The sequence below is a fragment of the Photinus pyralis genome, unplaced genomic scaffold, assembly GCF_008802855.1.
Source record: "Photinus pyralis isolate 1611_PpyrPB1 unplaced genomic scaffold, Ppyr1.3 Ppyr1.4_LG4, whole genome shotgun sequence".
NCBI lineage: Eukaryota > Metazoa > Arthropoda > Insecta > Coleoptera > Lampyridae > Photinus > Photinus pyralis.
In genome coordinates this window covers 1,254,790-1,393,747 of record NW_022170511.1, presented here as the reverse complement: position 1 = coordinate 1,393,747, position 138,958 = coordinate 1,254,790, and the positions used below count along the sequence as shown (strand labels likewise).

Here is a 138,958-nt window from a genome sequence, read left to right as displayed (position 1 = left end):
GAATATTCAACCATATCATAATACAAAAGCACTCTATCGAAAAATCTTATCTTCAAGGCATTAAGTTACTCCGCGCAATCGTTGACTCACCCTGTATAATTATGTAGTTTTGTTCAAATTATAGCGCGCCCAAACAAGCTAAGGTTGATACAATACTATATCCCTGTCAGTGGTTATGGGTTTCGTGAAAACCGTAGAACAATGTCGTATTTCGTTCCCCAGTTACCCTTTAAATGTGTCACCCTGTAGGTGTATTAGAATAAGGTACATAGATATTCACGTTAACCCTTAGGGTACTAACAGGGGTTTCTCAGGGATCCCAAACTAGTGATGCAGCAGTTCGAGCCGAGACTAACCATGAGTCTCGTCTCGTTTGTCTCGAAGTCTTTTTTGTATTTATTTGTACTTTTTTTTTTAATTTTAATCAGGAAAATTCATTCAAGTAGTACAAATTCCAATTGTTTACATAAACTCTCCCTGACCTTACCGATTTAGAATAGGTAACTCGTAACTGTAATTTTCTTAAATCCAGGAAGCCTTCGACAGCTTTATTTTCTTCTATTGGCGGACAATTCATTATTAAACCTGTACCCTCATGACGTACAGGCCAGGTGGCAATCGCCCCCCGCCCCACCCCGGGCCAGTCCGCTCCTGCAAATAATTTTATCGAATTGGTTAATTATGGCCACTGGTGAGAGCCCCCCTTAAAGCTTGGGTAAAAGCACCCAGACTAGATCAGAGGAAATATTAAACCGTGAATCATTACAAATCATCTATTCAATAGATTTGATTCCAATACTTAATTTAGCTCTAACTTACGAATTGCGGACGCATTTTCATTTTGGCTGCCACTTGAAGATATTCCACCACGCAATTAATAAGTAGTATACTTAGGTGTGTATCAACCCCATTTGGAAACTATATAAAAATAGAATTCGCGGCGTGGCAAATACAAAAAACTGACACTAATTTGTCACATCGTTTGTGGGACTAATCTTAATCTCGACTTCCGTCTCGAAATGTTTGTGTAAATTCGTACGTGTGACAGTTTGTATACATCCTATTTTATGGAAAAGCTCAAATTGTCAACAAATAATTTACGTTGGGATTCGGCCAAAATTTATACTGGCAATTAACCAAGCATAATTTCGCTAGACGAGGATCGTTCAACTGTATCAACAGTTTTAATAACAGCGTCCGCCAGGCGAAGCGAAAACGAGGCGAGGTAAAATACACACATACACAATTATAACGCACAATTTTAACATTGTGTATTGTATGCAGAGCCATGAAGGCATCGGGATGCGGGCCTATTATTGTTTAATCTCTTTAATGGATACTCTGCACTATACTTCAATTAGTGCTTAACGAGCACAACAAAGAAATTTTACGAACGTTGCTACTTTTCTCACTGAACTATAATAATCCAATTGAGATAATTGAAGATTTGCGCAATATGGTGTTCGAAATCCATTGTTAAAATAAATTAAACTTCATATATGAATAAATGGGCATTTAAATAAATTACTTCGGATGTCGCGCGACTGGAAATGTCACTTAGATACTCGTTACCTTCTTGTATCTATTCTTTCTTTTACATTTTTGCTACTTTCATTTGTGGATCCCAGGGTGGATCCTGTCTAGCCCCTCGTCATGTGTCAAATTTTGAACTCGAGTTGAAAAACTCCACTTTCTTCTCTAGTTGGACAAAGAACTATTTCCGTCTGTATGTACGTGCGTGCGAGGTAACGGCTCGACGGATTTTGTTCAAATTTTGGATATGTATGCACGGAAACGAAAAATAACAGGCCGGATTTTTGAAAAAAATTTCGGAGCGCCGCAACGGCATCGGAACTTTTCTTTCAAATAGCAACCTAAAATTTTAAAGTATTTAAAGACCTTATTTTTCTGTGTATAACCCATAAAAATTGTGCCAGGTTTTATCATAAAAAACTGAGAAATGTCAAAGTTAAAAAACTAAAAAAAAATTTTCGCAAAAACGGTTACTATGATTTCGTTAAAATTTTGCAAATGTGCATTAGGCATAAAGGATATAAAACTGTCAAAAACTTTTTAAAAATATTTTTCTATATCCGTACCCTTTACCTAAGGATAATATAGTTTTGTGTTTAGACTTTAATATATGAATTATTAGTAATAAGTATTAGTAACACAAACAAGAGTAAAAAAGCGTGCGAAGATGTTAAGCGGTGAAGAGTTGAGCTAGAAAGCTGGTGTGTCAAGAATTTGGCACATTTTTGGAACTAGTTAAAATTTGACAGACGTTTGTCGCATCTGTAGCCAGCAGATTCGCGTTGTCGCCGTGCTAAAAGGTCCTTAGGTAATTACGCGCGTGTTTTAAACGTTGTGTAAACAATACCTATTTGGCGTTCTATTTGTAAAATTATATTACCTATTAATCTTTCTCTGCACTCAAAAAAATTGCGATAATTTGCATACAAATACCGGCATTTTGGGAACCTTTTTGATTTATTTTTTTCGCAAATTATTATTAACAATGGTGGATACTGGATAGACAAACTCATTTTAACCAATTTGGACCACCCTCCTATAAAAAACTGCAAATGTTTCTTCGCAATTAAAGAAATTAGTTAACCCAAGTTTCTACCGCCATTTTAACCACCATCTTGATTTTTTCGGCTACACATTTTTTTATAGGATAGTAATAAATAGTAAACCGTATGTACTAGATAAAAATCGTGATAAGGATCTTATTAAACTACACGCCCAAATTTTTTAATTTTTAATAATTATATAACAATCAACCAACAAACGTAAAAATGTAACTAACAAACACCAACAAACGAGCAACAAACGATTACAATAAAAATATTTTGAAAATTCAAAAAGTGGGGGGGGGGGCTAATTATACCCCCAAATTTTGAATTTTGAATAATTAAATAACGATCAACCAACAATCGTAAAGATGTAAGTAACAAACACCAACAAACGAGCAACAAACGATTACAATAAAAATATTTTGAAAATTCAAAAAGTGGGGGGGGGCTAATTATACCCCCAAATTTTGAATTTTGAATAATTAAATAACGATCAACCAACAATCGTAAAGATGTAAGTAACAAACACCAACAAACGAGCAACAAACGATTACAATAAAAATATTTTGAAAATTCAAAAAGTGGGGGGGGGCTAATTATACCCCCAAATTTTGAATTTTGAATAATTAAATAACGATCAACCAACAATCGTAAAGATGTAAGTAACAAACACCAACAAACGAGCAACAAACGATTACAATAAAAATATTTTGAAAATTCAAAAAGTGGGGGGGGGCTAATTATACCCCCAAATTTTGAATTTTGAATAATTAAATAACGATCAACCAACAATCGTAAAGATGTAACTAACAAACACCAACAAACGAGCAACAAACGATTGCAATAAAAATATTTTGAACATTCAAAAAGCGGGGGGCTAACTTGACGGCGGTGTATCTGTTGTATTCAGTGTTTCAACGTGATACAATTGCATTTTTAAACTTTTACAAACTCGAATAAATTATTAACAGCGAAAGTGCGAAAGCAAAATAAGTAATAAGTAAACGACATTATACTGGAACATCCAAGGCGCATTGAGAAAAATAAACCGAAAATGACAATTTTACTATTCATATAATGTAAGTAGTGAAAATTAGCATAGATAGAGGTGAATTGGGCATCGAAAAAAAGAGGCACCAGCAAGTGATGGCAATTAAAGAGATAATTTTTGGTCATAGGTACCATTTAAAGTGGTCAAGTAGCTTTTATTTAAACGATACCGCAGAGTAATATAAATATTCATGAATTAATTGTCACTAACAATTCCCAAGGATTTCAACTTTTATACGTACAACGTAAAAATCCCGTGTACAATAACAGTTTAGTAGTAGGTAGTTGTCTTTGCAACAATGAACGTTGTAAGTACTTTCGTTTTCTCATGCCTGATTTTAATGAGTAAGTACTTACTTTTAAAGTACCAGTGTGGAAAGAAAATTACGCCAGCCCGAAAATAGAGTGTCCATTTTAACCGTTTCGTAAATAGAAACTTGTGGATAAAATAAAAGACAAAGATGAAATATCTTGACGTGATTTTCTGTGCCAATGGTTTTAGATATACCAATCCAGAAACATTGTGCTTTTCCTCAACTAGCTACCAGAACTGTTTTTAAATGTTATTTACTAATTTGGCATTCCATTGAAGTTATAAAATGCCAACTGAAATTGATTTTTTAAATTCAATTTTGGATTACAGTAAACGCTCACATTTATGACGACCGTGGAACGCTTATCTACGAAGACTTGTCATGTAAACCAATAAAGCAACGTCCGTCCGATCCGCTTCCAGCAAGCTACGATTGTGATGAGGCGTTCAGCAAACCTTGCTACTACAAAGGCAAAAATTATAATTTGAACAAACCCGTGGAATGGCAACAGTCGCTTACCGCCTGCAGTAGCAGTTGCAGATGCAAAGAGAATGGGTAAGGTGCCGCCTATGTGCATTGTAACCAAGTTTTTACGTGGCAGGTTCCTGTGTGCGGATTTAAGGTGTCCAGAAATCGGGCTGGTCACCTTAACGTCACCGGATTGCTTTCACATTTATTCGATTAATGAGTGCTGTAACGTGGGGCAAGTGTGTCGTAGGTTTACATGCGTTTTTATACAGGGTGGTGACGTGCGTAACGCATCATAGGGATTTCAATGTAAAATTCATAACATGCGATTATTGGCTCCCCAAATTATTTTAAAGCAAAAATGTATTAAGGTTTTTTGTAGAAAAAAATTTTTACGTCAATCAACCGTATTAGTTTTTTTTGCATAATAAAGATGGAAAATTGGAAAAATAAAACTCACATCTTTTTCAATAATCTGTAATGCCATGGAATTTTATAATACAAAAACCACGCCAATATGCCGTCATGCCATGGAATGTCTACTATAAAACAAATCAAATTCTATCAAAAAGTATTATATTTAGAACAGCGAATTCAACATAAAGAAAGACCAAATTACTAAAAACGGTTTCCTAATATAACAATTTACAATAAATGTTCGAATAAGTCACCATTAACTGCAAGACAGTAACCAAGTCGATCATAAAATCCATTTCGAACTGCTGCTAATTGATAACTGGATATCTTTTTGTTTTAGAAAATTCCATGGCATCGCAGATTATTGAAAAAGATGCGAGTTTTATTTCTCCAATTTTCCGTCTTTATAAAAAAAAATTGAAAACTAATACGGGTGATTGGTGTAAAAAATTTTTTTCTACAAAAAACCTTAATACATTTTTGCTCTAAAATAATTTGGGGAGCCAATAATCGCATGTTATGAATTTTACATTGAAATCCCTATGATGCGTTACGCAAGTCGCCACCCTGTAAAGTGCGTACAGTAAAAGAAAACCGTTTCAGCACCATTTGAGAATCTTCCCACTTGCGTAGTTGATGGAAAGACGTACATGAAAGGGCAAAAGTTTTTCCCAAACAATACTGTCCTCCATTGCGTTTGCGATGAAAACTTTAATGGCAAATACGAAGCGCCACACTGTCGAAAAATCAATTGCGGTATAAAACTGAAGTACGCGGAGGAAATTGGCAAACGCTGTGCTCCATTTTATGATGATAGAGCGGAGAAGAAGTGCCCTTCTTCTTGGATATGTCGTAAGTTGCGAACGTCCCCAATCCACCCCTGGGTAATTTATCTGTTTTAGCCTCCGATGATATGAAAGACAGCGTTATATCTGTTTCTAATAAATTGGGGAACGAATTAGGTGCGTAGGTATGGTACGATCACGAAAAATTAAAAAATAATGTTTCAGCTTGCTCATATGGAGACAGAAAAATACCTTTTCAAGATTTCTTTGAGAGAAAGTCTACTAACTTTCTTCATCCACCTAAAACCATGATACGCTGTACATGTTCGGTACCTCCTCTTCTAACATGCGCTATAATGAATTAGTAATCGCGTCAATAATTTAATTGAGACGTTTCTCTTTCTCTGAGCTGTACAGTAGCGGAGATAATTACAACCAGTTAACATAGGAAAATATAATGTTAATAACAAATAATTGATAGATTCTTAAAACAAGCAAATAAAAAGATCCTCTCGTAATGACAATACTTAAAAACAAACATACGAATCAAACTGAAAACAAAACTACATAAGACAATTAAATCAATAAATGACATCCTCTTTTACCCTAAACAATTTAAAAAAACTCAGTCGTTTTAAATTCACACTGCTATAAAGATAAAGGACGTTAATTACCGCGAAAGACAGTTTCAATTAATTAAAAAACGCGCCAAAATCGGCAGAAATTACAAGTTCCTTCTGCAACCTAAACTCTTCCAGAATCCGGCAGTACAATATTCTCAAAATTGGTGAGGCTGTACTCGTATACCGAGTACTCCTGGGGAATGTTAATTGGCTCGCGAGTTTCGGGATACACTGGTACTTATGTTTATTCTTACTCTCTGAATGGTCTTTCGCATGATATTTCAATTTGAGAGAATTTCTTTGACGGCAGCTGGAACGTTTTTGAAAAAAATGCAAAACAACATTCCCTGCCGCACTGCACGTGTGCAGATTTTCGATGGAAACTACCATCCACAATCTTGGCCATATGATTCCTTTGCAATTTTCATCTTTATTTTCAGCGCCAGAATTGGATAGTGTTGTCAGTACTAGTTTTATCCTTGGTGTAGAGATGTCCCTCCCAGGAATATTTCGCCTGACCTCTTTGGCTGAGCACGGTTTCCATTCCACTAAACAAAAAACCTAAAACTGGTTAATTCGTTGAAACAGTATTTTGACAGGGGCCATTCCATACCATCTCACAGCTAATTGCAATGGCCAACATTTATTTTTTTGGACTTCTTTTTCTTTTCAATAAAAGAGTGGAAACCAGTTTCCCTCAAAACTTTTTTTTATTCAACTTAAACTTTTTTCTTAATTTTCTCGAACATGGATGTACATTGATTCTGATTGACATAATTGATTGAAATTTATTTTCTTTTATTTAGAAAAGGGTTCAGCGAAAAGCTTTTCAAACATCGTCGAATTTCTAGTTGATAGTAAATTTTAATGAAACATTTTTTTAGGGGAACTGTTGTACACTTGTCCTTTGAGAATGACGCTCAAAAAATAGATTTCGACGAAATCTGAGGTTAACCATAGCAATTCTCCGTGATATGGTATGGAATGACCCATAAACATAATTTCTTACTGTGCACCTATAAATGAACTAAACACGAAACTCGCAAAATAAATATACGGGTCATTTTAGTAAGTGAATAATAGCAATATGTTAATGAACAATCGAATTTTTTAATAAAAACCAGAATTTAACTGTAATAAATGTTCAAATTGCCTAAAATGGCACTCAAAAATGTTTGTATAAACATTTATACATTTTTGAAGCCAGGATTTTTTTTTATTAGATAACCTAAATCTTTAAAATGGCTCCCATATGAAAAACAAAAGTTGGTATCGATATCACATAAAGTATTAATGATAACGAAAATTCATTTCCATCATCTAAAAGAACAGAAAAAGTTCCCTACAGAAAGTCTGTTTAGTTAGTTGTTGGGTTGGCTAGTATAGGTAGTGCAAAAAACATTTTTTCTTTTTTCTATTAAAATATTATAACATTTTTTATTAGAATGTTCTATACTTTCAAAAGCAAAAGAAGGACTCTTGATTTGTTTGATCCGCCAGTATTTTGACACGTAAACAGAATATACATACATTTGCTTAAAAATCCCTTAATAGGGATCTTTTTAGGTAGATTTCTTCTACCTATTCTAAAAGTGCTGGTATATTTATAGATTTATAGGATTATACAGTGTGTCCCCGGATGGACTGAACAAGAGGGAAAAAATTTTTAATTTGAACTTTACGCAAAAATGTCATTTTTTATAAAAATTTTTGCTTGCCGCAAAACCACCTATTCTGAAATAAAAATCTAGATATTCCTTTTAGTAGCTGAGAAAATTACAAGAAACGCAAAATATACAGCGGAAATTTTTCTAAGTTGCATGTTTTTGTTTGAATCAGACTATCATTGTATCTTCCATGGCAACCTGATAAGCAAATCAAGTTAAAAAAGACACCTTAGAGCTTAAGGGAAACATTTTATTCTATTCAATGTGGTATCCTCCAACCTCTACACACGTTTCAGCTCTACATACAAATTCTTTATAAACATTGTGGATCGTATCTTCATTGGCAGAATTTATCGCTTCCGTGATTTTTTGCCATGGAAGATAGTCTGATTTAATCAAAAACATGCAACTTTTGGGTTTTTTGCAATTTTCTCAGCTGCTAAAAGGAATATATAGATTTTTATTTCAGAATAGGTGGTTTTGAGGCAAGCAAAAATTTTTATAAAGAATGACATTTTTGCGTAAAGTTAAAATTAAAAATTTTTCCCTCTTGTTCATTCCATCCGGGGACACACTATATGTTTATAAGTTTATACAGGGTGTAGCACCTAAGATCCATCGGATCATAACTCCTTTACCATAAAAGATTCCGAAAAAAGTCTTAGAGCAAAATTGTATACAATTACCGCCGTATGTTTCTAAAATATTTTTGAACACCAGGGGCGTGCTGTATTCCAGTGGCGTATCAAACTTGCATTTTTTTAAACGGAACACTCCACATTTTATTACTGATTTGGAGAGTACTTGAAAACTACTTATTTTTTTATGTAACATGTTATACCCCTAACTTTAACGATTTCGCTGTTATAACCTTTTTTGTTAACATTTGACAGTTTTCTCGACATTTTTTTGAGAGAAACTAAATCGCGGAGGCGACTAATTTTTGGACTGAGGCACATAATTTTTTTAGGTACTTGATCAAAAAAGTAACATTTCTGATTGACTTTCGCTAAATGTCATATTTTTTAAAAATTTCAAATGATACCCGCCTAAACAAATTATACCTTTGGGTAGCCAAAACTACAAATTTTCCACTGATATAAACCAAACCACACATTCCATAAGAAAATTTCAAAAGAAAACACCAAGTCTTTAATTGTACTCGAAGAAAAAAGTCACACGGAATGATCGGGGAGGCAATTTTATGAAACTTCTCTCTCTGTGATAGAGCACGCCCGATCCGTAAATATCTGAAATATTGGAGCATTTCAGGTAAAATACAGTAGGTAGGCATTTGCCATAGAATAAAAGAAAACCAAAAGAAAAATATTTCCGGGTTCTAAAAAATGAGCATTTGTTTTCACTAGACTAGGTACTCGAATTGGGAATATTGACAGGAATATATTAGGTATTGCCCTTTCCGATTGTGCAACAATTTTCTAAAAAATTCCTACCCAACGCAAAAAAATACCTACACACGGATTTAGTTGGTTGGTAATAGGTACTACCTAGTAGGAAAATTCGAAATCAATACTTTAGTACGTTGTATCACTGTTTGAACTGATTTTACAATATACACGGTGTCCATTTTTCGAGTGCCACTATGGGGATCTCGTTTACCTGGAGAGATAGAGAGTTGGTTAAATGGGGGCAAAGTTGCGAATTTTCGTGCTGAATAATAATCTGAAAAGAAATTAAAAATATCTTTAGTAGTTTTGAAAATATCGCAAAAAAACATTATTCAGACAATTTTTAATTTTTCGGGAAGAGTGCTTTGGAAAAACAAAACGTTCTTTTATCGTGAACAAAAGTTTGACAGTTTGATCCATCTGTCTGGTTGGAGCGTTGGCAGGGAACTAGTTGAGTTGAGATTTTCATCTGAATAGAATTGAACCTTCGTTTTGCAAGAAAATTATAATTCAAATTAGAACAAAATACTTAAGAATAAATAATATTTTCGCAATAAATCTAGCACAAACGTAAATTACACTACTTGAAATAAGTCAACCTGTTGTTCACAACAAAAGAACGTTTTGTTTTTCCAAAGCACTCTTCGCAGAAAATGAAAACTGTAATTTTAGGAAAAATGTGTTACTGAATCATACCATGTGTGATATATCGTTGTAAAGAGAAATAAAGACGTAATCTCAAAATGTCAAAATCCAAAACGGCACCCATAAGAAAAATTAAAGTTGCCGCGTGTTTCTCAGTCATCTTAAAAGTTATTGAAAACGGGATGCCATATTCAAAATCTCCTTGAAAAAGTGTCGCAATAATGTGTTAATTAGAAATGTCTAGAATGATTAGTTTACTATGAAAAAATTAAAAACGAAAATCAGAAATTCTCTTTTTTTTGCAATATTTTCAAAACTATTGAAGATATTTTAAATTTCTTTTCAGATTATTATTCAACACGAAAATTCGCAACTTTGCCCTCATTTAACCAAATGTCTATCTCTTAAGATATGCGAGATCCCCAGAGTGGCACTCGAAAAATGGACACCGTGTATACAGAATACAATAATGTGGTATTGAATTCAGCTATACCTTTTTGCAGTGACCGATAACTGCTAAACTCCTTAAAAACAGACCTACAGGAAACCGAAAATACTAAGGGTTGAGTGCGATTTTCTACTTAGACTGCGCATCGAAAGGTTCAATTTTTTATTCTTAAAGGGGTTCTTTCGGTTGCTAGTTTCGGCTCTGGCCCGGTCGTCAAAGCAGATTAGGTGTATCACGCATGGTGGTAACAAAATAAAGCGTGGAGGGTGAGTTAACTCCATATTTTTAATACATGACATACACCTTTTTCAGTTATTCTTAAAAATTTTCAAATAGTGGGATATTACGAATTGTTTTGCAGTATTTGTCTTTTAGATTCTTCCGGTTTTATTTATAAGATTAACCGCCATTCGCTTTTACCCATTTTCCCTTTTGCTTCTAAGTTGGCCGTGATTTTATAGAGTTATTTTCTTTACCATATTGCCAACCTGAATCAGTAACGAAACCTTTGCTGTACATTGTTCAAAATTCATAAAATATGTGTGTCCCACCATCGAGTAATTTTTTAGTGATCAGTGGCAAAACTTTGCAAGAAATTACCTTTCTAACAGTTTCTATGTGAAATTAAATCTCGTTTGGTACATTGCAATGTAATCTGCACGTATAGGCGCAGCACGACGCTGAAACGCGCATGGGGTGGTTTTGTGAGCAAAGGTACGTAAGTGCTCTACACTTTGTAAAAGTACATTTAAAAATCAGTACTTGAATTTCGTGAGAATCGGAATATAATTACTTACTCCATATTATTTAAACGATTGCGTTTATAAGATTTGTGAGAACAAATTCGCACTTAAAATGTATACCTAACAACATGTTGTATACATCATGCGGACATAGGACCATCTGTGTATATCTTGACACGGATTTAAAACCAAGTCAAACTATAATGGCAAACACAAAACGAAATTTCGCACAAAGGAACTTGCCAAGATTTGGGTTAAAAGCGACTTTGACAATTTGATTGATGTTTAAAGAGAAACATCGTACAACCTTAACATTTGAAAAGTTGTAAACACACAGACAGAACCTAGGACAAGTGAACATAACGTGGGAATTAATTACCGTCCTCGTCGTCGTCATCATGCGGGTAGAAATCGACGGTTTACATCGCATTTTCGTATAGATACTACTACCCCAATGTTTTAAGTGGAAGCGTTAATTTGAAATCACACACCATAACAGTTAATTAGGTCAATAAGGGATGTGTGTATATGTATGCTTGTACTTATTAATTGAATGAGGGTAGCGCAACGTTAAAAAGTGAATTTTTAATCGTAATGAAAGCTTGTTAGCGATCGATGACTAACAAGTCAAGGTAGCTATCCTATAATCCAGTACAATACAACCCCTGAAATGCCCGGTTTACTTTAAACAAAATCCAGTAATTGTTTCACAGTTTTATAGAGGAACTGGACCTTACATTTCAAATGGAAAAATGGTTATGCGTATGAAGGGAAATTAAACATAAGGGGATGAGTACGAGTGCCATTGGAAAATCTCCATCTAAACCACTAAATAGAAAGACACATTCTTTCCGCATGGTGTGTATAAGACGAAGAAGGTACAGTTCAAATTCTGAACTTACAATGTTGCGATTAAAAAAGTAGGTAAACGCATTTTATGAAATGACATGGTTCAGATGTTCGAGTTTTGCAATAGGTACACTGATATTATTGAATTTGAATCTTAAATGTAAGGGAAAAACCGCAGTCTTACGGTCGAAAGTTGTTCAATACAATCCTTATGGCTTGTTTAAATGAAAGGATTGTATTAAACAACTTTCGACCGTAAAACTGCGGTTTTCCCTTACATTTAAGATGCAAATTCAATAATACCATTTATCGCAATAACATTGGGAACACCCCTAAGCGTTAATGAGAAATGTTAACTTTTTCGCTGAATCCAGTATACGCATTCATACAGGCTATATAATATTTTTATATGAAAAAAATTAGTTACCGGGCGAAACCGGGTTTTTCAGGCAGGTGGAATGAATAGAATTTGGGAAAAAATAATTAAAACAGCTGAATTTTTCCGTGGGTGAAATTATGGGGGTTGAAATGGTATTTTGCAAATTGTGGTAAAACTATTGACTTTAGACGAAAATGTTAAATGTAAAAGTTATAAAGATTAAAAAAATGAGCAACTTTTGTATCTGCACTATTTTCACATAGCCCCCAATTTTCCTAGAAAAACCGGAAAAACTGTTTTTTTTTTCGTTTTTTATTCTTATTTTTGCGAAAAAATGTCGTAGGGGTTTGACATTTGGAGGTAACACAGTCTGTTTTATGATAAAACAGAAGATAATTGTTTGGGCCCATAAAGTTGAACCGTTTCCAAGATCTCACGATTTCTGAAAAAATCACCTCTTTTTCAAGGGGATGAAAAATCTATTTTTTTCATCGTACAGAGGTGCGCGGGGTATGGAAGACTTATATTTTAATAAACAAAAATAAAAAATATTATTCCTATAGCAAAAATTCGCGAAAATCGCCAAAAACCGGAAAAACAGTTTTATGATATACACGGTTTTTGACATGATAAATCAACATGTTGGATGTTAATAAAGATTTTTTCGAAATCTGTCTTCTTCCTTCTCTTTAATGTTTGCCTAAATATTCTCTTTTGTTATCTTATGCTCAACTGTTTTAGTTAAAACATCTTTATTATTTCTTTTTTCTGCATTTTTACCGCAATAAAAGCAATTCGAAATAAAATCGAATTATGTATCTTGCTTCCTGATTCTTGAACAATTTATTTTTGTTCACTGACTCTTCTTCCTGCTTGTTTTATAGCTGATGCAATTGCGTTGGGCCTGTTGATAAACTTGCAAAATCTGCAATAAAAACGTTGGTTTTACCGGCCAAAAGCAAATGATTTGAGATGTCAACAGGGGCGGACTGGGTACTTACGGGCTTATTTTCTTATAGAATGTGGCCTGTAGAACCCATAATTTCAAACAGTTCCAAAATTGGGCTTCTAGTTCAAAAGTTACAGCCCTTTGAATTTTCTTTCGAAATTGGTTTCTAGTCCATAACTTTTGATTGAGAAGTCCGATCGAAAAAGTACGAATTGTTTTAGATTCTACGCACCAAAATTAATAAGAAAAAGTGTTTTCCCGAGAAATTTTGGTGCAGTCAATTTTTGGTAAAAAAGGAAGGTTATACACTGCCTTTTTTTGAGCCCCGAAAAAAAAATTGTCTCAGATCGACCCGGAAAAAATTTTCTTATAGAATGTGGCCTGTAGAATCCATAATTTCAAACAGTTCCAAGATTGGGCTACTAGTTCAAAAGTTACAGCCCTTTGAATTTTCTTTCGAAATTGGTTTCTAGTCAGGGGCGGGCCAGGTGGAATTGCATAGGTTACGGGCCATTAAAGTATTAGTGTAGTAATGAAGGTGGCGGGGGGGTAGCTCTGCGGTGCACCACAAAAACATTTTTTGCTTCATTTTAAAGTATTCATTTTTCGGAAATCAATTACAATACAGGTTGTTTTTAAATTGCAGCTGATAATTAAAAGTAACAAAATATACAATCCAAACGAGGCGCGTCGCCTATCATTGTATTTCATCACTTTCATGCTACGACAAAAAATGATAAATTCATTGTAAAACACTTCAATTAAAACAGAATTTTTTAATTTTTTAACAACCTAACATCAACCCCAATTAGAGAAACGTGTCAATAACTTATTAATAGTGCAAGAAACTAAATACAGCACATACTTATGAATTTCCAACGGGCCATTATGACGTACAAGTCAGGTGGCAATCGCCACCCGCTCCCCGGGCCAGTTCGCCCCTGGATGTCAAACCTGCAGGAATAAACTTTATGAGGATTTTATTCATAATTCCTGTAAATTAACGATCAACAGGCCCAGCTTAATCCCATCAGCTGTAAAACAGGCAGGAAGAAAAGTTAATGATCAAAAACATATTGTTCAGGAAGCAAAAGAATTCGATTTTACTTCAAATTACTTTTATTGCGGTAAAAATGCAGAAAAAAGAAACAATATAGTATATTGAAAGACAAGTGTTACAATGCGACCTATTGTAATACGACTATCTTGTGGCACGAGTGGCGACGCGAAGCGTAGCCACGAGTGTCCGCAAGATAGGAGTATTACAAAAAGCATTGTAACACGCGTTTTTCATACTATTTTTTCTATTTCGGTGCTTTAATTTAATTAAAAAAATCATTATCAGAAACTATAGGGAACATTAGAACTAACATGTTTAATGTTGGGAACACTTTTTATGCCGTTAAGTTTTAGGTTGGCAGCGTAGTAAGACTGACATTTTGAAGTTCAAACATGGAAGTACCCAACGAAGTACCTACTTGTACTTACTAGTAACTGCCAACTTAAGAGATGAGTTACCAAAAAAAACGACTATAATCACTGTCTTTGTACAACTGTTTTCGGCCGAAAACAGTTGTACAAAATCATCATTGTGACACCGAAATAGAAACAAGATGTTTTAATTAAGGCAGTTGGGCACTGGGAAATAAAAGAACATATTTTATCAACATTAAAGAGGAGAGAGAAGACAGATTTCCAAAACTTTTTATTAGCGCGGATCCAACACGTTAATTAATTTGCAAAAAAGGCAATTTACCTACTGTCAAAAACGGTGTATCTTAAAACTGTTCCCTCCGTTTTTGCCGCTTTTCTTGAAATTTTTCTATTGGAATAATATTTTTTATTTTTGATTATTGAAATGTAAGTCGTTACGAAAATTTTGCTACCCCGCGCACCTCTGGACGATGAAAAAAATAGATTTTTCATCCCCTTGAAAAAGAGGTGATTTTTTACAGAAATCGTGAGATCTTGGAAACGGTTCAACTTTATGGGCCCAAACAATTATCTTCTGTTTTATCATAAAACAGGCTATGTTACCTCCAAATTTCAAACCCCTACGACATTTTTTCGCAAAAATAAGAATAAAAAACGAAAAAAAACAGTTTTTCCGGTTTTTCTAGGAAAATTTGAGGTTATGTGAAAATAGTGTAGATACAAAAGTTGCTCATTTTTTTAATCTCTATAACTTTTACGTTTAACATTTTCGTCTAAAATCAATAGTTTTGCCACAATTTGCAAAATACCACTTTCCACCCATTTCAACCACCGTCATTTCACCCGCGGAAAAATTCAGCTGTTTTAATTATTTTTTCCCAATTTCTATTCATTTCACCTGCCTGACAAACCCGGTTTCGCCCGGTAACTAAATTTTTCTGAAAATAAATCATTTTAGAGCTATTTAGCCTGGACTATCAATTTCAGAAGTGGTCTGTTGGATAATACATATGGCAAATATAATAAATAATGAACCTCGGTATTCACGTTTACTTCAAAATGTTAAACGAAGAAATTGTCAATAATTCCGAGGTATAGGTTACATTTTGAATTCTGAACAAGAGGAATAGATGTAATGATCAATGAATTTCTACAATTTTCACACTAGTATGACTTTAGGGCCAGGAGATAAGACCATCACTATCACATTTTTCTGGTTTTTTCAAAATTTTCAAAACTACAACTGATGCCTATGTTGAAGTCGAGCAAAGTATAAAAGTAGCCAATGGAAGCCACTGCAAAGATTAAGATACTAAAGCCTAATTTACATTTGTCAAGTTTACTGGCAGTAAGTACTTTCCGCCTAATATAAATTAGGGTTAAAAGCATTAAGGGAATCAGTAAATAGTGGAATCCTCCTTTACCCAAATGCACAATTCAAAGGAACAATCTAATCAATGCGATTTGAGACTTGAATAGGCCACTAACGAGATATTAATATAAACCATTCAATGTACCTACGGACATTGTTTAAAGTATTTAAACAATGCTACGGATGTCATTAACTCATTAACAAATGTATGGAAATTCAGATAAAGCAGACTAGGCATACTTAACGCAATAAAAGAAAGATATTGCCCAATCTAAAAATTTTAAATTCAACTAATTACCCATTTGTATCTCATTAAGAAAGTTATAGGATTCCGAATGAAGCAAATTAGGTAGGAAATAAGCGAAAAACACTATTTGTTAATTTATGCTATTGGCATGAGATCCCTAGTGATGTCCTGTCCAATTAAAGATTAAAGATGTGTAAAAGGTTCATACAGTCCTAAAAAAATAAGGAAATAGAAGAGGGGCCTATGCGAATTGTGCATAAATATTGCGTCCTCGGTGATTTTTCAATTATACACCACCTAGCACATATACCTATTCTTCAAATAAACTATGGTCACCACTAAAACAAATCGAGCTGCGAATTATAAGTTAAACCATCAATAAAAATCAGGGGAGTGTATCAAATTTCATAGAAAGAAAAACGGGAAATGAGAGATGAAAACCTGCATGTCGATTCCCATGCCCATTATTTACAGACCCGTTACATAAGTATGGAATGGCAGGGAAAATTATTTGTCACCCTTCCCTCTTAAGGACCTGTAGGCTAAAACACTATTTCTTTCGCCTTGTAATGAATAGTTACGCTGTACATGATACCGCACCCTTATTATGCCAATCGCTAAGTAAAAAATTTAACTTTAGGTCTACGCTAGAGTCAATTGATTAGGTGAAATAATACGATTCGCTTCCGTAAGGAGATTGGATTGGGACCCGTCTGGTCGTAATCATAAATTTTCTCAGTTGGCGATCGTTCCTGCGGTTAATAATAAAAAGAAATCCATAAACTGACAATAAAATCAAATAAGAGTCGAATGTCAATTAGAATGAACTTGAAACTGGTTCAGTGGCTGTAAAACATCTGCCGCGTTAGTTTTTCAACAGAAACCGCTTCTATTTGTTTGGTAAATAAGGGCGGATTTGCGCGTAACATCGGGGGTTGAATCAACGACCCCCACCGGACCCAATCATTCAGTATATGTGTAGATAACAGCACCACTTCGCTCTATAAATATTACACAAATTGAAAGAGGATCTAGACACGTTACATCTTGTTAGGTGGCTGTTATTTGTGAGCCCTTAGTAGGTATAATGAAATCGCTTGTTTTTAGTTCCGAACGCCCTCCTTCCGAGTGCCACAGATTAAGACCTCTAAGGACTGGTTGAAATTGAAAAATGTTTGTCGGCGAGCTCAAAGCCGTTTATAACAAATAAAGCCATTTATTTCTGCTTAGTGACGTTTCGCATTCGCCACGGAGCTTACGATAAAACACGTGACAATCGGCGCAGATTTTGTCAATTATTGCCTTTTCATGTTGGCCTCTATTCTAGAGACGTTGTTTATTAGCACCTAAGCAGCTTGCGTCCTTCTCCCACAAAGGTTCCTTTCGTGTAGGTAATAATGGCGGCCCAAACTGTCACAAGTATAACAATAGGGTTCTAATATGTGTGGCTTTTTAACCCAAAAATGGGTTTCGTTTTCAAAATTATAGTTCTAATCTAGTGACAGGCAACTTGCGTGTCGGTCGCTTTTCACTAACAATACGTGCCTTCATTTTCTGTCGTGTCATCGGCTCGTCAAACTCGACTCGATAATATTTATTTTCGTTTTTCGACAATTTTACCTTCCAAATCGGATTTCGTCCATGGGATATGCGAAGTAAATTGGGCGGAGTACAAAAGAAGACTCTTTATCGGCAAGATCTGGAAATATGCGCTCGGCATAATATACCTAGGCTTGTTATGTGTTACGACAATTGAGAACCGTCAATAATGAGGTAATTCAGATATAATCTGACGGACGATATGAGGGGTTGTGATTTTAGATTCTTAAAGTTGATAAAATGTCAGCAGCAAACAAGAATTGCTTATTAAACTCTTGTAGTGAACGAACGACCGATGTAATGAGAAATTTTATTCCGAAATTTGACTTCTTATTGGCAACTTTTAATCAATGTTCGTTTGAAATGCTTCCCCCTTCACTTGTCATTATTATATCACTACACAGTCTAGTGAATATAATAATTTCAAGTAACATAATGTCAAGAATTGCACCCTCTCTCGTTGTATACTCTTTGGTTTAAGCAACTTGCTACAGTTTGGGGTCAACTTGTAATTTATAAGAAAAAATGATTTTTTTATCACTATATAGCCTATGATGCTGACATGATTATTAACCTTTTTTTCACTTGTAAAGTTGACCTTCTCGAGAGCTTTTCAAAGTTATTGTTAACCAGTAGTCAATGACAGAACAAAATACTGTTTTTTCACTACTAGCCTAAAATGATTTTTTAACTTGTACAGTTGGCTTTCACAACCATTGTTTAAAAGTGATTAATAATGAGGTCATTATTATCTACTAAATAATGAGAACTGTCACGCTGTCACTTTTAGAGATCACAACCTGAAATGTCGCTCAATAAACGTTTAGACAGGTTCTCCAATATGAATAATAATAATAATAATAATTTATTGGTGTTATAACAGTATAGTTTTACACAAGTCAAAAACAGAATGGAAATGGAAATGGTCAATAATTGCAACTTCCTTCTTTCTTCATTCTTTTCAGAGAAGTTACATACTTAAAACTGTCAAAATTTAGGAAGATTCAAACGAAAAACTCTTTGAAAATATATCAAGGCATTAGAATAAAACACGACCTGTACATTTTACAGAAAAAACTGTAGAGTTTAAAGTTGTTTAGAATTAAAAGTTGCATATAAAACTGTTTTTACATGTTTTATTAAGCTTTTGGTATCTATACCCGCAAATTTAAAAATAAATTTCAACATTTCCGTTATTAGTACCAATAGCCATGACTTTTGTTGTTTTATGAATTGCTACTAATAACAGAAATTTGCGAGTATACCAAAAGCTTAATAAAACATGTAAACAGTTTCGTATGCACCTTTTAATTCTCAACAACTTTAAACTCTCCAGTTTTTTCTGTAAAATGTACAGAAGGGCAGGATATTGCATACAACTAATTTTCCATATTAAATCCCTATGTTCCCACTTACCGTGCACCACCCGGTATATAGGTATATGCGCCTATGCGGGTTGGTGACTTGGGGAACAGCCATAGGAATTTCAATAGCAATTTTTTAATTTCCAATTAGTTAAAGTCTATTTAGGTTTTTTGTGGAGAAAAAAATTACGAATCCGTACATGCTATTGTTTCCTATTTTATAAATTCAGGAACAGTAAAAATTTAAAAATCAAAAACTATGTCGCGTTTATAAAATCGGTAATGCCATGGAATTATGAAGTCCAACAAAAGCGCCTGCATTTGTCATTAGTTAGCTTTGTTTGATGTCAAACTGTCATGGCACCACTGATTTTCTTAAAATCGCCAGTATTTAGTTATCCAATTTCTTGGTATGCATGGATTCGTAATTTTTTCTGTACAAAATACCTAAATAGACGTTGTTCAAGTCACCGCCCGGTATACTTTTAAAACATGTTATTAAGGTACCTACTACATCTATTTAAACATTTTTTTTCATTATAAAAAACCCCCTAATAACACAAACTCTTTCACTTTTCTTTTGAAGTGTACATTCGTCCAGTTTTTGAAGGCGCTAGGCAACGAGTTAGGTGTAGTCACAACACAGTGTGAATGTATCGTAGGTGTAATTTATACAGTGTGTAAAGCGATGGGGTATACAAGAGGGAATTTTTTTTTAAATTATTGATTTATGAAAAAAATTTATTCTTCATAATATTTTTTACTTGCTTTGAAAGTACCAATAACGTTTCGATTGTTTGTGGTTTGATAGCAATACTCTATCTTAATTATAATGTAGAATGATAACTTTCAATAAAAAAAATTAATTTTATTATTTTTCCAGATTTCTATAAATAAATTTTAGATTATCGAAACGTTATTGGTACTTTCAAAGCAAGCAAAACAAATCATGAAGAATAAATTTTTTTCATAAATCAATATTTAAAAAAAAATCCATCTTGTATCGCTTTACACACTGTATATATAATTAACATAAATTTTACTATTGTTTAGCGCTATTACTTAAAGAAATGGACAAAGATTATTCTAATTAATTAATTTGGTGTTATGTTTGAGTTTTCTTTGATGGTCATGATCCATTTTGACATAAAAATTTATAATATGTTATCATTGATTTGATTAAGAAGTACAATGCGATCAAATATGAGTTGCTGTCGAGTCACCTTTGGAATTTTTGTTTACATGGGAATTCGTATTTAACTTGAACTTTCGAAGGCGACTCGACAACAACTCATTTTTGATCGCCCGTTATGTTTATAATGAAAAGTACAAGTAATACTACATCGATCCCTTCGTCTAAACGTTTTTGATGTCAGCATTTAAATGACAGAATGCAATTTTAATTACTTGCTCAAAACCTATAGAGTGGACGAAATAAAAGTACCTACAATAATTCACATATCTGCGCACTGATTTGAATAAAAACAGTTTTATTAAACTGATAGCTCACATTAAATGGGCATAATAAAGGCACTTTAATAAATATATGTCGAGTTTCGGTCAGAAAAGCGATCATTATCAGAAAACAGCTGAATATTTATAGTAATTCATTGAAATTCGCGTTAAAGGTTATGTGTGAATAATAAAACCTATGTGAATGCACAGTTTTACTACCTGATTTCTTCAGTAAAAAAAGGTTAAATCTAGAGCCTTAAAAAATAGATATGGTATACTATACCCCTCTTTTCTTTTGAAGATTCGGTGCTTATTTTGTTCTTCTTACTAGTGTGGGAGGGTATACAAGGATGAAACTTTTAATAGGTACTACAAACAGAATCAATCCAGCTATGTTTAATTCTGAGATACAGGGTGAAACCGAAAAGTTTGACTGTTTAGAATGTTATCGTATCCTAATACCCATGTAGGATAGGAAACGTAAAAATTGCTATTCAAGATATTTTAACGTACAAATCAGTGACGTAGTGAAAAAACTTTTAGACCACAGTTTCTCAGATGTGACCCAATGTTGGTATTTTTAAATGTAACATTATTTGCATTTTTTTTCCTGATTAGGTACATTGATTTATCACAACCCATATGTATTTTTTTAATTTTAGTCTTGAAAACTGTTTTTAAATAGTACGCCATTGATTCATTGTTTATTCATTTATTGTATCCATGGTAGCTGATAACAATTTGGCTGACGGTAGATGTCAGTTCAAAATTTTGAAAAATATATGTGTTGTACACAATCGGGAAAAGGAATGCAAAAATTGACAGTAAAATATACAGGGTGTTGCGTTTAATAAATACCAACTTTGGGTCAAATCTCAGAAACGGTGGCCCAAATTTTTTTTTGACTACGCCACTGGTTTCTATATAAAAATATCTAAAACAGGCAGTTTTTACCTTTTTTCTAAATGACATGGGGAGAGATATGATAACCTCCCTAAAAGTAGTCTCAACCAAAATAAAACACGCTGAGTACACCCAGCGCTTGATTTGAGAGTTGAAACCTCACTCAGGGCCTTAACCAGAAAAAATGTTTTTTATGCAGTCATGAATTTGTATTGGCTATTTTTATTATCGCTGTTAAATATTATGACACGAAATTTACAAAACCTCTGCAGTATGATCTCAGCATTATTTATTGATAGGTTCAAGTCACAAATTTCGTTGAGAAAAATCAAAACTGTCCAAGGAAATTTGGTATTTTGACCTGGGAGCGTAGTTTGCAAAGAAAACCGTCGCTTTTTGGTATCATCTACGATACAATTTTTTTTACTTGTCCGAATATCCTTATTGAACTCATTTGAAAGTCCCTTTTTAAACAGCGTATTATTATTATGCAGACGACAGGTATTTTATGATGTCAACGTTTCAAAACACTCTTCGGTATTAGTTATAAGTCGGAGGCGAATTAGACGCAAGTAGAGTAACCCTATTAATCATCTACAGTGCCAAAATTTGTGCCGAACTAGCCTTCGGCTCCCTCAATAATTGTTCTATGATTAATTGATCCGAAAACGTTTCAGAACACTTCTATATTATAATTATAAGTGACATAGAGCTTGAACTTCTCTGTACAATGATATCAAATACGTTATAAGTTTATAACTACTTTAGAAATTAAAGCTACAGTAATGTGTTTAGAAGCTATCGCAGTAGCTGTGGAAATTTAAACAAAAACATAAAATAAGAGGAAGCAAAGAAAACAAACGAAAAGCAGCTACAGGAATAATTATTATAACTTATAAGACAAATTTAAATACATTGCACTTGCTTCCTATATATGTATTATCATTACATTCATTACACAGTACATTACACTTCTTAACCATTATCATCATTTGTGTAACTATTATTTTTTACATTGTGGTTTTTATAAGTTATATTGTTCACTAAACTAATTTTGTGACAGACATGACAAGTGAAAAATTCTCTTTTGTTTTTGGTTAAATTTCCACAGTTACTGCGATTGGTTCTAAAATAATATAACTGCCGCTTTAATGTCTAATGTAATTATAACATATATACCTATTTGTTCAAGCTCTTTAAGAATATTACAGTAAAAAAGGTTTTCTAATGCTTTTTTTTTAAATATGTAGCCTTATCAAAAATTGAAAGTAGACTATTTTTTCTTCTTACACTATTTTCCTATCTCCAATAATAAAAGGAATAGGTCCTACGCTTGGACACGCAGAATCAATCTCAATGTATACGTACCAAATCGCAGATTTTGCGTCACCCAGGGGCGGACTGGCCCGGGGGGGCGGGTGGCGATTGCCACCTGGCCTGTACGTCATAATGGCCCGTTGGAAATTTATAAGTATGTGCTGTATTTAGTTTCTTGCACTATTAATAAGTTATTAACACGCTTCTCTAATTGGGGTTGATGTTCGGTTGTTAAAAAAATAAAAAATTCTGTTTTAATTGAAGTGTTTTACAATGAATTTATCATTTTTTGTCGTAGCATGAAAGTGATGAAATACAATGATAGGCGACGCGCCTCGTTTGGATTGTATATTTTGTTACTTTTAATTATCAGCTGCAATTTAAAAAAAACCTGTATTGTAATTGATTTCCGAAAAAGGAGTACTTTAAAATGAAGCAAAAAATGTTTTTGTGGTGCACCGCAGAGCTACCCCCCGCCCCCATGATTACTACACTAATACTTTAATGGCCCGTAACCTATGCAATTCCACCTGGCCCGCCCCTGACTAGAAACCAATTTCGAAAGAAAATTCAAAGGGCTGTAACTATTGAACTAGAAGCCCAATCTTGGAACTGTTTGAAATTATAGATTCTACAGGCCACATTCTATAAGAAAATTTTTTTCCGGGTCGATCTGAGACAATTTTTTTCAGGCTCAAAAAAAGGCAGTGTATAGGTATATAACCTTCCTTTTTTACCAAAAATCGACTGCACCAAAATTTCTCGGGAAAACACTTTTTTTTATTAATTTTGGTGCGTAGAATCTAAAACAATTCGTACTTTTTCGATCGGACTTCTCAATCAAAAGTTATGGACTAGAAACCAATTTCGTAAGAAAATTCAAAGGGCTGTAACTTTTGAACTAGTAGCCCAATCTTGGAACTGTTTGAAATTATGGATTCTACAGGCCACATTCTATAAGAACATTTTTTTCCGGGTCGATCTGAGACCATTTTTTTTCGGGGCTCAAAAAAAGGCAGTGTATAACCTTCCTTTTTTACCAAAAATCGACTGCACCAAAATTTCTCGGGAAAACACTTTTTCTTATTAATTTTGGTGCGCAGAATCTAAAACAATTCGTACCTACTTTTTCGATCGGACTTCTCAATCAAAAGTTATGGGACTAGAAACCAATTTCGAAAGAAAATTCAAAGGGCTGTAACTTTTGAACTAGTAGCCCAATCTTGGAACTGTTTGAAATTATGGATTCTACAGGCCACATTCTATAAGAAAATTTTTTCCGGGTCGATCTGAGACAATTTTTTTTTCGGGGCTCAAAAAAAGGCCTTTTTTACCAAAAATTGACTGCACCAAAATTTCTGGGGAAAACACTTTTTCTTATTAATTTCGGTGCGTAGAATCCAAAACAAATCGTACTTTTTCGATCGGACTTCTCAATCAAAAGTTTTAATCATCAGCTGCAATTTAAAAAAAAACTGTATTGTATTTGATTTCCGAAAAAGGAGTATTAAAATGAAGCAAATTGCCCGTAACCTATGCAATTCCACCTGGCCCGTAAGTACCCAGTCCGCCCCTGGCGTCACCAATAGTTTATTTAAATGTAAAAGTGTAACAGAAGAAAGAAGAGCTAAAGAAGAAGACATGAGAAAATGCCGCATTGCGGGCACTGCTTGTCACACAACATATGGAAATTTATTCACGTCTTTATGTTGCGATCACTGGCGAATATTGGACCAACTTGCACCGAAAAGGGATCTTAGACGAGAGAAAATATGTAAAGGCAAGACAAGTCAAGAATGTATAATATTATTCAAACCAGAAAGACTATCAGAATCCGTTTTCACCATTAGGGATGTAAATTATCCTATACCATCATGATTTTACACCCTTTTCAATATAAAAACATGCTGACTTTAGGTATGTAAATCTTTGCTATGAGTTTAGCCGTTTACACAAAAAGAATTTGGCCGAACAAATTCAATCTGAATCAAAGAATACAATCACAATTTATTTATAACTAAATCATGTAATTTCATATAGTTATAGAATATGCAATAACCCTCGAAGATGGGGTGACTAAGTTTAGTCAAATTCATCAATATTTTCCATTGTCTCATTTACTTGTACCTATAAGAACTTTCGCATAAATGGAAAGGTGCGAAACTTCCTGCCGAACGCAAAGCCCAAAAGATTATCATTAACAATAGTCGTAAAGCCCATTTTAATAGCCAGGTGCAGTCGAGGAATAAAATGAAACAAACACTCCCTACAAGAATACCAGTATGGAAACAAGATTATAAATGTTAGCAAATGTTATAGGACGAAGGACGCATTCAGAAAACAAACAAGGCAAGTTCAGGCGCTCTGTGCGATCCCGGGCAAGCGCCGCTGAAAAATCCCCTCCACCAATCTGAAACACTCCCGCGCTCCGCTGAAAACGCCCATTTTGTGTACACAAAGGCGGGAATATGAATAAAATACATTTGCTACCGTTCTTGGTCCCGGTTTCTGATTGGTTTCATATTTCTGCCTATCCTAGTGGAGAGTTTACTTAAGGTTTCCCACCGTCTAACATCTTCAGTTAGCAGTTTCAGTTGGATCTGTGAAGTTCGCTCGGTGTGAAGTTTCCGTTTTAAATTGTGTAGTTATGCCAATATGGTGAAAAGAGAGGAGACTTTAATTTTCTTACCGACAATGGCTGCACGTACCCCTCTGAAATCGTCGTTCTCGATCAGTTCGATTCTACCTGAAACTGTTGAGGAATCGCGAAGCCTGACTACAAGTCCGGCCAATATTTCCGAGCCCGAACCTTCAGATTCCGACTCAGACCTGGACGTGACCGGGACGCCTCCACCACTGGATTGTTCGAAGACGGCGCAGACCGCCGCTTCAGGTGACAAGAGTGACGAGAAGAAGCCGTGCGAGAAACCGCCGTACAGCTACAACGCGCTAATAATGATGGCCATTAGGAATAGTCCCGAAAAGCGTTTGACGCTCAATGGAATCTACGAGTACATCATGAGAAACTTTCCTTACTATCGCGAAAACAAGCAAGGCTGGCAGAATTCGATCAGGCACAATTTGAGTTTAAATAAGTGCTTTGTGAAGGTGCCGCGGCATTACGACGATCCAGGCAAGGGCAACTACTGGATGCTGGACCCATCGGCTGAAGACGTTTTCATTGGAGGCACGACGGGAAAACTTCGCCGACGTTCAACGGCGGCGACTCGATCGCGTCTGGCCGCCTTCAAACGGACAGTGATGTTAGGTGCCGCCGGAATGTATCCCGCTCCGTTTCCCGGTTATACCCCGACTTTAATGGGACTCTATCCAAACCCCGCGCTTTTAGCGTCGATGTACCAAAGGTATAACCCGTATTTCCCAGTTCTACCAAAACCTACGCCGGTAGTCGCACCGACGTTCAGCGTCGAAAGGATCTTAGGACCGCCCGACGCCACCCCGTTCTTACGACATCCACCAGCATTCGACACCTACGGCCCGCTTCGACTGCCCCATCATCCACCAACATCCCTAACGCATCCCGTCGGCGTCTCACCATCCAGTTGTTCCAGTTCGCCGGAACCAAGAACGAGTTCGGACAGTTTGTTTAAACCCGTTACAGTAATTTCCAGGCAAAGTTGATTGAACTAAATTGTGATACCTACTATTCTTGACTGATGATGATCTCGTTGTGAACGTCCCGGTTTGTTGTTTTTTTTTTATTTTTGTACATATTTTATATTATATTTAACGATAAATGTTTGTAAATGAGAGCGTATTATATGTAGATAGCAAATTTTAATGTAAATCATGTAAATAGTCCTGCAAAATAGTGTATTATATGAATTAAATCTATCACTATGACTTATTTGAGCTCTTTTATTCAGTTTGCGGAAAACGTGTCGAATTTTCTTAGCAGGCTTAATTTTCTAATGCAAAAGAGAGAAAAAATGCGATCAATGAAAGATGCATAACAAATTTAGAATATGTGCGTCTATGTAATTAAGTAAAAAGAAGTGCTCTTGCGACGGTTAGTTATACCACAGATATACATGCCTATACGTAAAGTATATCTGTGGTTATACCTACTTGAAATGATAGTCTCCATCTTCCATTTCACATTATCCCCGAACCAAAATCTGGAGCAGTAGGTAAGATCAAAGAGACTCGGGAAATGCTAAATCAAATCTCTTTGGTCAAAATTTAAAACATCGTGTAAATTGTAGTTTTGAGTATCGCATTTTACCTTGTGCATACGATACAGAATAATAAATCTTCCGATCTGTTCTGGGTAAACTGTAATTAATTACATTGAAAGAATTTCAGTAATCCGAACATCAGGACTCTTATTAGGTAATATATACCTACGTAAATACCTAAGTACCTATACGTTATATAGGAAGGCGCCGAATTTAATTAACACACATGAGTAATTTATCGCCATTACAAACCAAATTAAATTAAAAAAAATTGAAGGTCTCAATATGCCTATGGTAGTGCATGCGATGAATTTTTTGGAAAATATTGTGAGAAAAAACAGGATTTATTAACATTCCTCCATAGAAAGTCAATCACTGATTTTAGGATTCTTTAGAGGGTTTGCAACGAGGTTTGCAAGGTTCAAGTTTTATTTCGTAAAGTAGGTTTACTTATCCTAAATTAGAAAAGTTAACTACCAGTTAAATCTCGATAGCCATAAACCTAGGAAATAGGAATACAAGGTATTTTGATTTTTGGTGCTTGTTTAGGGGTACCTACGCAGAGGTCAATAATGTTTGGAAATTCTCATATTGAACATTTTGTGATATTAATGTTCCAAAGGGTGGTTCAGTAAGGCCGAGGGGGTAACCACTCTAACGTACACGTATTTCTAGAAATCTGGAAATCATTTGCGATTTTTAAGCGATTTCGTTGATTTCTCGAAAACCACTTGGGATTTCTGGTTGATTTCCACGATTTCCTGGAAATCACTTGCGATTTCTCATTGATTTCCCGGAAATCATTTGCGATTTCCCTATATTATGCAATGATTTCTATAATTTCTTTAAAGTTACATAGGATTTGTGGCGTGTGGTGGTGTTGTAAGGTAAAAAATGCAAGGCAAATACGAACCTATAGTGGTATAATATTTGTAGATACGTATTACGTCGTCACTATGTATCTTTTTGGTCTGCAAATGAAATCACACCTAGATTGCGTTGCATTTTAAAGTTCAGTTTGCAGATAATGAATAGCTAATAACTATTAATAAAAGTATTTAGTTAACCAGCATTTTCTTAAGTGCTCACAAAATAATAAGAATAATATTAATATTATATTTAGTAAATTTGCACAATATACCATTTGCTAAAATCTTTGAAAGCATAGTATAAATATCTACCATCATCTGTTTTGGAATCGAATATTAATGTATCGCAATATTAGATCTGATAAGCACTCTATCGTGATCTTGACTTCACATCGACAAAACAAGTAAAGAAACCCTTTCTAATGATGTTGGTTGTTCTCTATCCAATAATATTATTAAAACACAACAAGAGAAGATACAAAGATATAAAGATTTCGCTATAGAAATTAAACGAGTATCTTAACCAAGTTTTGATAATACCAATAGTAATATTAGCAAATATTTCTAAAAACCTCTATGGCTACCTGAAAATCTCAATTTACCTGACGGACTAATTGCAAAAAGCAGTTTACTTGAAACTTAATCTAGCCGGGAAATTCCTATCCTTGGGATAGAATGAAGTTTGATTTCATGAATAGAAATACCTACCGCTAAAAATGCACGATAAATAAAATAAAAGTAAAATAATAATGACGTTTTATTTAGCGCCCAAGCTATAACAAAAATATAGACATAAAACCTCGCATAAAACGTATTATTTATGTCTAGGACGTATGTGAAGTATTGCTAAATATTTACAGCGCTACTTTTAATTTTTTTAAATATTTTTTCTATTTTCTGTTTTTCATATCTTGTTAGGGTAAATGGACCACTATCTACCCTTTAAGTCCACAGGTCCATAGAATATGTAGGATCTTTCTACATTTTGGATGTCCTCAACTTTCGGCCATATGTATGAGTCAAGATCGTGTTTTAGAAATTTCATCTTGTAGACCTGTTCACACGCGGTGTTTAATTTCCTGATTTCGATTACTCGACCTATGTACCATGTATCATGTATGAAGGACAATTTCTCAGTTTCAGTTTTGGTGTGGTAAGAACATGATACTAAGCAGACTGATTTGATAATTTTTTTGAATTTGTGAGGAATATTTTTGTTTATGGAAACATCACCTTTTTTAAATGTCTATTCAACTTGTTGAATCCAGATCTGCACATAATTCTACATAAGATTTTTTAGTTTTGATAACACTTTTTGGTTTTGAGGAGACATTCGCTCGGCTCCGGCGGGTTTGCCGCCTCGCCTCACTCTGTTTCGTAACAGTTCGTAGCTCGGCTTCGCCTCGCACTGTTCACTGTTCAGCAAATATAATTTCTCAGTTTCAGTTTTGGTGTGGTAAGAAAATGCTATTAAGCAGACTGAATTGATATTTTTTTGAATTTGTGAAGAATATTGTTTACGAAAACATCACCTATACAGGGTGTTTTTTTGGGAGCTTTAGTTAAAAGTTTCTGGGAAAGTAAAATAGGTAGGTTTTTGAAAATTTGTACTTAGGAGTTACTCTGAAGGCCGAATCGATGTAAAATATTTTCAAAATGGCCGCACTTCCGGAAACACCGGAAGTAGATAGTAACTTCGTTATTTTAAATGGCAACCCCTATTTTTTTATTGCTTTTTTGGATTCTACGTGAAATTTCACTTCTTTTGATACCCATATGTCGATATCTACCATTTATGGTTTTTAAGTTATTTTGACTTTAAGAAAAAAAATGGCGGATGCAGATGGTACCTTGATAATTGATTACTTGCAAACGGTTGTAGTCATGGCAACCTATTTTTATCAGTGCATAGAGAATGAATAGGGCTTTCTTTTAGTGCACTTAAAAAAAAGTTAAGTTGCGTACGACCGCCCCTATGGATATCCAAATTTATGAAACTTCAAAGACTAAAAACTCAGTTTTTTTAAATGGAATGACCACGTTCTTACTATTCCATGAGATAGAGAATCGAAATGGGCATATTTTGACAATACATGTTCCTATAGCTATCTTTAACAGTTTCTGACTTATTCCCATTTTATTGAATTGACACTATTTTTTTAGGATTCTCTTTTTAGTAGTCGGCCATGATTCTATAACAATTGAATTTTAAACAAATCTAGTGACACTAATCCATCACCCACTGTTATAGGTTAACATAAGTTTTTCAAAAATCGAAAAATGACTCGCAGTGGTTTCACCTATTTTGGAATTTAATTGTTATTTATGGTGAAATGGGCAGAATCGCGGCGCGTGCTTTCCGTACATTCATTCGAAAACTAGAACGAAATTGTATGAATTTTTGAAATTTTGTACCCCTAATGCACTACAAACCGTTGAAGCACAAGTTATACAAAGCTCTACAAGAGAATATTTAAGAAAATGAATTGAATTGCAAATGCAAGATTAACAAAATAAATTCAATGCAAAATATAAAAAACTTTGTTGAAACATTTTTGGTATGGAATTGTTGCTAGAACAGATATCGCATTACCTCTCTTAATTTCCAGACTTATACGTTGTTTAAGAAATTCAGTTGAACGACTCTGTTTAGATTTTTCAAAAATTTTCTGTCCTATATCCTTATTAAATGAGTTATTTATTAATGAATTATTTAGACTAGAACTAGAATCAGTGGTATTAAAGAATCCATTCCTTGATTTGTTTAAAATTCGATTGTTATAAAATCATGGCCAACTACTAAAAAGAAAATGCGAAAAAAAATGGCATCAATTCCGAGATCAATTCAATGAAATGGGAATAAATCAGAAACTGTTAAAGATAGCTATAGGAACATGTAATATCAAAATATGCCAATTTCGATTCTCTATCTCATGCAATATTAAGAACATGGTCATTCCATTTAAAAAAAACTGAGTTTATAGACTTTGAAGTTTCTTAAATTTGGATCTCCATAGGTGCGGTTGTACGCAACTTAACTTTGTTTTAAGTACAGTAAAAGAAAGCCCTATTCATTCTCTATGCACTGATAAAAATGGGTTGCCATGACTATAACCTTTTTCAAGTAATCAATTATCAAGGTACCATCTGCATCCGCCATTTTTTTTTTCTTAAAGTCAAAATAACTTAAAAACCATAAATGGCAGATATGACATATGGGTATCAAAAGAACTGAAATTTCACGTAGAATCCAAAAATGCAATAAAAAATAGGGGTTGCCATTTAAAATAACGAAGTTACTATCTACTTCCGGTGTTTCCGGAAGTGCGGCCATTTTGAAAATATTTTACATCGATTCGGCCTTCAGAGTAACTCCTAAGTACAAATTTTCAAAATCCTACCTATTTTACTTTCCCAGAAACTTTTAACTAAAGCTCCCAAAAAAACACCCTGTACAAAGTGATTTTTTTTCAAATATCTATTCAATTTGTTGAATCCAGATCTGCACATAATTGCACATAAGATTTAAATATTTCGTTATCACTTTTTGGTTTTGATGAGACATACGCTCGGCTGTCATGATAATAAATTTATAACTGTCTTAAGACGAATTAATTTATAACGATAATTATTATTTATCACTTACAATTTATCTCGCAATTTATAACAATAACTCAGAAATATCGAAGTTGGAAATGTCGTATAATGCAATCCAATTTGCTTATATAATAAAGTCGAGTGTTCGCGAGCGGTTACGAACATTCCAGAACAAAATACGTCATATTTCCAACCAACTTCTAGACCTAGAGGAATGTGAAAAAGTCTTCATTTTTCTGCACTACCTCTAACTTGAGAGTAACACATAGAAAAACCACAGGATCAAATCGCATCAAACATGTTGTCAAATAACTATTTCATGGAAGGCATTCGGAATTTTGTTTCCATAATGTCACTTCTGTTGCCGCTAAGGCCGATAGGAAGCTTCAATCTAGATCAAAGTAACTGGAGAATCTTGAATTTGCGCGCGCTTTTCTCAGCTAACACAGACCTAAAAAATGGTTCAACACCAAATGAATTACGATTTACCACTGACGATTCAGTAACTCTCGCAGTAACTCCATGAGTAACTCGAGCCACGACGAAAGTTGGCGAAGATTTCAGGCAGAGTATTTTTGAACTGATTTCCGATGATTTCCACGAGATTTCTTAGCTGATTTCTGCGATTTCTTAACTGATTTCCACGATTTCGAAGTGATTTCTGCGATTTCCACAGTAAAACGTACATGTATTTCCAGAGTGGTTACCCCCTCGAGCAAGGCCTACCTACAGTTAGATAAGGATTAATACTTGATCCGATTTAAACGTTCATTTAGAGAAAATCTCAATTGAAAAAAAGTGCAGTTTCAATTTCGCTTGACACAAATCTTAGATAAGTAAATTCTGTATAGGTAGGTGCCTATTGCATTTTTATTCCATATTTTATTAACTGAATAAGTCATAGGTACTTATTTTTGTATTTATTTTTCATATTATCCTAAAATTTTTACGTTTTCAAGAACTTAATCGTATATAGTTATTTGCACAACTAGTTTCGAAAGTGATACTGAGGGCGAAGCCCGAGTTAATCAAGCAAATTCATGGAAAAAAGACACTTTGAGTGATCCATAGTAACCCACAAAATTTTATTGACATTCGCGATTTACTGTCATTCAAAAGTGGACTAAACTCCATGGAAACGCATAGTAAAAATCGTGAATAAAAATACCATACGATTTTTCGTTAAAAAAAGTCCGATAATTTCACACTATGTAAAAAAAAATATTTTATCCAACACCTCTATATTATCCAGTCATTATGACGAAATTAAACGAGTAAGGTATAATATAACCCACTAATGAGTTATGGACGTAAAATAACTCACTAGCAAGATAAAGTACAGGAACCATAAGTAAATCCATATAAATTTTCTGACTAAATTTTTGTTGTTTATTATTATAGCAACGAATTATTGCTTTTGTATTCCATGCACTCTAGCTTTTCGCGGAACACGCAGTTTTTAAGATTTCCACGTTTTAAACCAGCTTGAGGAGGTGTTGGATAAAGTTACACTTATACCATAAATAACTATTATGACTAGGTATATTGATATACCTAGGTAGGTACCTACTTCAAAAAGTGCAATTCAGTGTAAGAAAGTAGGTATAGTTATAGTCAAAAGTCAACTTTTAATCTATTTGCCTAAAAGAAAATTAGCTATTATACTTAAGGTAGATACTGCATTGGCCTGTCCGTCCGTCTGTGAACACAAGATAACTCGACAAATGGCTTTGAATTTTCCAATTCTGTTTTCAGTAATTTGTTTATCGTCATCCAAGGAAGAATTGATTAAATGTTCAGTGACCCAGGAGCTCGTTTGATATATTTGATGCAAGTTTTTTTAAATGAACACTTTGAGAAAAAAATAAAAAATCGTTTAATTACCTATACTTGTTAGGAATAAGTAAGTAGGTACCTACGTTTTATTAATAACCGGCAACTTCTAGAAAATTCGTGTTCAGCATTTGATTTTTCTATTATGATGTTTCTGAACACTATACACAGAGTGTTCCTAAATTTGATCTACTTACCTACAGAAGGGGCAAACTCTTTAGCTTATTTTATGATTGAAAGTTTATATTTATACCTCTAATATTGTCAAGCATATTATAAACACACCGAGTAGGTATCATCTCTATGCGGACGATACACAACTGTACCTATTACCTACTCCTTTTCTAAGGACAATATTTTTATGGCGAATAGTGACTTACCTACATGATGATCTCAGAAATTTTGTTAATTATGCTTCACTTCATTCTTTTGCAAGCTAATGTTATTTGGTACACCGTACACTAGTCGGGATGGGATTTACCCTCAATTTCATGTTAAAATTAATGATGTAAAATTGAAATTTGTTGAGGAAGTCAAAAACTTAGGATTAGCTTCAAATTCGAACACATTAAAAGCATATGTCAATTTGTCCTACATATATGGAATCAGACAGATGCTATCACATTTGTCCAAAATATTACTCTGTAAAGCTCTTGTGTTGTCACACTTCTCTCATTGTAATGCGGTGTATATGGTCCATACCTTACAAGGCAACTTTCAAAAATGTTCAAAATGCTTGTATTCGACTTATTTATGGTACCTATTACAAAATTTCACCATGTTTCTCATAAGCTCAGAGAAATACCTTGGATTAATATGGAACAAAGTCGACTCCTCCATTCAGCTGTTTTATACAGCGAGCTGAAAAAAAGGCCTCGCAAGCGCGAAGCCTCACTCTCGCTAAAAAATAAATATAAGTTTTGGTTGAATGCAAATAATATAATAATATTTAAATATATAAATATATAAATATGATGGAATATAGTATATATTTCGGTAAAGATTTTTCTATATGATATTATTTCCTATAACCTATAATAAGGTAGCATTGTTTTTATTTTACAAAACAAATGAATATCGAAAAACAATTGATTTTTTTTAAATAGCAATGCACTTTCATGCGGCTCATTTGATAGAGATTTTTTTCTCTTATCAATGACCTAGGTACCATGTTAGCACCCGTGTAGAAGAAATTAATTTTTATTTCAAGTACTTTGTGATAGGCTATGCCACTGCCTTGCACATTTTGAACATTCATTGCTATGAAAACCATTTTACTGCTAATTTCATTTTGTCTTCAAGGTTTAATAAGAAACGTACACGTTCATTTGTTTTATTGTGATGTAGGATATCTGGATTAATGTTAGTGATCTAATAATAATAAATTTTGTAAACAAATTTTCTTGTATTGGGGTACTAACATGTTACATCATCTAAAATTTAAAAAAATCTCTATAAAATGAACCTAATGAAAAAGTGCACTGCCATTTAAAATAATTCAATTGTTTTTTGGTTACTCATTTGTTTTCTGAAATAAAAACGACTGAATGCTGCCTTATTATTAAACAACTTTCATATCGGAAAATTTTGTATAGGTAGGTACATTCGATATTTACCTAGATAATATACAGGGTGGTGACTTGCGCAACGCATCATAGGGATTTCAATGTAAAATTCATAACATGCCATTATTGGTTCCCCAAATTATTTTAGAGCAAAAATGTATTAAGGTTTTTTGTAGAAAAACATTTTTTACGTCAATCAACCGTATTAGTTTTCAATTTTTTGCATAATAAAGACGGAAAATTGAAAAAATAAAACCCCCATCGTTTCAATAATCTGTGATGCCATGGAATTTTCTAAAACAAAAAGATATCCAATTATCAATTAGCAGCCGTTCGAAATGCATTTTATGATCGACTTGGTTACTGTCTTGCATTTAATGGGGACTTATTCGAACATTTATTGTAAATTGTTATATTAGGAAACCGTGTTTGGTAATTTGGTCTTTCTTTATGTTGAAGTCGCTGTTCTAAATATAATACTTTTTGATAGAATTTGATTTTTTTTATAGCAGACATTCCATGGCATGACGGATATTGGCGTAGCTTTTCTATTATAAAATTCCATGGCATCACAGATTATTGAAACGATGGGGGTTTTATTTTTTTCAATTTTCCGTCTTTATTATGCAAAAAATTGAAAACTAATACGGTTTATTGGCGTAAAAAATTTGTTTCTACAAAAAACCTTAATACATTTTTGCTCTAAAATAATTTGGGGAGTCAATAATCGCATGTTATGAATTTTACATTGAAATCCCTATGATGCGTTACGCAAGTCACCACCCTGTATACTATATTCCATACATAATGGGCACCCTGTATATGAAAACAATGAGTTGTGTGAAGGTGGCAAGATTGATCATTGATCGGGGAACCTTACTCTGCATGTTTACGATTATAAATCCGTATATCCAAAATATTGTACCATGTAATCTTGAAAGTAGTGTAGTGTAGTTATAGTAGAGCAATTAGCTAGTTACATACTGAGCTCATCGAATCTATTAAACAAGCCATAATTTCTATAATGTTAGCGAGTGTTAGGTGTATCAAAATAAGATTTGGTACAGGTAAATAGTACGGGAAGAGGAGAGTTTTCGCATATTTTTCAGGAGAAATGGTCCAGGTTTTGAATTTTTAAATGGAACGCCCTGTATATTTTTACATTTTTGGATAAAAATAATAAATTAGTATCGCTAGATTCGTAAAAAAATCTAATCTAAAATAGGTTATGCCACTGCCTTGCACATTTTGAACATTCATTGCGATGAAAACCATTTTACTGCTAATTTCATTTTGTCTTCAGGATTTAATAAGAAACGTACACGTTCATTTGTTTTATTTTGAAATAGGGTATCTGGATTAATGTTATCCATCTAATTATGATACATTTTTTTGAAAAATTTTCTTGAATAATGGTACTAACATATTATATCATAGAAAAAGGACAAAAATCTCTATCAAATGAGCCCAATGAAAAGGTGCATTGCCATTTAAAAAAATTCAATTGTTTTTCGTTACTCATTTATTTTCTGAACTAAAAACAACTGAATGCTGGCTTATTAAAGGAATATGTAATTTTGTGTACATTCGCTATTTACCGAGATATATACTATATTCCATACATAATGGACACCCTGTATAATATAATATATAAAATATATGTCTGATTACCCGCGCAATATTTTCAACTATTGATTAATTAAAAAACCTACGAACGAAATTCTCATTCGTACGAGATAGTCATTAATCGCGAAGAAAACCTCGTGCTCGCCGGTGAGTGAGTCATTCTTACATGAATCATTGTTAAAAAAGGCCCCGCAAAAATATTTCGCTGCAGGCCTCGCATTTGCTAAGGACGGCTCTGTAATTACATCACCACATTATTATGTTTCAAACACCTACATAATCTTAATATTCGACGGAAGGATTTAATTTCAATTCCTACAAATGTTTCAATCTTCATTTTCATATAATATTGCTAAGGTATACGTATATGTATAATTCATTTCCGTCGAATATTAAATATTTAGGTAAATCTTTCACAATTTAAAAGAATCGTGCGTAAAACTCTTTTAGGTGTTTGGATATTTTTTTGATTTTCCTTGGTTTATATCATTTTTCATGTTTCTTTTCCTTTATCTTATATCTTTTCTATTTTTAAAATCCATAATTTGGGTTAATACTGTATTCTGGAACTCTGACCATCTTTTACTTCATTGTTAATATTCATTTTTCTGGGTTAAGATTGGCACGAAAAAAAACCACTTTTTTTTTCGGGAACTTCGCCCTTTGGGCGTTTAGATATAGAGTTTCTTTTCTGCATGAATTGTTGATTTTTTCGTATAGCAATCTATTTTCCTTTGCCATCAATGGGGGTTTACAGTAAAGTTGAATTTCGCAGTTCTAATTTAATAAGCGTGTACCTGAAACCATAAAACATTTTTTTGGACAGTAAAAGTTTATTCGAAAATAGAGGCTGATTAGCAAAAAAATAATGAACATGTGCGGTTTTAAAGGTTTATTCAAAACGATATGATTGTGGCGGGCTCTGTGACGTAATAAGCCCGACCAATCAGTCCTAGAACCATTCAGATGACATAACGACTTGGCAATATTGCAGGAGAATGGCATTTATAACTTGCGTCATCTGTCACAGGCACTTGTCACTTTCGTGCTAGATGCAGTTAAACATCCCTCTCAAAACGTCAAATGTGACAAACGTCAGACCCTCGCGTAAGGTTGCCAGCTCACTTCTACCGCGCGTGATTGGTTGTAGGTTTGTGACGTATTTAGTCTGAAGAGTTTCAAATTCGGACTAAAAACACAGCTTTTCAATGTTGAACAAAAAGACTTTTCGTTCAACATTGGCACGATCCTATTCCGGAAGTCGCTCGCATCTTAAGAAAAACATAGATTGCAGATCAACACAAGGTGTGCTGTGACCGGCAATCTTTCCTGGCGAGAGTTATAGTTATCTAAATCAAAGTAAATTTTTTAAAATAGTCCAGTAGGCCTTGGTTTTATTTTTATGCTGAATAATAATTTGAAAAGAAATTTAAAATATGTTCAATACTCAATAGTTTCGAAATATCGGCAAAAAACGAGAATGTTCGTCTAAGACAATGATGGTTGATGTGCATCTCTGCTTCATTTTCCATCTTTGGCCATTAGTCGTTAAATACCATGGCACTAATTGCAATCCTTTTAAGTCCTTGTGGCTTGTCTTGGAAAATTATGCCATAGGTTAAAATCATGAATAGTCAACCTGGATACGGTACGAAAGTATTGGAATTGCCTTTTCCGTTTGGTTCTATCCAATTTCCTGAAATAGTGGAAACAAACTGCTTTGTTTTCAACTCATCACGATTGCAGGATTTTTTTTGCGTTAATAAACAAAAATAGAATAAATGACGCCAGCATTACTACAAAACACTAATTTAGACAATGAATCCTAGACGTGCCGCACATTCAAATTGCACGATGATTATTTGCACAATTGTACTGTTGACTTCACATTATAATTCTGACATCCGTTCAACTTCAAGATGTAAATAAATTCATTTAACTCTATTACCTTATACACAAAGCGATCGCGAATTTTCGCGTAAGGGATTCTTTTTCGAGCTACCCTTTACTACGGGTCGCACGCATCAAGGGTGAAATTCTAGTCGGCATTTCGTCGTCACCTCACATTAATTGATGGTAAATTGAAAATGTCTGGATAAAAAAAATTAAGTATAAAAATTGTTACTTGTTTCAATATCTATGTGTCACCGATCAAAGCAATTCAAGCAATTGAAGCGTAAGTGGACGATGGCCCTCAGTCCCACGGTAGGTCAAATATCAAATAATAGAAGGGTCACAATATGTACAAATATTGACCTCTTCGACGTGGATACATTCCCATAATTTGTTGATTCTACCTACACGCAATTAGCGCCCTTTAAACTGGCCATTTATTTTTGTGTACTCAATTGCTGTAAGTACTGCGTCGTCTTTTTTATAATCGCTCTAAATTTGTAGGTACGTGTCCGTTTTACAAAATATAAGGTCCATTTCCATTTCCACGATTGCCACTCTCTAATTAATTTCGTTGCGCCGCGCGTTCCATAATTAGACTTAGTCGCTAAAGACGCTTCTCCCTTTTTTCGGTAGCTTCGCGCGTTATTGTTATTATATTGAATGTAGGTGTAAGAAATGCCCCATGTTGGCCTGCGGGTCAATTAGGCCAAATATTTTGTTGACTCATGACTTTGTTGCCGTGTAGACCTGCACTCATTCATAATTTTAATCCTTGACCATTTATTATCCAATAAATTAATTAAGAATGATCTTTCGTCAACAATCGTTGTCCATTTCATTTTTAAATTAGATAAATATGGATATTAGGATGTGATGCGAAAAACCTCACGACTACCTGACTGATCTGACTGACTGACTCTTATTAACATATCAGAAACTGTATAAACAACACGGGGGTTACATTTCGATCGATTTTCAATGCTGGATGAAGACACGAACAAACAATGCTTAGATAAATGAAACAATCTAGAAAATTTGCACCTACTGCATTTCTTTAGATATAAACTTGAAATCACGAATCTTTGTCCCTGCGTCATTGATTTGTGAATCAATTTCAGACATACGCTAAAACACTGTAATATCTGTCAAGTATGCGAAATCGATAAAAAACTTGTCTGAAATTGATTCACAAATCAATGACGCAGGGACAAAGATTCGTGATTTCAAGTATAGGTACACTCCGCCCTTTTAAAATTTGGTGCACTGCGCAGAGATTGTGAGAGCTCATTTTAGTGGAAAACAATTTTGAATCAAGAAAAAAATTCTAATTTAGAAGAACCATTTCAATCAACGGTTTTATATGACTAAATACCTACTTATTATTAGGTGAAAAGATATTTCGATACATTGATTGGTAGATATACTTCATAAAGTGCAATTTAATGTGAAGGATTGTTACGAAAGTGGTTGAATGCCAATATTTACAAATTGAATCGCAACCTTTCTGTTACACCGTCTTCGTTAGAAATTAATAAAGATCGATATCAGGTATCGCTCACATTTTACAACAGAGGAAATATGTAGCTTTTTGAGCAAATACTTAATTTAATAATGTGGTATTTCTCTTGTTTACTCGTTTGAACTAACGAAGGTTATTTAAATCACCGAATTCTGGCTGCAATCGGTTGGTGAATTTCCTCTCTTTGATTGTCCAAAAATTCCTTTGTCAACAAGATGGTGCACTCGCATACAATCGCAACGCAATAATCGCCTATAAGCAGGGGCGGACTGGCCCGGGGGGGGGGGGTGGCGGTTGCCACCTGGCCTGTACGTCATAATGGCCCGTTGGAAATTTATAAGTATGTGCTGTATTTAGTTTCTTGCACTATTAATAAATTATTAACACGTTTCTCTAATTGGGGTTGATGTTAGGTTGTTAAAAAATTAAAAAATTCTGTTTTAATTGAAGTGTTTTACAATGAATTTATAATTTTTTGTCGTAGCATGAAAGTGATGAAATACAATGATAGGCGACGCGCCTCGTTTGGATTGTATATTTTGTTACTTTTAATTATCAGCTGCAATTTAAAAAAAAACCTGTATTGTAATTGATTTCCGAAAAAGGAGTACTTTAAAATGAAGCAAAAAATGTTTTTGTGGTGCACCGCAGAGCTACCCCCCCGCCACCATTCATACTACACTAATACTTTAATGGCCCGTAACCTATGCAATTCCACCTGGCCCGCCCCTGACTAGAAACCAATTTCGAAAGAAAATTCAAAGGGCTGTAACTTTTGAACTAGTGGCCCAATCTTGGAACTGTTTGAAATTATGGATTCTACAGGCCACATTCTTTAAGAAATTCTTCGGGTCGATCTGAGACCATTTTTTTTTCGGAGCTCAAAAAAAGGCAGTGTATAACTTTCCTTTTTTACCAAAAATCGACTGCACCAAAATTTCTCTGGAAAACACTTTTTCTTATTAATTTTGGTGCGTAGAATCCAAAACAAATCGTACTGTTTCGATCAGACGTCTCAATCAAAAGTTTTAATTATCAGCTGCAATTTAAAAAAAAAACTGTATTGAGGTGCACCGCAGAGCTCCCCCCCCCCCCCCCCCCCCGCCACCTTCATTACTACCCTAATACTTTAATGGCCCGTAACCTATGCAATTCCACCTGGCCCGTAAGTACCCAGTCCGCCCCTGCCTATGTCTAACCGGGGTGTTGAGCGTCCGCCACAAAATTCTGGAGTCACTGATAACCTTACGTATAGGTCATTCAAAATCAATTCTGTATGGTGGGAGAGGGGATCTCAAAAAAAGCTCTATAGCCAAAAGCGATTTTGTTAAAGTTAATTCAAACCACCTCACCAAAATATTCAGAAATAAAAACTTTCAGTTTTCGTAGAGTGCCCTTAAATGCAATACGTTATGAAACCTAGTACTTTTATGAGTTTCCGTTTTATGTCTCACTTGAAAACATCTTTAAAGAAACCTAAAAGTTGTCTCCAACCTTCTAACTAAAAATTTTCCTAAATATTATCCAGTGCATTCGGATTTGCAATATGCAAACCTTGTAATTTTTTACGTTAAGCATTTGAAACTCTACATCTTGTATTTCTCACGGCTAATTTCTACCCTTTAGTTTCCTTATTATACAGGGTGCCCATTATATTTATAGAATATAGTATATCGTCTCGGCAAATATCGAATGTATACAAGTTGTTTACTGTTTCCCATAATAAGGCAACTTTCAGTTGTTTTATTTCAGAAAAAAACAAATGAGTAACGAAAAACAATTGAATTTCATTTACCTTAAAGAATGCAAAGTTAAATAAAGATAAAATCAAAAACAAAAACAGGTCATGATAATAAACGGCAAAATAAACAAGTTAAAAAGTCATTATGCAAACATAAATTACGAGAGCGTATTTTCCTCCTAATAATAGCTAGGACCGGAAAAAAATACTGGTAGGTACGAGATCCTTACCTCATGCCTATGTATTAAATTTCATATAAATGCAAAACGCCGTTAATTTTACTTATATTCGTAGTATTTACCTACATATAAAGTTTCATTTAAATATCTTCATAAATAAAAAAAGTTAGCATTGCACATGCGTTAAAACAAATTTTTGGCATGCACAAAACCAAAAAATATCGGTATGCACGGAATCCTTGGACGAAGCCCTTTCAAATGAGCCCTATATCGGTTTAGTGGTGTGACGGACGGACGGGCGAACGATAAAGTTCAGCCAATAGCGATTTTTCACTTTGAGGAAAATACGCTAAAAATGTTAAACAACTTTCATAAAGAAAAATAGAATATTTACCGTGATATATACAAGACTCCATACATAATGGGCACCCTGTATATTGACCATTCATTTTATTAGGGATGTTACTGGAAAACGGTGAGATTGAATACAGATGGAATAAGGTGAAGTTGTTGATTTTTTAATCCGATGTTTCATTTTTGCGGCACTTTATTTATGATTTAATGGCGGTTTATGTTTTTTCGGGTTTAATTAATTAAATTCCTATTACAGAAGGATTTCAGTTGGATGAAATGAAACATCCTTACATCATCATTACCAAACATAGTAATTAACAGATGAAATTATTAATTAGGTATTGTGTGACATTAGCACCGTATTATACACGGTGTCCATTTTTCGAGTGCCACTGTGGGGATCTCGCTTACCTGAAGAGATGAGAGTTGGTTAAATGGGGGCGAATTTTCGTACTGAATAATAATCTGAAAAGAAATTAAAAATATCTTTAGTAGTTTTGAAAATATCGCAAAAAACATTATTCAGACACTTTTTAATTTTTCGGGAAGAGTGCTTTGGAAAAACAAAACGTTCTTTTATCGTGAACAAAAGTATGACAGTTTGATCCATCTGTCTGGTTAGAGCGTTGGCAGGGAACTAGTTGAGTTGAGATTTTCATCTGAATATAATTGAACCTTCGTTTTGCAAGAAAATTATAATTCAAATTAGAACAAAATACTTAAGAATAAATAATATTTTCGCAATAAATCTACCACAAACGTAAATTACACTTCCTGAAATAAGTCAACCTTTTGTTCACAACAAAAGAACGTTTTGTTTTTCCAAAGCACTCTTCGCAGAAAATGAAAATTGTAATTTTAGGAAAAATGTGTTACTGAACCACCATGTGTGATATATCGTTGTAAAGAGAAAAAAAGACGTAATCTCAAAATGTCAAAATCCAAAACGGCGCCCATAAGAAAAATTAAAGTTGCCACGTGTTTCTCCGTCATCTTAAAAGTTATTGAAAATGGGATGCCATATTCGAAATCTCCATTAAAAAGTGTCTGAATAATGTGTTACTTAGAAATGTCTAGAACGATTAGTTTACTATGAACAAATTAAAAACGAAAATCAAAAATTTTCTTTTTTTTGCGATATTTTCAAAACTATTGAAGATATTTTAAATTTCTTTTCAGATTATTATTCAACACGAAAATTCGCAACTTTGCCCTCATTTAACAAAATGTCTGATCCCCATAGTGGCACTCGAAAAATGGATACCGTGTATATCATTTTTTTTTAAGTTTTATATTATTCCTACTCTTATTTTGTATGGTGCTCAAAATAGTATCAAATTTGCACCATTACAAATAAAACAGGTGTTGAATACCTATATGTGTGCTTTAGCCGTACTCATTTTAAGCCATTTATTTTTCGTTAATGGTTCGAGCACCAAATTTTCCTTTTGGCTAACAAATTGGTGTATGTCTTTTATACCTCAGATTGTCAAAAAGATCGAAAATCAATCCGATTGCTAACAACTCACAAACGGTCATCTCGCAATGAAATTAAATGAAATCACAGAACCGCGTGGGGCTGATGATGATGTAAATACGAAAAAATTTAATAAAGCCCCGCCATATTTTCATCAATAGCTAATATCGTATCAATAGACGTTGTAAATCAGATAAACAAACGCGATCTCCGGGACTAATAGGTCCCGATGCATCTAACATGCTCGGATGAATATCAGACGGGTTAAAACGTCTTTAGAAAGCGGTTAATATAAAAGAACGCAATGCTCACTTCGGTCCCAACATGCTTTTTTTTTTCGTTTAATATAAAAACACGCCAACAAAAACGATTTTAAGTAGCGGTCGACAGATGAATGAAAATAACAAGCGGAGAAGGTTCTTAACTCCATTAGAGCTTTTGTAATACGCGCTTAGGATCTGACACATCGCTTGCAGGTTACATTTATATTGTGTTTTAATTCACCCGCGGCTTATCTCGTCTTCATTTTTTCGAATCAAATTCCGATTTCGAAAATATCGCGTTACCGCTATACGATCGTGGAAGAGTGACGGGCAACTACGAGGGCTTTGTACGTATTTCGCGCACTTCCAAACATTCCTTAAGTGGCTTAAATTAATGATTTTTTAAAGTAAACGCATGAATTGTTACATCAACCTCAATTTGTCTGAAGAGATCTTTGCTCAACAAACAATTACCAGGATGGAACTCATTATAAAAGACAGATTCGTATTCATTGTTCCTAATTCGTTTCTGTACATATTATAATAAAGATGTTGTGTATGAATTTCAAGGGTTTGTTTTGTTCGGTTCGAATAATGCAAGGTAATTGTTGCTTCATCAATCTTTATTAAATATATTTCTTGTCAAACTTTGTTTCATTACATGTTAATATTATTGGTCAGTTTTGCAATTTCGTTTATTAAATTGCACGGTTTGGGCGCGTGATGAAACAATCTGCGATTGCTAAACGGAACGTTAGTTTCTCTTTCACGATGAATTTTTGGTATTGCGTGGATATAATAATATAAAAATATAATAATATAAATGTACAAAGACGATTTGTAAAATATCTACATTTTCGGGCAAATGGATATTATCCAGACCAGATGTTTTTCCTATACAACTTAGTACATAATAATATCGACTGCTCCTCGTTGCTAGCTGTACCAAGATTTTCTGTGCCTCGCTTCAACTTCAGATATAGGACTATGTTGCCAAAATATCGAAGGAATATTCTGTTCAACGCTCCAATTTATAAAATGTGTTATTATTATAATAGTATGTATTTGTAACTCTGTTGACTTTTTTAACACTACTTTAAAGAATATTTTACAATTCATCAATGAAAGTATTTAATTTTTAAGGCTTCTGTTTATGTTCATATTTTTATGTTTGAAAACGTATGAGCCGCAACAAAAATTTACTGAAACACAAAAACACGCCAACTTCATATTTACGGGGAAAATTTTATAAGTATAGGGTGACCATACTTGAAATTGGATCAACCCTCTAATGGGCGGTAGAAGCAACATTTAAATCGGGAAGAAGGTCATTTAACTTGTCAAATAAGTGTGATCGTACCCTCACTTTATGTAATGTTCTGAAATAAAAAAAAAATAAATCGCTCTTTCGTTTCGTTGTTGACCTTTCCAAGACAGTCTACATAATTACGAGTATGTCACTGAAATTTTAAGTTTTGTGTTGCTTCAATTATTCTGAAAAATGATTTTTACTCTTCAACGACGAATCGACATTATTTTGTTTTATAGTGAATGTGGAAGGTGCACTATAGGGACGGCAGGTAACTTGATCTTATTCACTTCCAACATGATGGAGCTCTGCCACATAGTTTCTACCAGTTAAGTAGATGAGAGACTTCCTGACAGATGGATTGGGTGAAGAGGAACCGTCGATCACCGGACTTAACACCTGGGCAGAATACTTTCAAAAAGTATTTGAATACTTTGAAAAGTATTTGAATACAGTAAAAAGTATTCAAATACTTGTCACTCAAATACATTAAAAATTTAAAATAGTATACTAGATAAAAGGCTTAATACTACTTCAAAATCAAGTTATATTTTGTATGGGTTACCTTTTTTTTATATTTTTATTGTTTTATACAAATTTAAGGGGAGTAAAAGCGTATTATTATTATATTATTATATAGGAGGTACCTACCAGGATCTTTCTTATACCAGTTATATCCTTAAGAATACGTGTACCAGTTTTCAAAGCGTCGTGCACATGATATGTACGCCTTTCTGAAATTAATCCTAGCGATTTTGGAACAGATCCTTTTTTGTCCATCCGTCTGTCGGTGTGCATGATAGTTTGTTTAGAATCGTGCGAACGCTTTGAAAATTGGTACACATGGTCTTAAGGATATAAGAAAGGTCTCTATTGTTTTTAAGTTACGTAGACTATCGAGTCAAAAAGTTTCACTTCAGGATCGTTCGGTATTCAGTTGTATCGGATTTTTATATTTGATTTTGTGACAATGGAAACTGTCTCAAATATTTGAATAACTTATGCCTTTTTTTGAGGCCGGAAAAAAATTGTCTGAGATCGACCGGGAAAAAACATAGATTTATAGAATTTGGCCCGTAGAATCAATAATTTCAAACAGTTTGAAGATTGGGCTACTAGATCAAAATTTACAGCCCTTTGAATTTTTTTTCGAAATTTGTTTTTTGTCTTTGTCGTTTATATTGAGAGGTCTAATCGAAAAAGTACGAATTGTTTTGGATTCTACGCACCAAAATTAATAAGAAAAAGTGTTTTCCCGAGAAATTTTGGTGTAGTCGATTTTTGGTAAAAAGGAAGGTTATACACTGCCTTTTTTTGAGCCCCGAAAAAAAATTGTCTCAGATCGACCCGGAAAAAAAATTTTCTTATAGAATGTGGCCTGTAAAATCCATAATTTCAAACAGTTCCAAGATTGGGCTACTAGTTCAAAAGTTACAGCCCTTTGAATTTTCTTTGAAATTGGTATGAAGTTAAGAAAGTCTTGTTTTTTCTAGACTATAAGAAAAAGTGTTTTCCCGAGAAATTTTGGTGAGTCGACCTTTGTAAAAAGGGAAGGTTAACACTGCCTTTTTTTGAGGCCGGAAAAAAAATTGTCTCAGATCGACCTGGAAAAAAAATTTTCTTATAGAATGTGGCCTGTAGAATCCATAATTTCAAACAGTTCCAAGATTGGGCTACTAGATCAAAATTTACAGCCCTTTGAATTTTTTTTCGAAATTTGTTTTTTGTCTTTGTCGTTTATATTGAGAGGTCTAATCGAAAAAGTACGAATTGTTTTGGATTCTACGCACCAAAATTAATAAGAAAAAGTGTTTTCCCGAGAAATTTTGGTGTAGTCGATTTTTGGTAAAAAAGGAAGGTTATACACTGCCTATTTTTGAGGTTTTTCCGGTTAAACCTCTTGGTTTATTTTAAATTACGAGTATTTACGAAGCAGCTTATAACATCTCCCCCTGAAATATGACGTGTTTTTATTTGTGCGTAGATTTTTGTTATGACTCATATATTTGTGTGTATATTGCTTTACTAAACGGGCCAGATCTATCTTTATTAATGTTGACGCCTACTGATTTTGAAAAAAATAATTATATTGAAAGTATCGAAGATTTTCTTCTGTTGTTCGTCGGGACTCTACGCGTTCAAGTCAAAATGTCAAAACAGGTTTATACCCCAAACAAGAATAGTAACCTTTAACTTTTTAACGTTGCTATTTTTATTCCAGTTTAAATTGGTTGTTTCTTTGCGGTCATGTACAAACAAATAAAATGAAGTCTATTTTATTAGTAAATACTAGCAGAACCTGCTAGCCACCAGCGTCTTGCTCTAGGAAATTTCCTGACGACAAGATGAGAAGACAGGATGTCCCTGCGGGTTCATTCCGTACTAAATGGAAACTTAAAATCAATTATGCATTAAAAATCGCGTCCGTAAATAAAATAGAAACGAGGGAGCGTAGGCGCTATTATCGGTCATCTTTATTTATTTTTTTCTTCTTACAGAGCAATTGTTTCATTAAACTTGAGAGGAAGTAGGGTCACAATATTTATTCTAACTCGTGCTCCTCGTTTCATTCAGAAGGCAAAAAGCAGCAGAAAACAAATGCCGTTTAATTTACCCGAATTAAATAATTGGTCAACTTGGCGTGGTTTTTTTTCTTCTACTTCTTAAGCATTGTAATTTAGCTTTTGTTTTTGTGACAATAAAACGGAAGATGCGCTTCGAAGTACAGCTGCATTTTTCTCCACTCGGCGTGGCACGAGTCCGCCCGTGTGCCCTGCGCAATTTACGAACGTGAACTTTGGTTAATTAGTGAAAAAATCTTTATTTCGGAAGTGTGCCGCAATTAACCCCTGTTGATATTTAAAGTGGTCGGTCCGAGCCGAGAAGGTCGCCGAGTAATTTGGAAGTTTTTGCAATATTTAAAGCAATTACTCGGATAATAAGAGTTTTATTACATCGTCAGTTAGATTCACAAGTTCTAATTTATTTAATGATTCTCTCGTTAGTTGGTGTCACGCGCTTACCATGATTGGTGTAATTGGTGACCGCAGGGTGACAACATCCGCTTTAGGACACATTCCCATATACCTACACGTGCCGATTTTACTCACTTCAATTTTCGGTTGCTCGACGCCGATGAATGTTAGAAAACGTGTCTTGGGTCAAATCTGTACAGCCGTTGCGTTGGCACATGATCGACGTGACTTCGGATTATATTTTTTTGAGCCAGAATCCTCCACCTTTTTGTCTAGCAGTTTTGGACGTGAAAGGGCTACCGCTTTAAAGCCAAAAAAGTTGCTCACAATCGTTATCGACTGATTAATTGATCTATTTTTAAAGAACGTATTATTTTAATTAATTCATTATTAAAGAGTTCTTAATTATGAACTTGCTATAGCAAGTTCATAATTTTGAGGTGTCTGCCCGTCTGTCCGTTAGTACGATATCTCGAAAACGAATCAAGCGATTACGACGAAATTTTGTAGGTGGATTTTTGATCAAACTTATAGATCTGAGTTCGCAAATTGCTAATGTAGGCCAAAAAAATAGGAAAGGCCCTTTTGACATCTCCGTTAGTTAAATGAACCGAATTACATGAAATGCAAAATGAGCATAGCTTTAGGCATACAATACGAAATGGTAAACTATAGCCATACTCAGGAGCGTGTTTGCTATATTTGTTTAATTTTTTAGATAATAGTCAAATAAGAATTGCGAAATAAATAGTGGATTTTGAAAATTGACTGTTGTCGATTTCACAGTTTACTGCGCATTGGGATTTCCATAACAAAAAGAACACTAGCTCCAATTACAATGTACCTATTATCTCTTATTTGTTTAATGTCCGTGTAATGAAAAGACACATTTTCTTTGCGTACAGAACGGGAGGATTGAGAGCCTCTGCGAGGTCATCGCAATATTAAATTATGTACTCTCCATATTTGCAAATCTGCTGTAGACCGCACGATATAGAGAGTAATGCTACATGGTGGTAGAACATTATATCGGTGCACATTATTATAGTGGCAACGTCAATTTGGTGGTCATTTGGCAAATTCTTTGCAAGAATTAACATAACATCGCGCAAACTTACATCTTTTTGTTAGTGCCCGAGCTCAAATTAAACCTCCTGTTTACCGGTTTTTTTAACAAATACCCGAGGGTTGTAAAAGGATTAACTCTTCCTTTAGAAGCGGTAGTCATATAAACGTGTTACCTTTACAACTCCACAGGAGGTTAAAATAGCTTCCACTACAACCCACAAGTTTTTCCTGAAATGTTGTTTCTATTACGATCAGCATTGTCCAGTACCCAATTTTTATGCTTTTAAATTATTGGAAGGTAGAGAACATTATTTATGCTAAAATAGTTACTTTACAAACACCCCTGTCAGTATTTGGGGGGGATTTGCTCTCCAAGAGCCGTGTTACTCAGAAAATTAATATTAGGTCCCTTCAAAAGTCTTTAATGGTAAATATTTTACGATAGAGCTCACTCAATGATATTATTTAAATTACGTATCACTTACGCTATTGGCCATAACTGCTACAATTTGCCATAGCATCTTTGGAGAGGCGGAAATTATCTTTAAATTTGAATACTTTATAGTTTTCATTTTACATTGACGAAAAAATTCTTTGTGCTACATAGTATCTTGGAAACTAAACGATGAATTTAAAAAATGGACGGATCCAAAGTTTTAAGGGTTTGTAAGAAGAAATTTTGTAAGGTGTAATGGTCTTGTAAAAAGTGTCGATTTCTAACCAAACATTGACCTGGCCATACCATTTTCCAAAATCAATAAAAGAACCTTGGAGATTAAATAGTCAATAGGTATAGCACAAGCTCATGCCTGTCAATCTGCAATCCTAAAATTTATAATTAGGTACACAGTATCGAAAGTTACCTTCGGATTCCAAGATAAATTTTAGCGGGTCTGTTCACTTATCCCACCCCCCTTCCAATAGCCCACAAATTAACCATTTGTGTATCTACTGTGCAATTGCGCATTTATGCTCACGATTTGCGTTTTTTTTGGTTTTAGAAATATTTCGAAAATTATGAACACTTAGCCCCCTCCTCCAAATTAAGCTTTTCATACTCAAACGACAGTATTGCATACAGTACTCCGATTGTGTTTAGTAGGGAATGCAATCCCGCAGCAAAATTTCAATCCCGGTATTTGCGGGATCGTTATAAGTCAATCTCGCGGGATTCCGGTATTTGAGGGATTCCGAAAATTTTTAAATGTATTGGGAAATAAGCAATTTTGTACGGTTAACCGAATATTCTCCCGAAAATATGCGTCACATCCGCTTTCATTTCTTATCGTTGGTGTCCAACGGCTCCATGTTTATCTGGATTTCTAGAATATTCACTACAATATTCCCATACAGCCTCTGTACTACTAAAGCTATTATAAACAATCGAGTCGACATATTATATTAGGAATACCGGTACATACGTTTAAATACTTAGAATAGTAGAAAAAGTGTAAAATAATCTTAGTTCATTAGATCATATACCGGATGGTGCACGGTAAGTAGGAACATAGGGATTTAACATGGGAAATTAGTTTTATGCATTCTCCTGCTCTCCTGTACATTATACAGAAAAAACTGTAGAGTTTAAAGTTGTTTAGAATTAAAAGTTGCATAGAAAACTGTTTTTACATGTTTTATTAAGCTTTTGGTATACCCGCAAATTTAAAAATAAATTTCAACATTTCTGTTATTAGTAGCTATTCATAAAACAACAAAAGTCATGGCTATTGCTATTAATAACAGAAATGTTGAAATTTATTTTTAAATTTGCGGGTATACCAAAAGCTTAATATAAAACATGTAAAAACAGTGTTGTATGCACCTTTTAATTCTGAACAACTTTAAACTCTACAGTTTTTTTCTGTAAAATGTACAGGAGGGCAGGATATTGCATAAAACTGATTTCCCATCTTAAATACCTACGTTCCTACTTACCGAGCACCACCCTGTATACATAGATATAGTCTCCCATTTGCTTTCAAAAAGGAGCATCTGTGCCAACATACATAAGAAAGACAGAGATATATTATCTATATATAATCTCGCAAAGATGAGTCACTTCATATTTATGAAATAAATATACGAGTACCTTTTTAGCGCATTTTTCGATTCTCAAAAAGGAGTTTATTGTTTCACTAACACTTACGCGTTTTGTTAATAAATTTTAAACATCACGTCGTGCCCGTGGTAAGCTTGGCAGCAAATTTCAATCCCGCTCCATTTCCGTACGGGATTAATCCCGCAAAAATTCTGCGGGATCCCGGTATTGCATTGCCTAATGTTTAGCTATGCTTTTATGCTCACAGTCTGTGTCTTCTTGGTTTTGGAGATATTTACAAAAATCAAATCGCCCCCCCTCCAAAAATTAAATTATTAAATACTTAAATAACGGTATTACATTGTACTTCGAAAAATTGCCCAAAAATTAACCTTCATCGTGCATAAACTGAGACTTACATAGCGTTTCGTTCGTCATAAATCCCTCTTTTTTTTAAACCCAAATATTTTGAAAAAATCAAATCAATACCTTCTCATGGCTATTGCTATTAATAACAGAAATGTTGAAATTTATTTTTAAATTTGCGGGTATACCAAAAGCTTAATATAAAACATGTACCGGCAATCTTTCCTGGCGAGAGTTATAGTTGTTTAGTTTAAGTTAAAGTCTACTTGTGTTCAATAAAAAAAATGGTTTTCGACACAAACATTATCTATAAGTTTTGGGTATATACAAGTTTAATCCTTGGAGGGCTAAGGTTTCATTTAGCCCCCCGGATGATTTTTCTAGCTATATATGTCCCCGAAGCTAAGAAGGCGGCACATACTGTGAGCATAAAAGTTAATGTTAATGAAACTGTAAAAAGCAGAAACACTGCAACACTTTTTACATTCTTCCGGTTTTTACTCAATCACTTTTTCGGAAATATAATGAAATCATATTGACGTTATACGCCAATACATGTCTAATTAAGTGGATTAGTTCAATAAATTTAACGTATGTCGATGACTCCACTCTATTAATTTCTTGTGGAGGTAAATCAATATCGGTTGTAGAAGCGACGAGTCTTTAATAAGTGGTTTATTCATATATCAATTCCATAATTCCCGGAAGCTTATTAGCGAAATAGGCCTAAAGCTGTGTCACAACTCGAATCATTCATAGAGTAAATAGTCATGAATGGGCGAGTAAACAGACGAACTTTAACACTTTAAATAGATAATTGAGTATATGGATCGTAATATGTACAAGAGCAGCTGCTTTACAAGGCAACGTAACTAATTAACCGAGCCACCGGATTCATTCATTCGAATTTGACATTTGCTCCCCGTATTCCGATTATTAAATGATTTATTCCCCGTAATCCGGATGCGAGTCAATTTTCTTTGCGAAATTCGATCAAATCGGCCTCTCCCTTAGTTTCTGCATTCGGGGGGACCTTGACTTAGAGCGTGACCCCAAACGAGATGTCCAGGTAAAACAGTGAAAATAAAACCTTCCCAATAAAAATATTTCAAATTACATTCAAATTGATCTGTCAAGTTACTGTTGGAGGTCTCCGGTGTTCACCGAGAGGGGTCCAGAGCGGCGGGTGTCATACTAAGATGTGTTAACACCATATTAATATGCCGAGAGCACGCTATAACATTCCACAGCTGGTTTGTTTTCTTGCCGTATTTAACATTTTATAGCTCTAATTTGTACACCAACGCAACCTATTAAATATCACCAAGGAGCGGGTAAGTACAAGGGCGGGGAGATTCTTGCACGATCGTAAACCCCCTGTATTAAAATGCGCATTTGCCTTGTAAACTCAGCGGGTAATTTTAAATTCTGGACGTCGCAAATGGCCTTATCAATAATTGAATTAAGCTGAAGAAATTCTTCTACTTTTACGAGCGAAGCGAATATAAAAGTCCTCGTTTTTATTAAAGGAGAAAAAAATCTTAATTAAGGACGTGTGAAACCTCTCTTTTTTTGTACCGTGTATAGTAACAATTGTTTTTCCTACACAGTCGTAAACTAAGAAACGTCCAAACAGGTGTAATTTTTATGGCCACCGCCGACTTGATTTACAGGATATTAATTAAAATATTCTCGTCGCCTTCGAACGATTTTTTCGTGAAGCTGTTAGGAGTTTGGATTTCAATTTTGAAAAATGTTCCTCATCAATGTTAATCAGGGAACGGAAATTTATTGCACTTTTTATGAGGTGTTGTAAAGCAACGGTGTAAACTAATAACAACATTTCATGTTTAAAGATTATTAATATAAATATTTATTCAAAAAGAAACGACCGAGAACGTTTCTAATAAAAAAGAAATAATCCTAGGTCACTATCCTTTGCCAACTGCAATTTATATTTGTAATTAAATTACTAAGGGCCGAATGCACAAACAATAAATAATCAGGCCGTTAGTTAATCGGTATGATTAAATTAAACCTTTGATTAAATTAGATTGGTATGCACAAAACAAAAACACTCCTTGATTAACTAACCAAGGTGATTAAGCATTGATTAAATATTTAGTAAGAATTGGCGCCGGCAACGTTGTACTTTTATGGAAATGTGTGATTTTTTTTACAAAGCCTACTTTAGTGGAACGCTTTTCTTTTTTGTTATCTGTCATCTAATAATCAATTTATATTATTGGGTTAATAATGGAAAAGAAGATACGGGGAAAAAACTTTACCGAAGTGGAATAACAACATTTCATGTTTAAAGATTATTAATATAAATATTTACATTGTTATTATACTCGTAGTAACTTAGTGATTGTCCTGAATTCGATAAAAGTTCCGGTTGAATTTTGAGTTGTTATAGGTATCATTTTAGCTGCCACAATAATTACAATGATAAAGTTTCTCCGAATACTCATGTTTTTCCAATTTAGTAAGAAACATATACTAGAATCGAGAGTGACGAGCGCCCAGATCCTTCTGCAGAAACAGCAAGCTTGGAAGTGCGTTACAGAAGATTTTAACTCCGAATGTATCAGCAAAAGAACCACCAAGCAATTAAAGCATTTTTATGATAACATAAAGCGGAATGCGAGAAAAGCGGAGGCATCGAGTAATGTAAGTAATATACGTCGTTTGTGTTTATAAACATAGCTATTATCGGTACGATTCTAGAAAGAAAGGTACCGAGAGCAATTAAAAAAAGCTTTCGATGGAGAAATGTCACAAGACGATATAGAAAAGCTTCCAGAAGAAGCTTTATATGCCGCAAAATGTGAAAAGGTAATTTAATCATGAAAGGATTCCGTCATTTTTAATTGTCTGTTTTATTCTTATTTCCAAGGAAGGAAGAAAGAAAACTGGAGGAGGAAGCTGCGAAAGCACCACCAACGACTCAATGAGTCTGGTGCTATCGATAATGGGTGATACGGTAAAGCCTTTACCAAATCCATTTGATAGTGCCAGCTCTTATCACGGTACAAATCAAAGTTTGCATTTACTTAATAAAAACATTGTTTTAAAGATGACGAGGCAATATTGCTATTAGAACCTTCTCCCCCAGCAATCATCCCTGAAGTGGTGGACCAAAGTATACCATCCTGTTCCTTTTCTTCCATAGCTGATCGCCAACCTGCGCCAAAAGGTGGAATAATTGCTGCAAAACGGCGACCTAAAACTAAGATGTCCATTCAACAAATTAAAAAAAATTACTACCTTCAAAAGTTGAAGAATGCTAGGCTGGAATACAGCACTCTCCTAATGGAGAAAAATTTTAAAAAACGCATTTTCATGAATCAATTAAGTAAATGAACATATTTTCTATTCAAATAAAATGGTGTTGATAATATTGACTGTATTTTTATACATTGGTTGGTCATGGTCATGCTAATCCCCGTAAATATAATAACTCTGATCTGTCTGATGGCATCGTCGTTACTAAAAATGTACTTAGGTACCTACTCATAGTTAAATAAAGTCTTTGAAGAAACACACTTGCTGAGAATGCAGGGTCGAAACACTTTAAGAATTACAAAAGAAAAGGTGCATAGTTAAACGAAAGAATTGAAATATTCATAAACAAAACCACATAATAAAATGTTATTTTTCTGCAAGCTCTTTTGGGATTGCCTCCTATTAATGTCAGTACCTATATACCTGACGAAGTCGAAAATCAGCAAAAAAGTATTTCGCTGAAGTTTAAGATGACTTCGCAGTTAGGTGCTGGATTCAGCTGTTTAACTTCTGTGTTCCTTTTTTAAGGAAGTAAATGAACAAATAAACGGACAGAACAAATTTATTAACTGAAAGTAGTATTAACTAGAGCAGTTCTAATGGATGTATTTTCATTCCGGTAACCTTCTGCGATCGGTATGTCTTCAGCTCTGCCTTGATTTTCAAAAAATTCGTTTAAATGGTCATTTGAATCAATGGCAATATTGTGTAAGACCGCGCATGCAACTATTATCATCAAACATACGTGAACAGTATTTCTCAAGCCTAAAAAGAGACAAGGAAACCTTCTTTTTAACACACCGAATGTTCTTTCGATCGTATTCCTTGTTGCCACATGTGACCTGTTGTATCGTTCTTCTGCGGGCGTTCGGGGATTCAAGAAAGGGGTTAAGAGATATTTCTTACAAGCATATCCAGAGTCCCCCAATAAATAAGTTCCTGCTCCGTATTGGTCAGCTTCAAATTCCGGGATTAATGGACTATCATTGAAAATAGTACTGTCATGAACAGATCCTGGCCATCTACTTATTATGTGCCTGATTTTTAATGTGGCATCACATATGGCTTGCACATTAATAGAAAAGAAGCCTTTTCTATTTCTATATAGCTCAGCATTATTTCCACCAGGAGACTGTATCTTGATGTGTGTGCAATCTATAGCTCCAATCACTTTAGGAAACCCTCTGATTCTGTAAAAGCCTCTACAGACTTGTAAAATGTCGTCTTGGTTCTTGGGCATGTTTATAAAATTTGGCCTTTGACGAGCAAGATGTCTGGTGACTCTATTTATCACACGACAGGCAGTACTCTGATTTACGTTGATATGATCTCCAATAACTCTTTGATATGTTCCAGTTGCATAGAACCGAAGAGTTATTAGAAGCTGGGTTAGGCCATCAATACTTTTGTTCCTCTTGGTTTTCGGTTCTATTAAATGTCCAAACATATGGAGCAAATTTTGTACTATTGGCTTCGAAAACCTGTACCTCATTTTGAAATCGATATCATCGTATATTTGAAAAGGATTGTTTCTATCCCTTATAAATCTTATTCTCCTGGCGGGGGCTTCCTCTTCATCGGAGGACGAAGAAAAAGAGGAGAGTGAAATGTCCAACATGAAAATGGCTAAATAAACAGTAAGGAATTATGTTATTTATAAGTAAAAAGTAATTTTTCACTTACATATTATTTCCAAATTTATTTATGAAAAAGTAAGTACCTATTAAAAAATGAACTGAACACAAACTGAGAACTTTAACACTAATTAACAATAAGGAACATCTCGAATAACTATTAGAATAGGTCAAATTATTCTATAAAAATACGTTCCACAAGATCAAATTGAACATTATCAACGAACTGTCAGTTTAATCAGTCAATGAGCACCGGTTAAATTTTGCCGTGATTAAAGCCGACTTGACGGCGTCGTTAATGCTAATTCTTTTTTGTGCATAGGAATTTTAGCTTAATCGATGTTTAACAGTTCCGTTAAATTAACTAATTTAATCAAAGCAAATGTCATTTTTTAATCGAAACAAATGAGTTAACAGCGCCGTTAAGCTTTGATTAACTTTTGTGCATTCGGCCCTAAGAAGTTTATTAAGAAGCTTCCAGTTGCCTTGTAATGTGCGTAATGTTTTTGAATTTAAATGAACTCAGGTGGGCATGACATTTGAAGAACTAAAATCGGGAATAGTGTACAGTAGGGAGTACCGAGGCGCTTGGTGTATTTTCAATCCAGGTTTCAATCCTTCAAGTAAGGGTGGGTTTTTTTCCACAAGCGGCCCGAAGAAATTGATTTTTTTTACGTGGGGTTTCAATTTTTTTTCACCAGTATGAAGGTAAAATTCAAACTGAGCAGGAGCACCACCACCGATAACTCTCATGTATGATATTAACGTGCTTCAGTTTCCACCCTTACTCTAAATTGATAATTTTTTTTCGAAAAGTGTCTCGCGCACTTGAGATTCATCCCCCACATAAAAAACGTGCAAACGCGTTGAATTAGGAAACTGGGATTGTAATTATATACGTAATAGATATCACAAGTAAGATCTATAATCTATAAATGACCTATCATGTTTAAAGGGTTTCATTTAAAATTATGGTAACTTTAGTAATTATAGTGCAAATTGAGTTTGCTTTATGTAGGTAGCCATTGCAATAGTGCCTCTTGTAATGTTTAATTTGCTAAAAATTGCCAATCGTTCCGGCAAGATTTCATCTTTATTCATAATTAGGGTCGCTGACTTTTGTAGTACACGTACGAGTTCAAAAAGTGTACGTCAGCTTTTTAACGATATACAGTGTGTCCCAGATTGCATGGGTAACTTTGTTATTATTAAAGATAGAGCTTTGATGAAATGGGCAATGTTTTGCAGTTTTAGATGCTTATTTAAAATTTCCTTTTGGAAATTCAAAATTTCGCATAGGTTCGACGTAAATTCAAAAAAACTAAGATTGGTCATTTCCTTGAATGTCATATCATCGAAAGTGTAAGAGATATAAAAAAAAGTTTTATATAAAAGTTACTGTCTTTGATACGTTTAATTTAGAAATGGTGTCAAAAAAATTCAAGATGGCTACTTTTGAGGAACATTTGCCAACTTCCTCAAGTTAAATAGGCGCCATATGGGATTTTTAGATTACTTGATAGATTTTTTAATTCTCTTTTCAACGAGCCATCATAATATAAGATTGAAAATAAGGTACCAGTTATATCAACGGTTTTTATATTTTAATCAAGTAGGCTGTGATGAATTAAAAAAAACAAAACAAAATCTATTCGAGGCAACAAAACAATGAAAATAATTAAATCAGATGTTCAAAAATCAGGGGCGCATTCATGAGAGAGGGGGTTTGAGCATTACAACTCCCTCCAAAATTTAAAAAAAAATCCCTAAAATAACAACTTTGCGAGAAGGTAAAGCTGCTGAAGTTTATATAAACTCTACTTACGCCGCAAGAACCTAGTTGCAGTGTTGGGTAAGATCCTTTATTTCTGGATATCTAGATCCAGATACTTAAAAATCATGATCTAGATTCAGGTCAAAGATCCACACGTAAAAAAGGATCTAAATCAAGATCAAAGATCCTTCCAAAATGATCTAGATCCTTCATAGGTAAATTTGATTTACATGGGTGGATTTGTGTTTTGATTCATTATTCTAAATACCGTAAGGAAAGGTGCAGCAATTTTTGTACTTTTCGGTATTACAATAAGTTTTTTTAGTATTATCCTTTTTTTTATTGTTAACATTAGTTTTAAAATGTTATTAATAATAAGATTTAGATATTAGCAATCTGCACCATTAAATGGCAAAACATAAACTGAAATAATTATGCATTAAATGTACAGAAAGTTTTATTAAATATCTAACACTAATATTATAGTTACAATTTTGTACATGCATTCTTAAGTCTAAAAATAATGCATTCTTAAGTCTAAAAATGTGTTCTCATTTTGTTCTCTTTTAAAATCAATAGCGTTTCAAACATTTCATCGCTTAATCTATTTCTATGAGGAGTTTAAATTTGTGCGCCTACACTAAATATTCTTTCTATGGGGGCAGAAGAGGGCAGCACACATAATTATATTTAAAAAAAGCATTCTTTTACAGCGGGGTACTTATACTTATTTAATTGATAGAATGTATTATCTGAATCATTAAAATATTCATTGCACCCACTGTTCAGAGTTGTGGTTCCGGTGTGGGTACTACTTATTTTTAAAAAATCAAAAAATCATCAGAGGAAATTTCATCCCCTCTTCTATTGCACATTTGCTCATTTTTAAAAGGAGTAATAATCCAACCATTTTAAATTAAATGTTGGGTTTGAACAAATATGGTCGGCTTGCAACATTTTTTATGTTCATTATATTACCTAAACGTTTTTGAAGGCCATTTAGTAAACATTCCTGTAATTTTGAACAGAATTTTAAATTTGTCATAGCTCCCATAGTGATGCTTTAATTTTAAAAAGTGGTGGTAAAATAGTTCCTAAGTGATCAGATTTTTCGTTTTGTACCAAATGCTAATGGTTTTGTTACAAAAATATGTTCTTTTAAAAACATTAAATCGGATTGTCGAAACTCGTCTATTTTTGACACTTTGTAAAGCTCATTTCATTTTAATTCAACGATAATTACTTTTATACATGCCGCTGCATCATGCATAGAAGTCCAACGAGTTGGACAAGGAACTTTCAATTTAATACCACATATATTTTCCACTACGTCCGATGCTTTAGTGGATCGACTTACTAGATTCCACAAAGAGAAAACTTTTTGTAAAACTAAATCGTGAATTTTTTTGTATCTTGTATTTTCTGCGGCAGGTAGCGCATCCACAGTAATAATAAGCCTGAGGGTATGTGAGCAACATTTAAAATGTTGGGGCAAAAACACGTACGGGGTGTCATTCTCAAAGTCTGAAAATGGTTTAACATCTACGTCAGGGGCGGACTGGGTACTTAAGGGCCAGGTGGAATTGCATAGGCCATTAAAACAACCTAACATCAACCCCAATTAGAGAAACGTGTTAATAATTTTGAGCCCCGAAGAAAAAATTGTCTCAGATCGACCCGGAAAAAAAATTTTCTTGTAGAATGTGGCCTGTAGAATCCATAATTTCAAACAGTTCCAAGATTGGGCTACTAATAGTTCAAAAGATACAGCCCTTTGAATTTTTTTTCGAAATTGGTTTCTAGCCTATAACTTTTGATTGAGAAGTCTGATCGAAAAAGTACGAATTGATTTGGATTCTACGCACCCAAATTAATAAGAAAAAGTGTTTTCTCGCGAATTTTTGGTGTAGTCGATTTTTGGTAAAAAAGGAAGGTAATACACTGCCTTTTTTTGAGCCCCGAAGAAAAAATTGTCTCAGATCGACCCGAAAAAAAAATTTTCTTATAGAAAATTACCATACAGTTTTTTTTAAAATTGCAGCTGATAATTAAAAGTAACAAAATATACAATCCACACGAGGTGCGTCGCCTATCATTATATTTCAGCACTTTCATGCTACGACAAAAAAATGATAAATTTATTGTAAAACACTTCAATTAAAACAGAATTTTTTAACAACCTAACATCAACCCCAATTAGAGAAACGTGTTAATAATTTATTAATAGTGCAAGAAACTAAATACAGCACATACTTATAAATTTCCAACGGGCCATTATGATCTACAGGCCGGGTGGCAATCGCCACCCGCCCCCCCGTGCCAGTCCGCCTCAGATCTACGTCATTTTGATTATGTAGCTCTTCATTGCATTTTAATTGGGCGGGGGCAAATACGTTAAACGCTTTTCTAAAATTACTTTCATTGTCTGTTACGGTTCCTGAAATTTTATGAATCTCTAACATTATGAATTTGGCTGATCATTTCTGCAATTTTATCAAATGTGTGTGAAAATTTAAACCGTCTACAGCTCAATACAAAAGATTTACGTTCGAAACTATTATGGTCAATATAATGGGCAATCATACCAAGATAACTTTCGGTGTTACTACTCCAAACATCTGCTGTTTTTGGTTTTATTTATTTAATTCTTCCCTTACATGACCAACTACTGCGGATTTTCGTTCTTCCAATTTATGATTTAGAGTTTTCCGGTCGCAAGGATAGTCCTACTCGTCGAACAAAGGCTGGCTTTTCAGCAGTGCATATGGGTCTCATTTCTTCAGCGATATAATCCAATATTAGTGTATTTAACCTGCAGAACAACCCATAGTATAATTCTAGGGGGAAACAATTTTGAATTTTTGGTGTACACCCCTCTGAATTAATTTGAATTAACGTGAATTAATTTGAATTTGAATTTTTGGTGTACACCAAAAATGGTACTTGTTTCCCGCTAGGTATAATTAGTAAATCTATTCTGACAAACAATATGTTAAGATTAAGATGAATTTTTGAAAATACAAAGCGTCTTTCGTGAAAGTTGAAGGATGTTTTCTCTAAAGAAATCAGAATATAACGATTTAGGTTAAAGTTAACAAAATATTAATACAAAAAAGAAAAAAAATACACTAAAGTTAGTGTTGCTAAGAAAAGAAGTGTTTAGTAGATTTTGATATGATGAAAAAACTTAACTTTCTGCGTGCATGCTTTCTATACTCTATAGTCTATAGCAATAGCATATTCATAAAATTCCCCGTTGACGTAACATTGCCTTTTATTCCAGACGGGCAGTGTTGACACTGCGTCACTACTTTAGTGTCATTTTTTGAAATAATTTTGTTAAATTTATACCATTTAAAATAAACGGAGCTTCCATTAATTCACTTTCATTTTCCATCTTAAAGATGGCACACCGAAATGAGGAAAATGTATCTATCTCGCTATCTCGTTCCGCGAGTGTAACCTCTTCCCAGTTTTTACCTTTTTCGATGCAAAATTCGCAAAACAGCAAGAAAAATTATACGTAAGTCCTTAGTGAAAGAGTCCTTCCTTGAAAATTATAATAACCGCCTATATCCTTTTAAACATTCACAACAGTTACTAATCCTTTACCAGTACCCGCCGTTTAATAAACAGATTGAGAAATTTCAAGGTGCATAAGTGAATTTGCATAAATACCAAGAAAGTCTTGGATTTTACGTTTACTTAGTAGTCGCCTGTTGCAGAACTGAATTTTTTGTCGCAAAAATGACATTACAAATCATTCAATTTGCGACATAATTATCGCCCATAATGTGATTCTATATAGGGTGGTGACTTGCGTAACGCATCATAGGGATTTCAATGTAAAATTCATAACATGCGATTATTGGCTCCCCAAATTATTTGAGAGCAAAAATTTATTAAGGTTTTTTTGTAGAAAACATTTTTTTACGCCAATCAAGCGTATTAGTTTTCAATTTTTTGCATAATAAAGACGGAAAATTGGAAAAATAAAACCCGCATCTTTTTGAATAATCTGTGATGCCATGGAATTTTATAATACAAAAACTACGCCAATATCCGTCATGCCATGGAATGTCTGCTATAAAACAAATCAAATTCTATCAAAAAGTATTATATTTAGAACAGCGATTCAACATAAAAAAAGACCAAATTAGGAAAAACGGTTTCCTAATATACCTAACAATTCACAATAAATGTTCGAATAAGTCACCATTAACTGTAAAGCACTAACCAAGTCAATCATGATCGACTTGGTTAGTGCTATAAAATCCATTTCGAACTGCTGTAAATTGATAACTGGATATCTTTTGTTTTAGAAAATTCCATGGCATCGCAGATTATTGAAAAAGATGCGGGTTTTATTTTTCCAATTTTCCATCTTTATATGAAAAAAATTGAAAACTAATACGGGTTGATTGGTGTAAAAAAATTTTTTCTACAAAAAACTTTAATACATTTTTGCTCTAAAATAATTTGGGGAGCCAATAATCGCATGTTATGAATTTTATTTGTTACTCAGTTGTAAACGTTGATTAACAAGACAAAACGCAAACGGGTAAACGTCACGTTTAAACGCTACTGACTTGTAAAACTGACAGCTGACCTGTAAAAATTTTACAAGTTAGTAATCTAGTCATTTCATTGGCCAGAATTAGTGCGAAGTCTCTGTTACTATAGGATAACATGATATTTTAGACATTTTTTCGAGATCAATTTAAGAACTAATAATTTACGTTTACTATTGTTTACAAATGAGTAACAAATAAAATATTGTACATTATACGCCAGGTAATAGTTTTTACTGGCTCTAGGAGATGACAGGCTCGCCAGTCAACTTCTCCTATCGCCAGTAAAAACTCACTTACCTGGCTAATAATGTAAAATACTATTACATTGAAATCCCTATGATGTGTTACGCAAGTCACCACCCTGTATATGCTTATAGGAAATTACTACTTAAGAAGTTAAGGCAAAGTGGACAGTGGTGCGCTTACCTGCATAAGAAAAATGTTTTTCGGATAACTCATCAGGTACGCCTATGAATTAGTTGTACTGTCAACAATTACTGGTAATATGGTAATACCCCCTAAGCTAAACTACTCGTAAAGCTGTCTACGCAAAAATCCCAAAAACTTGAATGGGACATATTTATTCTTTAAGTAGAAACGATTTACGCCGCTGATGTTAAATATTGCAAAAAAAATATTTTTATATAAATTAAAATTGATCGTTGGATCTACGAGTGGAAGATTGAATGTAATATAATTTAGTTCCAGATACGAGATCATCATCTAACAAGGATCTAGATCCAGACCCAAAATCCATGTGATGGATCTAGATCGTGGATCTAGATACTACCCAACACTGGGTGCAGTTTATTAATTTAAGAATTCCTGTTTTAAAACCTATGTAAGTATTGTTAGCTTTCATTTCCTTCATTGAAAAAACAAGAGCAAAAAGCGTAAAAGGGAGGTTAATGTCCAATTGACAACTGTGACCATACTGTTCAGTAAACAGTAGTTCGCAGGGTAGTTCGAGAAACGGACCCAAAAAGTCCATCTGGTAAAAATGAATATTTGTACGAATCCACATTCATTGCGAGACCTAGTCCAGATTAGGCGCGAAAATTTTGGCTTGTAAGAAGAAAATTTCTGGATAACATTTCGAACTAAAAAATGTGAATGTCACCCTTCCTGGTCTTCGTATCAGTTCTGCGTTTCAATTTCAAACAGAATAATATGTACGGAATTAAAGAAGATCAATAATCGATAGATTTTTATGCCCAATACGTACATTACATCGGAATGAATGCTTTTTTATAGGTAAAATGAAATAGTCCTCGTTATGCATTACTGTCAATACCGTACAAAAAGGTCACACAGCCAAAAAATTGGGGAGGAGTTCAAAAAATCTCCCTTGGTTTGAGAAAGCGACATCAAAAATAAGGACGAATCGCTGGGTTTTGATTTGGTGAAACCTTCTTTAATTTAAGTGACTGATTCTGAACGAGCGAACGATATGCACGCATGCGTTTACGTTATCGGCCGTACACGTCACTTACACCTGTATTCATTTGGTACCCAAATTCAGTTCACAATGCGTATTTTAAAATTGTGCGTATAGTGCGGTATGGTTTTGGTTGTATTTCGAATTATTCGTCTTACCAAACGAGGTGCAATGGAGTGGTAAGTGAAATTTGATTTTTCTAGTTTTGAATTAACATCTCTTCTAATTTATACCGTTTTCAAATATCGTTTCAAATTATGCATAGGCACGTCTCATCATCCAAATTTAAAATTAGACTACTAAGTAATTCGTAATAGGGTTGATAATTTACTCTTAACTAATTGGTAGGACCGTAGGACTGAAAGGGTACTTTTTTTCTAACTACAAAACGATTGTCTTTAAACGGGAAAGTTTTCTGAATATTCGGATTTTAATTTTGTAATCATTATAAAACGATGTCTTTTCGATTTAAACGTTGGCAAAGTAGATAACGATTCATGCCCAATTGCGATGATGCCTATACGTCACTACACCTGTACTAATTTGATACACGAATTTGTCAAAATTTCATTTTATAAGCGGGCGTGATAAAGTGCGGTTGTGTCTTTTTCGAATTGCTAGATCATATAAAAATATATGTATCGAGATTATAACGTGTCACAATGGGTAGGTAAGTGAAAAATGTTAACCAATTTGTTGAAGTTATAAGTAGTGATTTGTATAAGGGTTGCCAAAGATTCTCTTAAAAAAAATACCAAACATCCGCAAATATGATTTTCTTTCTCAAAGGTAAAGGTTTCGCTGCCCCTTTTGTTTGGGCAAGGGGTTGCAAAAATATCTGGGATTAATCGTTTCTTTTCGATTTAAACGTTCATATACCTAACGAATTCGGAATTAGTGAGCCACTCATCTGTCCAGATGTTTTACGTTATCGACCTAAGGGAAAGATGAGATTAGCAAAAATCAAAATTTTAATCTGGATTTTAACGCAAGTGGTTTATCTTGACTTGAATAAGAACAATTGCAAGAATCCTTTGTTATAGTAATTTTTATGTGGTAGTACCTATGACAAGTTGGATTTGATCATCCAAATTTTGAGTTAACACCTCTTCTAATTTATACATCAGTTTTCAACAATCGTTTCAAATAGGTACGTCTCATATCCAAACTTAAAATTAGAGTAGTAATTCGTAATAGGGTTGATAATTTACTCTTAACTAATTGGTAGGACCGTAGGACTGAAAGGGTACTTTTTTTCTAACTACAAAACGATTGTCTTTAAACGGGAAAGTTTTCTGAATATTCGGATTTTAATTTTGTAATCATTATAAAACGATGTCTTTTCGATTTAAACGTTGGCAAAGTAGATAACGCATGAGTCAGCGCCCAATCTGCACAGATGTTTATGCTATCGGCCGTGTACGTCACTACACCTGTATTAATTTGATCACGAATTTTATCAAAATTTCATTTTATAAACGGACGTGGTACAGTGCGGTTTTGTCACGTGTTTCGAATTACGATACCAGAACAAAATTATCATTGATGTATTAGTAAACGTGTCGCAATGCGGGTAGGTAAGTGAAAATAATTGTTAACCCATTTGTTGAACTGCAAGCAAAGTGCAACAATCTATTAACAAACGCCATTTGAGATAAGGTATTTTGTAGACAATCTCGTTTGCTCAATATTCAATATTCATATTTCTCAATCTATTCTTAAGATCCCAGCCCTTATTTTTGGCTTTGAATTAGCAATAATGGTAATACATTGTGCTCGATGCTTGTTGAATCGTGTCGATCCAATTTTCGAAGATACGTTTACGGTACCTGCCCCATTAGCTCGTCCCAGATCCAAACCTCGCAAGCCAACTTGATTCTTAATAACTCACTATTTTTACATACAGGGTGGCCCAACGAAAACGAAACCGACTGAATAAATCGTAAGAAAATAGTTTTTGAAACAAACGCAAAAACACTTCGATTTTGGTTGGAAGGGGGACATCTTTTATTTCAAATTCTACACCCCTGCGATCAACCGCCTAAGCAGGGTTGCCAACCCTTCAGTAATTTTAAATTGAACGTTGGGTCGAGTGACACATCATTGGAAAGGGCTCTTAATTTCCTATCAAATTTGAGCGAGGCGTTTTTTACGTTTATAAGAAATATTAGCAGTCGCTCGAATTTGGAAATTAAATCATAGGCGTGTAGGAAACTTGTCACTCGGTTCAACGTTCAATTTAAAATTATCGAAGGGGTGGCAACCCTGCTTACCTTGACAACAGGGGTGTAAATTTTGAAATAAAAGATTCCCCCCCCCCCCCTTCCAAACAAAATCGACGTGTTTTTCGTTTGTTAAAAAAACTATTTATAAGTTATTTAAGCTGAATATAACACACAGACAATCATTATGATTCATTTATTTGTTCCTGCATAAACAATAGCCTGGATCAGGGGCGGACTGGCCCGGGGGGGGGGGGCGATTGCCACCTGGCCTGTACGTCATAATGGCCCGTTGGAAATTTATAAGTATGGGCTGTATTTAGTTTCTTGCACTATTAATAAGTTATTAACACGTTTCTCTAATTGGGGTTGATGTTAGGTTGTTAAAAAATTCTGTTTTAATTGAAGTGTTTTACAATGAATTTATCATTTTTTGTCGTAGCATGAAAGTGATGAAATACAATGATAGGCGACGCGCCTCGTTTGGATTGTATATTTTGTTACTTTTAATTATCAGCTGCAATTTAAAAAAAACCTGTATTGTAATTGATTTCCGAAAAAGGAGTACTTTAAAATGAAGCAAAAAATGTTTTTGTGGTGCACCGCAGAGCTACCCCCCTGCCACCTTCATTACTACACTAATACTTTAATGGCCCGTAACCTATGCAATTCCACCTGGCCCGCCCCTGACTAGAAACCAATTTCGAAAGAAAATTCAAAGGGCTGTAACTTTTGAACTAGTAGCCCAATCTTGGAACTGTTTGAAATTATGGATTCTACAGGCCACATTCTATAAAAAAAATTTTTTCCGGGTCGATCTGAGACAATTTTTTTTTCGGGCCTCAAAAAAAGGCAGTGTATAACCTTCCTTTTTTACCAAAAATCGACTGCACCAAAATTTCTCGGGAAAACACTTTTTCTTATTAATTTTGGTGCGTAGAATCTAAAACAATTCGTACTTTTTCGATCGGACGTCTCAATCAAAAGTTTTAATTATCAGCTGCAATTTAAAAAAAAACTGTATTGTAATTGATTTCCGAAAAAGGAGTACTAAAATGAAGCAAAAAAATGTTTTTGTGGTGCAGAGAATCCTAAATGACAACCCCATACTTGTGACACATCGTTGGAAAACTACTGGAAAATGCTTTCCAGTGGTACCAATAGTCAATATTCATTATGACAATTTAACAAAGATTTTATAATTAACAAAAAAAAAATCAAGCCATACCTATGTTCAAGATTTGGTCGCTAAATTCGAAGAAACGGAATCTATTATCAATAGAAAAAGAAAGCAACCAAGATTGCTTAAAGAAGCAGCTCAGTTTGAAGTTCTTGGTCAATTTGCCATAAATCCCTCAATGACAACATTTAGTTTTTTTTGTTAATAATTAAATTTTTGTTAAATTGTCTTTAATGAATATTGACTTCATTGGCACCACTGGAAAGAATTTTTCAGTAGCTTTCCAACGATGTGTCACAAGTATGGGGTTGCTATTTAGGATTTTTGAAGAGGGGGGGGGGATGGGAGTTAAGGGGGTGGGGGGTTGTCACTCATAACGTTATTCTGATTCCCCCTTGATACCCCCCAAAACGGTTTTGTGTAATTTTCAATATCTTCTTTACTTTGGGAAATATGGCCGACTGCAAGTTTTAAAATTGACACCCCGTATACTGTTTTTCCCTATGTCTACTTTCAAATGCCAATATCTCTTCTGAAGGGCGACTAAGTTTATGCATACAAAATAACTTTTTAAATCGAATAAACATCTTGCTGTCAGATTAATCAGTTTGAATTGACTTAACAAAAAATAAATCTCTTACTGCCACCATCACTATACCAATAAATACGGAAGCTAAAGCAGCAATATTCAAATTAAGATATCTATTTTTTTAAAGAGGTTATTTTGGTTACATTCAGAAGACATTTTGTCATTTAAAAGTAGACATAGGAAAACTTCTTGATAAATATCCCTGTATATTTCGGTAAATATCGACTGTATACAAAATTTTTCTATATAAAAGTTGTTTAACATTTAATTTCACATAATAAGGCAGCATTTCATTGTTTTTATTTTAGAAAACAAATGAATAACGAAAAACAATTGAATTTTTTTAAATAGCAATGCACACTTTCATTAGGCTCATTTGATTGAGATTTTTTTCTTTTCAACACGTTAGAACCCGTGTAGAAGAAATTAATTTTTATTTCAAGCTTTTTGTGCCATGCACTGCCTTGAAGTTACTGGTTTTGAACATTCATTGTGAAAAGAAAAAAAAATCTTTATCAAATGAGCCCAATGAAAAGATGCACTGTCATTTAAAAAAATTCAATTGTTTTTCGTAATTCATTAGTTTTATGAATTAAAAACAACTGAATGCTGTCTTATTATGGGAAATATACCTAATGTTAAACACTACCATATAGAAATATTTTGTATACATTCGATATTTACCGAGATATATACTTTACTCCATGCATAATGGACACCCTATATTTTATTGAAACTTTAACCACATATACTTTTAGTAAACTGTCTAGCAACTGTCTTATTTATCGAAATATTTTTTTGAAATTTGAATCACAGATGCTTCTGTTAAAAGCAAACATATCTCATATTGTAAACATTATTTATGAAGATATTGCTTTGAAATATTAACCATAGATGCCCCTAGTAAAGAAAAACATAGAACTCATAGCTATGGCCTTTTGGAAAGTACTGACCAATGTGCTGAAGTTACTCGGCGTAAATCTTTTTACTTCGCATGAATGTATGATTAATGAGGGCGAAAATTCCGTTTGAAAAGCCATTGTAAATTTCAATGTGCGGTCGTCGTGAATTTGAAACGCTTAATTTTAAGATTTAGTGGATGAAAACAGAACGAGAGAGAATTAAAAGCACTGGCCACGAAAAAGAGGTAGTTTCAGACCGAAACATTCATAGGCAAAATTTCAAAATTTAAGGGATGAACCAAAAGTCGCGATTCCGAAATGAAATTCCAAGTTCGTAAGCCTGGAATTCTTTTTTGTACCGATTATGGAGATTAATTCGTGAAATGATTGCGATAGTGATCGTTCCCTAGGGTTTGGGCATTTTCTTTGGAAGAGGAATACTCAAGCGAGGGAGCGAATACATGAATTTTCCAGGGAAACCATGCGGGGTTTTTGAAAGGTAAATAATCCGGTGACGATTATTTCTGGGATGGATATACCGGGGATGAATATTTGGGGCCGAAACCTGATGCACTTTGTCGATCCATCCTTTTAAACCTTCGCGTTTAGAGTAGGCGAAATAAATGTCAGTAGTTTCAGACCTTGTCTAGACTTTGCACCTTGTAGAAGTACCGCGAAAAAAAGTAATTTTACCAACTAGTAGAAGGAATTATATAAAGACGAACAAAATAGTAGTTTTTTCATTAAATAAGGATTAATAGTCTCAGGATTTAGATGATCAAACAGAAACGAATTGGGGCTTGTCAAAACTAACACGATAGTGTGCGACCACTGTTTATATATTATAAAAAAAACATAAAATATCGCTCTCTGGCGGCCAACAAATCTCCAAATTATAATATAGAAATTAAAAACGCCAAGCACTAACAAAATATGGTAGGCAAAACTATTAAATTTCCACGTTCCAGCTATTTTTAACGATTTGAATAATGAATACTGATTTGGCAACATTATTGGTAAAATATAGTTTGCGTGTCGAGTGTTTTTATCCATATTTTGGGGTCATGAAGCAGCAATCAAGCGTTAAAATATTCATGGACGTGTTCGTGTATAAATAAATGAAAACTTGACCGAGCGACTGCTGTAAACTCTCACGATCGCGTATTATTGTCTCAATTCAATTACGTCAACTTTAATTTTTCCTCAATTTATGTTAATTCGTCACCCTCTCGCCCCTTCGAATTAACCCCTCGCGTATAGCACGATCAATAATTATACTTTTTCCCTCTCGCGATTTGGACAACCATCGATTATGGGTTTGCGTGTTTCGAGATTGGATTTCTTTATACCTACCTAATTTACTCAGATTTTATTACATTCTGACTTATTGTATTGCATAGCGCAGTGGCGGATTTACAAATTTGCCGCCAGTATTTGACGTCCCTATTGACTAACGGAAATTCTGTATCCCAGTTCGAAATATTACGTGATTTTATTCTAACAATGAAATTGCAACTTTGATTTGTGTTCTATCGTCTTCATTAAAACAGTTTTCCCTTATTAGCATGATTATTGTGAACTAGGCCCTAGGAGATCGTTGTGTCAGTTTCTACATTATTTTACAATCCACGATTTAGTGAAAATTACACGAGAACATTATTTTTGGGTACCTTCTGAGCTAAAAAAAGCCCAATCATGTACTGATTATAAGGTATGTTTTAAAAATTCTTTCACCAATAGGAACGCAGCTTACACAAAACTACTAAATTTAAATTGTAATATTGGATCGGATCGGATATTTTAAAAATTCATGATCTCAAAGTATATTTTACAGAGCGTTTAGTAATTTTTCATAAGTATACAGACGTAGAGTGTTCAGTATACTGCAGTACAGTACCAAAATATTGTACAATATTGTACAATAAAAATAATATCTTTTTTATTTCTGTAAGATACAAATTTTTGGATCAAATTTGCCACCCCATAAAATCTGCCACCCTACTGCTGGTAAATCCGCCACTGGCATAGCGCCTTTTTCGTTCGATCTAAAGATGACAGAAGTAACAAGAATCTAATGTGCTCGTAGCAATTGCATTTCGCGTTTACTGTAGAAAAAAGATAGGCTAAAATGACGTACGATAAAAAGCACAAGTTAGAATGCGTCCCGCGGTCGTTAAATAATCGACAAAGTTCTTCTACCCTTAACCAGAATAATAATCGCTCAATCAACCCGCAAAAGCTCGCTCATTCCAATAATAATAAACATGTTAGTGTAACCGAGGCATAACAACCGCACACCCCGCATAAATACCGGCAACAGTATTCGTAGTTAATATCCCTAAAACCCCCGGGACTAAGACCCGAAATCGCTCTCTGTGTGCTCAGATTAACACGTATGTTTAATAAATAGCCGGATTTTGGCAGCTGTCCTCGAGTACCCCCATGTATAGTTGAACGTTCCATTGTGTATAATACGTACGATTGTCGAGGTCGGCGCGGACCTTTAGCTTGCTTGGGCGATTTTTTTTTCCTCGATTGTTATGACACAATGGTGCAAACAATTTGTAATAATATCGATGCGCTTTTGCGGCTTGTGTAAATAGATGGACGGCCGTTTCCCCAATTTCAATGGGAAAAGGAAGTTTGTTACTATTCTCGTGTAAAACTCGACTCGACACCTTTTTTTTGCCGTTTCCCAAAAGTACTCCTGCAGGACATGCGGGAACGAAATCGTTTCGGTATAAAAAGGTGTTACGAATAACCGGCAGGGAAGCTGCGATAAGTGCACTTCACTCAGATTTAAGCGTCATAAGTCGAATTTAAAGTTCTTGCGAGTCATTCTAATCCATTAATTTTACAAGTTTTGTGAGAAGTTTAAATTAAGTTGGTCTCATACATACATTCACACGGGGAACGGGGGAACACAACTAAATTGAGCGATTTGTTCATTTTGCACTGTTGACAAAATGTACTAGATCATTAAGACGCTGTTGATAATAGGGGATACTCTCTGTTTTTAGGGGGATCATCTCGTGTGGCAACCAACGGAGAAATTCAGGTAAGTTGACCAGAAGGACGGTGAAAACTGTACCCTTATTTGCCTAATAATATTCAATTTAATGTAAAATAACCACCCTTTCTCTGTTTTTAGGGGGATGATCTCGTGTCGCAGCCAACGAAGAAATTCAGGCAAGTTGACCAGAAGGACGGTGAAAACTTTACCCTTATTTGCTTATGAATATTCAATTTAATGTAAAATAACCACCCTTTCTCTATTTTTAGGGGGATGATCTCGTGTCGCAGCCAACGAAGAAATTCAGGCAAGTTGACCAGATGGACGGTGAAAACTTTACCCTTATTTGCTTAATAATATCCAATTTAATGTAAAATAACCACCCTTTCTCTGTTTTTAGGGGGATGAACTCGTGTCGCAGCCAACGAAGAAATTCAGGCTAGTTGACCAGAAAGACGGTGAAAACTTTACCCTTATTTGCTTAATAATATTCCAATTTAATGTAAAATAACCACCCTTTCTCTGTTTTTAGGGGGATGATCTCGTGTCGCAGCCAACGAAGAAATTCAGGCAAGTTGACCAGAAGGACGGTGAAAACTTTACCCTTATTTGCTTATGAATATTCAATTTAATGTAAAATAACCACCCTTTCTCTATTTTTAGGGGGATGATCTCGTGTCGCAGCCAACGAAGAAATTCAGGCAAGTTGACCAGATGGACGGTGAAAACTTTACCCTTATTTGCTTAATAATATCCAATTTAATGTAAAATAACCACCCTTTCTCTGTTTTTAGGGGGATGAACTCGTGTCGCAGCCAACGAAGAAATTCAGGCTAGTTGACCAGAAAGACGGTGAGAACTTTACCCTTATTTGCTTAATAATATTCAATTTAATGTAAAATAACGACCCTTTCTCTGTTTTTAGGGGGATGAACTCGTGTCGCAGCCAACGAAGAAATTCAGGCTAGTTGACCAGAAGGACGGTGAAAACTTTACCCTTATTTGCTTAATAATATTCAATTTAATGTACATTAACCACCCTTTCTCTGTTTTTAGGGGGATGATCTCGTGTCGCAGCCAACGAAGAAATTCAGGCAAGTTGACCAGAAGGACGGTGAAAACTTTACCCTTATTTGCTTAATAATATTCCAATTTAATGTAAAATAACCACCCTTTCTCTGTTTTTAGGGGGATGATCGCGTGTCGCAGCCAACGAAGAAATTCAGGCAAGTTGACCAGAAGGGCGGTGAGAACTTTACCCTTATTTGATTTAAAAATTATCACGTTAGTGTAAAATAACGACCCTTTCTCTTTTTTAGAGGGATGATCTCGTGTCGAAATCAACGAAGAAATTCTGGCTAGTTGACCAGAAGGACGGTAAAAACTTTACCCTTATTTGTTTAATAATATTCAATTTAATGTAAAATAACCACCCTTTCTCTGTTTTTAGGGGGATCATCTCGTGTCGCAGCCAACAAAGAAATTCAGGCAAGTTGACCAGAAGGACGGTAAAAACTTTACCCTTATTTGCTTAATAATATTCAATTTAATGTAAAATAACCACCCTTTCTCTGTTTTTAGGGGATGATCTCGTGTCGAAATCAACGAAGAAATTCAAGCTAGTTGACCAGAAGGGCGGTGTGGACTTCTCCCCTTTTTGCTTTAAACTGTTCAATTTTTAGGGGGATGAACTCGTGTCGCAGCCAACGAAGAAATTCAGGCTAGTTGACCAGAAGGACGGTGAAAACTTTACCCTTATTTGCTTAATAATATTCAATTTAATGTACATTAACCACCCTTTCTCTATTTTTAGGGGGATGATCTCGTGTCGCAGCCAACGAAGAAATTCAGGCAAGTTGACCAGAAATACGGTGAAAACTTTACCCTTATTTGCTTAATAATATTCAATTTAATGTACATTAACCACCCTTTCTCTGTTTTTAGGGGGATGAACTCGTGTCGCAGCCAACGGAGAAATTCAGGCAAGTTGACCAGAAGGACGGTGAGAACTTTACCCTTATTTGATTTAAAAATTATCACGTTAGTGTAAAATAACGACCCTTTCTCTTTTTTAGAGGGATGATCTCGTGTCGAAATCAACGAAGAAATTCTGGCTAGTTGACCAGAAGGACGGTAAAAACTTTACCCTTATTTGCTTAATAATATTCAATTTAATGTAAAATAACCACCCTTTCTCTGTTTTTAGGGGGATGATCTCGTGTCGCAGCCAACGAAGAAATTCAGGCAAGTTGACCAGAAGGACGGTGAAAACTTTACCCTTATTTGCTTAAAATATTCAATTTAATGTAAAATAACCACCCTTTCTCTGTTTTTAGGGGATGATCTCGTGTCGCAGCCAACGAAGAAATTCAGGCAAGTTGACCAGAAAGACGATGAGGACTTCTCCCCTTTTTGCTTAAAACTGTTCAATTTATTGTATAATATGAATAAAGATCATATAAAAGAACCACGAATATATTTTTTTTGTGTAAAATAACCACCCTTTCTCTGTTCTTAGGGGGATGAACTCGTGCCGCAGCCAACGAAGAAATTCAGGCAAGTTGACCAGTAGGACGGTGAAAACTTTACCCTTATTTGCTTAATATTATTCAATTTAATGTAAAATAATGACCCTTTCTCTTTTTTAGGGGGATAATCGCGTCTCGAAATCAACGAAGAAATTCAGGCAAGTTGACCAGAAGGACGGTGAGGACTTCTCCCCTTTTTGCTTAAAACTGTTCAATTTAGTGTATAAAGAATAAAGAATATATAAAACAACCATGAATATTTTTTTTAGTGTAAAATTACTTCGCTTTCTCTGTTTTTAGGGGGATGATCTCGTGTCGCAGCCAACGAAGAAATTCAGGCAAGTTGACCAGAAGGACGGTGAAAACTTTACCCTTATTTGCTTAATAATATCCAATTTAATGTAAAATAACGACCCTTTCTCTGTTTTTAGGGGGATGAACTCGTGTCGCAGCCAACGAAGAAATTCAGGCTTGACCAGAAGGACGGTGAAAACTTTACCCTTATTTGCTTAATAATATTCAATTTAATGTAAATTAACCACCCTTTCTCTGTTTTTAGGGGGATGAACTCGTGTCGCAGCCAACGAAGAAATTCAGGCTAGTTGACCAGAAGGACGGTGAAAACTTTACCCTTATTTGCTTAATAATATCCAATTTAATGTAAAATAACGACCCTTTCTCTGTTTTTAGGGGGATGAACTCGTGTCGCAGCCAACGAAGAAATTCAGGCAAGTTGACCAGAAGGACGGTGAGGACTTTACCCTTATTTGCTTAATAATATTCAATTTAATGTAAAATAACCACCCTTTCTCTATTTTTAGGGGGATGATCGCGTGTCGCAGCCAACGAAGAAATTCAGGCAAGTTGACCAGAAGGGCGGTGAGGACTTATCCCCTTTTTGCTTTAAACTGTTCAATTTAGTGTATAATATGAATAAAGAATAAAGAATATTATAAAAGAACCACGAATATTTTTTTTAGTGTAAAATTACTTCGCTCTCTCTGTTTTTAGGGGGATGAACTCGTGTCGCAGCCAACGGAGAAATTCAGGCAAGTTGACCAGAAGGACGGTGAGAACTTTACCCTTATTTGATTTAAAAATTATCACGTTAGTGTAAAATAACGACCCTTTCTCTTTTTTAGAGGGATGATCTCGTGTCGAAATCAACGAAGAAATTCTGGCTAGTTGACCAGAAGGACGGTAAAAACTTTACCCTTATTTGTTTAATAATATTCAATTTAATGTAAAATAACCACCCTTTCTCTGTTTTTAGGGGGATCATCTCGTGTCGCAGCCAACAAAGAAATTCAGGCAAGTTGACCAGAAGGACGGTAAAAACTTTACCCTTATTTGCTTAATAATATTCAATTTAATGTAAAATAACCACCCTTTCTCTGTTTTTAGGGGATGATCTCGTGTCGAAATCAACGAAGAAATTCAAGCTAGTTGACCAGAAGGGCGGTGTGGACTTCTCCCCTTTTTGCTTTAAACTGTTCAATTTAGTGTATAATATGAATAAAGAATATTATAAAAGAACCACGAATATATTTTTTTTGTGTAAAATAACCACCCTTTCTCTGTTCTTAGGGGGATGAACTCGTGCCGCAGCCAACGAAGAAATTCAGGCAAGTTGACCAGTAGGACGGTGAAAACTTTACCCTTATTTGCTTAATATTATTCAATTTAATGTAAAATAATGACCCTTTCTCTTTTTTAGGGGGATAATCGCGTCTCGAAATCAACGAAGAAATTCAGGCAAGTTGACCAGAAGGACGGTGAGGACTTCTCCCCTTTTTGCTTAAAACTGTTCAATTTAGTGTATAAAGAATAAAGAATATATAAAACAACCATGAATATTTTTTTTAGTGTAAAATTACTTCGCTTTCTCTGTTTTTAGGGGGATGATCTCGTGTCGCAGCCAACGAAGAAATTCAGGCAAGTTGACCAGAAGGACGGTGAAAACTTTACCCTTATTTGCTTAATAATATCAATTTAATGTAAAATAACGACCCTTTCTCTTTTTTAGAGGGATGAAGCTCGTGTCGAAATCAACGAAGAAATTCTGGCTAGTTGACGAAGGAGGTAAAAACTTTACCCTTATTTGTTTAATAATATTCAATTAATGTAAAATAACCTCCCTTTCTCTGTTTTTAGGGGGATCATCTCGTGTCGCAGCCAACAAAGAAATTCAGGCAAGTTGACCAGAAGGACGGTAAAAACTTTACCCTTATTTGCTTAATAATATTCAATTTAATGTAAAATAACCACCCTTTCTCTGTTTTTAGGGGATGATCTCGTGTCGAAATCAACGAAGAAATTCAAGCTAGTTGACCAGAAGGGCGGTGTGGACTTCTCCCCTTTTTGCTTTAAACTGTTCAATTTAGTGTATAATATGAATAAAGAATATTATAAAAGAACCACGAATATATTTTTTTTGTGTAAAATAACCACCCTTTCTCTGTTCTTAGGGGGATGAACTCGTGCCGCAGCCAACGAAGAAATTCAGGCAAGTTGACCAGAAGGACGGTGAAAACTTTACCCTTATTTGCTTAATAATATTCAATTTAATGTAAAATAACCACCCTTTCTCTGTTTTTAGGGGATGATCTCGTGTCGAAATCAACGAAGAAATTCAAGCTAGTTGACCAGAAGGGCGGTGTGGACTTCTCCCCTTTTTGCTTTAAACTGTTCAATTTAGTGTATAATATGAATAAAGAATATTATAAAAGAACCACGAATATATTTTTTTTGTGTAAAATAACCACCCTTTCTCTGTTCTTAGGGGGATGAACTCGTGCCGCAGCCAACGAAGAAATTCAGGCAAGTTGACCAGTAGGACGGTGAAAACTTTACCCTTATTTGCTTAATATTATTCAATTTAATGTAAAATAATGACCCTTTCTCTTTTTTAGGGGGATAATCGCGTCTCGAAATCAACGAAGAAATTCAGGCAAGTTGACCAGAAGGACGGTGAGGACTTCTCCCCTTTTTGCTTAAAACTGTTCAATTTAGTGTATAAAGAATAAAGAATATATAAAACAACCATGAATATTTTTTTTAGTGTAAAATTACTTCGCTTTCTCTGTTTTTAGGGGGATGATCTCGTGTCGCAGCCAACGAAGAAATTCAGGCAAGTTGACCAGAAGGACGGTGAAAACTTTACCCTTATTTGCTTAATATTATTCAATTTAATGTAAAATAACCACCCTTTCTCTGTTTTTAGGGGGATCATCTCGTGTCTAAATTCATGGAATATTCGGACAAGTGGACGTCGGGAATGACGGTGAGCACATTTGTCTCTCATTTGCTTAAAAATATATTCAGTTTAGTATAAAATAATGACCCTTTCTCCGTTTTTAGGGGAATGATTTCGTGTTGAAATATAAATAATTTCATTTTACAATTACATTTTTTGTATAACTCTCTGACCCCCAAATTTATGTATTTTATTATGCGCTTTGAACTTTTTTAAATTTCAGCTTGAAAGTGTTTGCTTTCAAGTTACAGTTTTAATATTTTTAATGGTTTTAAGGTAGAATCGGCATGTTAATGGGGTACCAGCAGATAATTTGTATTTTCTATTAGGAAGTTCATTTTACTGCTGCTCTGCACCTTCTTACCATCATTCGCCTACTATGACTTGACCCAATGAGCTTTTGCATATAATAGTCCTTTTTATTCTCAGCTGCACAAAAGTGTCGCTTAGATGGGGCCCTCAAATGCAATGTTTGCTCCTTTAGAACTATCGGGGGTAAATACACAAGCGAGCTTGATTTTAGTTGGATAATTTTATTTTTGCACGAAAGTTTTGTTGCAACGGAAAAAACTAAGAGATCAAAAGTGTTTTTGCTTTTGGTCGAAAGTTTTTTCCAGAAGGCAATAAAATTTGAGTGAATTAAAAATAAAATTATCCTGATTTAAACGATCACGATCGAGTGTATTTTAGGGAGATTAATAAAAGTCAGTAAATTTCACAACCACTATATTTAAAGCATTCCTACGTGCATTTTTATCGCTGATAAAAAGCTACCTAGCTTTTAATTATTAAAAAAAATCATCTGATTGGTTAGAATTTGAGACAATCACCAAGCTGATTGGTCGTATATTAATGGAGTGTTTAATAAATTTAAAAGGTACCATCCTTGCGTTATCCTTCTCTTAAAGGCAAATACATTCTTTTTATATACATCCGAAGTAAAAGAATGGATCTACCACTAAATTCCTTCGTTCAATTTCACCTAAATCATCTTCTCTACTAGATACGGCAAAGAAATGAGCTTTCGCTTTAAAAATATACTAATACATAATTTGCTTTACACACACAAGAAGCTACATTTGTTTATTATTACATAATAGTTATTTATACAACTAGTTTTGAAAGTGACACTTTTTTTTCATGAATTTGCAGTTTTGATAATGAGAGCCTAGTTAATCAAGCAACTTCTTAAAAAAAAGACACTTACAAAATGTGTTTTTTTTACGTAGTAGGGAATTGATTAAAATCATTAACACTCGCGATTTACTGTCACTCAAAAATAAATGCAATTGTTCATAGAAACGCATAGCAAAAGTCGTGAAAAAATTAACACTTTCCATACCTTTTTCGATGATGGTAAAAAATCGATCTTCTAGTTCTTCTCTTTTCGGCAGTTGTTTGAGTTATTGTTCTGGTGATGCAGTAATAACAAAATAAATGATTCCCAAGAACCTTTAATAGAATCAGGAGAGTAATCCACTTACGCACAGAAGTTCGCAAATGGCAGCAACAAAAACACTCATTTTCCCATAGAAAACCAGTTCGCCATGTTCCATTTCAATAACGTAGGTAACCAAATATCCTAATAGATGGTTTAAGATAATGTTTTGTGTCAATATGAATACAAACAACCGGGAACAATAACTAAATAAAAAGTATTGAGTTACTATTCGAAAAATTCTGGATAGACTTACCGAAGATAACATTGTTACATTTTCCTTTATTTGCCCCACACGCAAACATGCATCGCGTATTCGGGATTAATTCGAAAACGAGCCACACACCTCGCCAAGAAATTCCTCACACATTTTTGCTACGTCTCGAGCGATTTATAAATGCGCACCCTTGTTAACGAAACAGAACCCCCAAACAGTAATTAATACATAATCTGTGCGTTTTCGGGAAAAGATCAAAGGACCGAAAAACATTCGTGTATAACACTAACCAGATGGCCGTGTCAAAACATTCAACGCCGCATTTGAATTTTGAAACAATCGCCAGAAAGCCCACCCCGGAGTGGACCCAATGCCAGCGTTATAAAACAATAATCCCGTACAAAACTGTACCGCTAGAAAAACAATGTTACTCCCTTATTGTAACAAAAGTAACAATGCGCCACAGACGAACAATACACTATTGAAACAATCTCCCCTCGAAGACGGGCGCAAAACCGAATAGTGCCATCGCTTACGAGAAATTCGATATTTTTAGGTAATTGAAGTGAATATAAGGGGCAGATTGTTGATCTTTTATGCTAACTTGAACATGTATGGCTACTTATCACATGCGAACAATAACTAGGTTTCCTGAGCTTATTTTTCTTCTTTAAAAAAGTCTTGTATTCAACTAATCGAACGGAAGCTCCGCAATGTTATTAAGGGGGTTGGAACTTTCGGAAATTAGATTTATCTTAATGGCCATTCAGAACCGTACAAGCGGCTGTAATTTTAGAAGAATTAATTGTTATTTAATGGGTGGAGCATTAATCCAATTCTTAACAAAATTCGTTCGTGGGTATTTGAGCTTGAAATCAGTTCAAAAGATTTTTTGTGCACCCTTTTAATGTGTCGGTTGCAAAAGTTTTTGGTTGATGGGTAATTCTTAAAAAAACCACGTGCGATTCTAGAACACTGATTTTGTTAGTAATCCTTATTTCAGGTACTTTATACACGATAGTAGAAAAGTCTTATTTCGGTGATAACTTTCTATATATTTGGTTGGAGAAAAACTAAAGTATTAGAAAGCGAAGCTTGTTAGGATCATGATCGTAATTGTTCTGTCTAGTTTTCGCACAACGAACTAAATATATATGAAAAACTCTAGGAGTCGTTAAGACCTTGGACGGACCGACGGACAGACGGACTTACAGAGAAAGTGCTATTGTATATGACGAGTTCAATCTGTTAGAACTGTGCTAGTGCTTTGTTACAGCCTGACCGGTTGTTTTCGAAAGAATATCTTAAAAGCGCGAATCCTGAAGCGGATTGAATCCTACAGCTCGAACTTGAACTTCAAGAATTTTGAATATTCAATTCCGAACGTTAAGGTTTGAAAATATCCGCCATTGAATTTGGTTGCGATTTAATATCACAATCCCCAGCCGTTGTTTAATTGTAACATTAACAATTACCTTGAAATTTGAATCTTAAGACTTGATTCTCGGATCTTGAACCCAGAAGTCTAAGTTTTGAACTTTAAGTTATAGCACATTTAAACCTTGTGTGAATTTTCGAGAATTTTTTTATTTATTATTTATATTTTGTTTTTCTAGAAACGTTTCGTTTGCTATATTAGTAAATTCAATTGTTTTTAATGGGAGTTTCAACATCGACACAGATGTGATAAATAGTGTACTCGTGTTTACATGTTATAAATTTAAGAGTGAGTGATAAATAAAAATTTTACATCACGTTATTATAATAATACAAACAGGGTGAGCTTTTTAAAATGCTACAAGGCGATGTCCCGAAAACGGTTGTAAATATTTTTATGAAATTTGGGGGGACAAAAATCTTAACATTTTTTTATTTTTTATTTTTCAAATGTTTAGAGGGGGGGAGGTGACTTTGACATTTGAAATGAAATGATGCACTTTTGTTCTAAAATCCGAATCTACATAAAAAATTTACGTATGTGATAATATTTTTTGTTTAATTGTCTCCATCGTTCCGGAGCTATGGATGTTTTAGATACATATTACAAGAAGAAAAACACAACTTAATTACACATTTTTCAACGTCTGTAATGTTAAATTTTTTATAAGGGTTCGGACCCCTAAAAATTGACCTTTTTCGAATTTTTTTAATTGTTTCAGTTTACATCAGCAACGGAAAGTATAAATTTGTGGTACTTTTTAACTGCCCTTTTCACTGCCCACAAAATCGTAGTGAGGAAAAGTTGTAAGAATTCAAGTATCTGAGAAAAAATGCAAAAATCTTAGTTTTCAGAGGTTCGAACCCTTGTAAAATTTGTGACTACACTGTAGGTTTGCGATTTTCGTGAAGTTGTGCCGGGCATTCGTCGTATTACTTAGGGGTAAACAAAATTATTGGGTAAATCGGTCATGAAGAGTCGCTGGAAAATATTTTCAAGTTCTAAAAATGACAACCAGAGGGCGCAACTGCCATCTTAAATTTTTTAATTGCATTTTCTTTAAATTTAGCATAATAAACTAAAAAAATTTTTTCACATTTTTAACGAGAACCAGTTTATCTATTATTTCCGAAAATGCAATTTTAAAATTTAAGATGGCAGTTACGCCCTCTGGTGGTCATTTTTAAAACTTGAAAATATTTTCCACCGATTCTTTATGATCGATTTACCCAATTCTTTTTTTTTACTCCGAACGGTCCTCGAGATATGGCCGATGCCGAGGAACAGTCTTATTGGGTCACCCGGTACATTGTATGACTACACAAAATAACCGTGATTTGTAGGAATACCGGAAATGGGAGGATAGTCATTACGTTAATCATTTGGAAATAATTGCGTTATGTTTTGTAAAAGCTTATCTCCGGTTAGTGCGATAAGCGTTTGTTATCGCTGCGTAAAGCTAATTAACTTTGTTTTGGAAAGACCATCAGTCTCTATAATAGTCAAGTTCTTGGTATAAAAGAAGTAAGAGCGTGTTTTAAGAGTTGTCTTTCTTAAATTAGTGAAGTTAAGTCAAATTTACCTTCAGTAATTTTCATATTTAAACCTGACCAACCTAAACTAGTTCAACTTTAACCTTAACTTTAAATTTAAAAGTCCTCGTCAAAATTTCACGATGTAACCACTTTGTTATAACTTGTTCTTTTGCCTGAAGATGACGTGGAGATGTCGAAACATGTAGCATATACTTAAATTTAATGTTACTAAAGAATCTATGGAGAAGGTCTCAATAATTTTCTCAGAGCGATTAAGCATGTTATTTATACATGGTGATCGAACCGACCTCTTTTTGAGTTTAATTGAACTTACATTTTGTACCTACCATCGTTATGTAACGAATAAAAAAGTACCACTTTTTTGTGGCCTTCGTGCTGAGATCTCAAACCGTCATACCAACGCAATCTCCTTAGAATCTTAAAATCTTTTCAGGTATTGTATAGAATTTCCTTAGGATTTTGAGGGTCTTCCGAAAGTATCCTTGTAATTCTCTGGTAAAGTTGTCCGGGTCTTCTGAAGGTATTTTTTAGATTTCCAGAACCTCTACTCTTCAAAGCTATTAAAATCATTTGAATCTTTTTAGAGTAGGTAGTCGTAAAATGTTCCTAGGGCCATCTTCCTAGAACCTCCTGGTAAAATATTTTTAGAATGTTCAGAATCTTTAGAATTAAAAAAAAAATAACAAGTCAACAAGCCTTCCAGTGTTTCCAGTTTTCACTAACAAACAAATTTATGGATCTGCATACCTGCTTGGAATTGTGGAGTAGTAGTACACACAATGCTATTTCGCTGTACGTTTATGTGCAGGATAGGTGTAAATAGGGAATGCAATCCCGCAGCAAAATCTCTATCCCGGTATTTGCGGGATCCCTAGATGTTAATTCCGCGGGATCCCGCAAAATTTTAAATAAATTGGCAAATAAGCAATTTTGTGCATGCTTCTGTATTAAAATAAATCGCTAATTATCACAATATTCAACAAAAAAGTACCTTCGGCCTAACTTAGAACTCAAAAAAAACCTCATCTGAAAAGCACAAAAAGGTGAAGATCTAAAGTGCCTCAAAAATCATAGTACATTTTTAACGAAAAAAGTTTAACAATTATTTTAAAACTAATTTCTCCGTTATGCGTTTCATTAACAAAGCAAGCAGAGTCGTTCTCCCTTGGTCGACAAATTCCTCAATCCCGCAAATCCCGCTCCATTTATGTGCGGGATCCCGGTATTTCGGGATCTCGCGATCCCGGTATTGCATTCCCTAGCTGTAACTTTTGTTCTAGTAGCCCAATCTTGGAACTGTTTGAAATTAAGGATTCTACAGGCCACATTCTATAAGAAAATTTTTTTCCGGGTCGGTCTGAGACAATTTTTTTTCGTGCCAAAAAAAAAGGCATAGTATAATCTTCCTTTTTTACCAAAAATCGACTGGACCAAAATTTCTCGGGAAAACACTTTTTCTTATTAATTTTGGTGCGTAGAATCCAAAACAATTCGTACTTTTTCGATCAGACTTCTCAATAAAAAGTTATAGACTAGAAACCAATTTCGAAAGAAAATTCAAAGGGCTGTAACTTTTGAACTAGTAGCCCAATCTTGGAACTGTTTGAAATTATGGATTCTACAGGCCACATTCTATAAGAAAAAAATTTTTCCGGGTCGATCTGAGACAATTTTTTTTTCGGGGCTCAAAAAAAGGCAATGTATAACCTTCCTTTTTTACCAAAAATTGACTGCACCAAAATTTCTCGGGAAAACACTTTTTCTTATTAATTTTGGTGCGTAGAATCTAAAACAATTCGTACTTTTTCGATCGGACTTCTCAATCAAAATTTATGGACTAGAAACCAATTTCGTAAGAAAATTCAAAGGGCTGTAACTTTTGAACTAGAAGCTCAATTTTGGAACTGTTTGAAATTATGGATTCTACAGGCCACATTCTATAAGAAAAATTGTTTTCCAGGACGATCTGAGACAATTTTTTTTGAGGCCCGAAAAAGCAGTTTATTACCTTCCTTTTCTCCAAAAATCGACTGCACCAAAATTTCTCGAGAAAACACTTTTTCTTATTAATTTTGGTTCGTAAAATCCAAAACAATTCCTCCTTTTTCGATCAGACTTCTCAATCAAAAGTTATAGACTAGAAACCAAATTCGAAAGAAAATTCAAAGGGCCGTAACTTTTGAACTAGTAGCCCAATCTTGGAACTGTTTGAAATTATGGATTCTACAGGCCACATTCTATAAGAAGATTTTTTTTCCGGGTCGATCTGAGACAATTTTTTTTTCGTGCCAAAAAAAAGGCATAGTATAACCTTCCTTTTTTACCAAAAAATCGACTGGACCAAAATTTCTCGGGAAAACACTTTTTCTTATTAATTTTGGTGCGTAGAATCAAAGGGCTGTAACTAGGGAATGCAATCCCGCAGCAAAATCTCAATCCCGGTGTTTGCGGGATTGCTAGATGTTAATCCCCTTTAAATAAATTGGCAACTCAAGCAATTTAACTTCTGCATTAAAATAAGTCGCTAATTATCACAATATTTAACAAAAAAGTACTTTCGGTCTAACTTAGAACTCAAAAAAACCTCACCTGTAAAGCACAAAAAGGTGAACTTCTAAAGTGCCTCAAAAATCATAGTACATTTTTAACGACAATTCAACTCATGTATAAAAAATCGCATAAGCCGCAGTGAAATTGTCACTTTGACAGCGGCAAAAGTTACCTGCAACTTTTCCAGCGACAAATGCACTAGTGGTTTTTTCACTTATTCATTTTCGAACCAATTATCGCATTATCCTTTCCCATATGACTAGTTTGACGTCTGTCAATAATTGATTAATATGGTGAATTTCTTGTTCGTTAAATTGTCCTGCCGAATTACACTCGAGGTTTGTATTTAAACCGAGTAAATTTGGGTTGTTGCAATTCAAATCTGTTTCCTTTTAGCAATTGAACTCGAAAAACTGTCAACCTAAAAATGCTCCACCTTCGGTGTCGCATTTTTATTAGTTGACAGTTTTTTTCGTCTAATTGCTAGGCAACAGATTTTCATTACCTAAACAACCCAAATTTACTCGGTAAAATACAAACCTCTTGTGCAATTATAAGTGAAAAAAGTTTAACAATTATTTTAAAAATAATATCTCCGTTATGCGTTTCATTAACAAAGCAAACAGAGTCGTTCTCCCTTGGTCGACAAATTCCTCAGTCCCGCAAATCCCGCGGGATCCCGCTCCATTTATGTGCGGGATTAATCCCGCAAAAATGCTGCGGGATCCCGGTATTGCATTCCCTAGGAGTAAATAATTATTCCGTATTTTCAGATCACCCATGATTCTCTACAAACTGTATACACACTTGGTCCAATTTCATTTCCATAACTTTGAATAGGCAGCACTTATATGTTCTTAAAAAAGTACCTCCAGTAACGCGTCCTGTTCAAGTTAAGGGTCGCCACCCCGGCTATACAAATCCCCTCCATCCCCAATTGCAGCATTCGCATTTGTTTATGGATAAACATCGACCCAACTGTCGGCACCGCCCGTCAAAGAACAAAGACCTGTTAAAAGTTTTGGTGGTTTTCGTGCGCGTACAACAGAAAATATAAGCAAATCTTTTCTTTTATTTAAATGGAAAGCCACATTTTGTAATCTCGACGTCGCTGGAGGTCCTAAATCCTCTCCAGAGAACGTCGGCGAAGTTTTATCTTGGCCAAATGTTCTCTGGATTATAGTTTTAAATGTGGTCTTAAGAGCTGCATGCGGTCTAATATACTAACGAAGTTTATTCTTACGGCTCTTTATTTGAAAGATTCTTTTACGTCCGTCAACTCGCTTGACATTTACAATATTGTAATCTGTTTATCCTCTTATTAAAATCTACCATTTAGATCGCGTATCGATGCGTTACTTTCTTAAATATGCGCGCGCGGTAAGAAACGTTTCCCATAATGGTTAATTTAGGGATCACACGCTGCACGAGAGGGTATGAAAACCATATTGCTATTTACCTATGTTTTGGGGTGTCAAACAGCAGTTGCCTTAAATAAAATATTTCATAAATCATATTTAAGCTCCATTGTGCTCGTACTTGGTGTAACGGTTAAATTGGGTTATAGAAATATTTTGTGTTATATATTTTATTCATAAGGGTGCGCTCATGTGGAAGATGTTGGTTAAGTAACACGTCATGTGTCACTTGCGGTTCGACACGGTTTTACAACAATCGGGGTAACCGCGCGACCCTCTACCACCTTTTTTTTCGGTTTTGTCGAATCCGATGTGAAGAATGCGCGTTTGTTATAATGATGACCGACTTAATTAGCACGAACTTTTATGGGGAAAAGGGTGCGTTTCTACTAGGTTTTTTATAATTCTTTGATACGGATTGACATTTGAAAAAACTGACAGGATTAGACGTCATTCCCTTGGGTTGGAAGCGCAATCCGCCAGTACAAAAATGCAATTAGTATAGAGGGTCATTCTTGATGAGCGAAAGATATGGAGAACCTTTGAAGATGAAACTAAACTGATAAGTGCCTTAAAGGTTTTGGCACACCATGAATTGAACTAAAATATTTTCAAGATGGCGCCACTCCCGCAAATACCGGAAGTGGCCATCAACTTTGTTATTTTAAACAGGAACTCCCTATTTTTCTACATTTTCTGATTCTACGTCGAATTTGGAGTACAACGATACCCCATAGTTCACCCTTTGCTCCAAAGGCTTCGTCGATATTCAAGTTTTTGTGTCAAAAATTGAATTTGCAGATCACTTTTTAAAAGCTCTAAAGTTTTACATTTTTAAATTTCCGTACCTCCGTCTTTTCAAATGGCACCCCCCCCCCCCATTTTTTCTTTACTGTTTTCCTTTTTCGGAGACCTTTAATTTGATACAAAATGTCAAAGGTTGCGTCAAGCGGATATTCCACGTTTTAGTTACTTCTTGTAGCAAATTGATAAAAAAATTAAGTCGCTTGATGTTATTCTTTTGTTTTTATTATGATAACGTTTAAACGTCAAATTTTCGCTTTTTGAACAGTTTTGAACTTTTATTTCTCGTCAATAATGGGTTGCACTAATGAAGATTTTTGAGTACGGGGTTTTAAAATAGGGTGTCCCTATTTAAAATAGCAAGATGATGGCTACTTCCGGTATTTGCGGAAGTGGCACCATCTTGGAAATATTTTAGTTCAATTCATCATGTGCCAAAATCCTTGGGGGACTGACGCTCGTCAAGAATGACCCTGTATTGCTTGAGGAAATGAACTATTACCTCCACGAGAACAATTGGATCTCGCGGATTCCTTTATATTAAAACCTCTTAATGCTCTCATTGTATTTTCACAAGTTTATGGCATTAATTCCAATCGTTTCTATACGTATAAGTACAGTGTCTCAATTTAGAACAGTGGATACAACCGGGTATCTCGTTTTTGATTGGTAGTTCGTTCTGGTCGCCATATTGGGGCTAAAATGATATAGGTACTGAACGACTCCCAGAGCGTTCTCAATTTTTTTACGTTTAGTGAACCCTAAAACAACCTTTTTCAACAAGTGTGCCGTTGATTCTTGCAAATCGACGGACTGTGCAATTTTTCTCAAAATCCGAAGTTAGTTAATAAATGGAATAATTTCCAAAATATCACAAAAAATGTAAATCTGTAGTAGGCGAATGGAAAGCTCTCGGAATTACATCTAAAAAATACGCCCAAATCCGAGTTCACGAGAAATCAGCTTTTGACTTCGGACTTGTTTTCGACACAACCACAAATGATTTTGCAAATCGGGTCGCATCGAACGATTCTTTAAAGCGTAAACTTTTTAATGCGTTTATTTGACCAAAATGTATTATTTTTATTAATCAGAACGCCAAGGGCCTATTATTGAGTTGCTTTCCTTGTTATATTTCGGGTCATTTGTTAGTTAATTAAAAAAAAATTCCACAGTCCATCAATTTGCAAGAATCATTGGACAATTTTTGGAAATGGTTGTCTTAGGATTCCACCATCTTTTAGAACGCTCTGGGAGCCACCCAGTTTGAAAAAACAAGCATCGTTTTGAAAATTTGTTTATTTAATTATGCAATAACTATAAAATCTGCGGTGATCGGGTTTGTCATATTGTTCTGTTATCAAAAGAAATGACCAAATACGGATTTTCAAAAAGATCGGATGAATTTTAATCTTCGGGATTGCTTTTTTATATCTTTCCATAAAAACAATAACATTTAAAAATGAACGTTTCATACTAACTGTATCTTATAGAAAATTCAATTCTAAACAAATTTATTTCTCTTCATTTCTTCATTTTTTCTCTTAGAGCGATAGTTAACCAGATAATTGCAGTCAAATGCGAAAAGAAACCACAATTTGCCATTTTTTCTTTGTTTTTTGTGTATACATAACAATATATTCCGGAAGTTTTCGGCTAGGGGGACTATGATTTTCGGATTCAGCGGATCTTTTTACATACAGGGTGTCAATTTTAAAACTTGCAGTCGGCCATATTTTCCAAACTAAAGAATACTGAAAATCGCGAAAAACCGTTTCGGGGGTATCGAGGGGGAACCAGAATGACGTTATGATTGACAACCCCCCATCACCCGTTAACCCCCCCAGTCCCCCTCTTCAAAAATCCTAAATGGCAACCCCATATACTTGTGACACATCGTTGGAAAGCTACTGAAAAATGCTTTCCAGTGGTAATATTCATTAAAACAATTTAAAAAAAATTAATAATTAACAAAAAAAAAAAAATTAAGCCATGCCTATGTTCAAGATTTGGTCGCTAAATTCGAAGAAACGGGATCTGTTATCAATAAAAAAAAGAAAGCAACCAAGATTGCTTAATGAAGCAGCTCAGGTTGAAGTTCTTCGCCAATTTGCCATAAATCCCTCAATGTCAACATTTAGTTTTTTTTTGGTTAATTATTAACTTTTTGTTAAATTGTCTGAATGAATACTGCCTTTATTGGTACCACTGGAAACGATTTTTCAGTAGCTTTCCAACGATGTGTCACAAGTATGGGGTTACCATTTAGGATTTTTGAAGAGGGGGGGCTGGGGGGTTAGGGGTGGTGGGGGGTTGTCACTCAAAACGTAATTCTGCTTCCCCCTCGATACCCCCGAAACGGTTTTTCGCGATTTTCAATATCTTCTTTAGTTTGGAAAATATGGCCGACTGCAAGTTTTAAAATTGACACCCCGTATAATACACTTCATTTCGTTGAGTGAAATGACAACACCCAGCCCAATCTGCCCAAACAGTAATTTGACTGGACTTATGAATATTGACACAATAAATGCGTTTCGCAAATTTGAATTTCGTTCGCTTATTTTGCAATATATTAAAAACAAACTAACTAAGAAAATAATGGTTTAAGTATATTCGTAAATATTCGCGGGAGAAAGACGCCCTTCTTAATTTCTTACTGATTAATGAATCATTAATTTTTTTCTTTATTTTACACTGCTAATTAAATAAAAGCTAATGTGCTAAGTCATTTTTTTTATTTTTGATCTTTATTTTTGAGTGGACAGGGTTTAAACCAAGGCTGCTCTACCAACCCAACCCACTGTACATTTACAAATATCCATGCCCGAACCCGGATCCGAACCAGGGACCCTTAGTACCGCAGTCAAGTTTTCACACCACTGACCTTTCAAATATGCCGATTCCTTGTTTCTCACACTACCACTATGGTTATTCAGTGGTTTGGAGCAGGTAAAGCCAATTAAGATACCTACTTTAGATTTAGTTATAGGTACTTATACTAGCGGCATTCAAAAAGGACAATTTTCAATTCTATCAAATATTTACAGATTTACTCTTGAAATTCCACTAGCCGCATAATTTATTGGAAAATTTGTCCTCTACATTTCGACACCCTGTAAATATTCTATATGTAGTCGCTAACCTGTTCTAACCCTTAAAACTACAAAACATTTCAACTTTATCTATCTTTATAATATTCGAAGAAATACAGGGTGGTGTGAAACATTAGAAATATTTGAGGAACGGTTTGGTATCGCGATTCGCGATTAAATAATCGATCAAAAGAAATCATTTAAAAATATTTTCAAGATGGCCGCTTTTCCGGTTGTATCAAAACGGTACGGGAACTTTCTTATTTCAAACCTTGTCAATATGATGCTATGTCCAACAGACATGGTTTCGAAGTTATTTGACATTTTTTCACAGTTTCAGAGCTTCAGTAAATTAGCCATATCACTGTTGTCTGACAACTTAGCAAAATGTATTTTTCATGAATGAACAGCTCAAATTTCACACTATCAAATGTTGATTTTCAACTGTGATTCGAAAGTAATACAAATAATCGTTCAAAGTTGGCAATCGGTTTTTGGTCAAAAACTCGAAATGTTTAATAATTATAATAGAAACCATATCTTTACTGCGCATCCATGGAAAGAAAAAAAAAAACGAACAAAAAAATGTACTTGCAAAATTTTTCTTTAAAAAAATCCTAAAAAAACTCTTTAGAAAAATGTTGTAAGTACATTTTTTTGTCAAATAACTTCCAAACCATGTCAGTTATACATACCATCATATTAACAAAATCATACTGACTTTTTATGAGGAATTTAAATATGCCATCAGAAAAGATTTGGAATAAGAAAGTTCCGGTATCCTTCTGATACAACCGGATAAGAGGCCATATTGAAAATATTTTTAAATGATTTCTTTTGATCGATTATTCAAAAAAGGTGATGAGTCCTGAATCAAAATTCCAAACCGTTCCTGAGATACTTCTAATGGTCCACTTAAATACACCACCCGATATCCAAGTTTCGAGCTACCGTTACATGCCATCGTTTCAGAAATATTCAGTTTTCGCTCAATTTTAAACAAATGGACTTTTTATGAATTTTAAGAGTGTTTGCTCTATTTTGTGGTACTTTGTCCACAGCAATAAGTTATTTTATTCTTTTTTACCAATTTTACACGGTTAATGAATACAAAATGAATATGAAAAATATGAAATTTCGAAGGAATTTTCAGGATTTTTATATCCTTTAATCGTAATAAATATTTCTTTTTGCCATTATAGGACTTAGCCTACTAGGCGTAAACCTACCCTTGACCATTTGAACTTAAAACATATTTTGAATTGAACGCAGAACATAAAACAGTGTAGGTACTAAATCATACTTTCGACGTCGTGATAACTTAATTACTTAATTTTAATTATATGTCAAAGTATCAAGTAGCAAATCTACGTAATAAATGGTATTAAATCCTTTTCCTTCTACTTCATTACCATGAAATTCAGTGCACAATTTATACTGAAGTTTCGATACCTACACTCAACGCTCAGATGGACTTACTTTTTTCAGTTGTGCAGGAAAATTTATGATTTCAAAATACATACATAAGTGTACTATTAACAATTAAAAAAATCGCAATTAAATTTACTTTGTCAATTCAACAATTGCATCCTGAAATTTCAGATTGTGCCAGTTTTAGCTATAAGCAAAGAGTATTATTAAGTATTCTTTGCTATAAGTGTTTATGTAGCCGTCTCTGAATGCTGGTTTTTTTTTGAAACTTGTTATTAATTTTTTTTAACTTATTATTAAAGGATTTTTTGATAAGCCTAAAAGACCTAAAAGCATATTTTGTCAGTGAAATAAATTTAATTTATTTTCCAAAAAGTCATAATTTAAATTCTTTTCTCTTTTCAAACGAACTTTTAAAATTTAAAGAAACAATTCATCTCAGTGAGTGATCTAGGTGCTTCTTTCGATCCCAACTTTTATGAGATTGTTGGATATTTGTGTTTTAAAAGACTTTGGAGAAGACTATACATCGTTAGGGAAAGGGAACACATTCTGCACTGTATGGTTATAGCTATAGAGACTGTATAATGGTCCAGCTAAGGATGTTGATATTACAAACACAATTACAATAGTATATTGAAAGACAAGTGTTACAATGCGACCTATTGTAATACGACTGAGTATTACAATAAAGCATTGTAATACGTGTTTTTCAATATACTATTGTAATTGTGTTTGTAATATCAACATCCTTAGCTGGACCATTATAGAGTCTCTATAGCTATAACCATACAGTGCAGAATGTGTTTTTAATTTAATTAAAAAGTAATTACGAAAAACTACAGGAAACTAGAATTAACATGTCTTAAGTTGGCAACACCATTTACGTTGACAAATTTTAGGTTGGCAGCGTAGATAAACACAACACTGACATTTGGAAACTTTAAATTCCGTGAATGTGTAATTTTTTATTCGTAGATACATTTATTTATGGTGGATGTGTAAACTGCTTATTTGGAATGTATTAAGTTCTTCGTGTACCAAAAATCAAGGAAAACACATAAATTTTACGTAATTTGATTTCACATCTGATGATTTGACGTTGACGTCTTGCGAACTGCCAACTTAGAGATGAAAAGTTACCAAAAACAATGTTACAATGGAACTCATTGAAACACTGTTTTTGCCGAAAACAGTTGCACAAAATTCTCATTGTAACACCGAACAACATAATAGTCGTAACTCGTAACCTCAAGTTTTACAGCAATATTATACAATTTTGTAATGGACAATTCATTTTCTGCATTTTTTTCAACAAACTTGCCTTAGTCCACTACAAGAAGAGCTTTTTCAATTCTTGTGTTATAACCGCGTATATCTTCTAAAAGAATTAGAGAGTTGCCATCAGACTCAGATCTCTATCAGTGGCACAAAAGAAAACAATACAGATCAAGCTACCCCTAATCCGTAAAAGTGGCAAGACTCTTGTCATTAGTTCTTAAACAACCCTTTCGGATTTGTCGATGTTTACGTTGTTCGAACGAAAAGAGAAAAGGCCAATCAATCATAAAAGATGGTCCCTAGGAGACTATCGTTCATTACGGGAGTGTAACGAACTACCACGGGGTTTCCGAGCATTAGTTTTGCTCGTAGCGTACCATCGTCCTTTATAGAAATGTAAACTGGCGTGAAATACCACCCAAAGTCAAAATGTGTACTAAGTATTTTCGATAATCCCCATTATGTCCACTTTAGAAGTTGACAATCCCTTAGAAATATACCTAGTTTCGGAAAGAATGCGCTGTGACCAATCAAGGTGGCACATAATAATTTTGCTACTGATGGCTTTATCGCCGTCGTCTTATATTGACGAATAAAGCTCGCGCCATTGTCTCGCTTATTTCAACAATGAGTCAACGACTCTTAAAAATCCGTGCCCCGCAACAAAAGCGAATATTTCACAAGTGTTTTACTAAATATTGATTACATATTGTTAAAGCCTTTTTAGAAAATTTTTAACAAAGAATACGACAAGTAGGTACTACTGGCTGATGGCGGAAACTCGATCGCATCCTACATTTGCCTTTCGTCAATTTTCAAACTAAAAATAAATCGAAATATTGACGGTAATTTCGGAGCGGGAGTGTCGGTTTCTCACAAAAAGCAAAAGCACAAAAGTCAATAGTTTCTTTATAAAATTGTACATAAAGACATCAAAGTCTAACTTAGAACTACCGTGTGATACACGGACCCTTTGTGGATGCCGCTCGGCCCTTCAGGAATGTTACGTTAGGATATTTCAGTTACGCCCTTTTCGTTAAAGTTTATACGCGGATCTGCACTCAACTCGGACGCTTGATGCTTTAACAATCGGTCACCATGTGTCTTCGTCCTAAACTCATGAACGGTTTATTGCCGTATTGTTGTTGCTAAAAGTGACAGTAGCATGTAAATGACACAGTGGGTTACAAATTATACCGTAACGCAATATTCACTCCGTAGAATGCAGATTTATGGTCCAGAGTACCTGTACCTACTTTTTGTGCCTTGGAACGAAACTGATTAATGATGATGGTACCTACCGTTCGTCGAGCTTTTGATCTATTAGTGAATTTCGAAACCTCGACGGTTCAACGAGGTCGAAATAATCGAATAGGTATTAATCGAAGATTGCTTTAATTACCAGTTTTCACGTTCGATTAGGATGATTGGGTTTATTGAAGCGTCCTTGCTGTTATAAAACATGCCGCGTTATCTTAATTAGGTACTAAGATCCTGTAAAAAACACATTCGGGATTATAGCGGCGGGTTTTATCTTAAAGGTGCCATCGCGCGCTCTAAAATGATTAAATGTATATAAATATTTGGCTTCATAAAAAATGTTATGCGACAAAAGAATATCTTCTTAAAGCATCAATGGCATTTTATATATGTAACAATTCGATTCTAAAAGGTCCGGAGAATTGAAAATTTATTGTCCCGTTGTGGCTCTTCTTGTTCCCTTTCGCTCCTGCTGCTTCCAGAACAGAAGTTCTCCTTTGTCCTTTGCAATAACTTTAAGTGTCAAATGGTGTCTTTGGTCATAATGATCTAATTTGACACGCAAGCTGACAAACATGTTCTTTTAAAATTACTCGAATAGTCATTTCATTATTACGTACCCTAGGCCTAGAAGATGGTAAGGTATATTTAATTCAGTTTTTCAAATGTTGTCATGTTAAAGCCGCCTGCAAGTTATAATACCAAGGTACTGGGGTATGTTTTTCGTGCCTGTCTAAAAAAGAAACGCCAAATACCAAATGCATAAACCCATAATATATAACGTAAGAGTTGTGCAAGTTGATGATAAAAAAGGAAAATTCAGATCCAGACACTGTTGTATCTTGTGAATAATTGCAAGAAATACTTAGAACACGTTTTATAATTCACACACAAACATTTTACAATCATTGAAATAACAGGGTGGCCACTATATGTGGAATATAGTATCTCGGTACTGTATACATTTTTCTATATGAAAGTTGTTTAGCATTTTATTTCGCATAATAAGACAGCATTCTATTGTTTTTATTTCAGAAAACAAATGGATATCGAAAAACAATTGAAATTTTTTAAATTGCAGCGCACACTTTCATTAGACTCATTTGATAGAGATTTTTTTTGGTCTTTTCAATGACCTACCACGTTAGCAACCGTATAGAAAAAAATAATTTTTATTTCACAGTTTTTGTGATAGGTTATATGCCAATGCCTTGCAGTTAATGGTGAACATTTTGAACTTTCATTGTGATGAAGTGTAAATCTATTTAACTGCTAATTTCGTTTTGTCTTCAAGCGTTCAATTGTTTTATTTTGATGTAGGATATCTGGATTAATGTTATTGATCAAATTATAAATTTTGTTTTGAAAAATTTTTTTGAATAAGGGTACTAACATGTTATATCATCGAAAAGAGAAAAAATCTATGAGCCTAATCAAAAGACCCACTGCAATTTACAAAAATTCAATTGTTTTTCGTTACTCATTTGTTTTCTGAAATAAAAACAAATGACTATTGCCTTATTATGGTAAATAAAATGTTAAACAACTTTCATAAAGAAAAATTTTGTGTACATTCGTATTTACTGCGATATAGGTATACGATATTCTATACATAATTAGCACCCTGTATATTATGACCGTTTCCTACTCTGACATCTTCCTTTTCTTCTTTTTTTTAACCAGGTAAACTTAAAACAACATACTATTACGAGATTACATAAAATAATCTTTAAAATTGGTAATTTAACAATTCGACCACTGTGTGTGACTCTTTGTTTAACAGTAGTAGAATCAGGTAAAATGTAATTCAATGCTGGTTTGATTTTTAATAGTTTTTAAGTTATTATCAACGGTGTTATGAGAACAATCCTTATTTTGAGTTTGATTCAAATTCGGTATTAGTTGGCTGAAGTTTTTTTTAATAACATTGCCCTTATTATTACTTACATTAAAAAATCTAGGAGTGTAATGATTAACAACTACTTATCATCCTTTTCCCCAAAACTGATCTTTTATAGGAACATTATCATCTGGTTTCAAATTTTGGTTCAAGTTTGTTTGCACTTTTGTCGTTGATATCGTGTAAAATGTTCTTGTTGGGATAAAAGTTTTTATGAAACCCCGCACACTTAAAAATAAAGACCAAAATAAATCCATTGATCATCACCATCCCTCTCTGGAAAATTTAAGTAGGACCGTGAAAGCAAGATTGCAATAAACATATACTTTCCTGGCAAGTAATTTAACACTATATATAGGGTGTTTATTAAACATGCAGCAAACATGTAAAGGGCTATTCCTTGAACTACTCTAAGGATATTTTGTTCTTCGATGTTTTTTGATAGGGCGCTTTGTTTCGAATATACGGGGCGAAAAAGAATTTCGACCATCCAATTTAGGAAAATTATTAACGTAGCCGTTGAAACTGATTCATTTGTCTTTTGACTTAATGAATAATTTGACTTAAACCCCCTGGATTATTTCCTATGGGGCCACCTAAAGTCATTAGTTTATACTACTCCAGTGGAACATGTGGCAGATTTGAGAAAAAAAGCGCCCTATCAAAAATCATCGAATGACAAAATATCCTAAGGAATAGCCCCTTAAATTAAAAACACCCTGTATATAAATATATTTAAGTAATTTAATTCTCATTCTTTGCAAACATGATGAGGTGATTACTCCAGTTTTTTTATTCATTAGTAGTCCAGGCAAATTGAACTTTTTACAAAGGAAAATTATTAATGGAGCTTTGCCAAGTGGATATGTTAAAATAATGGTCTATAACAAATACAAAAAAATTAATACGTGAGGGAGGGCGAAAAGGGGTGAAAATCGTATAACGGCAATTTCCGCCAATAGTTTAAATCAGAGATAAAAATGTTTAATGGAAAAGTTGTGGATCGTGAAAACTCTACAACTTTCTTTCCAGTCAATTTTTCACTAGACCCCCAAAATAACGGAAAAAATCGGGGAAAATCGTATTTTTTGTTTTTTATTGTTCTTTTCCGCAAAAATTATTTTCTTTTAACGAGACTTGGTTGAAATATACTATTTTATGGTTCAAATAACTACAATTTTTTTCAATATAAAAAATTAAGAGGTATTCGTAATATTGGTTGTTGATAATTTGTTTAAATTTTGGAAATTTGTCAAAAACTGATTTCAGCATTGAATTCTACGGAGAAAAATACAAAAGAAACTATTATTTCTGTGTTTGAACAGAATACTGACCTACTACACAAAAATGCGCTGAAGTCCTTTCGACCTCAAACGAGAACTTGGATAATTTTTTTTATTCGAAATTAATTAGATTACTTGGGTTTTAATAGTTATTTGTACAACTAATTTTGAAAGTGATACTTTTTTTCATGAATTTGCAGTTTGATTAATGAGGGCGAAGCCGGAGTTAATCAAGCAAATTCATTGAAAAAAGACATTCACGCTTTACTGTCACTCAAAAATGGATGCTATTGTTCATAGACTGGACTAAACTCCATGGGAACGCATAGTAAAAATCGTGAAAAAAGTACCACTTTCCATACGATTTTTCGTTTAAAAAAGTCCGATAGTTTCATCACTATGTAAAAAAAAATTTTGCAGTTTTTTGAATCATAAAATAGTATATTTCAACCAAGTTTCATGCAGATTCTTTCGTTAATGAATCATATATTGTCGCGACTTGATTCCGAATCCTTCCTTTGCTTACGATGCTAAAATAATCCTACGTACTTTAATGCATATCTACTATTAACTAAATTTAACCTTTAAGTTACACTGCCAAATTCAAATCCTACCCTACTTAGAAGGTGAACAGAAATTAATTTTACTGTAGACCATTAGAAGAGGTAATAAAAATATCGGGACCTTTCTTCAGATTGCACAAAACCCAGAATAGTTCTAATTAATTTGGTACAAGCGACTTCCATTTCTTTAGCGATTCGAAATGCTCGATTCAGAGTCTCGCCTACAATAGTACAATCCTTCACGGCTTTATCAAATTCGTTAAACGATACCAATCGAATTTTCGCAATTGGTAATTCTACGGTATAGTTCAGGAAATGAAGGTTTTGCCCGCGCAATTTTTTCAAAATGAATCGATAAACTTGAAATTTTGACAGTAGGTAGAGCCTAAGGATCAAACTCTATATCATGCCAAAGGGCGCTTTCATCATGGTGTACAGTGACTTAATTTAGAACAGTGGCGACAACATGGTAACTCGTTTTTGATTGGTCGTTGGCTCCGGTCGCCATATTGGAGCTAAATTCCAAACTGGCCAAACGAACCACCAATTCGCTATGCCCAGTAGTTGTCAAAACAAATACATTTTAGACCTGTCATTGTTATGGCAACTTTGTTTTCATAAATTATGCGTCGTGTTCCCGTGATGCTACATTTCTATTGGTTGTAAACTTGTATCATAATGAACAATCTGTGTCGAAATGACTATCATTTAAGTACAGGTAGCAAATGTTTAATATAACAAATTAAAGTATAGGAGTAAAAAAAATAATAAAAATAACTATCATTTCTGCGCCGTTAGTTTTGAACGAGAGTCTTTAAATGAAACTGACATTTATTATTCTAAAGTCACAATTTGACAAGACCCTACAATCAATTTTTTAGCTCCAATATGGCGGATTATGATAAGTTGTCGTCACTGTCCTAATACAATTACTGTACCCCGGTGGTGGTTGCCACCCCATCTCGGAGGTTGCAATTTTTATTGTAATTTTAACACAGGGATAGATAGAAAAATTAATTCTAAGCAAAAAGTGTTCTATACATATTTTTTTTGCAAAGTTAATACTTCTTTAGTTATTCACGACCGAAAGTAGGAGTTTTTCATAGAAAAGGACGATGTTCTTAATTGGTTATTCGCGAAAAAGTCGAACAGTGTGCATTTCATTAAAAAAAACTGTAGATAACAAAATCGTAGCTCTTTGTTTTTTTAATAATTGCTCTATGACCAATACGAACCGAGTTGTGGCTTGTTAAAGGTTAGTTCGTGAAATTCAGTGAAATAACGGCAAAACTATGCATTTTTCGGGAAAATCTTGTAGAATATGTTTTGAAGTTGTTGATGAATTGCTCCATTTCTTCAATTAGTGTGTGGCTAATAGTTGACGAAAACCTCACTTCACCATACATGCTTTTTATCTTTCACAATTCTACAGAAATAACGTCCAACTTCAACCTTCCAACTTCTTCATTATATTTTCATGATTCGTTTTTAACTATACCGACGTATCGCCTGATGATGGACGAAGCTTGTCCGAAATCGATAGCGACCAATTAATAAAAATTTAATAAAAATTAGTGTAATACAATTTTCGTCTACTATGTTTTGAAGTATTTAAAAAACCTTAGCACAAACATGAAGTGAGTTACGATGAAAATAAAGTAAATCCGAATTTTTTCTGCGAAAAAATCAGCGCAGGCAACCCCCCAATCACCACCCTAATTAAAATTCGTCCTCCCCTTTTCCAGTTTTCTATAATTACGTGTTATTCTACAAGTGTGACCAGTTTTGAAGATTTGCTTAAAAAATGCTACAGGATCCAACTGTAGCATTTTTAATTCCAAACATTTCCCTTACACGGAATTTTTCTGTACGACAAAAATTAAGTGAAATATAGACGTTAAATGGCCGTTTGCACCGACAAATTTAAGCGGAGCTTAGCTTAAGGGTAGCTTAAAATCCATGGTAGTGATTTTTGAGACAATGGTTGCCATGGATTTTAAGCTACGCTTAAGCGAAGCTACGCTTAAATTTGTCGGTGCAAACGGCCATAAAACGTGTATTTATATGCGAGCATTAGCTTGTATTAGCCCTTTAAGCTCATCCCACATTAAAACTAAGAGTGAAAGATAGCCTTGTAGCTCTTGCAAAAACCTACAAAATAGTTTTTTAATGCACTTTCTATCATAAAAAATAAAGGAGTTATGATTCAATATCGAATCACAATTTTTTTCACAAAATTCTGAAAGCACAAATCGGAGCGAATTTGTTATTAACTTGTTTAATTTTGTGGTAAATTCAAAAACAATGACGGTTTACACTATAGCGCAAAGGGTGGAAATTGTTTCGATTTTTTTTTATGGCGATTCTGCCTTCACAAATGCGCTTCCTTGCTTATGCACTTATTGCACTTATGTCAGATGTTCTTTTCTGACACAAGCTCTCAATTATTTCAACTTCAACGCCTACTTAATAAACGTTTAAAACGGCTCTGCCAATCCATTTAAATAGAATTTTCTCTGGAACTACTGTCGACCTATCTAACATTTACTACCCCTTCCCATTTAAAATTTTTGGGGTGCAATTCACCCCCTTCTCAGGGTTAAAGTTATGTAAGTAGTATTACTTAATTTAGGTGTCCCCCTCAAAACTAAAATGGACGTGTTCGAGCGTTTTTGGCAAAACTGTCGTTAAGTGGGCCACCCTGTATATTTCGTATACTGCACATTAGAACTTCTTACATCCATTCCGTACACCTACACACTAGGTAATGTATCTACAGCGTGATTCAAAAAGAAATTATTAACTTTTTAAGAGTAAATACTTTTTTTTATTAAACAAAAAGGGTTGATTTTTAAGGGTTGAAACATTCTGAAATAATGTTCAAAAACTTCTAACAATTATTACTCAAGTTATCTGAACCAAATTTCACTCGCGTTAAGCTGTAATATGTAGTTTCATGGGTTTTAGCAAAAAAGGGTAGCTTTCACCCCTAAAAAATGAAGAGCACCCATCGGCAAAGGAAACGGCTAGAAGGGAGGGCGCTTGCATAGGTAAAAATCTTCCATGGAGGACTGCTAAGTAGGAAAAGAAAATATCATTTTCCACAGTTACTTTTGATGGAACATAGTGTGATCGTTCTGATGAGTTAAATGGGCGCAAATTGATCCAAAATGCTTTTCCTTCTCTTATTACCATATAATGGCAATTATCGGGGACTATAATAATCGCCCCTAACGGCTGGATTAAGAACATTTTTGTGAATGTTAAGCGGTGTCACACTTCCAAATCCCATTTTGAAATACACGGTTAATTATCGATTGTAATCGAATAACGTTGGTAAATTTGTAAAGGTTAGATGTGTAAAAGAGGGATGTTTGAAACATGTAGACATTTAGCACGTGGTAGATCAACGTGAAACATCGACCCTCCTACACATACAGTCGTGCAGCATCACTTCATTGTCCGGTCACGTTCGCGAGGAATTGATGCATCTGATCGAACGGCCTCAAGTGGAAAAGCAGCAAACGACGCACACGTGCCGTATTTTAAATAAACATTATTTAACGAGAGCACTTCCCTTATTGTTTAATAAGTACGTCGATGATAAAAAAAGAAACGATTTCCTAAAGAGGTTCCGGCGTCATTGTGCGATTTTTCTCATTACGCGATAAGTCACAGCTAACCTCGTCGGAAAAGGCGCGGTTTTCTCGAGATAACAACGTTTTAGAAAGTTTAGGTAAATTTTCACGGAATCTTACAATAACATTTTCTGTCGTTTTCAAACAGCTGCCTACAAGTTAAATTAGCTTCATTTCTATTTTGTAGCATCTCGGGCTTCGGGGTGTCATGTCACGAATGTCACTTTCGACGCGGATCGCTTGCAGCGCTTCTGCCGCTCTTTGTCGTGCGGTTTCTCAACTACAGCAAAACTCGCTCACCTCTCCCATTTGCTGACGAGACGCGATGTATCAATAATTACACATTTTCATTAAAACTCCGCTACCAACTTGGGGCCATATGTCGTACGTCAATTAAATTCGAATCGTGGTATCGTTTTACCCCCCGAAGTGGACCTCGAACGAAAGCCGATTATCGAACAAGTTCTGTGGGAAAACGCCGTTATAAAATAAGTTTGTAAGATTAATTACTGGTTATTTACGATGGAAATATTTATTATCGAGTCACAATAATTAAATCTTACAACAGTAAACGTTTTACTTGATGTTTTTCTATCCTTTAGAAAATGCTGCGATAATTTACGATACGCCATAAACTTTCTACTTCAACAATAGACGCAATAAAACCGTGGACGTTGTCAATCACTTGGACACGGTCAACCTCGGCACTAAACTGCTGGAGATTATAGAGCTCGTTATAAGAAACGTAAACACAACCCAAAGATTTGCTGCTCTCTTCTCTTCCCGAACGTTTTTCGGAATTTATGGCGCGCCATAAAACCGAAAAGGAAGAGCTGCCAACTTTTCGTTTACTTTCAAATGTTGATAACAATGCGCCATTGTACACAAATATTATTTCATTTAGACTAATGGAGCTAATTGGTAAAATTGGTCCTCGAAGAGGGCAACCACCTGTAGGTAATTACTGACTATTCACGGTGGGATTACTACAAGGCAACTTCTTGAATCGTCCGGGTTTGATAAACCTACTCATACTGAAGAGGCAAACTTTACATTTTTTAAATGTTTCTATGATCATCTCATTGCTATTAAGAAATACTGTTCGGAAATCACGATGGAAGACATTCATTTTCCACTTTGTCGTAATTTTTAGGTATGGTTGTAACAAATACTTCGATATTTTATATTTTCCATCGTTTTTGATCTTGTAAACTCACAATTCTTTGGTAATTCAACCAATTATCAAGCTTCCTGTATTAATGCAGAATGTCAGATAGATTTCAGGGTGTTACATCCAAGCCTGGCCCTAAAAGTTCGGTTTGACTTTCATTCAAATGATACCTAGGTATACCTATGTTGTGTTACATCAGAAATTCTGATGAAGGCCGGTGGTCTTGCGATGAATTATCTGTATTATCACCTTATTTTACGAGTCATTTTCATCCAGAAATGTATTATTGCATGACTAAACGAAAAGGTACATTAAGTATGGAGAACGGTAAGGGATTTTTACCGTTCGAAGACAATTGTTTGGAGGAGGAGCGAAGCGACGACTCCAATTATTGTCTGAGAACGGTAACCCTTAACGTTCGACGTGCTTATAACATTTTTTGCGCGATCGAAATTAAAATTATGCAACCAATATAAATATGCACTAAGAAATTAACGAGCAGAATAAATCGAAATGATCGAAGTGGTATGGTGTCAATCTCTAGGTAACCAGTTTATTTGTCAAAATCGAAATTAATAATTTCATAAAAAGGTGCATGTGTCTGATGTAGTTTACTAGCTTTGTACTTCCTTTATGACTTTATGAGCGTCTTGCTATAGGAAACAACAGCACAAATTGTACGTTTAATGTACCTAACAATAATTAAAGATTAAATGTAATGTAAGACTGTTGATTTTTAAAAAGGCGTCGGTAAGTATTTTTGCTGTTCTGTTTTTAGATCGGTAAGTAATTTTGGCGTCGTCGTAATCATAGCAACTGGTAAATTCTACGTACTGTCATGGAAACACCCATGGTAAATAGTCAGAAATGACCGATCGCGCAAAAAATACATTATTTGAATATGCGAACACTAGAACTACTTTTATTATTTATTATGTGAGGCATAATCGGGAAGGGATTTGAAAAAATGCAGAATTTTGTGCATAAGAAAAAACAAGAACAAATAAAATATAGGTATTACGCAACATAACAAGGCGATACCAGAGAAATCTTCTTTGGGACAAAAACCTCGGCAGAGTCCATACAAATACATAAAATAAATCAGCTACAGCAACAAAATCTCAAATTGCACGATAAAAATGGAATAACATGCAGTTAAACAAATTCATAAAAACTATTGTGCTTGTTTTTATGAATTTGTTTAACATAAGACATAAAAAATGCAAGTGAAAAGCATGATAAATCAAATCAAGTCAAATGTAGTTAAATAAGTCAAGGACGAAATACAGGAGACATCATAAAACACGATAAATCACATCATATATGTATAAAACATATACAGTGAGTTTTTTTTAAATGCGAACTTACGCTTTTGTATGCAATGTAATTTGCCTATGTTCGATTTTTAAAAAAACACATCAATCTATGTAGTGTGCGCGGTTCACATTCCCACCATCAAAACGCGCAACTTGCGTGACTATGAACAGCAACGGTTTCTATAGTTTTCATGATGAAGAGCATTCGATAAGATTTTTTTTAAAGAAGCCATGTGAGGTCATAGTAACTTTAGGATAAATTTTTCTTAAACTTACGATAGCTTGACCTCACAGGGCACTCGCTGTCACCACAATTCATTGTGAACCAACCTTCAATTATTTGCAGGTCATGTGCACCTGGTATTCTACTAATTTGATCTATTCAATACATAAATGAAGAAAATAAGAACATAAATAACGAAAACAACTACAATAAATGTTCAAAGTGTCCTTCTTGACATTCTATAAAGCAATCACCTAATCGATTTCGAAATTAAATTGGACAGCGATATTTTTAAAAATATGACAGCTGTCAATTGTATCTACTACTCATTTGAACTACTCAATAGATTGATCTGTTTTTTTAAAAATCGAACATAGGGAAATTACATTGCATGCAAACTCCTATGTTCGCATTTAAAAAATATTCACTGTATACAGTTCAATCTAGGCAAAACAGTTCCTAAAATGGTAAATTGCATGTACAAAACAAATCACGTCAAAAGCTATCGACCAATCAATTAATTTAACACGAAAGGTACATAGGTATGAGAATGCCAATAGTATAAGTATCATGTCAAAAGTCTATTATCGCCTAAGCAAAACACATAAGTAGAAGAAATGACACTTAGAGGATCGAAAAGGACACAAGGGATGCAGTTCGCAAGGGTAAGAAAGCAACAGATACAGCAAAGAATTGGATGATATGAGGTGCTTACTCAACGGAATAGTTAAATCGTAATATACCTACAGACCAATGGATAAACTACAGACAAACCGCACACCGATAATAAACTTCTCATGAATACATTACATACATAAATATTTAATAAACAATATAAAGGCATAATCACCTGTACAGTGTAACAAACAAACATGATTCAGATAACGGTACTCAAAACAAAAGCATGGAGTACGCCTTGTTTCAATAATAATTCTTTTATCCAAAATGTAAAAAATAAAGAAATTGTGATATGAAATTTAATGATTAGTATAAGATAGAATAAAATGGTTAAACAAAAATAAATATTGAGAAAACCCGGGAACGTGTAATGCACTGTCGGCGCCATGGCCATCGCCTTCATCGTCTAAAATCCCTGTTCTCTCGCATATGCGCAGAACGGTCACTTCATGGTTGTCGTATACACAGAGCGTTTCGTATTTTTTTCCCATTCTCATTCAGTTGTGAGGTGTGCTGCCTAACGTTAGCGGTATACCACATAATCTTGGTGTGTAATTCAATTAAAATAAAATAAATAATTGGGAAATGATGATTGTGATAGTGGGCTTCAAGCGGATTCGTATACGGACCGTACAAAATTTAATCATAACGAGCGAGAAAATTTTAAAAATGTAAGACAAATTAACCACCACGAAATTCTAACGCAACACAGATAAGTGCACAATAAGGGTACCTACGTAATTTTTGAAAATTAATATTAGCAAATTGAATCGTGTTTAATTTTGATGCGGAAGTGATAAATAGTGAAATACATGTTCGTGTTATAATTGTGTTATTTAAAGCTAGTTCACATCCACTTTAATTACGTGTCGTAACAGAAAAAAATGAACGATAAATTCACAATGTAGACCTTCCCGTTCACAGCGAAACATGAGAGTCGTAGAAAACATGGGAAACTTTGGCGCTAACGAACTGTCATTAGTGTCAATTTAACGGTTCTCAAATAATCTGACTGTGTAGTTCTACTGTTGTTGTTATTAATAGTACATATAGGTACATGGATATAGTTGAAGCAGTGCGAATTATAATTATAATCACTTCATTGGAGTTTGAGCATCCCGGTATCTATATCTATATTTAAATCCATGAATGGGCTGTTGTGACATGTTTCTTCTGAGAAGTTCTGGCTTTCCAAATCGGTGGCATCTTCAGCCTCGCCAGTGTTGGCGCAGGAAGAAACACTATTATTGATGCTCCGTATCTTTGTTCTAGAAATTGTTTACCTATATAAGTATATTTTGTACAACTTTTGCACAGTAAACAAAATCTCACCGTTTTTTCACTATCTTTAAAATTTGATCGACGATCGTACAGATTGGCAAAACTCTGAACGAACTCGATTAATTTCGCGTCGTCCATTTGAGTTGATTATTGAACACACGCAAAGAAGACACGGAAAAACACCACACTGACACAAGTGGCAACCCTTTGCGACAAAGAGAGACAGTGAAATTAATGGCACTTTGGAAAGCGCTGGTTGGCCTGCATGAAATACGTACGTAACGTAAGTGGTTTAAGTTGAAGTTCGGTCAACTTTTGCGTACGTAACGTTGCGCGGCTCATGTTTTATACGAATGTGAACTGACACCTTTAAAGTAATACATTTCAACTTTACATTTTTCATGTCTTATTGTTACGACACGTAATTAAAGTGGATGTGAACTAGCTTTTATACGTCTTATAAATGTGAGCATAAGTAGATAAATAATGATTACCTAACTGTCATAAATTAATCTATTTAAGACCGTTATTCATTCATCAAAATGTTCGCGACCATGAATGAGCCTCTTCCGAGCTGCGGGATATGTGGATTGTGGAGCCTCTAACTCTTAACATTTACCTAATCCTTTTCAGAAAATTGTAGTTACTACGCAATTTACACATCACAGCTGAAGTTGAAAATACCGCAACGTGTATTGAATTAACAAAAACTTAGGCAAAAATCCGAACACATTGCTCCTCCCGCTACCAATCCTAGCTTTAGCAATCCACGTTATATGCCTACCCCTACAGGTCCGTGGTTCTCAAACTTTCATACCCAGCCTCTCTGCAATTGAAATTTGCAATTTAAATGTGAAGGAATTAGTTGTCCGTTAAGAAGCTTATGATGTAATGATTGCCGCATGGAATTAGCGCTTTAAAATCAGAAACAACGTATTTCAATATTAAATCATTTAAGTGGATTAGAGTTTTTTTAATTCTTTGGTTGTAATCTCCGCTTTGCAGTTACCAGCCACATTGCCTCTTTGAACAACGTTTACATACAGTAATCAGATAGCTTAGAAAAATTTTACTTGATCTAAAAAAATATATATATACCTATAAATGGAGGTTACACATTTATAGGTCTAAATATTCCTGTTTTAAACACAAATTAAAAATTGCCTACCAAAAAATTAGTGTAGATGCTCGTGATCTACTTGCCCGTTTCAAAAAGGTGCCAATTTCAATAGCTACACTAATATAACCATTCATGTAATTTACGATTCAATGAACTGCAAAGTTTACAAATTTGATACCCTTTGAAGTTGCGAAGGGTAGTATTTACACGCTCTAACAATGCGGCCAAAATATTGTTCGGAAACGAATTTGGTGACTGCCTTTGGAATATTACGAAATACGTCACAATTTTTTTTACCGATTGCTCTTTACGTTAAAAGAGAAATTTACATTGGAGATGTAAGCAACATCTTTTATAGAGAGGAAGTTTGCGCGATGTTGTAATCCCTGGTGTTGGTGTAATCCTTGTACACCGCGAATCGTGGAGTAGTGTAGATTCAAATGGAATCGTATACGGTTTTGGAATTTAAATTTGAACTCTATATTCTACAGAAACTTTGGAAGGGGTGACTGCCGAACTGAAAATATGTGACGTGTTATTAAGGAATGTATCTTACTCGGTACATATTATACGCGGTTGGGAATTTGACTTGTTTGTCAGTGTGGCACGTGCGTGAAATGTTTTATTATTTTGTACCCTTTGAACGTTCGAATGTAGTAAATTTTGTCATAAATTGCAAAGTTTATAATCACATTCTGCATCGATAATGTCTCTCTATACATATTGTTTTAGCGAACCACTACACAATTACGTTTGGTATCCACCTCCGTTTCGTTTTCAATGTATTCCACTGTATTAAGAAATTAAGTTTCGCCTTACTTGAGTGAACAATTAATTTTCCAACGTCATCGTTGTTTAAATGCACTGAAATCGCAATTTGGTTAAAGAAATTACTGGGGGTTCCGTTTTAATTGAAAATTTGAACCCCAAAATTTCGAATTACAAATTGCAATTTGACATCTAACCATGAATAAACCTATGTAAAAGAAAGAAGATATTACAAAAGCGGAGTAAGCGGAAAGTTTTGGGGATAAAACTCTATGAGTCGAACTTTCGGATTGTAGGTACACCCAAAACTTTCCTTAACTTTGACATTATATTTTGAAGTCGAATGTACCCTTCCAAGGAACCCTTCAAGGGTAAAGGTTTCTTTTGTGTTGTCGTAAGATTGTCGATTTAAGCACGTGAAATTTCTCTTCGGAAATTTTAATTCATGATAGGTTGTAACAGATGGTCTCCTAAGATTTTTTGTTAAATTTACAAATTTATAGCTGGTAGGTAGGAAATTTTATACGTGTACCGCTTCATGATGAAAGAGGACAGAAGTAATGTTACCGAGAATGAGAGGATTATTTTCTGCTATACCTTCGTATGTATAAAAACCGAGATAAAAACAGAGTGACCGCTTGGTTTGCCGTGGGCCCGTTTCGTATTTGGGATTCGGCGAGTTCTTAAGTAAAAACCTGGTGGGAGAGCGTTATTCTTACTCACTTGGAAGGGAATTTATGCAGGTCGAGCGCTGAAGTTTTTCGATCGCCTATTGAATTCTTAGCCAGATTTTTCTAGGCAAACCTACGTATTGTGAGGGCGGAAATTTATAGATTACGTAAAACTAAATTCTGCAACAAGCTTTAACTATCGTATATAAAAGAATCGTTAACGGTTCAACAGAAGATTTATTATCGTGCGTAATATATTCAGTGGTAGCTGTCCATTCGAACAAAACCAATCGTCGATCCCGTTTTTATTCAGGAAGGTCAGAACATGACGTTTATTCTGATGAGCTCATCTCTCATGCTAAACTTGTAAGTCTTGTTCAGGATCAACGTGACTTTCAGCTGATGTCGGTGTTCATGATGAACAGTCAATTTGATTTCTTGGATTAAGCAAACAAAACTTTGTTCTTGGAAAGGTAGCATTCTTACTATTCAGAACCGAATTGTATTCTCTATCCTTATTCCTTAGCAGAAGTCATCGAAATCAAATGTTTACCCACTACCGGAACTAACCACACCTCTTTAAGATAAGCTTTTTTTAGCCTTACAATGGACAATCATTTCAATGGTGACAATGCCCTTGCCAAGCGCTTTCATTAATTGGCCATTTCCGGCTTGAACGTACTCTCCTGGGAAAAACACCTCAAAAGTAAAACCCAATGTAATTGCACAACTTGTTCCCTAATTTGACCATCTTCTATCTTCTATATTTTCCGAGATCCCCATAAAAGAGATCCTTATCTTGAACACAGTGTTATATATTTGGATACAATACTTATTAGTTCAATTTTGAGAAAATTTATTGTTGAGAGTATAGGTTTTTATTTTAATCATTTCGAAATAGGATACCAATCACCCTTTCTTTTATAAACAAGTAAGTATAATGAAAGCAGGCATTCTGGCGAATAAATTAGTTTTGTGCCGTTAGAAATTCGATCTTGATTTTACTTACGCCTAACCAAATTTGTAGTAGTTAAAGCCTGAGCAATAATTGTTATGGTAATTTGTGCTTAAAGGTTTCCTAATCTAGATTTTAATTGCGTTATTGATTGCTACGGGGCAAAGTTACACGAGACAAAATAAATGTTTCATTGCTCTATACACTTTCTTTGTAATAATTGGTTCATTACATTAATTACGTTATAGTATAATTTATAAAGTGCACCACTTGAGGGAGAATTTGTATTTTCAGAAATTCAGAGCAACGCGCCCTCCTATTTTTGGGAACACTTTGGTGTGACAAGCGGCCTAATACACTTTGAAGGCAATTCATTTCGGTATAATTGCGTATTAATTGATCCAAATGCACAGGTCGTTAAAAATGGCGTATACGCGTAAAAGTTTTATGGTTTTGGCAGGAACGAAAAAGTAATTTAAACTTGTTTTTTTTTAAGAAAAAAGGTTGTTAACGTGATTACCACACGCTTGCGGCCGAATAATGGAAAAAATAAAAATGCGGAAAATTAATAACGACCTTTTTATATCGTAAGATCCATTTCACTTGTTCTTTTACCATCGTTGGTCCAGGATTATCGATAAATTTGTGTGACAAAAAGTTGTCTGTTCGCAAATTGATTTATTAGGAACGTATGTAGAGTTTGAGGGCTGAATTCGAATCCGATTGTATTTTAATTTACGAGTAACGCATTGAAAGTGTAATACGTATATAACATTTTACCCAAAATCGTCATGAAACCTTCATTTCCATGCCTACTTTATGTCAGGAAATTTTAGTTTCCACGACAGAGGCAGAACAGACTACGTTTCCTGCCGCCTGTCACTTTACTGGCCTCGTACTTCAATAATGTCCCCGCCAGAATGTGTCATTTTCCTGACTTTTATGTAAATAACTATTGTAATGATCAGAGTAGGGTAGGGAATGCAATACCGGGATCGCGGGATCCCGAAATACCGGGATCCCGCAGCATTTTTGCGGGATTAATCCCGCCCATAAATGGAGCGGGATCCCGCGGGATTTGCGGGAATGAGGAATTTGTCGACCAAGGGGACGACTATGTTTACTGTAATGAAACGCATAGAGAAGTTATTTTTTAAATAATTGTTAAACTTTTTTCGTTAAAAATGTGCTATGATTTTTCAGGCACTTTAGAAGTTCACCTTTTTGTGCTTTACAGGTGAGGTTTTTTTGAGCTCTAAGTTAGGCTGAAGGTACTTTTTTTGTTAAATATTGTGATAATTAGCGATTTATTTTAATACAGAAGTTAACCGCACATTTTTGCTTATTTGCCAATTTATTTAAAGTTTTGCGGGATCTCGCAAATACCGGGATCCCGCGGGATTAACATCTAACAATCCCGCAGATACCGGGATTAAAATTTTGCTGCGGGATTGCATTCCCTAATCAGCGGTGAAGAAGAAGAAAAAGGAAATTTTTATAGTAGGTAGACCCCCATTGAGCACTAACAGACTAACAAATTTTTGATTGGGATGTCTCCCATTAGCTATAAGAAATAGTTATTTGGACAACTACAGAAGAAAGTGGAGTTCAACTCGAGTTCAAAGTCTGACATATGAGCGTATCGAGTGTGTCAATTGAACGAGAGTCGAAAAACACTTTCTTCTCAAGTTTTACATATAATTTTCTGAAACTACAGTCAACATTGAAAAGTTATCGTATGGAATAATGAGGTTTGACACAGCAATTTAGATCCGGGGTGTTTCAATTTTAAATGTCATTATTAAGATTAACGCAGCAATTGTTTTTGACTTTCTTCGCCAGAGAGGAAAATTACATTTTCTTCACCCTTTTTAGAGATGAAAGTTGATTTTTGAATTTGATTTCTAAAGTAGTTTCAGAAAAAAAATGGCTACAGGATAGCAATGTAGCAATTATAGTGTTTTTTTTTAACACCAAATTACACTTTGTAGCCAGTAGGTATTTTTAGTGTAGGTATACATTCTGTTTGGAAGTATTGTATGTATTGTATCGTATTTTGACGCTTTATGAGGTATTGCGAAGAGGAATTTTTTGACATTTGAAGCACATAACGTGGAAGTTCTAAGAATCATACAACAGCCTTAAAATGGATTAATTTATAACAGTAAATGCCATTTTCACTATCCCAAGATTGTCACGAAGGTAACCGACAGAAAATGAAATTCTTTCTTTCCCATAGCAGAAAATAAGTGATATTTTCGTTTGTTTTTGTTTTCTATCTGAACAAATTAAAATAGGTCGATTAAATAAATTAAGTAAAGATTTTTCGAATTTTCTCGAAAACGAATCGACCGATTAAAAAAAATCAAACATCAAAATAACGGACGTCGAAAAAGACCTTTCAAACAGGCTATTACTCGATACCACTTGTCATGTATAATTTTTAAGAGAATAACCTTGGGGGGCAGACGATGAATTTTTGTTTCATTGTAGATTACCCAGCAAAATGATAAAACCCATTTGAATAATTCTACAAAGCAGCTTTAATACGTTCGATGTGGGTAGGTGCTGGAAATTATCGTATAGAAGACGGAGGTTTTCTTTACTTGCAGTAACTTCTTCCGCTGTTTGCCCTATCTTTGTTTTTGGAAAAGTCGCTTGGATGTGAAATTTGGTCTTCTGCTCAGTAAAAACGCAACTGATTGAAAGACTGCACGGTTCTACTATTTACTCCCTGTGATTTTCTTATCTTTATGCATGAAAAAGGAACGAAAAGGGATCAGATTTAGCCAGATTATTATTTTTAGCTTCCTAGCATGTGCTAGGTAGCTATTGCGATAGCCGTTTTTTGAACATTGCAAAATTTCATCAAATGTCGACGTTTTAGACCATTTTAAGCAACTTTTAAAGAATAAAATTTTTTTCCGTCTGTATGTACGACTGTACGTACGTACGTACGTACGTTTGTTGGCAATTTTCTGAGAAAACAGCTCGACGGATTTTGTTGAAATTTTGTATATATGTTTTAGGCATACCGAACAGAAAAATAACGGGCCGGATTTTTGAAAAAAAATTTTGGAGCGCCGTAACGGCATCGAACTTTTTTTTTCAAATAGCAACCTAAAATTTTTATTCTATTATTTGGAAGACCTTATTTTCCTGTGTACAACCTACAAAAAATTGGGCCGGGTTATATTATCAAAAAACGGAGAAAAAAATTGTCAAAGTCAAAAAATTGTGTTGCATAATATGCTAACAAAATGCATGCGCAAAAAATAGTGTTGCGCATGTGCAACATCCAACTTTCTTATTTATGGAGCAATTTTAACGAAATTTGGATGGTAGGTCCCTCTAATAAAAGCAAACAAAATGCATGCGTGCATACAATTCCACGAATTGACGGCTTTCTCTTCATAGCATGAGCTAGGTACAATGCGAAATTTCATCAAATGTTGACATTTTAGATCATTTTAAGCAACTTTTAAAGAATACATTTTTCCCGTCTGTAAGTGCGTACATATGTTGGCAATTTTTGGTTTCAGCTAGGAAGCTATTCTGTCAAGAATTTGACACCTGGTTTTGTATCTATTCAAATAACACAAGAAGAAAATAAAAACAAAATTTCGGTTTTTCTGGTATACCTATCTTCGGATGTAATCTGAATTTTCTGGTTTTCTTTAAAGCATGATAATAACTGTTTAAATTGCGCAATTTTTCCCTAATCTTTCAAAGGTAATGGGATTTGCTTCTTTAATTTAATTTTTTTTATCAGTTTCCGAATAAATCAAAAACCTTAGTTATAACATTTCTTATTTAGCTTTTTATTCTACACCAGAAAAATATACAGGTTGTTGCATTTAAAATCAAAAAGTTACGGCCATTTCCGGTCGAAAAAAGAAGACATTACCATTACTAAATGCATTAATATAATAGCAAACCAATTATTAATGCTTCATAATAGAGGTAATCGACCGTTCCGAGACTTTTTACTTACCCTGTATATTACATTACATTTAGTATTGCTGAAATATCAAACTAACAAAAAAATAATCTATAACTTATTTTTTCTGATGGATCCTATCGATTCGTGTTGCCGCATTACGATGGTGTGGATTATAGATTAGAATCTTATTCTCCGTAGCAGCCGAAGATTCCGATTGGGTTTTCAAAAAAAAGTTCAATTAATTACTAGACGTCGCCGTCGTTTATTAATTCAGAAGATAGGTAGGGAGAGATTTTTTTGGGCATTCGGTTTTGAGCTACGGAAGGATTTACCTCACCGCTCAAAATTAAGTTTTTTTTAGGAGATTCGGGTTTTGACTAAAAAAGAGTAGCCACGGCGATTGGCCGAGAAAATTCGTTCTGAGATCGCTAGGGTAAAAGTTGCTATTTTTCGAGCGCCGCAAACCCAAGTCACAGTAATTTCAAGTGCGATCTACGAGCCGACGTATGGTAAAATTCAGTCCAGAACCAAGTTTTTATTTGGGTTACCTCTTCAAACAAGGAAACTTAAACATTGCGTAGGCACATTCCATTGCATAAATTTAGACAGACTTATTCGGCCAAGGATGGGCGTTTCCGTTGATACAAAATAGTATTGTTGACGTTCAACGTCAAGTTACAATGAAATTGTTCGAAATGCCCGCATTTGAAAAAAAAATAAAAAAATAACATGTTTAAGTTGGCTTAGAGAAAGTTGCTCCTTTGGAATTAGTGCAAAGTGTTCAGAATGGTTTTTAAAAAACCGTTATCAACAAACTACCCTGGCAAAGAAAACCTTGTTTGCCTGTAATTTATAAACTCAAAAGTTTACCGTCCGAAAAAATTACCTCCATAAGGTCGCGATTCCTCGAGAATTCACAGAAGTGGAAGTCTCTCAAATGATGACCATGGGCGTTTTTTTAAGAAGGTGATCACCTTGCCTAAAGGGACAAAATGAAAGCGTTTAAAAGTAAGATCAAATTTGTTCCCTCTTTAATACAAATGTGACGTGCTCTTTTGTAAGTGTTCCGGAAACTTGTTTGGTAAGGAGTGCATACCTTGCATAATCTTTAAAATGGAGGCCTTTGCAAGCAAATGGTTTGTAACTTCACACCCTTCTGTTTCATACGCATGTGTTAAGTTCAAGATTGTATATTTCCAGTAAATAGAGTCTAAGTAATATCTGTGCTTTCTGTGCATTATGTCACCGCTTTAATTACCAAATCAAGACGGATAATTGAAATCTGAATTGAGTAGCTGATGAAAATAATACTCCTCGAGCATTTACTGTACAAGCAGTATATGAAAGATTAAAGAAGCGGAATTCAATAGATACACGATATTAAAATTTATCCCCTAATGTGAGACGTCCTCAACATGCAGACTTTTCACACAAAGAGATTATCTGAAAGTAATGAAGGCAGTGACAAGCAGAGCGAAGATCTTGCTCCAAGTAATAAGACCTGCATAAGCCGATTTGGAAGAGTATCCAAATCACGTTACGGTAGCATTTTAAATAGGGCGGCTGGGGTGGGGGGTGTAATAAGAAGTAATGAGATATTGCAATCGCATAACTTATGTAGGTAACATGATAGTGCAGCAGTAGGATTAGCGTAAGCGGAAACAGCTTAAGATGTGGGTAATAAAGATTGGAACAGATTGAAGACTCGTCTCATTAGTTAACTAATAATATACGAGGAACGATATATGTGAGTTGCAGCGTGTATTGATTTTGAATTAATCACAAATCTGGTCATTTTATCCTGTTCGACATATACGAAGTTAATTCCTATGAATTTGACTTCGACCGCAACCTGCTTTCACCCTTTGTAAAAACTTTTTTCTTTTAAGACCCATTTTTTCCGATATTTTTAGATAAGACTGTCATACTGAGTCGGTAATTTAACGTCTTGTTTGGCTGCATATAAAGCACTGAACTCTCGTTACCTTTATATTGGTTTACTAATACATTTGATGTGTACTAGGTAGGTATATTTGTGTTAGGAGACGTAAGTCAAACAGTGCACGAAATTGAGTAAAGGTCATCAAACGAGATAATTGAGTAGATTATTTGTGTACTCGCCTCGTGGCAGCAGTAAAGTAATTAATTAACAACGCTCAACAAGACGTTTTCAATTAAAGGGAAATATATGCTTAACGGTCATAAAACTTTTAAACGTTATTCATTATTACCTACGAAATATCTTTCATTTTGTATTAGCTAGTGCCTGTAATAAGAAATAATAGGAGAATATAAACATTACTAACTGTTTGAGAGGGATCTTAAACGTTTACATTATGTAAAATGTACCTATCTGGAAGTTTCTATTCAAAGGAAAAGCGCAAGCTAACACTACTAGAGGAAACATTAAATGCACATTCCTCACAAGTATCGATCTTGATTGTCATAGTACAGCCATAGTAGTTTTTCTGGTTAAAATATACATCGCTTTGTCTTCTTTAACGATACGTGTCGTTCTGGCACAGTGGATTGTACATTCTTCTTCATTTATTATTTATGATCTCGAACTGGTCAATAATTACGCTTGAAATGTCAAGGTGCGTAATTGTTTTATTTATAATTAAAGAGAAAAGTAAAAACCACCGTTGTCCACTTTTCTCAAATGCCTGGACTTTGTTTACCATTTCGGCGTGTTGACCTGTCCAATCGGTTTTGAATACTTTGACTTCACTCCGCTCTATCTGGCACCTATATTATATGTGCCTAAAATAATTCGGTGTAGGAGTTTTTGAAAGAGTCTGTGTTACCCGAAACTGGGCAAAAGTCCTTCATAGGGTCAAAAAGAGGAACTTCAATATCAGAGACAAGCCAAACCTTCAAATAATAACATTGTGGCGATTCATTTAATAGAGAACTCGAGTGCTATACGTTAACATAATTGGCACGGGCACAGGTCCGTGAAGTTGGAGTGTCGACTTGAATGGAATTAAGTCCCATGTATCTCATAATTTTGTGCTCATTTTGTGCTAATTTGTGCTGCTAATTTAAAATTTTGTGCTCATCAGCTTAATGAGTAATTCAACTTTTTCTGATGACACTCCAACTTCACGCTGGAGTGTCAACATTGATATTTTCAAAATTTTCTTTTACTATAATTTTGTGCTCATTTTGTGCTAATTTGTGCTTCTAATTTAAAATTTTGTGCTCATCAGGTTAATGAGTAATTCAACTTTCTCTGACGACACTCCAACTTCACGCTTGAGTGTCAACATCGATATTTTCAAAATTTTTTTTTACTATAATTTTGTGCTCATTTTGTGCTAATTTGTACTGCTAATTAGCAGTCCATGTACTGTATTGTCTAAGTTGGAAACCCATAATATTCTAGACACCGAAAGAATTGTAAAGATATTCATAGAAAATGAATATGATGGTGTAAAGATAGAAAGCTAATATTCTCCAAAAGGTTTCGCAAATACTTGCAGTTAGTAATGAACAATTAGGTACATCTCCAGGTGTAAATTTTCGAAGTAGGTGATGTAATGTCGTCTCACGTGACGTTGCCAATGTCAATTTCGCTAAGATGGCGGGTCCAGGTAAATTGTTGTTCTATGGGTAAAATTGCGATGTCATCCACGTTCTGCGTAAGAAATATCCAGGTAGAGAATAACGTAAAAGTAATCCAGAAGAGAAAATGATAAGAAGTTAAGAGAGAAGTTTGAGCGAACCTTGAGGGAAGATAAAACCCTAAAAAACGTATTAAGAAAAATGCTGAAGTACATACCTCACACTAATTACTTGCAAAGCGTATTCAATGGAGCACAGCCACAGCACATCAGAAATAGAGAAAAAACACTCAATAGAAATATGTTCACAGCCAAAACAGATTGACACAAAGTCAAGTAAAAAGTAATGGCGTATCGAGAAAAATTTGCACGCAATTAACCCAGATCCAGATCGTCTCTGAAAGGAAGAAGTATAGGACATGCGTATGTAGAAAAAAAAGAAGATCACGACCTCTAGTGGCGAACCAAAGAACTATGGTAATAACAAATATACTATAGAAATGACTGGCATCTAAACTAAACGGGTTTACAGAGGGAATACCTAGATGGGGTGAGAAATATAAAGAGAGGTGCAACTCGATTAATTTAGATGAGGCTTATTGCAAGATGCTTCAGTACATCGGCAATTTGGTAAAGAATAATCGATTTCCGCAGATGTAGCAGCGTTTATTTATTTATTTACTATTCCTCTCTTGTTCTGGGCCCTCAACAGGCTTACGCCCAATTACAGAGTGACCCGCATAGTGCTTTTTAGAGGTGCCTCTGCAGAGAAGGTATTAAGTTGTTTTATACTACTCCGGTATTTACCTTACGAATTAGGAAAACTGCAGAAAAACGTCATTCAGAGTAGCCGGCAGAATGCTCGCAACTGGTCTAAGGTATCTGCCACAGATGAAAAATTCACCTCAATCCAGGTTCGAACACCCGACCTCCGGAATTATAGTCCAACGCTCTTTCATTGGTTTTCAATCGGTTTGTGTTGTTTGGGTGGCCTTTAAGCATCAGAGTCGCACGTCTAACACACTCACACCCCTCCCACTGTGGACTGTGGGCACGGGAAGCTTCGGGAATATGTATCGCAATTTTACATTATAGTTGCGCCTCTTTGCTATTTCTCACTCAACAATCAACGAGTAAAATTCGGAGGAATATAAATTTGGAATATCAATTGGTAAGAAAAGAACGCTACATACTCCTTTCCTTGTTTTATTCCTGGTTGCCGTATTTACCGCTCATCAACAAACAATCAGATATTTAAATTTGTGGTCTCTACGCTTCATGCTTCTTGCTAAACAAAACCAAAACTGGTGAATACTCAAAATGTTTCCTCCAAAATTTACCGCCCCTAGAATTTGCCGCTCTAGGCGCGCAACTAGTCTGCCTTGTGGGAAATACACCCCTGGATGTAGCTCAAGGGAGAGTAATAAAAAAAAGAGAGCGAAGCCGCAAAAGGCACCTTACTGTGGACATAAAAGTTAAAAGTAAAGAGGTTTGGGCCTAAGGCGAGTAAATTGCGAGCATTTTTCATGCATTATTCGGGACTTCCATAGTCCATTGTTATGTGACCTATGTTTTTCGTTATTAGAAGCATCTATAATTAAAAATAAGGAAGTTAGTATTGGGCGGTTTGCGCATGCGCATATCTAATATGGGACGTTTGCCTTTACTAGAATGTGGTTAAATTTTCCAAAAAATATCTATAAAAAAAGGATGCGGGCATTGTGCAGTCTGCGCATGCGCACACCTGATTTTTACCATATGCGATATGTTTGCCTTTACTATAAAGGTGGTGAAAATTTCAGCAAAATATATTAATAAATAAGAAAATTGATATTGCGCATGCGCACATTTATCGTCATGAGGTAACAGAGCTACCGAATTCAAGAAGAACGAACTAAATATATTGAAAACTGTAGGAGCAGTGGCGCCCTCGCATGGACGGACGGAGAAAGTTGTCATAATTGCGCCTTCTAACATAAGTTTAAAAATACGCTAAAATCTCGGTTCTACCATTAAAAAATAGAAAACATTTAAGAATAGTAAATCGATTAAAATAAAACAGATTGCAAGCTGTGCAAACAGATACCGCATTCACAGGCTTCATTCCGTTCTTCAGCCTGATAATTGTCATTACGACTAATTATACACGAAAATTGGGTAACCATTTTATCACAAAATTCCATTATAATTCGGATTAATGTTGTAAGTTCATAAACACAAATTCAGCCCTATTTCTTTTGTACGATTTGTTTGTTTCTAATTCTTTTAGTAACTGCGTTGTAACTCAAAGTTGATTTTTTTAAATTGAAGTTACAATTTACCATGGTTTAAAAAATTTATTGCTTTACGAGCTTTCCTAAAATGTATAATACATCATACTTATTTTCAAGAATAAGCTTTTTACAATAAATTTTGCTTATTAATACATCTTGCCTGAAAGATAATAACAAAAGTTTTTTTGTGGAAAGAGTAGCTAATTAGCTAACACTCCGCCCACTATAAAATAAAGACAATAATAAATAAATAAAAAGTTGGTTATTAAAAGGTCTAGAAACAAACGATTGACGACATTGGTTATCTACATTAAAAACTGCTTGAATAATGCTAAAGCCATTTTGTTCTAGCTTCAACATTTTTCACTTTTTCTCTCTAGTGAAAAAACAAAAGACGGCAGTTTATTTCCGGCAAAGGTAATGGAATAAGCATAAAAAATAAGGACACGAGTACTAAAACCGTTTTCGTTTATCTGCGCTAATAAGAAAATTACCCATTTAATCCCATCGAAATTGGACCACACTGTACATAGTACGTACGGTACGTACCCACAGGCAGAAAAATTTTATTATTTAGAAGTTGCTTAAAATGATCTAAAATGTCGACATTTGATGAAATTTTTTCCAAAAAAACGGCGATGGCAATATCCAACTAACTGACACTACAGTGAGTATCTTCAGAAAAATTTGAATTACTCATTAACCTGATGAGCACAAAATTTTAAATTAGCAGCACAAATTAGCACAAAATGCACAAAATTATAGTAAAAGAAAATTTTGAAAATATCGATGTTGACACTCAAGCGTGAAGTTGGAGTGTCATCAGAGAAAGTTGAATTACTCATTAACCTGATTAGCACAAAATTTTAAATTAGCAGCACAAATTAGCACAAAATGAGCACAAAATTATAGTAAAAGAAAATTTTGAAAATATCGATGTTGACACTCAAGCGTGAAGTTGTAGTGTCATCAGAAAAAGTTGAATTACTCATTAACCTGATGAGCACAAAACTTTAAATTGGCAGCACAAATTAGCACAAAATGAGTACAAAATTATGAGATACTTGGAACTTAATTCCTTTCAAGTCGACACTCCAAATTCACGGACCCCACGGGCACCCTTAAAAAGAAATTTTATGTAAACCACCAAACAAATTGAAGGATTACTGTAATATTTACATAATCACGACATCAATATTAATTAGCGTTCGCTAAATTAAAATTTAAAATTCAAATTCCAAAATCACTTTTCTGACGCACTGAACTTAAAAACCACAGATTATTTATTGGGACGGGCTGCGAGTAAAAATTTGAATCGCTAAAAAATATAAATTCAATTTCCGCGAATGTATCTTATAAAGGGAGGCCAATGCGACTGGATATTTAAATGTGCGCCATTTTAATGTATTTAATAGTAGGATATTATTTCTTGCGGTAAATTGTATACGTTATTGCTTCGGCACAGGCGAATTTGTAATTAGCAATTTTAAAAAGGAAATTGAGAACCATAGCGAGATCTATGTTTACAAAATGCCCGAAGACGAAAGCTATAAAATTGAGTTGTGTATACGCGTCTAAAATAATTGGTTTCAATATTCCACTTTTGTAAGGAAGCTAACAAAATGCGTACTTCAAGAGCGCGAAATGAGTATTACTTATTTCACAATAGAACAAAAGGCACCCTGTTGAATAACTGTCGAACAAAATAAGGAGCTGTACAAGTATAGTCTAATGGAAGAATTGTAAGGTAAAAGTTTATTGAGGGGTCTTGTAATTGTGTTTCAGTCTACCACAGTGACGTATACAAGGTGCACCATCGACAAAGAATTATAACTTTAGAGGTTTTTTTAAATTCAAGGAATAATGCCTGGACTACAAAGATGTTGTGGCATTTTTGCCTATAGCATATAATTCATTTAGTGTTACATGGCATCTTTTAGAAAGTTTATTACGTTCTTTGGTTTTGGAAAGGCTGCCCTTAGTTCCATTTGTTGGTGATAGGGCGTTTAATGACCTGTTTGGCGTCAGACCTTGTGGTGCATGACATGATGCTTGGATCTTTCCTGGATTTGGACTCTTCTGATTGCTGGTCTGCTTCGAAGTTGTGTGATGGAATCCATAGAACATCGATTTCTTTATTTTGTGACCGCCATCATGAATTTTTGAAATGGCAACATAGGTCATGTGATACGCCATTAGAAAGCTTATTTTTTCTCTTTACTTTACTTCTCTTACTTTAAACATGTATGGTGTTAAATTAGAAAATAATGCAGAAAAATTAGAAAAATCTTGCTGGCTAAAGTATTGCAACAAAAAAACAGGTGTTTAATAAGTGACAAAAACACAGTACATGTGGTTTGTTTCCTTACTACAATTATTTTACGTGTGAAATATGGACCATTTGACAGAATTTTTTCTCCATCATTTTCTAATTTAATATTCTTTATCATTAAGGTAATAAGAAAGAAAACGAAAGCTGTAAAAACACGTATCACATGCGACCTATGTTGCTATTTAAAAAATTCCAGATGGCGGTCGCACTCAAAAAACAAGTGTTCATCTCAAAATATATGAAATAATTTCAAACGGAAGCGTTCTAGTTTTCATGCCTATACCTCAAACGATTTGAGCGTGAAAGCTTTGGTTCCATGTTGAATAGCCACCCTGTACATACGAGTGCTGCCGCCTGTATATATTATTTGTCTGTCGTTACGTTTATCAAGGATTTTGAGTAAGAGGTTTTTACTAGTTTGATGGATTTGTGGAATTTTTTGGGTGGTTATTTGTGTGCCCTTGTAGCTAAGCGAAGTCCATGGTGATATATAGAAATACCGCATCCACATACTTGGCACTTGCCACAAACTCCAAACTTTTACAAACGTTTGCCCACTGGAATACAGCACGCCCCTGGTGATCAGGATTATTTTAGAAATATGGTGGCGGTATAAATATGTACAATTTTGCTCTAAGACTTTTTTCGGTATCTTTTATGGTAAAGGAATTATGATCCGAGGGGTCTTAGGTGCCATACCCTGTATATCATGCGCGATACATTTACTGCAGCGAATATTCTAGAGTGTTATTGGGGCGCCATCCGATCGCCATCAAGTCGATAAAGGATTAATCACCCACGACAAGGAATAAGGGCGGATGTGACGCATTCTTTCCGGGAAGTATTGTATGTTTATTAGAAAATGCTATAGAAGTTATTGTTTCCTATATAATAAATGCACAATGACTAGAATTTCGGTCAAGCTACCGAGTGAAATATAATTCAATTTTGAATAGACCTACATTTAGTAAGCAAATGGAATAATGCGTGAATAGTGGCAAATGTGAGTAAAAAGATCATATTCCTAATAATAAATGCTCGCCAAAGGTACCAGTACATTAATAGAGTCTATAACTGTAAATCGGTAATATTCAAATATTGGAGCTTAAACTTTAAAGTTACTTTGGAGGTAAGGTGTATTTGAAGTGGTTAATTGTATAAATCGCGTACTGTTGCTTATTTACACTGCAGTGTGACAAACGCGAAATCTCTCTGGAATTAGTTAGTCAAGCTTGCATTAATTATTCTCTAAGATGAATGAGTGCCATTGGAAGTCATTCATTTCAATTACCCATAATTGACGCAACAGAAAAAAATCAGTGTAGTTTCGCGAACACTACGTTTCCAATTAAATCTTTTTTTGCAGGATTCCCCTAGGTCAAAGATCGTATTCGTGGTATATGAAGTTTACAAAAATATGACAATGGTCCGGAATGTGTCTGAAAGTATTTTTTTCGTGTGAATATGTCTCTTCTAATGTACATTTTGTGCGATAGTAAAACGAAATTGATTTGCCGTCGCTAAAATCTGCGATAGTAGACAACACGCATGCCACTCATCTGAAAATGTAACGAATTTTTTTATTGATGCAACACAACCTTAACTTCCTTGAGGAAGCAGCGCGTTTCCACCAACTGCGGACTCTTATTCTTATGTATAATTGTCGCCGAACTTTAACACCGGTACGACTCCAACGCAAAGTTGACGACTCGTTTTTGTTAGCGCGCCAACTACGCTTTCCACATTTGCCTGACTGTCGCGGACGAACCTATGCGTGTCTCCAGTACGTATACCCTTCAATTTGAGGTTTAACCTACGCCGAGTTATGGCTTTCCCATCTCCAGTGTTGCATGTGATACATTATTCTTGAAGGACATACGGACATACCTTAGTTTTATGCTACTATATTCAAGAAAGTGACTTCCCATGCAGAAGTACCAACACCACTGACGACAAATTGGTAGCAAACTTCTTATAATTTTGGATACCTTAAAAGGCTTGTTAAAAAAGGTTGTTTCAAGGATATATTCAGTGTTCCAGACTAAATTTCCACCCTGTTAGTCTTCAATTTGAAAAAAATGAAATCGCCCCAGATTCTTAAATTCATGTTATGTTTCACTTCATGTAAAGGGGCGAAACAGATAATAATTTATACCTACTCGTAAATAACACCGATTTGACAATTTTCATTCAAATACTAAACACAAAAATTGTTTAAACCTTCACTTAAAAGTAGGTACCGTCAAATAAAAATTAAGTGGTCTCGAAATTTATGGAAGGGAGGGCAACTTTTGCTCTTTGCTGCATTTGTAATCGCTTTGACCGCAACCCCTAGCATTCTTTAAAGAGCACATGAGAAGTGACACGGAAAATTCGCCCTTCCCTGAATATTTTATCTTTAGGTTTGATATGATCGTTTGATGTGCACCATATTCGAAGTTCCAGACGCAAAGTAAATTGGTTCCAACGATAATTTGTAACATATTTAAATCATACAAAGCTTCAAGTAACGAAATAACACCAGACGCCCCACACATTAGCTGATTTAGAAGATTGAATTTGTGAATTTATGTGGGAAGTACGGCATACTTCTTAGTTTAGTGGTCCAACGTTCCAAAAAAAATCTGTTATTTCTGTAAGTATTTGCATAGGCTGTGAAACCACCATAAAAATTCTCTTGAACAACTTTTCGGTGGATATACCTACAAATATTTACACCTTCCTCACTAGATTACTTCGATGGAATTTTTTCCACTCTAACTTTCTATACAGCATTATAACTTTTTCAATTTGCTCATGTTTGCCGTATTTTATACACGACGAAAGAATGATTAGCATATATTTCCATAAAACCTCAATTATCATGTCAATTCCGTTCCGAGGGAGCGATTATTTTAATGAATGCTGTAGGTACCTACGTAGTACGTACACTACACAAATTATTATTATAACGTTATTAGACAAAATTCCATTAAATAAGCAACCCCCATTATTGCATACCCTTGTTCTTGTAACGATGCAAAGAATAACATTAGTAAACAGTATATGAAGAAAAATGAGGGTAAGGGATAATTTGAATTTTAAGTTGATGTGTGCGATCCATATTTATATGACGACAGTGGAAAATAACATGAAGAATGATAAACAGCGTCCTTTTGTCATTAATGTAAATAGAGAAAAATTGTATGTTTTATTAATTTTCCTGAAAGACTAACTTACCTCGTTTATGCGGTCGTGACAACGCCAACCCGATGTTGCTAAACGATCAAATTTAAGTTATCGATGACGACTTATTACGGGAACTCTTTTTTCGTGAATTAAATTTTGCTGAAGTAGGAACGAAACACAAAGCGAACGATGAAAAGGGCAAATGTAAAGCCGTAATCTAGGAATTATCAAACCTAGTTCCTTTTATTGACAAGTTCCAAATATAATTCAGTTGTTCTCAACATCTTTCAATCGAATTTGCAGGATTTCCAGGAGAGCCACGTAGACGAACATAATGTGAAATACAATACCTATTACTTTTACCAGAATTTCAGTTCAATAGCGCTTTCTAATAAAAGTAGCCGCATCAGGAGGTAACGGGTGGAGGGAGATAGTTTGTGGTAAAGGAGTCGTTACTAAAAGTCTGTCTTCTACTAAATTTCTGCTCACTAGTAAAAAGGACGGACAAAAGCTAAAAATAAAATGAAAAAAAAGTATTTACTTATTGTAGAAATCAAACTGGTGGATGAAGTAAGACCAAATAAATAGATTTACAAGAGCAAGACTAAAACATGGTCTGGCGTATTAAAAAAATTCTTGTGAATTGTACCTAACAGGAGCATGATAATGTATTTTATTTTTCATTTGCCTATTATATGTCAATTATATCTGTCATATGTGATATATATAGCAGTATATTACGCCCAAGGGCATAATGCGAGGGTTATAATGGATTGTCATCTCATTATGACCTGAAACTGCTTGTCAAATTGATTGACGGAGTTATATTATGTAATAAAAAAGATGCAACTTGATTCGTATGAAGCACTTTAATGTTGGGCAAACAATAATCATAACATTTGTATATTGGAAATGCATTCTTTGGAACGATGAAAAATAAAATGTTGTATGCACCTCAGGCATTACTCAATATTTAACCCTCGGGCGACTTACAATCCCTCGGGCCGGAGGCCCTCGGGCTCTGTCGCCCTCGGCATAAATATCGCCTTAATGCTCTTGATGCATAAATAACTATTAATTTTCAAGTTTCGAATTTACAAATTTGCCATTATAGGAAATGGTATACTTGTACCGCTTCATAGTGAAAAAGAACGGAACTAAAATGCGATAGAATGAAGAACTTTTAGGTAAGAAACTAGTGTGCAAGCATATAAGTTTCAAAACACCGCAGTGAACACACATGTATAAAAAACATGGCCAAAACTTGGCTTAAATCGAGTCCGTTTAAGTTATTGGACGAATCCGTATAATCGAGGTATACGGAAGATATAATAGCCGCTTAATCGTACGTGATATTTTTATTTCGAAAGTTGAAGTTAATTGCCGAATTACAAGCGAAAACTCATTAGGCTCATTTGATAGAATTGTTTTTCTCTTTTCGATGTACTCGTATTCAAGAAAATTTTTCAAAAGCATTTGTTATAATTAGATCAATTATAGGTAACATTAATCCAGATATCCTACATCAAAATGAAACAAATGAACGTGTACGGTATTAAACCTTGAAGACAAAACGAAATTAGCAGTAAAATGGTTTTCATCGCAAATGTTCGGAATAAAAATTAATTTCTTCTATACGGGTGCTAACGTGTTACGTCATTGAAAAGAAAAAAAAATCTCTATCAAATGAGCCTAACGAAAGTACTTATGCATTGCTATTAAAAAAAATTCAATTGTTTTTCTTTATTCATTTGTTTCCTGAAATAAAAACAATGGAATGCTGCCTTATTATGGGGAATAAAATGTTAAAACAACCTTCATATAGAAAAATGTTGTATACAGTCGATATTTACCGAGATATATTCCATACATAATGGGCACCCTGTATAATAGTAACGAACGATCAAAAACGAGTTGCTGTTGCCTTTGCATTTTTTTTTACATTGGAAATCATATTGAACTTGAACTCTCAAAGGCGACGCAACGTCAGTCCCTTTTTGATCAGTAGTTCTATTAAGAGTATTTCGACTCATTGCTTAGAAAGAGCGGGGTCCTGACTGGATTAAAAGAGCGAGAGGATACCCCAAATGCGACTAATTCGTGAATAGGTGTCGTAAGAGAATCACAAAGAGAAAGGTGTCCTGTCTGTTTGCTGCTTCTGGTAAAAGGAAATGGCATGCACGTGTCGCATTTGATTTTCCAAGAGCCCCACTGTTATAACCCCAATATAATTTGCTATTAATGATGGTTGTATTAGACCTGGGCTGAGAACTAATATCCACGATTCTTCAAGTTTTATGCAGAAGTCCTGTAGTGTAGCATTTTAGAATGGCAGGTTCAAAGACGATCCCTTTTAAAGCTAACAAGTTAAAAAGTAATCGTAAACGATTTACATAAAGCGCATTTCCACTTGCATTCATTTCCCATTTATAAGATGCAACTTCTGTTAAAATCGTAAAAATTCGGCCACAAATATGAAAGATAGCGTTGCACATGGGCAATCCATTTTTGACGTGTTACTTCAATTTCAGTTTATGAGAAGAATTTCATTTCAATGCTTTTCTAAATAAGAAAGTTTGAACTGCGCATGCGCAAACCTAAATTTTTAAACTAATGTTAGATTTTCCTTTGTTCCAAGCGCCTAAGTATCAAATTTCACTTAAATGGTGCCATAGATAAAAAAGTTGGCACTGCGCATGCGCAAAAGAAAATTTTGAGACTGGCGCTCGATGATCCTTTATTCCAAGTGCCTATGTATCACAGTTCATTTAAATTCTTCCATAAATAAAAAAGTTGGCACTGCGCATGCGCAAAACCAAATTTTGAAATTGGCGTTTGATTTTCCTTTATTCCAAGTGCCTATGTATCAAATTTCATTCAAATACTTTTATAATTAAAAAAGTTTGCAATTCGGTTTATAAATGGTCGAGATGCGAAAAGGGCACTGTGAATTTTGAATCGATTCGACTCAACTTTTGGCTTTTTGGCATTGCGTATTATATGGCTAAATCTATGCCCATATTGAATTTCATGCAATTCAGTTCATAACTAACGGAGATGTAAAAGCGATCGAACATTTCTAAACAAAGTTATCGTTCACACGGACAAATAGATGGACAGACAGACAAAGGAACAGACGGACAGACCAGCATGCAGACGACAGATAGCAATGCAAAATTATAAACGATCTCTAGGATCGTTAATAAACGGCACAAGTGTAAAATTATGGAACATGTAAAAAAACGGTTTTTTGTTTTTTTTACAATAACTTTTTTTGTAAGCGGTACAGAAAAAATTCCTTCCTTGGTAGAAGACTCGACACCATAACGAACCAAATAGCGAAAAAAGTAGAACAATAGCTCTTAAGGCTGGACAGTACATACAGAACGGAGTATGTAAAGTTGCCTATTGTCAATCCCCAAATTTGGTTATTTATAATATTAATTTGTGTTCGATGGTAAAAACATAAACTTAGTCCATTTTCTATCTGTATAAAACCAGCCACGCGGCGGAAGCTATCTTTTCGCGCTTTTGAGGAAAACTTTTAAGTTGTTTTTCCAAGATAACTTATCTATAAATGAAGTTGGAACAATTTCTAAAATTAAGATACGTTCGTAAACTTAATATCTAGGCAATAACGCCAGGAAAATTTATTTCCTTTTTTCTTTTCCAAAATATGACACCCTAACAGCCCTCGACGTTGCCCTTAAAAAAAAGATTATTTTAAAACATTTTAGTAAACCCCGGCGTTATTGTCTAGCTAAAGCATTCACCTTTCACAGGAATATTCGACCCCTTCTTCAACTTCACTCAGAATTAAGATATCGTGGAACGAAATCACGCGTTTTCGGGCAACGGAACGGGTGTACTGTCCAGCCTTAAGATAAAGAACTAGTAGCGTCGCAAAACGAGCGGACGGACGGACGGACGGACAGCCGGACGGACGGACGGACAAAGTGGCCACAATAGCGCATTTTTTTTTATTTTGTGGAAATGCGCTAAAAATGGAAGAATTCGGCACTCTCGGTTATCCCCTATTAAAATGAGTGGGTTTAACTTCACTTAATTAATAACATTTATGAAACTGGTATCTCTGCCTACATTTACGCAATTGAGTTCTTCCCCTTATACTACTTAGTCATCAAATATCAATCGGTCGTTTCCTAATTGGTAGCACGATTGCAAGGGGCTGCGAGCGAAATTACCGCAATTTTTGTATACCCTTTTCCCAATGCAAACGCGTCGCCTTGTAATCAAAAAGATAGTAATAAAATCAATAGCTTATCTATCTCGCTATTATTACCGTAACACAGTTTCCCATCTGCCCTTCAGCGGTAATTTTCGTGGCCCTAATTTTTCGAGACAGTTTTCATATTGCCCTTGATGTACGATTTCTTTTCACACAATTTTAATAAAAATGGACAGGTGAGTAATATTGGAATATGATCTATATTATAATTAAAGTCCCTTTAGTCGCACAGGCGGTTATCACAATCCTTGTTTAAACATACCCTTTTCTTATGTTGTACTTATATGTGATTATATTTCATGTTGAAAATGGGAAATTAAAAACAAGATGGTAGGTTTTCGGTCCGATTTCGATAGTATGTTTGCATATTATTACACGTGCCTGCATCAATTTTAATCAGTTTTATGAAGTTTAATCTATATTTTTAATTAAACTACGTTTCGCATTATAGTGATCCGCTACAACGCTTTGATAAAAAACCATTAATTGGTATCCACTCGATTTCATTATACCCATCCTTTAGGTTTAGGATGTAAGAATGAAATATTTCTAATACAATTTGTATATGAAACATACCGCTCAGATATCTACCTACCACTATTCATTTTCATTATTGCACAGGTGCCAAAAAATCGGGGTATTGTAAATCTAAGTAACTTTAATATAGGTGCGATAGAATCAATTGTTTCAATTGAAAAATATTGGAAATTAACGACCTAGATTTTTGGGTGTAGTCTCCGATTTCTTCCAAAATCCCTTACGTTAAGAGAGTACCTGAACTGGATTGAGACAAAAATTGAACCTTCATCTAGAATTCTTTGGACAGGATAAAAACGAATTCAAACTTGATGTTTGAAAATTTGAAAAACGTTTGAAATAGAATTCTTGGGACGACAACAAAAATGATTTTAAATTATTCCGCAGAACACCACAACAACAAAACTTACATGCCTATTGTCCATAGAGCAGATTATACTAAAAGGATGAATATAGGTACAAATACTGCAACTTAAATGTGTGAATCTTAGTTATACCTCTGCTTAGGAAACAGATACCAAAATGCAGTTTTCACTAATGTTTTAACTTTTCCATCTTATATGATATATGAATTATATCGTTCCATTTAACATTTTCAAGAAAACCCACAAAGTTTATGTTAATTAATGCAAACCGCGCCCCCTTCCACTCATCACATTCAGTAAAAAGACTCTGGTTACACGAAGAGAGCTCCTTCCAATAACAGTACATTATATACCAAGGTAAAGAAGTCTAGTATTCGGGTTGTCGTCTCTAAAAATGACAGCCTGACAGTTCTCTCGTAGTAATGACCTAATGACCTCATTATTAACCAGTTTGTACAACTGCCGAAAAAAGCCAACTTTACAAGTGAAAAAAAGGTTAATAATCATGTCATCATAGGCTAGTGGTGAAATAAACCAATGAAAATTGGTTAACATAAACCAAAGTTACGTTGACTAATTAGTAATTACATATGGTATGCAGCACACAGCCACCATTACAAGAGACGTTTACTTTTTATCAGCGAGAATTGTAATTAAAAAGTCTTCAAAACTTAAGCTGATTCTTACAGTAAATCAAATTTGAATTTGAACTAACCTTAAAACTAAAAATTGAAATCCTAAAAGAAATCAAAGGTAAATAAATCCTCTTCGTTGATGTCATAAAATGTACATGTTCGATGGAAAATTGTCGTATAACAGATTTACCTAAAGAACTTACGATAAGTCACAAGAACCCAACTATATCCTCTATATTGGACTTTTAGATGAACCCGTTCACTAATTATTCCAGAATCTCCAATCAATAAATCCAATTGTCAGAAAATTGCTTGGTTAAAATTCCAACAATAGATGGAGCTATCTATTCATAAGTTACGAGGATCTTTCAAGTAAATATTGGCTGCTTCGTAATGGAATAAATAAATCGTTAAAATGTAAATTTTGATGAAATTTTTATGAGACCTTCTTTAAGTAAATTCGCTTCGATCCTGATCCCGATCCTGCGTCGATCCGCTGGATCGGGTGGCTGGCGGAACTTTTGGGGGGCGAAAGAAATTCATCCGTCGCGGTAGCTGTCATAAGAAGCGAAAAAATCGAAAAAACGGGGAAAAATTCGTCGCTTGAAAACGGGCCGCCAGGTCGGGAACGTTAGGGATCGATTTGTGCCCACCCGAAAAAATGTTTCACAATCTCGTAGTAATTCGTACAAAATCTAGCTTACCCCATCAAACCTTTACTGTTGCACATGCAAGTTAAATAGGTAACAGGTCTATTTCTGAACGGGTCGAAAACATGGAAAACTGATAGTGTAAGACCCAGTGCCGACGAGCCGAAGGACGAGTACAAACCTAAGCAGAGTAGAGGTCTGACTTACTCCATCAGACCTTTACTCCTCTTAAGTTTGCGTGTGTAAATGTGTAATACCCCAAAAATAATCGATTTTGCACAAAATATTTGAATTTCGTCTTCTAACAATACAATATAACCAAAACCGCCAAATAGTAGCCTCTTAATGTTAGATGGGTTTGGCTAATCGCTGCTAGTCGCCACTGTTTGTAGTGGAGTCGCTCAAATTTCACGAGGGTACGCTCTCTAGCGGCAAACCTAAATGTTTGAAAATCCAGCGATTTCTTTTGGCCTCTTTTGTTAACAAAATCTTTTTTTCCCAAGCCGTGCAATTAATCGTTTCATAGATATGACCTGTGACCCTTTATTAATATTGGACACCCTGTAGCTGTACAACAGTGGCCCACCATTCGTTACAAATTCAACTCTTTATTTTAAATAAAGGTTGAATTAAAAATAGCTCGTATTCTTCGTAAATCGCAGCTGCCCTTGGTCAAAAATAAAACATAACATTTCAAATGTTCTTACAGACACAAACTATGGAGATGGTGTACTTGCCACGGAGCTTTCTTAACTGTCTATATATTTGGAAAATTGACATCCTCCATTACCTACCATTTTCGTCCCACTTATCCTGCATACGTTATTTCAGCTGTGCGCTTTGTATGGTTCTTATACAGATTGTGGATACAATTCATTGCATTGCCACGTTTTCAATTAGGTCTCTGTGTAACTTATTATATAGACACGGGGAGATATCAATCAATATTTGGCAATTATATAATTGATATCATCAAACCACTCTGTGTCTTTTACAACAGCTCCAATAAATGGTTTCCACACTAATCGAATACCATCAACATTAATGCTGATTGGAAACGGTATACCTAACCATTGATTATTATATACCTACAATATAATGAGACTATGAAAAGGTTGAACACGTAAGATGACGATTAACTGAAATGTTGGAGGTAGATAGTGACACCCTGATTGCGATTTATTAATCGTGCCTATTTATAAGCGTATTGATTGAAAAAATAATGCAGTTGTAAAGGGAATATTACTTACTCACCTCACGAATCACAATGTCAATAAAACGTTTTTACAACCTACACGTATACAACCCCACTTGATATTTGTTTACATACGTCCCTTAGCAAAGTGTTACTAGGTAGAAAATGTACAAGTTGAGACTTTCCTTCTAAAGTATTTTTTTTCGAAACCATACACTTCTGAAACTGAGACCTCAGTATATAAATATGTGAACCATAGCCGCCAAACACCTATCTACCATACTCGATCCTTCTTCATAATCAACTTAATTGCAAGAGCTGAATTGCCTCAATGTTCATAGAAGATAGACGCGTACCCGCTGCCATACATATCTCCATTATACGACCGACTGAATCGGGTTAAGGGAATGTAGGTAACTTTTTCCATTAATCAATTTGTGGAAATAAATGCAACTAACTGTAAAAATACAGTCACATTTAACTGCATATCCTGCCTGTCTTAAATTTATACTTTCCGTAATTACCGTAATTCTTCACATGTTGATGTACTGTGAATAGAAATGAATAATTTGTAACAGAAGCGTCATTATCCCAACTTCTATGTGGAATAAAATTTCCTTCTCCAAATCTAGTTATTTGTGTAACACGTGCCCATTATTTCGAATAATAAGGATGTTATATAATACGCGATTTAACGAAGGAATATATATCACCTGTGTGATATTTAACACTACAAGATTCAAGTTTGAAACTAATGGTGTTTACAACTTTAGTTCGAAACGACTTGCGGGTCAATATATCATGCTCTACGTGTGAAAAACAACAGTTTTAGAATTACTTTTCGTTAGACGTACAAAATTTAAAAGAATCGAAGCAATCGTTCATTACGTCTATTCGTGTAACATTATCATTGATGAAACGTCTAATATTCGTGCTTAGAATGTGCAACGTCGGATGAAAACCGTATTCGTATGATTTTACGAAAACGTAGGAATGCCCTCCTAATTTTTTACTTGTCCAGAAAGTTGCTGAATTATACAGGGTGACACTTTTAAAACTTTCAATGGGCGATATCGTTTTTTATATTAGAGGTATCACAAAATGGCCAAAACCATTTCCGTAGAATCGAGGGGGAAGCAAAATGGTCGTATAAAGAAGGAACCAACTTCAACCTCGTACCCCCCGCGCCACCCCCATGCCTAAATTTTGAATTGTGACGTATTACTTGTGATACATCATTGGAAAGCTCTTAAAAAATGATTTTCAGAAATACCATACACTGGTACATTTAAACTGCCCATTCACAATTTATTACACTAAAATTTGAACTCCGCAAATAAACAACTTTTATTTAATAAAATGTTCAAAATGTTCACCGTTTTGTTCTAAACAATACCACAAACGGTTTTCAAATTCATTTCTAACATTTTTAAACCCTTCCCTGGAAAGTGAACGGCACTCCCTGACTATCCGGTAGCGAAGATCATTTATGGAAGCTGGTTCAGTTTTGTACACAACCGATTTTAAATGACCCAAAAGAAAGAAATCCAATGGTGTCAGATCTGGAGATCGTGCTGGCCATTCTATAGGACCTCTTCGTCCTATCCACTGTCCCGGAAATTTCTCATCTAAAAATTCACGAACAGCCATAGAGTAATGGAGGAGCCCCATCTTGTTGAAAATGTATGAAATCTTCAATCAAATTCATGTTTCCGTCAATTGGATTTATTTGATTCTCTATTTCATGAGTGATGAGAGGCTCGACAGTATTTTGTGGCATGTTTAGGTAAGTATCTCCAGTTAAATTTCCTTCGATAAACAGAGGACCAATAATGCTATCACCTAAGATATCTGCCCAGACGTTAATTTTTTGGGGCCGTTGAGTATGCCCCTCGCGAAAAAGATGAGATGATCGTCCCAATACCGGCAGTTATGTTTGTTCACATTTCCATTTAAAAAGAATGTACATTCATCACTAAAACAAATGTTTTTCACCAGTTCCGGATTATTTTGAACATTCTCGGTCATTATTTCACAAAATTGGATTCTTCGATCGGAGTCGTCTTCGGTTAGTTCCTATACAATCTGCATCTTATAAGGGTAGAATTTGTGCACCTTAAGAGTTCGTCGTACAGTTTCTCGCGAAAGTCCGGTCATAGTCGCTGCTTTTCGAATAGATGATGTTGGGTTTGCACCAAAATGACCTAAAACTTCAATCTGAGTAGCTTCATCCGTTATTCTTGGTCCGTCTCTTTTCTTATTTTCCACTGACCCAGTTTCTTCAAATTTAGTCACTAACATTGCAACATAAGTGTGACTGACACGTCGTTCTGGGTGTCGGGCATTAAAAACAGCTGCTGTTCTAAATGCAGATCGCGCTTCAGAACCATAGATGAAAATAATTTCAACTCTTTCGGCTAACATGTACACCATTATGAAATCTTTAGTTAAATTCAAAATTTGTAATTTTCTTGGCAAGAAATACTAAAAACGAGACTAAAATAATAATAACCGATCAACAAATAAAGCAATAGAAAATTATTATTTACTAAAAATTGCTGTCATTGTTTTTCCAAAGCATCACTAGAGCTAAGAAATTTTTTTTTTATTTCAAACACTGACAAATTCATCAAATACTCAAATTACTCATTTTTATTACATAAATTGTGAATGGGCAGTTTAAATGCACCAGTGTATGGTATTTCTGAAAAGCATTTTTTAAGAGCTTTCCAATGATGTATCACAAGTGATACGTCACAATTCAAAATTTAGGCATGGGGGTGGCGGGGGGTACGAGGTTGAAGTTGGTTCCTTCTTTATACGACCATTTTGCTTCCCCCTCGATTCTACCGAAACGGTTTTGGCCATTTTGTGATACCTCTAATATAAAAAACGATATCGCCCATTGAAAGTTTTAAAAGTGTCACCCTGTATAAAAATTGTCCATTCCTTGTAAGGATTAGCTTTGTTAATGATGTCGAATTAGGAGAGATGTGCTTGAAACGTTACACCGAAAAGCTTGCCTAGTAGTTAAAATTAGAGAAGACACTTGCGGACGGTAAAGACATAAGGGTTGAAAAGGAAGGCAAGGAAAGAAAAGAGTTATCCGAAAAACCTCAGTTAATGGCCCTCCTCCACTTCATACGAATCATATACCTTTTACAAGAAACAAGAAATTTAACGGACTTTCTTACATAAATAAAAACGCATAGTTAGGGAACAAATTTTACGTGACAGTCCGTATGAAAAATACTTAGGATAATAATAAGAAACTTATTAAAATGATTGGAAACGATCGAGATCTCCAACATTGGATGGGAGTACAACGAAAATGGAAAGTGAATCGACTCTTAGTAATAAAAAATGAAAACCTTTGACGTCTTATGATTTATGCGATCAGTTTCGAGCTGGAATCACACCGTCTTACGATTAAATTTTAAATTTTTCCAATTTTACCAAAGATGCCCTAGAGTAAAGCACAATCATATACGTGCCTGGCGCACTCGCAAATGTGAGCAGTGCTCTCTTGCCACAGACGTAAATGAATATTAAATTTCCGTTCGATTGCAATTGCAGTTGTTCGATTGCAATTGATCGGTGTAAAAAGATTATATTGAGTGGTGAATTTGCCTAACTAATTCATAAATGCAGTTCGAAAGTCGACAGTGTTTGTAGGTATATAAGTTGAACGCTTCTTTAGCACTTATCGAGTTACACAAAATCGCAGACTTATCCTCATCTTCAATGAACATCCCGAGTAGGTACTTGCTGTGATGAATTAGGCGACACTATAAAGTTTGCAGTTATACTGACCACGAGCGCTTACGCGAGTGGTATTAAAAAGCGTAACTAGCATGAGTGGAACAGCACCTCAAAAATAATTGAGAAATACTATACTACAAATTATTATTATAATTGTAATTTATTATGTTATTTACGCCAAATGGCACAAAGAAATAAATCAATCAATCAATCATCATAGCCAGCGACTATTTATAAGGTAATGCAAAAAATGGGAGGAGTTTTACAGAGCCAATGTGGCGATTTACGGAATTTAAAAAACAGCATTTGTAGCGCAGATTTAGTCTAAAGAGGCCCAAAACAAAATCGGACTGAGATTTGGCACCTCGAAGATATACCAAGCGAGAAATGGGACATACGTCCAACACGCATGTACTGGGTAGCCAACAACGCATGTGGACTCCAAGCGTGAAGAAAGTCAAATAATTGACACCTTCATAAGTTATTTTCCCCGCGAAGGACATTTGATTTTATATGCGGCTCAACCGAAAACCATCAAAGCGTTGATATACTAGACAGAATTCAAGAACCTAGCGGAAATAGCATTCGACAAGGATCACTGACTGAAAGCCAGCCGGCGTACATTTATTTACACAATTACATAATAAAACCACCCCCAATTTAATTAGCCAGAGGTGGATGGAGTAAAATAATTAATTTGTACATCCGTTACGTCTCCTCAAAACCGCTGGATAGTTGCACAATCAAGACAGATTGCAAGCAACCGCATTTCGATCGTTGCACATTATAATCGATATAAATTGAGTAAAACCAATAAAAGATATGAATTTTTTAAAAATCACCAATTCATCCTGAATTATTTTAAGCTTTCAAAAAATTGTGTAGGTAATCGTGTTGAGGTGTCTGATCGTCTGGCTGTCCGTCTGTCTGTCCCTCCGTTCGTCCGTTAGCACGATATTTCAATAACGAATGAACCGATTACGATGAAATTTCCTACGTGGATTCTTTATAAAATGTGTAGATCAAAGTTCGTAAATTGACAATGTAGGTCAAAAAATAAGTAAGGCCCTTTTGACATCTCTATTAGTTCTGAACCGACTTGCACCAAAATAGCTCTATCCATATAATAGACAATATAATACCCAAAAGTTGTGTCTAATCGATTCAACATTCAGTGCCCTTTTTGCATTTCGGCCATTTATGGACCGAATTGCACTTTTTTATTTATGAAGTTATTTGAATGAAATTGATACATGGGCACTTGGAATAAAAGCAAATGTCACCCCAGTTTCAAAATTGGGTTTTGCGCATGCTATAGCCATACTCAGGAGCTCGTTTTCTATATTTGTTTACACGTTTATTTGTAAATTATTTGCATTAAAACAGAACTATAAGAGGCGTTTGTTTTTGAAATTTGGCAGGGTGGCCGCAGTAGGTAAATCTTGGTAGGTACTATCCGATAAACATACATACTTTTGTTTACAGGTCTGAAACCAATGCAGCTTTCCAAGTCAAATACTATGAAAAATGCATCTCAAACGCTTTTTGATGCATCAAAATTTGCCTTTTTTACTTTAAAAACCATCGCGAGGACAGTATCGTCTAAGAGCCCTTTCAAATAAAACATTTTCAGTTCCACACGACTATTGGTTTTTCTAACAGTACTTATGGCGCTGTTTTTATTATAATTACATGAAATCTGCACTAACCGAGGCGTGTTGTTTGCATTACAAAAGTCAATTTAGTTTGGTAAACATTTCAAAGAAATTCAAATGATTTAAAAATCGGTTTAAGCCCACAATAACTTGAATCAAATGGATTCACATTAGGTTATCTATCACTTACTAACTCTAAAAATTTGCGCTGTTATCTTTTTTAAAGCTCTGGACGTAATCGACGTTGAATTTAGTGCTCTCTTCAGTGAACCCTAAAGTGCACTT

At 34.6% G+C, this 138,958-nt stretch overlaps 4 protein-coding genes and 1 long non-coding RNA gene across 6 annotated transcripts; 4 read left to right on the top strand and 1 right to left on the bottom strand.

The window, feature by feature from the left end:
- The first annotated feature begins 3,855 nt into the window (after positions 1-3,855).
- Positions 3,856-6,137, top strand: LOC116168124. Its single transcript, XM_031483796.1, has 6 exons — positions 3,856-3,974; positions 4,273-4,498; positions 4,545-4,657; positions 5,432-5,680; positions 5,731-5,790; positions 5,839-6,137. Exons 1-6 carry the CDS (start codon positions 3,929-3,931, stop codon positions 5,976-5,978), a joined length of 834 nt encoding a protein of 277 aa, XP_031339656.1. The 5' UTR covers positions 3,856-3,928; the 3' UTR covers positions 5,979-6,137.
- Positions 6,138-25,520: 19,383 nt separating this feature from the next.
- LOC116168123 (fork head domain transcription factor slp2-like) lies at positions 25,521-26,884 on the top strand. The gene has a single exon (XM_031483795.1). It carries the CDS (start codon positions 25,672-25,674, stop codon positions 26,656-26,658), a length of 987 nt encoding a protein of 328 aa, XP_031339655.1. The 5' UTR covers positions 25,521-25,671; the 3' UTR covers positions 26,659-26,884.
- Positions 26,885-54,238: 27,354 nt separating this feature from the next.
- LOC116168125 lies at positions 54,239-55,293 on the top strand. The gene is made up of 4 exons (XM_031483797.1): positions 54,239-54,563; positions 54,621-54,728; positions 54,790-54,922; positions 54,970-55,293. Exons 1-4 carry the CDS (start codon positions 54,339-54,341, stop codon positions 55,254-55,256), a joined length of 753 nt encoding a protein of 250 aa, XP_031339657.1. The 5' UTR covers positions 54,239-54,338; the 3' UTR covers positions 55,257-55,293.
- Positions 55,294-55,743: 450 nt separating this feature from the next.
- Positions 55,744-56,895, bottom strand: LOC116167947 (putative nuclease HARBI1). The gene is made up of 2 exons (XM_031483571.1): positions 56,862-56,895; positions 55,744-56,804 (listed from the first exon to the last, which is right to left on the bottom strand). Exon 2 carries the CDS (start codon positions 56,794-56,796, stop codon positions 55,744-55,746), a length of 1,053 nt encoding a protein of 350 aa, XP_031339431.1. The 5' UTR covers positions 56,797-56,804; positions 56,862-56,895.
- Positions 56,896-63,867: 6,972 nt separating this feature from the next.
- Positions 63,868-73,636, top strand: LOC116168126. Of its 2 annotated transcripts, XR_004144711.1 has the most exons (4): positions 64,690-64,777; positions 72,512-72,549; positions 72,643-72,962; positions 73,299-73,636. It is a non-coding gene; the product is annotated as an uncharacterized LOC116168126 (long non-coding RNA). The 2 variants fall into 2 exon arrangements; XR_004144712.1 differs by lacking the exons at positions 64,690-64,777; positions 72,512-72,549 and adding an exon at positions 63,868-64,001.
- Positions 73,637-138,958: the final 65,322 nt, after the last annotated feature.

What these genes read in the sequence shown, in the direction of transcription:
- LOC116168125 (XM_031483797.1), top strand. Translation starts at nt 54,339, where the DNA reads ATGATAAAGTTTCTCCGAATACTCATGTTTTTCCAATTTAGTAAGAAA. An exon ending in AAGCGGAGGCATCGAGTAAT is followed by an intron (nt 54,564 to 54,620) that starts GTAAGTAATATA and finishes GTACGATTCTAG; the next exon opens with AAAGAAAGGTACCGAGAGCA. An exon ending in TAGTGCCAGCTCTTATCACG is followed by an intron (nt 54,923 to 54,969) that starts GTACAAATCAAA and finishes ATTGTTTTAAAG; the next exon opens with ATGACGAGGCAATATTGCTA.
- LOC116167947 (XM_031483571.1), bottom strand. Translation starts at nt 56,796, where the DNA reads ATGTTGGACATTTCACTCTCCTCTTTTTCTTCGTCCTCCGATGAAGAG.
- LOC116168124 (XM_031483796.1), top strand. Translation starts at nt 3,929, where the DNA reads ATGAACGTTGTAAGTACTTTCGTTTTCTCATGCCTGATTTTAATGA. An exon ending in TAACGTGGGGCAAGTGTGTC is followed by an intron (nt 4,658 to 5,431) that starts GTAGGTTTACAT and finishes AAACCGTTTCAG; the next exon opens with CACCATTTGAGAATCTTCCC. An exon ending in CCCTTCTTCTTGGATATGTC is followed by an intron (nt 5,681 to 5,730) that starts GTAAGTTGCGAA and finishes TATCTGTTTTAG; the next exon opens with CCTCCGATGATATGAAAGAC.
- LOC116168123 (XM_031483795.1), top strand. Translation starts at nt 25,672, where the DNA reads ATGGTGAAAAGAGAGGAGACTTTAATTTTCTTACCGACAATGGCTGCA.